We start from the raw sequence: 144,179 nt of genomic DNA, 5'->3' as shown, positions 1-144,179 counted from the left end.
TTATAATTTCTAATGAGAAGCATAGAAAATCCTAGTAGTTGTTACCATGTTCAAAGCCAACTGAGTATGTTGTGTGGGAATCTAGGTTTAAATAATATTTAGTTTAAAAAAACAAAATTGTAGGCTAGAAAGAAGAATCCACTTTTTAATTTAATTTCATTCCATTCATATCATTCTATTATCAATCATTTTCCAGAATTGTTGGGCTTTACAACATTGCTGCTAAATATGAAAAATAATATCCCACCTCATTTTTGCATTTCAAACAATTATGAATTGCCTAGTTTGGCAATCAGTACTGAAGTTATATACTATCAATAGAACATCTTTTCTTAGAGAAAGTTAATATATTTTCTGTAAGTGCAGTTTTGACAGTAAATGAGCTTTGTTTTTCCATTTTATGTTCCCTCTGTTGCATGTCAGTTGTTCTGTTTGGATTCTTCATCCATTTAATCATATAATCTTTGAGGTTTTAGTTTCCAAACTGTACTTCACTAGCAACTTATAAATAAGCCTCAATAGATTATCTGAATTTTGTACATAAGTTTTTCAAGTTCAGTTAAATCTCTTAAATGTTCCACTTTGCTTTTGTAGCTCCTTTAGAACTAGACTGTCTATATGTAGATATTTTGAAAAAAATAAAATAAAATAAAATGATTCTGGCCATTCTGGAGAAAGAATCAGAAAGAAAACCATCTTTGTCTTATTAATATTTAAATCTTGCAAACTGTACAAAGTATTATCACTCCAAATTTCTTTCCACATTCTCTTTATAAAAAGGAACATGTAATGTCCAAGCAAGAGACTATAAATCTTGACTAATTCTTTTCTTGCATTCATCCTATACTTTTAGAACGAATTCTTTTAGATTATATTTTTCCATTTGTATCAGACCAAAGAACTTTGTACAAACCATCTAGAAGTCTTGCTTCTTCCATAGAAGAAATCCAATCATAAGTCTGTTATCCAAGTTAAGCAGCTAGCTTGGTAGTATAATTTAAAATTTGGTACTGCTAGTCCACCTTGTCTGAGACTTGTATGCTGTCATGATCACCATTGCGATGCTTGTGACATTGCAACGGCTCGCATGACAATATAGGGAAATGGGTCCCTGGCGGATTAAGGCAAAGGCAACTATGAAACACAAAAGAAAGCAACAGCTGCAGGAAACTAAGTAACAACCGAGACCAGCGGCGTGGAATACAGCGATACAAAGTTGCGAACAAGCAATTGACTAAACAACAAGAGAGGCACGCCCGAGCTGTCAAAGGATTAAGAGCCTGATCGCCTGGCAACGAATCATTACCATTCAGGAAGGCGATCGAGGCGACGCCCGGGGCGCAGGGGGGCTGAACGACCTCTCACCTGACAGGGACGAAACCGGTGGGACTCATGGGACGCACCTGGAATAAGGTGGGGTGGAGCTCTGACTGGCGCGGGCTATTTAAATCCCATTCCGGCGCGCTCCCCTCACTCTCAGCTTTTTAAAGGCATGCACTCTGTTCCTCAATAAAGCCAGAACCTAAGCCTATGCTAGCGTCTGTGTCTTTACTGGATCACAGGCAGAGCCTGACATAAAGCTGAGAGTCTCAAAAATGAACCTCGCCAGTCTCCACCCGGAAAAAAAAAATTCTGCGGGAGAAAACACCAGCGATGACGGAACCGGGGACGGCCATGGAGTCGGCGCTTCACACCAGAGGCGCGAAGGATGCAAGATGACCCAACAGCTGCTAGAGTCGGTGCACCTGAGATGGGACACGGGCTCCCTCCCTGCCCACACCGCACCCCAGTTCCAGACCTGGAGCTCCAGCCTGGACTGGAGAGCCCCGATTGAAGACGAAGTTGGGGGCCAACAACTCTTCACATGGATGGTGGAGCAGGACCGACGGCTCTACAGCGAGGGGGGGGGACCGGCCACCCAGGGTACAAGGAAGGTCACCCTGAAAATGGGCACCCACAGGGAGTCCATAGACTTTGTGGTAACCCCGGTGGGGAAGCCCATAGTGATGCTGAGGATCCCCTGGCTAGCACGCCACAACCCCTGCATAAATTGGAGGACCCGCTCTATAACGTTCAAGGACGGGGTCTACCAAGCACCAACAAAGGAGAAATCCTCCGCTCTGAGGGCAGAGATCGTCAACCAACCCCCCCCCCCCCCCCCCAGAAGGACTGCCGGAGCAATACTTGGACTTCGCAGACATCTTCAGGGAAGAGGAGGCAGACCAATTAACCCCTCATCACAAGATGGACTGTGCAATCGAACTGCTCCTGGACGTCCCATTACCCAAGCCCAAAATCTACCCCATGACCCAGAGGGAATTGGCGGCGCTGCGAGAATTTTTGGACAAAAACCTCTCCAGGGGCTTCATCGAACCGGCAAACTCGCCGGTTGGAGCGCCCGTCCTATTCCGAGAAAAGAAGGACGGCACCCTGAGACTATGCACAGATTACCACGGATTAAATTCCGCCTCCCTATCCAACAAATACCCCCTTCCCCTCCTAAAAGACATGCTGGCACACTTGTCAAAGGGAAGGGTGTTTTCCAAACTCGACCTCCACGAAGCGTACTACCGAATTCGCATCAGGGAGGGGGACGAGTGGAAAATGGCATTCAACTGTCCCTTGGGCTCCTTCCAGTACAAGGTACTGCCTTTCGGTCTTGCAGGAGCCCCGGGGGTCTTCATGCAACTCATCAACGAGGTGCTGCATGAACATCTGTTCAAGGGCGTACTAGTTTACCTAGACGATGTCCTAATCTACACAAGGACTCAGAGGGAACACAAGAGATTAGTGAGACAAGTTCTCACTAAGCTTCGGAAAGCCAAACTCTACGCTAAGCTGTCCAAGTACGAATTCCACAAGTCGTGCTTGGACTACTTAGGGTACAGAATCTCTGACAAGGGCATAGAGATGGACCCCGCGAAGGTTCAGGCAGTTTTGAGCTGGGAACGCCCAGACACCTGGCGCCAGCTTCAAAGCTTCCTTGGGTTCGCGAACTTCTATAGGTCCTTCACGAGGGGGTTCGCGGAAATTTCCCTGCCCTTAACCGATTTACTAAAGACCAAAGGCATCAGGGAGACGCGCAAGGTCAAAAACCCAGGGGCCGTGCTTAATTGGACTCCCAACTGTCAAACCGCTTTTGACAGGCTAAAAACGCTGTTCACAGCAGAGCCAATCCTGTCCCACCCAGACCCCAAACGGCCTTTTGTGGTGCAGGCGGACGCCTCTGACTTCTCAATTGGGGCCATCCTACTGCAAAAGGATTCCGCTGGAATCCTGAAGCCATGCGCCTATCTCTCTAGGAAATTTTCAGAGACAGAGAGGCGCTGGCACGTGTGGGAAAAGGAAGCCTTTGCAGTTAAAACAGCACTGGAGGCTTGGCGTCACCTTTTGGAAGGGGCAACTTGCCCGTTTGAGGTCTGGACAGACCACCGCAATCTCGAGGCGCTCCATACGCCCCAGCGCCTCAGTCCCAAGCAGATACGCTGGGCTCAGTTTTTCAGCCGGTTCAAATTCCAGCTGAAGTTCATCCCAGGAAAAAAGAATTTCCTGGCAGACGCACTCTCCCAACTACCCCAGGATGCGGAGCCTATCGCCGACATCGTCGGGACTGTGCTCTCTGACTCCCAGCTGGGTCTGGCAGCTGTCACCCGGGGATGCGCTTGGGGACAGCCTGCCCCCCCCTTGCAAGCAACTCCGGCGCAACCCGCCCCAAGGCGCAGGCAACCACAGATGCCAGGTGGGCTATGGGCAGATTTTATAACAGCAATAAAATCTGACCCCTGGCTCCTTGCCAACCCTAACAAAGTAACTATGGAACAGGACCTTGCATGGGCGGAGGGAAGGTTATATGTCCCTGACTCACAAAGACCAACGATCCTTAGCAGATCACATGACAGCAAACAGGCTGGTCACTTTGGGTTCCTGAAAACCCTACACCTAACTCGGCGACAGTTTTGGTGGCCCTCGATGAGGAAGGATGTCAAAATGTATGTGGCGTCCTGCCCGGTGTGTGCGATGGCCAAGCGACCGGCTGGTAAACCCCAGGGGCTGCTGCAACCCGTGGCTGAACCCTCCTGCCCTTGGGATGAAATCTCAATGGATTTCATTGTGGACTTACTGCCTAGCCAAAAGAAAACGGTCATTTGGGTAGTCAAAGACTACTTCTCAAAACAAGCCCATTTCATCCCCTGCGCCTCGATCCTGTCAGCACAACAGCTGGTGAAACGTTTCCTGGTACACGTGTACCACCTCCACGGCTGCCCCTCCTGCTTGGTGACCAATAGGGGCACACAATTTACCTTGAGGTTTTGGCGGGCTTTTTTGAAAGTGATAGGTACCCAGCAAGCCCTGTCAACCTCCTGGCATCCCCAGACGGATGGATCTACAGAGATCCTTAATGCCACACTGGAGCAATTCCTCCGCTCCTATATAAACTACCACCAGGACGACTGGGTGAACCTCCTCCCGTTTGCAGAGGTCGCATACAACAACGCAATACATTAAAGCACGGGACAAACCCCCTTTGGGGTGGTGTCGGGTCAGGAGTTCGTCCCCATCCCTGAGCTACCCCAGCCCCCATCCCCAGCAGTGGCCACCTGTGATTGGGGTGCGAAACTCGCAGATTCCTGGCCAGTCATCAAGGACGTGCTTAAAGAGGCGCAAACCACATACAAACTGCAAGCGGACAAACACCGGCACCAACAACCAACATTTTGGGTAGGGGGCCTGGTCTACCTATCCACCAGATTCATCAAATCACCGCAACCATCTAAGAAACTGGCCCCCAAATTTATTGGGCCATTCCAGGTGACACAAATCGTGAACCCAGTCATGGTGCGCTTGGACCTGCCCCATAATTTAAAGCGGCTGCACCCGGTGTTCCACTGCAGCTTACTTAAGCCGGCAAGTGACCCCTCCTGGTGGCATCCACGCACGTCCCCCCCCCACCAGTGATGCTAGACGGACAGCAACACTTTGAGGTCAAGGAGGTACTAGACTCCCGCAAGCTGCGGGGCTCCCTCCAGTACCTAGTCGAATGGAAACACTTCCCACACCCTGAGTGGGTCACTGCCCGCGACATCCAGGCTCCCAACCTGATCCGCAACTTCCATACCGCCTATCCCTCCAAACCCTCGGCAATTTCCTAAAGGGGGGCAGTATGTCATGATCACCGTTGCGATGCTTGTGACATCGCAACGGCTCACATGACAATACAGAGAAATGGGTCCCTGGCGGATTAAGGCAAAGGCAACTATGAAACACAAAAGAAAGCAACAGCTGCAGGAAACTAAGTAACAACCGAGGCCGGCGGCGCGGAAGACAGCGATACGAAGTTGCCAACAAGCAATTGACTAACAACAAGAGAGGCACGCCCGAGCTGTCAAAGGATTAAGAGCCTGATCGCCTGGCAATGGATCATTACCATTCAGGAAGGCGATCGAGGCGATGCCCAGGGCGCAGGGGGGCTGAACGACCTCTCACCTGACAGGGATGAAACCGGTGGGACTCATGGGACGCACCTGGAATAAGGTGGGGTGGAGCGCTGACCGGCGCGGGCTATTTAAATCCCGTTCCGGCGCGCTCCCCTCACTCTCAGCTTTTTAAAGGCATGCACTCTGTTCCTCAATAAAGCCAGAACCTAAGCCTACGCTAGCGTCTGTGTCTTTACTGGATCGCAGGCAGAGCCTGACATATGCTTTACCATGGGACTTTTACTAGGCCTTATAAAATTAGTTGTTAGTTGCAAAATGCTCATTTTTATTACTCCAATTCTTTCTAACCAGGAGAGTTGCAACTTTTTCCACCTTGATATGTCTGCCATTATGCTTTTCTAAGTCTAGGAATAATTGTTCTTAAATTAATCTCTTTTTTGGGGGGGGGTGAAATACCTAATCTTTTTAGCAGTATTGTTGAAGCCCATTGTTTGCTGTAAATACTACTTCTTTTCTTCAGGTAAGTTTCATATCATCTGGTATCCTGACAATGAACTACAATGTTTGTTCTTTGTAAATATTCTGTATCCATGTAAGAACATTCATACTACAGTTCATCTTTTCCAGACTCATAAACATGAAGGGCCATTTCCAAATTATCAAAAGCTTTCTCTGCATCAAGAAAAATCATGGCCTCTTTCTAGCTTTTCTTTTTTATATTATCAATAGCATTCAAGATATATCTAAAATTATCCCTTATATATCTCTTTGAAACAATCCAGTCTGATCAGGGTGTAACAATTATGTTAGAAGGTAATTTGGTCTTTTTGCAAGTATTGCCATAACAGTCTTATAATTGTATTAAGTAATGAAATAGGTCTACATGATTCTGGACAACTTGGGTCATTCCTCTCTTTATAAATCAGAAAAATTGAAGCTTCTTTCTAGGAAGACAAAAATACTTGACATTGCTGATTCTCATTCATTACCTGAGTTAATGTATTAATCAGGATCTCCTGGAAGGTCTGATAGAATATTGCAGAAAATCTGTCAGGACCTACAGATGTATTCACTTTCAATTATTGCATTATTCTTTTGTTTCCCCTTCAGCAATTGGTTTGTTAAGAGCTTCCTTTTCTTATTCTATATTGTATCTAGATACTCCTCAAGCTGTTCTGAGTTTACTATCTGTCTGTTATGATATCTGGAACAATATTTAGTAAATTGATTTGCTGTCTCCTCCATTGTTGAAACATATCTGTTGCCAACCCAAGTAGGAATAACAATTATTTTCTCTTGTTCCTTTTGTACTGAAACCAACATCTTATCTGGTTTATTGTCTTTTTCAAAATATTTCCATCTGGCAAAGTTCATCTTCCTGAAGGTGTTATTTACTTCCATTACATCCAGTTGTTATGTATGGTTTTTATTTTTTATTTTTTTGTTTTAAATCTGGAAATGGATTCTGCTTATGTTGTAATTCTTCAATTTGATCATCGATATGTCAGTTTGTTTTTGTATGACTTTCTTTCTATAATGAGTGATTTTTCAAGTCATACATGGATATATACTGTATGCAGGAATGGCTTTTTGACTGTTTTCTCCTCTGGGTCTGTGTTGTAATAGATTATTCCTAGGAATCAGTATAGTAGCTTGTTATTTAATATTCTCAGATAAAAGTACTGAAATATATAAATGGCTGACTACAGTCTATGCCATCATTTGTCAGCAATGTCCCAGTGACTTTACATTGGACAAACTGACCAATACAAATGACATCAAAGGTGACATCAGAATGGACAATATTGAAAAAAATCCAGTCACTGACTTCAAGGTAGGCATCCTTAAGAAAAGGAATTACAAAGTCCAATTTCATCTTGAAATGGATATTTAACACTTCTTCTCACAAATTATACAAAGATCGAAGTTGTTTATCAAATCAAAGTTTCTATACTGGATTAATAACCTGATTGTTGCTGGACTACCTAAGTCACATCTAACTGCTGATCTCTTAATTATTGCTAATTATAGATAATTCTGTGTGTCATTTCTGTTTATGCTATTCCCTTTTATCTCCTTCTCCCAATAACAGCTGCAATTTCCTTTCTCAGGGCTACCCTTAATGTATCTGATGAAGAGGACTCTGGTCCACAAAAGTTGATGCAATAATACATTTTCTTTAAAGTGCCACAATATTGTTTTTATTACAAGAGAGTAGTATCTCTCTGAATACTAGAACATTTAGTTATTGTTCTGTAGTAGGGACGCGGTGTATTGTTCTGTATCAGGGACGCGATGGCACTGCGGGTTAAACCGCTGAGCTGCTGAGCTTGCCAACCGGAAGGTCGGTGGTTCAAATCCAAGTGACTGGGTGAGCTCCCGTTGCCAGTCCCAGATCCTGCCAACCTAGCAGTTCGAAAACATGCAAATGTGAGTCGATTAATAGGTACCGCTTCGGCGGGCAGGTAACGGCGTTCCGTTCAGTCATGCTGGCCACATGACCACGGAGGAAGTGTCTATGGACAAACACCGGCTCTTCGGCTTTGAAACGGAGATGAGCACTGCCCCCTAGAGTCGGACACGACTGGACTTGATGTCAAGGGAAACCTTTACCTTTACCTAGGGACTATGCTAATCACTAATATTTTTATACTGGAAAAATGTTCTAACAAACCGCCTAAATGCAGGCTCGCAACTAGGGTCTGTGTCACCCAGGGCAAAACATGGATTCTGTGCCCATTTTGGCACCCACCCCAGCGCTCATTTTGGTGCCCCCCAGCACAACACCTGGGGCACATGCCCCGCTTGCCCCCCCCCCCCCCGCACACCAGTTGCAGCCGTGCCTAAATGTGTCGGGAAGCCTTTTTGCAGAGGTGGAATTTCTTAAGTCTGAGGAGAAAAATCTGAGGGGGGGAAACTTCTTTTTTTTCCTGTTTAGTCTCTGCTGTCACCCAGTGGATTTTCCCTGTAACATCTTTATTTATTTCTCTATCGGCTGAGAAACTTGTGTTCATCCAGACATTGAGTAAACGCCTCCCCGAATTTCTAACATTTGCTGCCAATCTCAGTTTCAGTGGAAGAAGCAACCAAACTATCACAGAACTTTGAATGTTGGCCCTCTTTTTAAGTTGGCCATTGGTCTTTTAGTGGGAAAAAATTGGCTCTTGGATCCAGTTCTGTTCCCAGACTGCATCTAAACATTGCTTATATTAGATGTCCAATGTGCCATAGCAAAGTGTCTTAAGCCCTAGCCAGAAAAGCAAAAAAATAGATACTATTATATAGTAATTCATCAATTTTGAAACTGCCAAACGTACATAAGCCAGGTCCAGATTTGATCTGAGGCACAGGCTTTGGGATTATTCAGAAGTTTTCATTCATGCTGGCTGGGGAATTCTGAGAGTTGAAGTCCACGCATCTTAAAGTCGCTGAGGTTGAGAAACTCTGGCCTAGATAATGGAAACATGGCTTGGAAGGGAAGACTGGGGAAAGTAGAACAAATGAATATTTGGCCAAACACTGTGGCAACAACTTTTACATTTTAAACTCAGTCTCGAGCCATATTGTAAAATGAAAAAATTAGTCTCATATAGATGCATTGTATTACATGCAGAGTCACAAGACAAAGAATCTATGACTGGTTTTTAGGAAGCATTAAACAGAGTCATTATGAGAGCTATGCAAAACGATTGAATTCAAAATGTTTTGATTTTGTTTCCTATTCAAAATACGGAGTTTGAGCATGAGTTATTGTTTGAATACTGTTTCAGGCTCAGACCATTGGCAGAACAGAACAGCATTAGAATACTTGCGGTAAAATTGGTTCAGTCCAACAACTTGAAATGACGTTTTTCAAATCTGAAATATTTTGAACAACACTAGCCATCAGCTATCTCCAGCCTTAAGTAGAACACATGGATTCCTGGACAAGCAGAAAAGAGAAGTATGAATAATTGAGACACTAGAGATTAATTTCAAGTTTGCTCTGCAGAAATATTAAGATAAATTGTGTAGTAGATGGTGTGGGGAGATAAATTATATTTTTCTCTGACTATAAATTCTGCTTGCATGTCTATTCTAAGCACTGAAAATACCAAGATAGCCATGAAGATTCATGAGAAAAACTTACAGTAGGGCAGTAGTTTTATTAGGATCACCCAAAATAAATCTTAAAAGGCTCCCCTCCCCACCTACCTCCCACCCCTGGCAATGGAGCAGTTCAGCCATGTCTGTTTTTATTTTACTGTTTTTGGCCACTTTGAACTGCCTCTTTGATTCAATATAACTCTTAAGGTCATCACAGGGAGGGTTATGCTAGCCAGTTTCATGTACTTTGTGTCACTCTACACATGAGTATTATAGCCCTAGTGACTTTTAATTAAGATAGTGACACCTATTGCTTAAAGACAGCAAACCCTCAATATGGAGACAATACCACAGACCTATATATCTTCAGGTAATTGTTTAGAAATCTTTATTTCTCCCCTGAGGGTAATGAACAGCTATGAATCTGAGACAGACCATTTTTTTGGTAGTGTCAGGAGTGGATCTTGAGGGAAAAAGAGATGTGGGGGGAAAGGGATAGAAATGAAAGGAATTAGAATGAAAGAAGAAATATTGCAGTAAAAGAAACTACACGTCCCATATGAAAAAGTGTTAGAAGAGAACCTGAACGAACAAAAGCAATATATGAATCAGTGTGGAAGCAAGTATAGTTTCCAAAAACCAAAAAGGATGGATTGCATATGGTGCTGATATAAACTAATTATACTTCTTTTTTCTCTTATCTCCTGTTTTTAATTTCTTTTGTGTACTATGTTTTATTCTTTTTCTTTATAGTTATATACAGTATGTTAATTTTTGTTCTATGTTTAAATTTCCTATTACATTCAAATGAGTTTCTGAGTTAAGTCTAGTAAATTCAATGTTCTATTACAAATGAAGATAAATTCAGGCAATTAGTTCGCTGCACAAATGATTTGAGATGGCTTCTTTTATGAATACATTGTGTAAATGTATTGGCAATCATCAAGGATTTCATCAATTATTTGCAAATCAGTGGTACAGGCATAGTTTTTGGTTTCTAGACAATCTTAATTATCACAAAATTCATAATCAAATCATAGAGTTGGAAGAGACGATTTAAGTCAGTAGGTCCAACCCCCTGCTCTATCCAGGGATCTTACAAATAGTATTGCAGGCATATGGTTGTTTAACCTTTACTTGAACATGTTCAGTTTCCTCTACCTCTTCATCTAAGTCTTTAATCAAAATATTGAATGCTTATTGTTACTTCCTCAATAGAGAATTTTTGTTGTTGTTTTCCTTCGTGCAAGCACCGACCTCCAGAGCTCTTACTACAAACATTATTCTCCTAACTTTATTGTTTCTCACTGTATACAACTCACAAACTCCTGGTTTCTAGCCCAGAACCTTAACCTCTAGACCAAACTGGCTCTCACTGTATACATTTATTCTGCTGTGTTAAGTATTTCTCAGGCCTGAATATTTGAGGCTTGATGAAACAAATGAAATTACTCATGTCTAATAGCTGATGCTATTGGAGACACCCCAAAGCTCAGTCTTCTCCTTATCCCCAAACACATATTTTGCATCTCCAAAATTGTTTGCAATTGGTGAAAATTAATGATGCAGTTTCTGACCATACTGAAGCAGAAATACATGAAAATTGCAATATAAGCCAACATGGATCTCAGACCTTATTTTTTAAATGAGGAGCAATTTCAGGAATTGCTGAAAGATAAAAAAAAAAGGGGGAAAGGAGGATCTGGAAAACTAGCTACAAATCAGCCAGTTGGACATCAATACCTGAGAAAACTCTAGAGGAGATCATAAAAATATTCCAAGCTGAATATGACTCAGCAGTGTGATGTGGCTGCAAAAAGGAAAACACACAGTTCTGATAGCATCAACAGAAGTAGAGTTTCCAAATCCCATGAAGTAATCATTCCACTTTATTCTGCTTTGATCAGACCTCCTTCTCCTCAGAAACAGTTCCCATACTTTAAGAAAAAAAATCAGAAAAACTGGAAAACCAAAGAGGAGCCATAGGGATGATCAGGGGACTAGAAACTAAGACCTTTGAATAAAGCCAGGTAACTTCAGTCTTGAGATATGAAACCTGAGGGGAGATATGATTGTACTTTCCAAATACCTGAAAGAATATCACACAGAAAAAGGTCAAGATCTGTTCTTGATTGCAGAAAAGGATTTAAATTACAGGAAGGCAGATTCTAATTGAAAGTTTGGAAAATTGTCCAAACAATAAGAGCAGTTCAACATTGGAACCAATTATTCTGAGAACTGGGGGTTCCCCTTCATTGGATGGGTTCAAGCAAAGGCTAGACATCTGTTAGGATGTTTAATTTGGATTTCTGTTCCGAACAGTGGTTGGGCTCGCTCACTTAAATGGTCCCTTCTAACTCTGTGCTTCTACAGTACTATGGAGCCAGGTTTGAGAAAAAGGGCCACAAGTAGAGACATGAAATGAGATTAATGACCTTTGATCTTTATTCAGAGACCACATTAGTATTTCAATATTTTCCATATTATTGGATGTTGTTTATTTGTTCAGTCACTTCCGACTCTTTGTAACTTCATGGACCAGCCTATGCCAGAGCTTCCTGTCGGTCATCAACACCACCAGCTCCCCCAAGGACGAGTCCGTCACCTCTAGAATGTCATCCATCCATCTTGCCCTTGGTTGGCTCCTCTTCCTTTGCCTTCCACTTTCCCTAGCATCATCATCTTCTCCAGGGTGTCCTGTCTTCTCATTATGTGGCCAAAGTACTTCAGTTTTGCCTTTAATATCATTCCCTCAAGTGAGCAGTCTGGCTTTATTTCCTGGAGTATGGACTGGTTTGAACTTCTTGCAGTCCAAGGCACTCTCAGAATTTTCCTCCAACCTCATAGTTCAAAAGCATCTATCTTCCTTCTCTCAGTCTTCCTTATGGTCCAACTCTCGCAGCCATATGTTACTACAGGGAATACCATTGCTTTAACTATGCAGACCTTTGTTGTCAGTGTGATGTCTCTGCTCTTAACTATTTTATTGAGATTTGTCATTGCCCTCCTCCCAAGAATTAAATGTCTTCTGATTTCCTGGCTGCAGTCAGTGTCTGCAGTGATCTTTGTGCCTAGAAATACGAAGTCTGTCACTGCCTCTATGTTTTCTCCCTCTATTTGCCAGTTATCAATCAAGCTGGTTGCCATAATCTTGGTTTTTTTGAGATTTAGCTGCAACCCAGCTTTTGCACTTTCTTCTTTCACCTTCATCATAAGGCTCCTCAGTTCCTCTTCGCTTTCAGCCATCAAAGTGGTATCATCTGCATATCTGAGATGGTTAATGTTTCTTCCAGAGATTTTAACTCCAGCCTTGGATTTCTCAAGCCCAGCACGTTGCATGATGTGTTCTGCGTACAAGTTGAATAGGTAGGGTGAGAGTATACAACCCTGCCGTACTCCTTTCCCAATCTTAAACCAGTCCATTGTTCCGTGGTCTGTTCTTACCGTTGCTACTTGGTCGTTATACAGATTCCTCAGGAGGCTGACAAGATGACTTGGTATCCCCATACCACCAAGAACTTGCCACAATTTGTTATAGTCCACACAGTCAAAGGCTTTAGAATAGTCAATAAAACAGAAATAGATGTTTTTCTGAAACTCCCTGGCTTTTTCCATTATCCAGCGGATATTGGCAATTTGGTCCCTAGTTCCTCTGCCTTTTCTAAACCCAGCTCGTACATCTGGCAATTCTCGCTCCATGAATTGCTGAAGTCTGCCTTGCAGGATCTTGAGCATTACCTTACTGGCATGTGAAATAAGTGCCACTGTTCGATAGTTTGAACATTCTTTAGTGTTCCCCTTTTTTGGTATGGGAATATAAGTCGATTTTTTCCAATCTGATGGCCATTCTTGTGTTTTCCAAATTTGCTGGCATATGGCATGCCTTGACAGCATCATCTCGCAAGATTTTGAACAGTTCAGCTGGGATGCCGTCGTCTCCTGCTGCCTTGTTATTAGCAATGCTTCTTAAGGCCCATTCAACCTCACTCTTCAGGATGTCTGGCTCCTGCTCACTGACCACACCATCAAAGCTATCCCCGATATTGTTATCCTTCCTATACAGGTCTTCTGTATATTCTTGCCACCTTTTCTTGATCTCTTCTTCTTCTGTTAGGTCCTTGCCATCTTTGTTTTTGATCATACCCATTTTTGCCAGGAATTTGCCTCCGATGTTTCTAATTTTCTGGAAGAGGTCCAGAAAATCTCTTGTCCTTCCTATTCCATTGTCTTCTTCCACTTCCGTGCATTGCTTGTTTAAAAATAATTCCTTATCTCTTCTGGCTAACCTCTGGAATTTTGCATTTAATTGGGCATATCTCCCCCCATCACTGTTGCCTTTTGCTTTCCTTCTTTCTTGGGCTACTTCTAGTGTCTCAGCAGACAGCCATTTTGCCTTCTTGGTTTTCTTTTTCTTTGGGATGTATTTTGTTGCTGCCTCCTGAACAATGTTGCGAACTTCTGTCCATAGTTCTTCCAAATCCCTATCTACTAAATCCAGTCCCTTAAATCTATTCTTCACCTCCACTGCAAATTCATTAGGAATATTAGTGAGCTCATATCTAGCTGATCTGTAGGTCTTCCCTAATCTCTTTAGTCTGATCCTAAATCGGGCAATAAGAAGTTCGTGATCTGAACTACAGTCAGCTCCAGGTCTTGTTTTTACTGACTGCATAGATGTCCACTACCTATGGCTGCAAAGGGTGTAGTCAATCTGATTTCAGTGTTGTCCATCTGGTCCATGTATAAAGCTGTCTCTTAGGTTGTTGGAAGAAAGTGTTAGTTATGCAGAGTGAGTTGTCTTGGCAAAATTCTATCAGCCTATGTCCTGCTTCGTTTTGTTCTCCCAGGCCATGCTTACCTGTAATTCCAGGTGTCATTTGACTGCCCACCTTAGCATTCCAGTCTCCTGTAATGAAAATAACATCTCTTTTAGGCATATTGTCCAGTAGGTGCTGCAGATCCCCATAAAACTGATCTACTTCAGCTTCTTCAGCATCTGTAGTTGGGGCATATATTTGGATCACTGTGATGTTAAATGGCTTACCCTGAATTCAAACTGAGATCATTCTATCGTTTTTTGGATTGTATCCAAGCACTGCTTTAGCCACTTTACTATTAATTATGAAGGCTACTCCATTTCTTCTGTGGTCCTCTTGTCCACAGTAGTAGATCTGGTGGTCATTTGATGTGAAGTGGCCCATTCCAGTCCACTTCAGTTCACTGATGCCCGAAATGTCTATCTTTAATCTCGACATCTCACCAATAACCACATCCAATTTGCCCTGGCTCATAGATCTTACATTCCAGATTCCAGTGGTGTGTTGATCCTTAGAACATCGGATTCGCCGTTCACCACCAGCACCGTCAGCCGCTAGTCATCCTTTCAGCTTTGAGCTCGCTGTGTCATCACGTCTGGGGCTAGTTGAACTCATCCTCTGTTCCTCCCCAGTAGCATTCTGACCATCTTCTGACCTGGGAGTCTCATCTTCTGAAGGCATACTGACATATCTCTGGTTGTACTGATCCATTTAGTTTTCATGGCAAGAATACTGGGGTAGGTTGCTGTTACCTTCCCCAGGGATGGTTTTTAGTCTGACCTCTCTGTCATGACCTTCCCATCTTGGGTGTCCCTTCACGGTTTAGCACATGGCGACATTGAGGTGCTCAAGCTCCAGCACCACAACAAGGTAACGATCCTTTGCGGAAGATTATTGGATACAGTGACTAATTATTACATAGAGGGAAAGATCCACAGGGATCTGTTTTCTCCAGAGGTCAGTGTTAGTATTAATGCACAGTGTAATTCTGAGCTTAGAAGCTCCATACTAAAGAAGCAGTTGAAATGTTATTACAGGTGATAGAAGTTTATTTAATAGGATGCATTAACCAAATCCTATTAAAAGAAATGAAAATAAAAATTATACACAGGAGCAATATTTGTAAGACTGTGATCCAGGGATTCCATCTGACTGAGTTTAATCTGAACGTGCTCAGGATTGCACCACAAGCTAGTACAGTTTGGGAGGTAAAATTACTATATTTCATAAGTTTATTAGGATCTCTCTGGATTCCATTATGTGGAAAAACATCTTTCCAAGAGATTGTTTGCTTTGTTTGGGGGGAAAATTCCATTGCTTCATTTATCATGAATCTGTTGTTCGTCAAGGGTGCAGAGATTGATCAAAGCAAAGTATCTTGGGTTAAAGTGCTCTGGTTATGCTCTTTGAGCATTATTACTATTCAGGGAACAATTAAACTTCTTGGTTCTCTGATTCTAAACATTTTACATGGAAGTCCTTTGAATTACATTAACTCTTCTCCTGAAATACATCAGAAACCACATAACACACCCAGCTTGCCTGAAAAATCATGATGCAGGATGAAGAATTGGGGGGGAGGGGGCCAATATGTTCATTGAGTTCCTGAAAACCAATATTCTGAATTACGATGATAATGGGGTATGGTGAGTGTAAGGAGATATAATGTGTTTTATACACTTTTCATTGGTTATGATCAAAAGCAAATGCTGCTGATTGCTTAGAACTTACAGTACATGGACTGTACTGATATGATAGTTTTTCATAGCAGGTTCATCTGTGAGAGGAGCACAGCAACAAAGGTGAATGGAATAGAATTTCTTTGTAAGTGATTAACAGTAAGGGCATCACTCACTTGTTCATTTTGGTGAGGGGCTTTGCAGTCCAACCTGGTTAGAACAATTTTTTGTACTTCTGAGTGGAGGATGTTGATTCTCTCAGAGAGAGAGAGAGGAAGAGAGAGAGAGAGAGAAACACACAGTACAACCTTTTCTCACTTGGGCTGGATTGGATCCAAAAGAGTAATACAGAAGGCAAATTCCCACAAATTGCATTTGAACATAGCAAAGTAATCTTGTATAATCTTGTATAATCTTAGCCTTCCCCATCCTCTTGATGTGTTGCATTACTACAAAGGGTTTATAGGAGTTCTAATCTAACGCATATGGAAAATGCCAGCTTGGAGAACAGCAGAGCATAGCAAATTGTATACTTGATACACAAAGAAACAGCTCACCATTATTTTTGCATTACTAAACCTTCAGAAGACATGAAAACTCACTTAACTCTTTGATATTTCTAACACACAATGTAGATATAGAAGTTCCATCTATGTTCTATATATATGTTCCATGTTCTATGTTCTATGCTATATTCCATCTCCCAAATTTTCACTTGAAAAAATGTGGCTTACCCAACTCTCTTTTTTTCTGCAAAACAGTAGTAAGAGCAATGTTCTTTTCTTCTAGTGAATTGTAATTGTGATTACATTTCTATCCTCCTGCACACTCACTGTTTTTCATTTCCCCAGATGAAGCCCAGGCTGGATGCAACAACAGTCAATGATAATCAAAGCCTTGGACAAGTTGTGACAGAGTTCATTCTGTTAGGATTTCCTCAAGTCCAGGTGTTAGAAGTCTTCCTTTTTGCAGTCATCTCTGTTATTTTCACTCTCACCCTCTTGGGTAATCTGATTATCATCAGTGTTGTAGTAATTGATGCTCATCTTCACACACCCATGTACTTTTTTCTGGGGAATCTTTCCCTTCTGGAAATATTCTTCACCTCAGCCATTGTGCCCAAGATGTTGGCTAACTTGCTGGTAAGGAAGAAGACTATCTCATTTTCGGCTTGCATTGCTCAGTGTCATTTCTACTTTTTCCTGGGCTCCACTGAGTTGCTCCTCCTGAGTGTGATGTCCATTGATCGCTATGTCGCTATCTGCAACCCACTGCGCTATCCCGTCATAATGAACAGTCGTGTCTGCGTCTCTCTGGTGCTTGGCTGCTGGGTGGGTGGCTTTTTGCACATCCTGTGGCCAACAGTAGTGATATCTCAGCTCCCTTTCTGTGGCCCAAATGTAATCAATCACTTCTTTTGTGACAGCACCCCGCTCTTGAAGCTTTCTTGCTCTGATACACAACTCATTGAACTGGTTGATGTGCTTCTCGCTTCCTTTATGCTTGTGGGCACTCTGCTGCTCATCATAATATCTTACATCTACATTATCTCCACTGTACTTAAGATCCCATCAGCCACCGGGAGGCTCAAGGCCTTTTCCACCTGTGCCTCACACATCACCGTGGTGACAATCTATTATGGCAGCTCCATTTTTATGTATGCCCAGCCAGCCCAGAGCTCCTCTCTGGAGTTCAACAAAGTGGTGGCCATTCTGACAGCTGTGGTGACACCACTTCTAAATCCTCTTATTTACAGCCTGAGAAATGAAAAGGTGCAGGAAGCCCTGAAAGATATGGTAAAGAGAAAACATGCTTCCCAGATAAGCACAGACTCTTTGATATGATTCCATGTCCTTCTTTTAAAGGCTTCACAAATGCACCCTAATCAATAGAGAGTTCTGTCATGGATCCCACTGAATTAGCTGCCATGTGTACAAGAGGCATGGCTTCCATGATGAATCAGAGGCTGTGCTAATGCTTGGACATTGTTTTAATCTCCTTTTTTCTGATGTTATGCTGATGAAGCCAATGAACCTCAAAGCCAGATACTGTAATACTTGAAGCCTAAGACGATAGTCCAAGAGAACTGTTCCTGTTGAATCATAACAAGAAACCTGTATTAAAGAATAAAATGAGCACAGTTGCTGGAAAACAAGGTGATCTTTTGATTTAAAGAAAGGAATGCAGAATTTAAAAAAGAAAAAGAAAAAGAAAAAAAATTATTATAGGCTCTTTTGTGGAAGATATTCTTTGTTAGTAATTTTCTTTCTTATAGATTTGCTTTTCATTTGTTTGCATTGTTAATGACTTTTTAATAAAAGTCTAAATTGTTTTCAAAAAGGACTCACACATTTGAATAGCATATCAGTAATTCCTGTGGAGCAAAGCCCCTTTCTGAAAGAACACTTGTCATTCTGCATAGCATACAATAAAGCTTGCAAAGTTTCAAGCACTGACAGATCAATTAAATTGGGTTCAAAACAAATTCCCTTCAGTGTAATTCAGAACCACGACTCCTTTTTCATTGTCAACACTTGTGCAAGTATTGTCTCTCATCCTGTCATGGCTCTAGTGAAGTCAGAGAAGGACCCCAAGGAAGCTTTCTTAACCTCCTTAGAGAAAGGTAGAATCTGCATGGAATAGATATGGTCCTATATTTGTTCACTGCTTGGGTTCTGTCTGTCATATCACCTGGTGAGATATATGGATTGTAGATTGGACAAAAGGGCCATAATTTTCTCTGAAAGGCTTACTATTCCAAAAATTATCTCTCTCTGAGTTTTGACATTTCTATGTTTCTGATAATAAACTACATTAATTTAGCAGCAGCCCCACTATGAGTAATATGTGATTTGGACTCTCCTCAAGGCACATATGTCACATTCAAATGGTGGAAGAGCCATAAATCCCTGTATCAGGAGTACCCAGGCTGAGGGATATGCCTTTCTGGGTGGGCATAAAGAAATTCCAGGAGGCATAAAGATGTTGGATTCTTAGAAAAAATATCAAGGGGAAAAAAGCAGTAAATTACTGGCAAAGATTTAAGAGGTGAAAAACAGTAAAGGTGGCCAGGCTAATGGGAAGGAATAATCAATAGGGGGGGGAGGTGTGCTAGGAAGAGTGAAAGTGGAGAGAAGGCACTGTGAAGATTGGCAAGCATGCAGCAGGAAGATTACCGGGTGGATGGGCTGGCGGGAAAGAGGGAGAGAAGGCATTGTGAAGGTTTAAATGTACACAGTGAGGAGACTGGGGAATGGGAGGGCTGATGGAAGGGAAAGAAGGAAGATGTGATGCTCAAAAATGTCAGAAGTACTCTTCTGTATAAAACAGAACACTGTATATAACAGTGGTTCTTAAACCGTTCTTAAACTGCGATTATCCCCAAGGAGGTAATTTGGGCATATCCAAGGGAGTAATGGAGCAATTTGTAATTACTTGTTTGTAAGTCAAGGATCCAGGTTGGATCCTCTGCCAAGATGCTTGTGTAAAACAACAGAGTCTGAGATTTTTCAGGGGAGAGGGATGCAATGACATTATTCAAGACTTGGAAAAGGGGCAATTGGTCAAACCATTTAAGAACCACTGATATAGAATGTCCTCATGGGCCATATTTTTTCTCCACAAATACCAACAATGTTGATGGACCAGTCAGCAGTAGGAAAAAATTGTTAACTTCTAAAAGCCATCTTCCCTTTCACAGGATGCCCACCACAATTCTCTCTCCAGCTCTATCTTCACCAAAGCTCCATTGAGGCATTACAGAAAAGAGTTCCACTTCTCACTCCAACTGTGGTCATCATCCCCTTCCTTCCAGTTCACATCTGGTACAAAGGAGGATGTCTGCATGACTGCCTGCACAGCAGAGGCTTTGTATGTGCAACTGTGAAGACAGTCATGCTGAACATGCCAACATCCAATGCACTTATGGGATGTGCTTCTATTTGTGAAAGTATCATAGTGTCTTACAGCTCAGGAAAAACCTTTTTTGGAACACAGATGGGCAATTGGCAACTATGGGCATCTATGGGAATTTTTCTGGAAGGTGTGGGAAGAACTGCAATGGAGGATGTGGATACAATGGACACAGACAACACACACTGTAATATCGTACCTGCTTATTTTTCCAGTATGTGTACAGTCGGATATTTTTTCAAGAATACTTTTTCCTTAAATTTGACAATTTGACATGATTTGTCAGGAAAAGGCTCCATAATCCTAAACAGGAGCATGAGAAACTGTGTTATATTGAGCCAGACCACTGGTTTATCAAGCTCAGCCTTGTTAAACTGGAATCTTTCCCAGCCCTACCTGGGGAACCCAGGGATTATATATGGGATATTCTGCATGCTAAACAGAGGCTCCCTCCCTTCATCTTGGAAGCATTATACTGTTAAGAAGGGGAGAAAGTACGTTTGTTGCTTGCTTTACTTTAACATTACTCATCAGGCATTTCCTTCTATCAGCTAACCCCATGCAATGCATCACTTCTGCACCAATGCTCTTGGATCTCCAAGTTTCTTTTATGGAGCTGCAAATTTTGGGTCTGGGGGCATATTTCATCATCATCATCATCTTGGTTGGACTCATTCAGAGAACAGGACTACAATTTTGAATAATTCTGGTGATGTAGCTCAGCCCAGGCAGAAAAATCTAGCTAGGTAGACCTGACCTTGAGACACTGGTATTCCGAGTTTAATCCCTTTTTCAACGATAAACCAAAACATCTGCTGAAATCAAGCCAAGTTGTTCAAGTCCAAACACACTATTTGATAATAGTCATTAATTGAAGGGGGGGGGGGGAATTAGGCTTAATATAGATTAAACAAATCTGATCAAAGGACAGATTTTTAAACAATTAATGTAAGAATATACAAAGAATCAAACTGAATCAAATCAAATCTTTATTAGTCATACACTAGAATAAGAATCAAACTGAACTAAGCCAACAGCCCATCTGCTCCAGCATTTTATGAATTTAGAAAGTTCACAAACGTAGATAAGATCTTAGATGCAGAGAAGGCCTTTGACAATTTGAACTGGGCTTCCTTGAAAGTTCAAGGTTTTGGAAGATATAAACTTTGGAGAGAACTTTATAAAATGGGTAAGATCGATTTATACTTCAGAGAAAGCACAAATAATTGTTAATGGAGATCTAACAAAACCTTGCGAGATACAAAAAGGAACAAGACATGGATGTCCACTGTCTCCTCTCTTGTTGTTTTGGTTCTTGAAATACTGAATAGAGATATGGGACAAGATGAAATGATTGTGGGAATAAAGATTTTAAAAGAAGCAGATACGGGCTTTTGCAGATGACTTGGTGATGATTTTGAAAAACCCTTTAAAGGGAATTGAAACATTAATGGGAAAACTAAAAAGAAATGGTGCATTAGCAAGTTTTAAGATCAACAAACAGAAGACAACGATGTTAACAAAAAACATGGAAATAGAAGATCAAACAGAATTGATGAATAAAACAGGTTTTAAGATGAGAAGAAAGTAAAATACCTGGGTATCACTATGACAAATATGAATTGTATGTTATTTCAAAATAACTATGTTAAGACATGGAATGAAGTTTGAATGAAGTTTAAAAAGAAATGCTAAGATAGGAGAAACTACAATTGTCATTGCTGGGGAGAATTTCTGTGATAAAAATGAATGTCTTGCCTAGAATGATGTGTTTGTTTCAGACAATACCTATTTTGACAACTAATGCACCATTTAAATAGTGGCAAAAGAACATATCTAAATTTGTGTGGCAGGGGAAAAAAACCACAAGTTAAGTACAAGGTGTTATTAGATGCAAAGGAAAGAGGAGGATTGGGTCTGCCTGATTTGAAATTGCATTTTGCAGCTTGCTGTTTGGTTTGGATGAAAAAGTGGGTGTTGCTGAGAAATAGAAGGCTTCTGGAGTTAGAAGGACATGATCTGAGATTTGGGTGGCATGGGTATTTGCAGTATGATAAAGTCAAGGTCAATGTGGATCTTAAAAATCATTGTGTTAGACATGCCATATTGAGAATATGGACTAGATACAAACCAAGGTTGTGCCCAAAAACACCTTTGTGACTCTTAACACAAGAAGCATTTTATAGATGAGAAATAATAGGAAACACAAATGGCTAACTTATCGTCAGATACTAGAATTTTGTCAAGGGGAATACAAAATAAAATCAAGAGAAGAACCGGTGGCAGAACTAATTGCCAATGTTTTTTTTTAATCTACAAATCAAATCAAATCAAATCAATTTTTATTCACTCATAGACCAGCAGATCTTAGCTACAGTTATTAGAAAGACTTAAAGTAGACAAAAAAAAATATGGTTTTGAACATTGTAAGACTGAGTGTGAAATAGAATTGCATACAAATGATAAACATGTAATTGCTAAAATGTATAAACTTTTATTGAAATTTGAAACAGAAGTTCAAGTGCAAGAATGTATGATGAAGTAGGCTAAAAATTTTGGTTACAATATACAAATGGAACAATGGGAAAATATGTGGCTGAAAGGATTGAAATTTACATTATGTTATAACCTTAAAGAGTTATAAAATGATGTATGGTTAGTATATGTCACCAGAGAAATTGTCTAGAATGTATAAAGGCACTTCAAATTCATGTTGGAGTTGTGAGCAAAAAGAAGGGATATTTTATCATGCTTGGTGGACATGTAAAAAAGCTAGAAAATTTTGGATTCAAATCATACACTGATTCAGAGGATTTTAAAGATTAAAATACAGCTGAGGCCAGAGGTCTTTCTTTTGGGATTGATGGACAAACTGTTGGAAAAAAAACTTGGGTTTTGTATACGTTAACTGCAGCAAGATTGTTCTATGCACAAAGATGTAAAGATTCAGCAATACCTGCAGTGGAGGACTGGTTGGTGAAGGTGATGGAAATTGCTGAGATGGCCAAATTGACTTCTTTGACCAGAGAAAAGACAATATCTACATTTATTGCTGACTGGAAACCCCTTATGGACTTTTTGCATAAAACAGAAAAAAATGAACTAATGATTTATGGTTTTGGTGATTAGACAGGATAGATTATAGAAAGAAGTCATACTGTAACTTTAGAGTAAGAGTTAAATTTATAATTGTACTTATATCTGCTGTAAAGAAGATAGGAAGCCGTTTCTTTTTATCTTTTTTCTTTCTTTTCTATTTTTCTTTTTCTTTTTTTCCTTTCTTGCACTTTTAGCTTTCTCTTTGATTTCTTTTTTTTCCTTCTTACTTTACATTAGTTTGTATTAGTTTTTAATCTTCCTTTTTAAAACTTTTAATAAAATTATTTTTAAAAAAACCAATTGTAGATAAGATAGCACTCTTCTACTACAGCTCCATAGCAGCTGGTGTTCAAATTATGTTGCTTGTGATTTTGGAGATAATAAACAGCCATCATTATTAGTAGCCATTGATAGCCTTATCCTGACAAATTTGGGTCTTTGCTCCTATCTTTTGTTTTTGAGCTGCCATACTGCTACTCAATTACAGCTGCACCAAAAGTCTTGATTTTGGATGGATGGATGGATGGATGGATGGATGGAAGGAAGGAAGGAAGGAAGGAAGGAAGGAAGGAAGGAAGGAAGGAAGACATTCTGGAAGCAACTGGATTGTTTCTCAGGAAATAACAATTACCAGGCAAGATTTTTTTAAAAACCTTCTCAAAACCGTCCATACATAAGGTCTCTTCATTCATTAGCTAGAAACACTGAAAAACCTGGCTACTCATTTTGTTTTATGGCTACTCACTGCAAAACTGGCTACTCATTTGGTTTTATATCTTTGCTTCTGGAAAGACTAGAGAATAGTTTTCCCCACCCCTCTTCCCTTTCTTTCTCCTTCTTATTACTATTATGATGTTGATGATTCTTCATACTTGAATCCTGGGGATTTTGTCTCATCCTCCTTGACCTGCCTTGCAGACATCCATGCCTGCAACTCTTGGCCTACATTTGCCTAGTAACACCTGATGCTTTAGGATAGTCAAAAGTCACCCAATGAGCTTCAGTGGCTGAGGATGGATTTGAGACTGAATCTCCCCACTCTTAGTCCACCTTAACCACTACATATTGATTTAAAAAGTTAGCTCCATACTTTCTAGGCAGTTTTTCCTCAATGAGTTCTAGTCTAATTTCTAGGAATTTCTCTATTGTACAAATTAAGGGTTTTCAAACTTTTTCAGATTACAGAACCTGTTAATTTAAAACATATAATTCTCAGAACCTCTGATCAAGAGGCAAAACAATGAGTTGTTTTGAGCACAAATGCCCCCTGGGAGTGTGTAGATTCTTAATGTCAGGCGATAAGCCCTGCTCTTTGTACCTCTGGTTCCACACCCAGATATCTCTCTCTCTCCCTCCCTCCCTCCATCCATCCATCCTGTTTAATTTTCATGTAGCAGAATTATTACTCAGTTAACTGCAATTCCCAAAATGTTAACACAGATCTCATGGCTAAAATAGAAACAATTTTCTTTGCAGGTTGCCTGGTTCAATTTTACTTCTACTTTTCCCTGGGCAGCAGAATGTTTTTTCTATTAATTGGTATGTCAATTGTTAGTTACATGGCCATCTGTCACTCCCTGCACTGTTCTACATCCTGACACTATATTCAGCTTGGTTTTTTTCCCCTGTTTCCATCAAAACTTCTAAGGATTCTTCTTTTTTTCTGCAGCTCCAAGATTAACTTCTTCAAAAGGAGTTCCATAAGGAGCACACTGTGATATTACCAAGTAACATCCTGGTATAATGGACAGAGTTATGGTGGGAATGTGGGTGTGGGCCACTCATGGGGAAGGCGCAGTCAGTATCTGACATTGATTCCAGCTTCTACCTTCCAGTATTCAGGCCTGATGCCAGGGACACTGGACCCTTAGTGTACAGTTATTGTCCTGGCTTTCCTTAATCTCTCAGTGACTTCTGCTACCATTAACCATGGTATCCTTCTGAACCAACTACTGTATGGTAATTGGGAATGGGAGCCACAATGTTGCAATGGTTCTCTTCCTTTCTCTGGGGCTAGTTGCTGTTAACAGGGGAGGAGATTTATTCCAAAGTCCCTGATTTGTAGGGTAGCACAGGGCTCAAATGTCTTGCCGTCCTGTTAAACATCCATATGAAGCTGCTGGATGAGGTCATCTGTTGACACGGGGTCAGGTATTATCAGTATGTGGATGATACTCAGTTGTACTTCCCAACACCTGGTAGACCAAATGATACATCAAGGTCTATTCAGTGCCTGGAAGCTGTTGGGGTTTGGATGGAGAACAAACTTAAATGCAGTCCTGACAAAACTGAGTGACTAAAGGTTCATGATCCTTCCAGTGTTGAAGATTTTCAATCTTTAGTTCTAAATGGGGTTGCACTTTCCCAGGTAGAACTTGTCCACAATTTGGGGGTCTGGGGTCACAGCTCCTACTTAAGAGTAAGTGGCAGCTTACTTAAGAGTAAGTGGCAGCTGTGGCCAGGAAGGCCTTTGCACAGAATCATCTGGTGTGCCAATTCCACCCTTTTCTGGACTGAGATTCCCTTCTCATGGTTACCCATGCCTTAGTCACCTCACATGTGGTCTATTGCAGTGTGCTATACATGCAGTGTGCTATACATGGGGATGCCCTTGGAGACCATTTGAAAGCTACAGCTGGTCCAGAATGCAGTGCCACAAGCAGTTATGAGTTGATACACCCATGTAGCACCCCTGCTACATGAGCTGCAATTGAATTGCCAATGAGCAATTCAAGTTGCTGGTTGTCACCTTTAACACCCTTCATGGTATATAGTTTGGTATATCTGAGGGACCACTTTTCTCCCATTGTTTCCACCTTCCCATAAGATGTAACATAGTGGGCACCCTTCATATGCTATATATTAAACAATGGCATCTGACCGGGCCAAGGAAGTGTGCCTTTTCTATTGCAGCATCTGCCTTTTACAGCAGCATCTTCCTGGAAGTTTGAACAACCGAACTTTGCCATATTTTAAATGAGCCTTGAAAAGCTAGCTTTTTCCCCAAGTCCTGGAATAGGGCTATTCACCTGGACTGTTATGCTGGGTTTGTTTATGGTTTATGTCTCTTCCCCCTGTTATGAACCTCAGTCCTGAGCCTAATTTCTACTGACCATTATCACCATCCTGATTGGATTTAATTTCAGTTTGGTTGCTATCATCCAGGCTATTACTGAACTTGGATGACAGTCATCTGCTTCCTTAGGGACAGGAAGGCCATGGCTGATGGTAGTAAAAAGAGTCAAATTGTTCAACAGAACTGACAGATCATATGGAAAAGCTAGTCATCTGTTTCTGAGTTATATGAATTTGCTGTTTTTTAGCAACTGGAATGATTCCAAATGAAGTGAACATACATCCTGTATTCCCATTTTGCAGTTGGTATTTTGATGATGAATATTCAATATCCAAATGTGGGCAAAAATTCTGCAGTGCTTAATCTTTACCATGTCACCTTCCAAGGAGAGTTTCAGTGAACCCAACTGAACTAAGGGATCTGTGTGCATGTGTGCAAGTGTGAATCAAATACAGACAAATGAGAGGATTGTAATCCATTCTATGTGGGCCATATGAATTATATTGGGAGCAGGAGAGTGGAAAATCAGCCAGAGGGACAAGATTAATCAGTCTTCTCTATTGTCCCTTTCCATTCTTCCATTCAGTCTAACAGCCTCCCTTGTTTTGTTTCACTCAAATATACCCACATTATACCAAGGTAATATTAAATGTATCTTTCCCATAATATTTCATTTGGCTTTGAATCTGGACTTCTCCAGGAGTTGGATTCTGGACATGGGCTCTTGAACTTGTTATTATTTACTAGTAAATAGCAGTAGAATAGAACTGCCTTAGCCTATAGAGTAATTGTATCTGTACCTTCTTACATACTGCCTACACTGAGATGGAGTTTTCAAACAGTATTCAGAATCACTTCCTAGGAGCAAGGTTTAGCCTGAAAGCTTCATTGCTCTAATTCATTGGAGAGCACAGATGGAAATATTGGTTAAATACAACTCTTGTATAGTTCAACAACAATTACTTAAACAAGACCCTAGAGTTTTCTGGGCCGCATTCTGGAAGACGTTTAGTTCAGTTGCTGGAAATTCAGGGAGGACTACAAGGCTCACCACTTGGCCAGATCAAGCATTTAATTTGCAATTACAGTTTCACTTTAATAGAAAAACTTTTTAATTAGGCCCAAAAGGATTTTATGGTATTTTCTTAATTGATCTCTGATGGCCCTTTTTAAAATAACTTTTAAAAGACACAACTGAGAGGATTAACTTTTGAAATATTGGCTGGCATAGAGTGTTGTCATCATTCTGATGCATAATTTAGATGGCACCAATCTAGCCTTTAATTAGGTTGGTCCTACTATTAGACAGAGTGATATTTTACATGATTTGGCTCAGGGTGTGTACAGACTTGACACTGTGGTCAAACCAAGAGGTCAAACATACTATTTACGGGGAACAGTTCCCTTTTTCAGCCAAAACTGATACCCTTATGCATTAGAAGGAGTCTGCCAGGGATGTCTTGTTGCAAAAAGGACCCCAGTTTGAAGAAAAGTGGGGTGCCTTCAAGACTTCCTTCAATTAATCCCTGTGCACAACAATGCTAGTAGCTACAAGGAATAAAAATTATAATTAAAATAACCCAAGGATGATCTTTCCAAGCTAAGATTACCCAGACATCCCCCTCAATTCTTTCCATTTGCACAGCTGATGGGTAAAACAATGGCAGATGTAGCAAGATGATATCTGCCTATGGTAATGTCAGAGCCATGTACTCTGTTAATCAGAGGAATGGGCATTAGCAGGTCAGTGACTCATCTGCTGTTCCTTGAAACTTTTTTCTTAACTAAAAGGTATCTGGAAGTAGTTTTGATCACCTTCTCGCTTGATCGTTTTCCCCCCCGTTTTTTCTAAGATGAGATTATCTGGACAAGTAATACTTTTGCTTCAGGGCAGAAACCTCGTAGAGAATGAGAAGGAAAACTCCACCCTTTGGGGCTAGTGTGGGGTCATTTCAGCTTGAGCTTGAGCTTGTTCTTGTTCTGCTCTTGTTTTCATCTCTGCTCATGGCTGAAGTCACTCAGAAGAAACACAGATAGGGACAGCCTGCCCTGAGCTTTCCCCCTCACTTGCCAGCCTTTTAGTTCTTGCCAGCCTGAAACTTTTTTGAACCTTCTGAAGCTGACACCCTCACCACCCCAGACTGGACTTGAACCCAGCTAGTGTGACCCTCAAGAGATTAGAGTCCTCCACTGAGTTGGACTTGTAGTGCAGCTCCAAGAAGGATGCTGGGCCTTACAGGAGCTGAACCAAACCACTCCAATGCATTGCTTTCCTAGACTTTAGAAGTACTATCTTCTGGGGTCCCTGAAACAGCTAAGCTAGCTTGGTTTCAGAGCCTGGAAGAGTGAGACAGCTCTGATCCAGAATCAGACAAAGGAGGAGTATTTTGATTGTAAACCGCCCAGAGTCCCCTTCTTGCGGGAGATGGGCGGTGATGGAAATTTGAAATATAAATAAATAAATAAAATATCAAAACCCACCCTTCTAACTGACTGGAGTCCACAGCTCCATGATTTCAAAAATACACTGTACTAGGCAATTAAAGAGCATTGGCAAAGCAGTTATTGAAAGGGACTCTTTATCTTCCTTCCCTTCCAACTATTGGAGGATCGAACAGTGAACTTCAGAGACCAGAACTCTGTCTGCAAGTTGCAAAGGAGAGGAGATTCTTTCCATCCCCTCCTTTGCCCCACTTCAATCCTGAAACGTTTTCTCTATTTCTCTATTCCCAAGTGAAGTGGTACCTGTGCAAAAGGTGCCTCCCCTTAGCACATATGTGGGAATGTCACATCTTGTAAACGTTTCCCTCTTTACTATAATAATAAGCCTCCAAAATTTTGACCTTTGCTGCAGCAAGTCTCAATGTTTCTTTTTTTACCTACCCTTATAGCTGAACACTGTATAAAGTTAAGCATTTCTTTAAACTTCTTTCATTTCCCCTGATATTCTAGGAACTCCGTGCCTCTATCTCTTTCTGAATTCAGTGTTGAATTGAATTCTCTGAACAACTTGCCTTTCTCTCGTTGAACTGAATGATGTGCTAAATTCTCATGGGTTATTACTGCTTCTTATTTGATTTATTTGTATGTTAGCTTTAAGTATTATTTGTGTTTGTTAAGTATTATATTCCCTCCCAATAATCAACTATTTATTACTTGATTGCCTTTATATCATTAGTTTCAAGCATTAATTAATAAATTGGTAGGCTATTGATTATAGCTTCATTTTTTTGATGTCTGGAATGCAAAGATCACAACAAAGTTGATGGTGTGACAGATCCCAGTTCATAACAGGTATGCTTTGGGATGTCATGAAAGGATGGCAGATTGTTACCAAGTTAAATAATACATTGCTGTACTGTTGCCACTAGGGAAAAAGTCTGTAGGATTTATGCTTTCGATGTCAAAATATCTAGTTTTCTTTTGGACACTTTGCCTCCTAACTTGGAAACTGCCATGAGTTGCTTTCCCTTAGGCAGTAAAACATTATGGGTTGCTACCATGTTGTCTATTTCCAATTCAATGTCATAAAATAGCTACATTACAGTTGAGTATGAATTAATCTGGATTAAATTGGATGTGAAGGCAATCTGGCTGCAACATCTGTCACCCCAGTGAACACCAGGATTGAATCAGCTCATCTAGCTGGCTAGTCAGATGCCCCATTCCTTCCCTCATTACTCCATGTGTATCCATCCTGAATTTGCATGCTTGGTAGAAGAAGACAACCATCCCTTGTAGAAGGTATGCACAGTTCTCCAGCTACAATTATACAATAGCTCTGTCCCTCTGCTAGAACCTCCATATAAGCTCAAACATAAGTTGGCATGGACAGGAAACAGGCTATTTAATTGTCAAAATATAAAACATGGATTAGAATGCCTATGATTATCAACCAGCCAGTAATTCACTAGTATGACTAGCACGAGTGTATTGTGTTAAAGAACCAATTAAACGTATGTGTATTGCAGTCAACATTACAAAATATTTTTCTGTTGATTCTATCACTGAACATTGAAACTGTCGTTTATATTTTTTTCTTTACCTATAAATTTATATAATGACTATTAGTTACAATAATATGTAACTATTCTCAGTGTAATGTAAAATAAAAAATGCTGATAGAAGACAAGTTGGTAGATGACAGATGGCATAAGCATGCAGTTACAAGAACTCATAGATGCAGTTACTGACAGAATATCCTAGTGAAATGATGTTCATTGCATCATAATGAATTGGAACTGACTGATGAACTCAACACAATCAATTGTTGTTGTTTATTCGTTTAGTCGCTTCCGACTCTTCGTGACTTCATGGACCAGCCCACGCCAAAGCTTCCTGTCGGTCGTCAACACCCCCAGCTCCCCCAGGGACGAGTCCGTCACCTCTAGAATATCATCCATCCATCTTGCCCTTGGTCGGCCCCTCTTCCTTTTGCCTTCCACTCTCCCTAGCATCAGCATCTTCTCCAGGGTGTCCTGTCTTCTCATTATGTGGCCAAAGGATTTCAGTTTTGCCTTTAATATCATTCCCTCAAGTGAGCAGTCTGGCTTTATTTCCTGGAGGATGGACTGGTTTGATCTTCTTGCAGTCCAAGGCACTCAGAATTTTCCTCCAACACCAAAGTTCAAAAGCATCGATCTTCCTTCGCTCAGCCTTCCTTATGGTCCAGCTCTCGCAGCCATATGTTACTACTGGGAACACCATTGCTTTAACTATGTGGGCCTTTGTTGTCAGTGTGATGTCTCTGCTCTTAACTATTTTATCGAGATTGGTCATTGCTCTTCTCCCAAGGATTAAGCGTCTTCTGATTTCCTGACTGCAGTCAGCATCTGCAGTAATCTTTGCACCTAGGAATACAAAGTCTTTCACTGCTTCTACATTTTCTCCCTCTATTTGCCAGTTATCAATCAAGCTGGTTGCCATAATCTTGGTTTTTTTGAGGTTTAGCTGCAAGCCAGCTTTTGCACTTTCTTCTTTCACCTTCATCATAAGGCTCCTCAGTTCCTCTTCACTTTCAGCCATCAAAGTGGTATCATCTGCATATCTGAGATTGTTAATGTTTCTTCCAGAGATTTTAACTCCAGCCTTGGATTCCTCAAGGCCAGCTTGTCGCATGATGTGTTCTGCATACAAGTTGAATAGGTAGGGTGAGAGGATACAGCCCTGCTGTACTCCTTTCCCAATCTTAAACCAGTCCGTTGTTCCGTGGTCTGTTCTTACTGTTGCTACTTGGTCGTTATACAGATTCTTCAGGAGGCATACAAGATGACTTGGTATCCCCATACCGCTAAGAACTTGCCACAATTTGTTATGGTCCACACAGTCAAAGGCTTTAGAATAGTCAATAAAACAGAAATAGATGTTTTTCTGAAACTCCCTGGCTTTTTCCATTATCCAGCGGATATTGGCAATTTGGTCCCGAGTTCCTCTGCCTTTTCTAAACCCAGCTTGTACATCTGGCAATTCTCGCTCCATGAATTGCTGAAGTCTATCTTGCAGGATCTTGAGCATTACCTTACTGGTATGTGAAATGAGTGCCACTGTTCGATAGTTTGAACATTCTTTAGTGTTTCCCTTTTTTGGTATGGGGATATAAGTTGATTTTTTCCAATCTGATGGCCATTCTTGTGTTTTCCAAATTTGCTGGCATATAGCATGCATTACCTTGACAGCATCATCTCGCAAGATTTTGAACAGTTCAGCTGGGATGCCGTCGTCTCCTGCTGCCTTGTTATTAGCAATGCTTCTTAAGGCCCACTCAACCTCACTCTTTAGGATGTCTGGCTCTAGCTCACTGACCACACCGTCAAAGCTAGCCCCGATATTGTTATCCTTCCTATACAGGTCTTCCGTATATTCTTGCCACCTTTTCTTGATCTCTTCTTCTTCTGTTAGGTCCTTGCCATCTTTGTTTTTGATCATACCCATTTTGGCCTGGAATTTACCTCCGATGTTTCTAATTTTCTGGAAGAGGTCTCTTGTCCTTCCTATTCTATTGTCTTCTTCCACTTCCGCGCATTGCTTGTTTAAAAATAATTCCTTATCTCTTCTGGCTAACCTCTGGAATTTTGCATTTAATTGGGCATATCTCCCCCTATCACTGTTGCCTTTTGCTTTCCTTCTTTCTTGGGCTACTTCTAGTGTCTCAGCAGACAGCCATTTTGCCTTCTTGGTTTTCTCTTTCTTTGGGATGTATTTTGTTGCCGCCTCCTGAACAATGCTGCCAACTTCTGTCCATAATTCTTCTGGGACCCTATCTACTAAGTCCAGTCCCTTAAATCGATTCCTCACCTCCACTGCATATTCCTTAGGAATATTAGTGAGCTCATATCTAGCTGATCTGTGGGTCTTCCGTAATCTCTTTAGTCTGATCCTAAATTGTGCAAGAAGAAGTTCGTGATCTGAACTACAGTCAGCTCCAGGCCTTGTTTTTACCGACTGTACAGATGTCCGCCACCTTTGGCTGCAAAGGATGTAATCAATCTGATTTCGGTGTTGTCCATCTGGTGAAGTCCATGTATAAAGCCGTCTCTTAGGTTGTTGGAAGAGAGTGTTTATTATGCAGAGTGAGTTGTCTTGGCAAAATTCTATCAGCCTATGTCCTGCTTCATTTTGTTCTCCCAGGCCATACTTACCTGTAATTCGAGGTGTCATTTGACTGCCCACCTTAGCATTCCAGTCTCCTGTAATGAAAATAACATCTCTTTTAGGCGTGTTGTCCAGTAGGTGCTGCAGATCCTCATAGAACTGCTCTACTTCAGCTTCTTCAGCATTTGTGGTTGGGGCGTATATTTGGATCACTGTGATGTTAGATGGCTTGCCCTGAATTCGAATTGAGATCATTCTGTCGTTTTTTGGGTTGTATCCAAGCACTGCTTTAGCCACTTTACTATTAATTATGAAGGCTACTCCATTTCTTCTGTGGTCCTCTTGTCCACAGTAGTAGATCTGGTGGTCATTTGATGTGAAGTGGCCCATTCCAGTCCATTTCAGTTCACTGACGCCCAGGATGTCTATCTTTAATCTTGACATCTCACCAATAACCACATCCAATTTGCCCTGGCTCATAGATCTTACATTCCAGGTTCCAATGCTGTGTTGATCCTTAGAACATCGGATTCGCCGTTCACCACCAGCACCGTCGGCCGCTAGCCGTCCTTTCGGCTTTGAGCTAGCTGCGTCATCACGTCTGGGGCTAGTTGAGCTCATCCTCTGTTCCTCCCCAGTAGCATTTTGACCATCTTCCGACCTGGGGGTCTCATCTTCCGATGGTATACCGACATATCTCTGGTTGTACTGATCCATTTAGTTTTCACGGCAAGAATACTGGGGTGGGTTGCCATTACCTTCCCCAGGGATCGCATTTGGTCTGACCTCTCTGTCATGACCTTCCCGTCTTGGGTGGCCCTTCACGGTTTAGCTCATGGCATCATTGAGGTGCTCAAGCTCCAGCACCACAACAAGGTAACGATCCTTTGCTGAAGAACACAATCAATAGCAAAATATAAATCATTAGTAATGAAAAATATTTCAGTGGGTGGTCCCCCTATTAAGAGTTGTATCTAACCATGCCTTCATCCAACACTGCCATTTCCATTTGCCCCTGTATTTATACCCCACAAACATTCAGCTAGAATTCAGCAGCTACTATACCCTATCCTCATGGAGTATTTGAGTACCTATCCTTGGGTACTTTTAGGATTTTTCCTACAGGTTGGAGGGATGTTTCTACAAATTTCAAACCCCACCCATCAAGCATTTATGTGAGTATGGTGTGACACATACTATTTTGACTAAGTAAATATCAACTCACAATTACAGTAGTTTGGTTCACTATTGATGAGCTAATGTTTGTGTTAAAATAATTATATATTATCCAACAGTTTCAGATATTTAAGATATTGTTCCTTTTGTTCTAGTGCTAATTGATCCAACTCCACAGAGATCATAAGAGTAAACTACAGATGAAAGAAAGATTGCTGGTAGCCCAACAACCCTGACTTCAGAGTTAAGAGAATTCAATTCTATTGAAACCATTCAGAATAAGTTTATTAGAGCTATATTGATAGTACCAAAAAGTATCAAAAATGCCATCCTACAGGTAGAAATAGGTATAGTTTCATTGGATGCCAGAGCATGGTTCCTTCTTCTTACCTTCTGGCTAAAGTTAATTATGTTGCCTATAGGTTTAGCCCCACTAATAGTTAGAGGTCATTTTAAGTCATCTTGGCTTTAAAAAGCCTTAGACAAAATTAAATTGTTTGGCTTCTCTGTGGAAAGTCTGTGCTCATTAGGATTTGATAATGCTAGAACCGCCCTGAAACAACAAATCTGGGATATAGATCTCCAAACAAATTTAAGTAAGGTGCTACACCCCAATATCTGTCATTTTCTTCCAGAAGGGTACATTCCAGTTTCTTATCTATCATCTATCACAATTTTGAAATTTCGTAAAGCTTTCACTTTAGCCAGGCTGGACACTCTGCCCTCAGCAGTCCTTTTTGGACGTTTTAAGGGTACTCCTATGCATCTTCGGCTACGTCCATGTGGTGACAGCTCAATAGAAACCCTAAGTCATATGTTACTATACTGTTCCCTATATATGGACTCTAGACGGACCCTTATATATCCATTACTGAAGAAATTTCCAGGCAGGGAGAGTGACTTCTATCTAATGCTACTTCTTTCAAACAAGGACCCAAAAATATCCTCCCAGGTTGCCCAGTTTTGTGCTACCATTTGCACAATACGCCACACCATCACTTAGATTTTGAATTTCTTAACGTAGTATTTTATTACAATTCATTTTAGTATTTTCATTCTTAATTAATTTTGGATCGTAGTATATTAATTGCTTCTGTTTTTACATATATGTAATAATGTAAGATCGTTGCTATTGTATAGTTTTATTGTGTCTGGCCTTAGGGCTGTAGTAAATGTGGTGATGATGAGTTAAGAGAAAAGGAAAGTTAAAAATAACTATACTGTATCTCTTTTCTAGGCAGATTGCTATCATTTTACCAAAAGGAGGAGTGGTGTGACTTTACAAGAGGCAAATGATCCAGTGGCTTCCCTGAAGTTTTATAAGATGCCTAACCAACTTGGAATGCTAAAGAGATTCTAGAGAAAAGGGTAAACACAAAGGGAGATTAGAATTTATCAGTAAAATTATAAATAACGTTTTCAAACACTGCACAGTATCTGCGACACAGAAGATATTAAAAAAATTTTTTTTGAGAATTTCCTTGTTAAAGGTAAATTATGATATCACATGCACTGAATGTGACTGATTCACTAATTACCAGATTTGGTTTGCAAAAATCCAGATAGCACTAGATGGCAGCAGCACACATGGATTGGTAACCCTAGAACTCACTGGACCCTAACCACCATAAAAAATGGCTCAATAGCTATTTTTTTCTAGCATGTTCTCATGACACTTCCTTCATCTCATCCCCAGCCAATAGCTCCTTGAAGTCATCCTTACCTGTTCCATTTTGGAAGAAAGTATTTTCCCTGTTCTCCCAACACCTTTTCTCCCATGGATATGATCTAGCATGCTTCATGGATCATTTGGTTGCTAATACAATCAGGAATTGGGATCTGCCCAGCTCCTACTGGTCATTTTCAGCTGCAGCGAGCACATCATTTTCCTTCAGGCACTGGACACAGTCCCCCAGAATCACTTTAGCCTAGACTGGTCTCTCCTGGTTTCTTCTGTGGCATCTGCTTGCATAATGCCCGATCAATATTTTTAATAGCATTTGTCAGATCTCATGCAGGCTCCTCAGATGGATCTAGTGTTCTTTTGAAAGACTAGCAGACCTATTATTTTAATACAAGTTTAACACTCTCTTGAAACGATGCTAGTCCTGTGCTGTACAGAAGGTGCATTACAGATTTTCCACAGCTTCTGCAAAAAGAGGTTTTTTTCTGGCTATATTTTACACAGTTTTGACTTATGTTAAATGTTACTTATGAGGACTTGCAGGTTCATTACTGTTGGACTTCACCTGGTAGGTAGAGCTGTAACCAGTTAGGTGAGTTCACAAATCCCAGAAATCCTGAAAACTAATTCCTTATGAAGGAAAGGTTAGGATGCCAAAATCAAAAAGTTCTAATGACGGATATGTTTCAGGAACAAGTCTATATAGAGAAACAACTTTCAAACCTTTTGATACCTCCTTTTTGTTCCCGACAAAAAAGACTACCCAACTCAATCTATAGAATTGCTATCGCTTTTTTTTTTTTCACTGTGTGAAAACTAACTTTCACAATTTCTTTGGTCCTAGTTGATGCTCCTGGAATGAGTATCATAGAGCTGCAGTTCCTGTGGCTGTTTCTGCAAATGTTATCACAGTTACTTATGTTGCCCTTAGTAATGGTCAGTTTCATTTTGCCTACTCCTTTCTAGCTCTGGTAGCACTAGGTGCCATAGTGGTGACTGCTAAAGTTAGATGCAGGCCAATCACAACTGTGTGTTCTCAGTGACCACCTACCAGCTATATCTGGGAGTTGGCAGCCATAAGGTGAAAACTAGTTTCCTTGGTCACTTGCTGTCAGCCCTTGCTATCAGCACTGCCATTCCCTTCCAGCACTAGTCAAGCAGTTATCAATCGCTCCCTTCTGCTTTACCCAAGATACCTTGGTGCTTAAACATGGGTTTAGAGCATGCATGTGTATGTATGTATGTATGTATGTATGTATACACACATACAGGTAAAAACTAATACAAACTAATATAAAGCAAGGAAGAAAAAGGGGAAAGAAATCAAAGAGAGAGCTAAAAGTGTAAGAAATAAAGAAAAAGTAAAATAGAAATAGAAAAGAAAGAAAAAAAGGTACAAAGAAGTGGCTTCCTATCTTCTTTGTTATTGTTATTGTTGGAAGTTTTGGCAAATCCAGCATTCCTCATTAACATGTAAATTAAGTTGCCCTACAATGCAACTCTGAGGAAGCTGTTTGTTGCCACTCCCACTTCCTCTTTTCTCTTTCCCCCTTTCTCCACCCAGGGAGAGGCAGCATGGATGCTGCTCTCTTCATCAGGGCCATGTGCTTGGGCCTTGATGAGGGATTCTGCCCCTTTCTTTCACATACTTTTTGGCAGCTGTAGGGCTGAATACGTAAGAGCAATAACCTGTGTTTCTCTGGCATGCTCACTGAAGCTATCTAAGATAATTTTCTTTTTCTGTGCCAGCTTCTAAGCTGTGTTATAAGCTCTGCTCCATTTCAGTGGTTCTAGCAGGCCGCTGAATTGGCTTTATCGGGTTATGGGCCCAGGCTTTTTTAGAAAGAGAAATTTTCCTTTTTGGGCTTGTTTTGTTTTTTTGCATGAGCATTGTTGTTTTTGAGAGAATACTCAGTCTAGCTACTGAGGGGTTATCTTACACAAAAGAAAAAGCCTTAAGCATAAAGTGAAGAATTTTTTCTTTTGAAGTGATTTTTAAATCCTTTTGCTTAGACAAGATGGTCAGTGTACTGCCTTACAATCAAGTGATTTTTAAACTCAGACCAGGAGAGTTTTATCCCTGGAGAATTTGGGTGGAGAGGCAGGCAAAGATTCTGAATCTGTATAATGTTTTGAAGGAAGATCCTCCTAGTCCAGATTCAGAGGGTTATGAAAACTGGGTGGCCAGTGACCTGAAACTGCAAGGACTAATTATGAGTTCCTTGGATGGATCAGTGTTGGTGCAGATCCAGCACAGAGAGACTGCAAAGGGAATGGTGGAGGAATTGTTTAAACTCTTTGGGGAAGGAGGAGATTCCCAAGTTGTTAATTTGGTGAGAGAGTTATCCAACATAAAGCTGCAACTAGATGGAGATATTGATGAGCATATTTCCAAAGTTCAATCATTATTGCACAAGCTTGCTTGTAATGATGTGATTTTGGATAATAGAATTCAAGTTGGATTTTTATTAGGATCTCTCCATGAGAGCTATTCAAGCTTTGCTGCAAGTTACAGAGGTTCTAGACAACCTTTGTTGGATTTAATACAGCAATTAAAGTCTGAGCACTCTAGGCAGGTTTTCTATTCATATGCAAAACAGACACATCAAGAGACAAGCTATTTTTCAAAGCCTAAGGGCAAAGATGGAGGTCAGAAGCAGAAAAGTGCTTCAAAGACAAAGAAAGCCATCAAGTGCCATTTTTGTGGAAAGAGTGGGCACTTAAAGAGAAATTGTTGGACCAGGAAGGCAGATCAGAAAACCAACAGAGAAAAGGCGTCAGAAACAACTCTTGTTGCATTTTCAGCAATTAATAAAAATTGCTCTTCTTTTATTATAGACAGTGGATGCAGTATGCACATGATAAATGATCCTTCTTTCTTTATTGAATTGAACCCAAGTTCAAAGGAAGGGATTGGTTTGGCTGATGGAAGAACAATCCCAGTGAAAGGAGAGGGGTGCGCCCTCCTAAGGTGTGGAAATGGAACCACACAGAGAAATATAATTGCAAATAACGTTTTGTAGGTTCCAGGACTGAAAATGAACCTGATTAACACATCTGCCCTCATGAAGAAGGGGCATACCCTTCGATTTAAGGGTGACAGATGCAAAATAATGGATCAAAAAGGTGTCTTTTTAACAGAATTCCTAGACCAAGGTTTGATCTTTCTCAGTTGTGAGAGGCCAGACATGGCATGCATGGCTAGTCACTGAGGAAGGGAGGACAACAGCACCACTTTCTGGGACAGACAATTTGAATGCAGGGATTCAAATGCAGTTCTTCAAGTAAGAAAAATGGATTGGCAAGCAAGGACTGTGGTAAGACTGATGCAAGGCGCAAAGCCTGCATGCAGGGAAAGGCCACAAGGCCTGGAATTTCAAAACAAAGCACTAGGCTCTCTAAGCAGCCCCTGGAGCAGATTCACACCAAGCTGCGTGGGCCAATTCAGGCATCTGTTGGGGGTAACAGACGGGGGCAAGTAGCAATGACAGTTACTCACCTACAAAATAGATTACCAAGAAAAGCAACAGATGAAACAGAGCCAAATAAGAATCCTCTAACCAGAAGCACTGCAGAAGGGGTAGGTGATGCTGACTTGTTCAAAGTACCTTACCCAGTGTTTCCAGGTGCAGCAAGCAGGCAAGCCCAGAGAGAGGACATCGAGATGGAGACTCCGCCTGAGTCAGATGATGAGGAACCAGGAGGAACAGAAGGGGCAGAGATGCAGTGTCATCCAGACCTGAGTCCTGTTCCAGACTGAGGCGTTCATTGTGACCCAACAAGGGAGTTCCAGCCAAGCAGCTGTCCTACCTCGCAGGAGTGGTGTTGCTGAAAGAGCCTGCATTGTGGAAGGAAGTGCAACAGCTCCCACCAGCTGAAGCAAGTAAGTGGAGGAAAGCAGCTCAAGAAGAGTTTGAGGCTCTGCAACACAACAGCACTGGACATTCACAAAGTTACCTGTTGGCAAAAAGGCAGTTGGTTGCAAATGGGTCTTTAAGGCCAAACAGAATGAGAAGGGAGAAGTCCAAAGGTCTTATTGTGTAAGCTTCAGAAGGGGATCTATGGGCTGAAACAAGCAGCAAGGGCCTGAAATGTGAAATTAAACCAGATGCTAATAAAGCAAGGTTTCACTCCGGGCAAGGCTGATCCCTGCCTTTACACACGACACAAGAATGGCAGAGATGTGTTCATTCTGACATTTGTGGATGATTTGATTCTCTGTTATGAGGATCAAAAGGACATTGATGAAATTGTATCCAATTTGATCAAAGAAGTAGAGGTGAAACGCCTTGGGAAGGCAAGCTACTACTTGGGGATACAAATATACACAGATGAGGATGGAAGTTTTCTCCTTAGTCAGAGGCAAAAGATTTTAGAGTTATTGGAGAGTCTGGGGCTGGAAGATGCAAACACAGTACCAACTCCAATGGAACCATACTTTCACAAAGTCATGGCCACTAGTGAACTGTTGCCTCAGAACAATGGCTACAGAGATGCCATTGGGAAGCTGTTGTATCTGTCAACCACAACAAGGCTAGATATTTCAACTGCAGTGGGGATCATCTGCAGAAAAACCAGCGCACCCACCCAAAGGGACTGGACAGGTGTTAAGTGGGTGGCAAGATACCTGAAGCTTAAGCTGCCAGCAACTGATTCTCCTGAACTAGTGGGGTTCACCGATGCAGATTGGGCAGGGGATGCAAATGATCGCAAATCCACTAGTGGGAATGTGTTTCTGTTTGGGGGAGAGGCTGTGAGCTGGGCTAGTCACAAACAGACTATATTGGCACGCTCAACTACTGAAGCGGAGTATGTCTCAGCGGCTGAGACACACGCAGAAGTACAATATCTCAGGTATATACTTGAGGATCTGAGGGTTAGTGTTCCTGCTCCAATAAGAGTCTTTGAGGACAACCAAAGTTGTGTAAGACTCTCTCTATCAAAGAAGGTGGGAGGGTGGACCAAGCACATGGATGTTCATTACCATATTATTAGAGAGGCACAGGAGACAGGACTAATACATTTGGAGTATTGTCCCTCAGAGAACATGATTGCTGACATCCTGACAAAGCCACTTGCAAGGGGTGTCTATCAGGGCCTATGAAGTGAGTTAAATCTTGTGTAGGCATAATTCATGCAGGATTTGAGAAGTGGTGTTGGAAGTTTTGGCAAATCCAGCATGCCTCATTAACATGTAAATTAAGTTACCCCACAGTGCAACTCTGAGGAAGCTGTTTGTTGCCACTCCCACTTCCTCTTTTCTCTTTCCCCTTTTCTCCACCCAGGGAGAGGCAGCATGGATGCTGCTCTCTTCATCATGTGCTTGGGCCTTGATGAGGGATTCTGCGCCTTTCTTTCACATACCTTTTGGCAGCTGTAGGGCTGAATATGTAAGAGCAATAACCTGTGTTTCTCTGGCATGCTCACTGAAGCTATCTAAGATAATTTTCTTTTTCTGTGCCAGCTTCTAAGCTGTGTTATAAGCTCTGCTCCATTTCAGTGGTTCTAGCAGGCCACTGAATTGGCTTCAGTTATAAGTACAATTATGAATTTACCTCTTTCTCTAAGTTACATCATGATTCTCTTCTTTCAGTAATCTATCCTGTCTAATCATCAAAACCATAATATATATTTTTTTTTCTGTTTTACACAAAAATTCCATACAGGGTTTCCAGTCACAATTAACGTAGATATGTCTTTTCTCTAATCTTTTGGAAAAGCACTAGACTCATATTTGAAAATAGTATGGCTGACAGAAAACAGATGCAGAGGAGGGGTGTGGGACAAAGTGGGAGCCAGCTTGCTCATTATTATTCACTCCCACCAGCTTTTGTGACCGTTCTCCATCAGTAGGACTGTTTCTGAATACGGGGCTTATTCTCTTCCAGAAGAATGCTAGACCCACATTCAGAAATAGAGGCCAAGGAGCTCCCTCCTGGTTTACCCCACTTGCCCTCCTTAGCACCTGATGCCTGTTAATCAGGCAAGTTGATTTTAAACACCTGGCTATACTTGTCCAGCCCCACCCCATCCACATTAGAAGTAACTGATGAAATAATTGATGGTTACCGGCAGGTAGGAGAAGAAACAGGGCAGGGGGACTCCACCGATTCCTTTCCTTAACTAGGCTCAAATAAATAAGGAGAAGACCATTTGTCAGCCTTGTTGCTGTGGCAGAGTAGCAGTTGGCAATGGGGGCTGTATAAGTTAGGCTGGTATAGCCTTCTGCCAGCTCAGAGACTGGTGGATAGCACTTGACCGTGGCTGCCTCCAAGATCCCTTAGTCTAGCCTTCCAGATCCTGGAGAACACGTTGTTAAAGCAACTGAGCTGCCTGTGACAGACAGAGGAGAAGCAATCCCTCTTTCATCCACCCAAAATCTCTTGGCAAGATAGGCCAGTGAGCCCACGGCTTGAATACTAAAGTAGATCTGACGTGATCATCTTTTCAGTAATCTTGGAGTGGGCAATTCTCCAAGAGTACAAGAGGTGAAGCTGCCTGGGAACAAGAGGGTATTCCAGTCTGCTTCTGGTCCTTCTCCTTCAGTTCAGTTAGCAAGGCTTAGTAAACTTAGTAAATTTTGATTAATCAAGACATGTTAGCAGGAATAAAAGGTGCAAATAAATGCACATTGGCCCATTAGTCTAATTATAAATTAAAATTCATAGAAAGAAAGAGAAAAACAAAATAGAGGAGAATGGTAATGGGGCATGCATTTACTTAAAAAGAAAAAAAATTAAATCCTATCATTGAAAGCTGATCTGGCTAAATCTATATATGGCAAGATGAACTACCCAAAGGCAATAGATATTGAATAAGATAGAGGTCTCCAAATGAAGCAAACACAGGAAGGAATGGATTAAGAACAAAACAAACAAGCAAACAAGAACAAACAAAACCCCCATTTGGGTTGGTTTTATCTTTTGCAAGTAATATATTTTAATTGGCAGCTATAATTATGCTGGCCAATGGGCATCGGTACAGAAGGCAGCAGGACAATGGTCAGAATTTACCTAGGTAAGGATGAGCAAGGAAATGGCAGCCTTCCTAGAATCTTCTATATTAGCAAAGAGATGCCAGCTGAAGCAACTGAGCAGCAACACCAGCAAATTAGAGGAGATTTTAACGTGGCAGAGAGCCAGAAGCAGCACTTAGCCTTTTTTCAGGATAGAAGGTGGCACAAGGTTGCATCCCATTATCAAGAAAATGAACTCACATCTCTAGCTGTGATTGGATCATATTTCATCCTATCTGATTTCCTGAACTGCCTTCCATTTCCTTGCCCCAGTGGCATGAAGAGGATCCTAAACACTATACGGCAAAGCAGTTGATATACAGTATCCTTGCACAATAAAAAATAAGTTATTTTATTATTATGGTCTCAAAAACAACAGCTACTTTTCAAGTTTTCACAAAGGCATAAAGAAGACTTCAAAATCTTAATATCTTTCATTCCCAAATTTACGACAGTTGTAACTGTTAATATAATTACTGTGAAAAAGAATCAAAATAGGAATGTCTATGAAGGAATTTACACAATGATTTATTAGGTACAGATTAGGTTTAGCCAAGAAGCAGATTAATTGGTCTGCATAATAATCATCCATTGAGATAGGAAACAGAACTGAAATCGTGTAAGTTAGTTGTAGAAGATTGTTTACATGGTTTTATGAATAGGATTTCAAAAAAAGGATTTTTGTCAATCCTTATATTTAACCAAACAAACCTGATTGATACTATGTGGACATCTGTTCATTGTCTTCAAATGTTGGGAAACATTCTTTTATATTGCGGTTAATAAATATGCTTGTTTTATGGTGAAATTCCCTCAAAATTGTAGCACTGTATACCAAAAAATAGGAATATTTTGTTTAGATTAAAATTTGTACTTCTGGTTTCTTTTTAATATGCACATTTAATGCAGAAGCTGAACAGAATGGACTTACAAACATGCAAAACTATACTGAAACAAAGTAGAAATAGTCTGTCCTATCGATCACAATTCACCATTTCCAGGCTTGTATGATTTCCTTTTCAGCCAATGGATGTTTATTAAGTAGATGCTTCATAAATGTAATTGTTGTACTTAATTGCTGAGGATTTTTTTTTTTTAGTTTAAACACAGTTTGCAAGCAAACAAGAGTGCTCACAAGCAAGATTCATGTACAACAAGATTCTGCTTGCCTCAGTCCTATCTATACTGTTCCCACCCTCCTTTTCCCAAGGCCTTATCTTGGGACTTGGGAGGAAGACAGCTGGGAGTGGCAAACTACTTTTCCCAGGGCTCCAGTAGATCATATTTCCAGATCAAAATTGGGATTTCCAGGTCCAGAATTTCCAGAAGAAAAATTATACTCATGAGATCATTACAGAGGGTGAGAAGCCCTTCCAAGACAGAAATAATCCAACCAACATTATTTTCTCATCATCGATTCTGGGAGTGGTTGGCTTATTCTCATCTCCAGGGAGAAAGCCATTACTCAGGCCTTGTGACCAACTTTTGTTTCCCTCTTTCCTTGTCCCCAAAGATAAACTCTGCAACCTGAGAATTGTGAGGGGTGATAAAGGGGGCAGAAGCTTTTCCAGGACCTTCAGATGTTCAAAGACGGACTGAGACCCGAGTTACTGAGATGGGCGTTAGGAAGAGCAGATCCAATCACCCTATATGACTGGATTCAACTAGCGGGGAATGTTGAGCAAGCCCAGACTAAGTTCGCACAAACCAGGAAGGGCCCCAAGCAAATGGCCATGACGAGGACGGGCAAGCCACCGGGCACCACTGGCAGAGCGGGACGTACGGCCTGGCAGGAGGAGAAGGAGAGCCGTTTTGCGAAAGGCCAATGCCTCCGATGTGGGAAGGAGGGGCACCGGGCAGCGGCGTGCCCGCAGAGGAAGATCGAGGAGCATCAGGCAAAGCCATCAGGGAAATCCCCCTCCATGCCCAGGAAGATGAAGGCAGCGATGGCTAAAACCGAGGCTGAGAACGCCCCTTTCTATGGGGACGAAGGGGAGCCCGAGCTGTCTCAGCTGGTGGAAAACGCCAGCCACCTGCTCTAAGAGGCGCCACTGGGCAGGTGGTAGAGGAAGGGCGCGACCACGCTTTGGTGAGTGGAAACTTCCCTACCCTGACAGTGAAGGTGAAATTGGGGTCCCGTACACGAACTGTTGAAGTATGGGCAATGGTCAATTTGGGGTGCTCGCAGTGTCTAATGCACCCTGACGTGGTGGCTGCGTTAGAGCTACCCACGTTCCCGTTGAAACGGCCCATGATCTTCACCCAATTGGATGGATCTACAGCGGGGGGGAAACCGGTGACTCATTCCACAGGGTTGGTGGCATTGCAAATGGGCAGCCACTGGGAGAAACTGCCTTTCGTGGTGGCACCTGTGGGGGGTCCGTTTGTCATTTTGGGGATGCCTTGGTTCGTCCAACAGAACCCACAGATAAATTGGGTGCACAGGACTGTGACTTTTGCGGATGGGTTCTACAAAGCCCCTGAGCGGGATGACCTTTTGGGTTGGCGGGAGCGCCTGGGGTCTTTATGCAATTGATCAATGAGGTCTTGCATGACCATTTATTCAAAGGAGTCTTGGTGTATTTGGATGATGTGTTGATTTATACTGAAACAATGGAGGAATATGAAAAACTGGTGAGGCAAGTGCTCAGCAAACTGAGAAAGGCTGAACTGTATGCTAAACTGTCTAAATGTGCATTTCATAAATCTCAAATTGACTATCTGGGCTACAGAATTTCGGACAAGGGTATTGAGATGGATCCAGCTAAGATTCAAGCCATCCTGGAATGGGAGTGGCCACGTACGCGTAGGCAGCTCCAGAGTTTCCTGGGCTTCGCTAACTATTATTGGCAGTTCATCCAGGGGTTCGCTGAGATAGCATTGCCCCTCACTGAGTTACTCAAAACAAAAGGGTTGGGGGATACCCGAAGGGTAAAGAACCCTGGGGCATTACTTAAATGGACGCCTGCATGCCAGGTGGCTTTTGACAAACTTAAACAGCTATTTACTGCTGAACCCATTCTGCAACAACCCGATCCAACCAAACCTTTTGTGGTTCAAGTGGATGCCTCTGACTTTTCCATTGGAGCACTCCTGCTGCAGGCAGATGAGTCAGGGTGTCTGAAGCCCTGCGCTTACCTATCCCGTAAATTTTCTGAGACAGAAAGGTGGTGGCACATTTGGGAAAAAGAGGCTTTTGCAGTTAAAGCTGCTTTAGACACTTGGCGGCACTTACTGGAGGGGGCTACCTACCCTTTCGAGGTTTGGACTGATCACAAGAACCTTGAAGCACTCGGTGTGCCTCGGAAGCTCAGCCCAAAGCAAATCAGTTGGGCTCAATTCTTCAGCCGTTTTGATTTCAAGTTAAAGTTTATTCCGGGAAAGAAAAACTTTCTAGCAGATGCCCTTTCCCGCTTGCCCCAGGATTCAAGCTCTGTTCCTGACCTGGTGGGTACATTGTGGACTGAACCCCAATTGGGCATGGCAGCTGTGACTCGCAGCCAGACTCGTGCACAGCAGCCCGACGTTTCACTTTCACCCCGTGCAGGAAGGTTGCCAATTCCCTCTGACTTGCAACAACAGTTTCTCTCCAAATTGAAATCTGACACTTGGTTGCAAGCGAATATGAACAATGTTACTTGGGACTGGGGCTTTGCTTGGAAGCACGACCGTCTCTATGTCCCTGACGATTTGCGCAAAGACATTTTGCTCCGTTCCCATGATGATAAAGTGGCTGGTCACTTTGGCTTTGTAAAAACTCTCCACTTGGTTCGGCGCCAGTTCTGGTGGCCCACGCTGAGGCGTGATGTCAAAAGCTATGTTGCCTCCTGCCCAGTGTGCGCAGGGTCCAAAAGGAAGGTTGGCAAGCCCCAAGGGTTGTTGCAACCAGTGGCCAGTCCCTCTCAACCCTGGGAGGAAATTTCCATGGATTTTATCGTGGATTTACCTCTGAGCCAGAGGAAAACTGTGATTTGGGTTGTAAAAGGCTATTTCTCGAAACAAGCCCATTTCATTCTGTGCACTTCTATTCCCTCTGCTCAACAGCTCGCCCGCCTCTTCCTTGTACACGTGTACAGGCTCCACGGGAGCCCCGCCTGTTTGGTGACTGACCGAGGCACACAATTTACTTCCCAGTTTTGGCGGGCTTTTATGAAATTGGTGGGCACTAAACAGGCACTATCCACTGCGTTGCATCCTGAGACTGACGGATCTACAGAGGCACTTAATTCCACACTGGAGCAGTATCTGCGTGCTTTTGTGAATTATCAGCAGGACAATTGGGTCGATCTCCTTCCCTTTGCTGAGGTCGCCTACAACAACGCAGTGCATCAAAGCACCGGGCAAGTCCCTTTCCGTACCGTCTTTGGCCGGGATTTTGTTCCCATTCCTGAGCTGCCTCAACCGACCTCTCCCCCCTCGTCCCCTACGGATTGGGCAACACATCTGGGGGACTCCTGGCCCAAAATCCAACAGGCTCTTGCAGATGCCCAGGCTGCTTACAAACGCCACGCTGACACCAAGCGGGCACCACAGCCAGCTTTCAAAGTCGGGGATAAAGTCTATCTCTCCACCAAGTTTATCAAATCCCCTCAACCCTCTAAGAAGTTGGCACCCAAGTTCGTGGGCCCTTTTCCTATTGTGGGCCAAATTAATCCTGTTACATTTAAGTTGGATTTACCTCATAATCTTAAACGTTTGCACCCCATTTTTCATTGCAGCCTGCTCAAGCCTTTCCACCAATCGGATCGCTGGCACCCACAGCCTTCACCCCCTGCACCCATTATGATTGATGGTCAGCAGCACTTTGAAGTGAAGAAGATTCTTGATTCTCGACGACTTCGTTCTACCCTGCAGTACCTTGTCCGTTGGAAACATTTCCCTCATCCTGAGTGGGTTGCTGCCCGCGATGTTCACTCCCCTCTTTTAATTACCCGTTTTCATACTGCCTATCCTGCTAAGCCTGCTCCTTAGTTTAGTTTGTTTAAGGGGGGTGGTATGTCATGTTCATCGTTCCAATGGTCTGGGTCCATCGTAACGTTTCGCATGTCAATTTTCCTGATCCGTGTCTGTCATTTGCGGGGAGGAGAATTTCAGCCCTGCCGGGCTGTAATCTCCTTACTGTTACTGAGGAATGTATGTTTGGGTTATTGCATGTGTTCAAGGTTACTTTCCCAGGCCGATGTGTAACGGTTACCAACACCTGGGAGGGGGTGGTTGCTATGCTGGGGCGAGGGGCGGGATCGGGAGTGAAGCGAAGGTTTTTAGTTTGTATTTGGCGTGCTTTTGGTCATTCTCAGCTTTCTTTGTATTTGCACACTATTCTTTCAATAAATCAGTTTTCATTAAGAACCTGCTTGTGAGGCTGAGTATGTCAGAATAGGCAATCATTACACCTACCAGGATCTCAGGCTGGGGGAACCAGGCAACAACTGTTCCCCAGCACCTCACTTTATGGATGCACCAAACCCACAGTGGGTTTTGGACCACTGTGTGGGTAACCTGGACAGCAAAGAAGTGAAGATGGTTTGTGCTGGAAATTATTTGTATGAATGAAGTTGCATTTCTGGTTTTTGCATGGTAGATGTAACATTTAGGACAGAAATTTGAGCAGAAGAAATATCTACACCTAAAATATGGAAGGACCATCTCCATCTGGGGACCTTTTCTTTTTTAATGTTGCTCATACAGACAGAGGAAGTTCAACTCATTTGAGCTTTTTCTACTCTGCAGCTAACACTGCTCTGATTTCAAACATCTGCAAGGACAGGATTTTTTTAGGTCCTTTTGATCAGCCTTGCTCCTCTCCTCTCCAACTTTTTACTTTATTCTACTGCAGTGTTTCTCAACTTTGGGAACTTTAAGATGGGTGGACTTCAACTACCAGAATCCCCAAGCCAGCACAGGGACTTCTGTGAGTTGGGAGCAAGCTGGGGAATTCTGGGAGTTGAAGTCCACCCATCTTAAAGTTCCCAAAGTTGAGAAACACTGCAGTACTGAGTGAATACTTGCTCCTTATAACTCTTGCCTCTGCAAAAGGGGTGGGGGGGAGAGAGAGAGAGAGAGAGACAGGGAATGGGTAAGCTTGTATGCCATGCTTTGAGTTACTTGAACAACTTTGTTGGATTCTCATTATAATGTGAATTTATCTAATTTTGTATGTTGTATGTTGAGTAGGTAAAGAAAAACTCAGCTATACTTCACATCTCTAAATTTTGCAATTCCTTTCTATTGTACAAATGCATACAAGCATTGTGTGTAAGGAGAAAGACACACAAAATTAGTGAAAAACAGACCAAATTGCATGTGTGAATTGCTTGAAAAAATGTATAAATGGCCAAAAAAAAGCATATAAACACCTGTATATTTACAAATGAAATGAAAAGGCCTTTTAAACACTTTTTTAAAAAAAATTCTCAACCTAATATAGGGCAGGGCAAACTGAATGTAAGATTCCCAAAATAAGAGACCAAAATGGTGAATGTTTTTTGCTTTCTGACTTTTTTTTAATTAATGCTATGCCAAAATCAGTCTTGAAATTTCTCAAAAGTTTAATTCCACTACAAAAGAGTCTTCCATTTTCCTAACTTGGTTTCAGGGAGTTTGGGAATTACTTCTGGATTTCTCTTGGTGGCATTTAAGCTCATTCTACTGCTGGAGGTAGTGAAAAAAGGTGCCACTGGGGGTGAGATTGTTTTATGTTTCACAGATGAATGAGAGGAATTTCCTCAGGATGTCTTCCCCTGGGATATAATGATTGAAACATAGAGGGCCAGGGAGGTCGCAGCTGGCTGGAGAGGTGATTATGCAGTGGCAGTACATCCACATTCACATGCACACACATCCATGATCCCTCAAAACTAGTAAGTGCAAGAACATACTCCATCAATGGGAAAGCAAATTCTCTTTCCTCAAGAAGACACAGGTAGGTAGTAAATGATGCAATAGAATTTTTATGCTTGGCACTATTCTGAGGTATTGGTGGCTACTAAGTATTTCCTATCTGGTAGAGTTGGTAAGCATATTCATACCTTCAGATTTAAAAAGTAAAATGGAATGGAGTTTTCTGGTCTTTTAGTTCCCTGACGAAGAGAAAATCTGGGGGAAAGCCCTCCATTGTTACATTGTGATTGTGGGCATTAGATGCTGCTTTACATGCTACCAGTGCCAACCTGCCTACCTTTTCTTCACAACTTGTAGCAAACTGAGGGCTTCTTTTAATCTGGAGTTATACAAATTAATAGCCTTAATCCAAATGGCAATTCATTTCTTATTCCTCAACCTGACCCAATGTATCTCTTCTGGTGCAGTTGTATTCATTTATTATTCTTCATCAGAACTCCTATCTGTTTTTAGTGCTGCTCTACAAAATAACATTTTTTAAAGAATTATTTATTTAAAAAATATTTCCAAGAAGCACTGTAAAACTGTAAAATAATAACCAGCCATCTTTATTCTCCAGTCTAATATAGTATAACAAGACAAAGTTCAGAGTGTTTAGATAAAAATGGAACCGCCTGTCTCTTGTCTGAGAAGTTAGGGCTGTCAATCACTTTTTATTCTTGTCCTCTGTTAGCAGAGAAAATGCTATAAGGTGTTTTTCCTTGAACGGGCCAAAGCTGCTTAACTTTTCTGCACTGGGGGCTCTCAAGGGAGAGCAGGAGTAACGGTGGGAAGGAAAGACGAATCCCGTGGAAACTCACAGGATATACAAAAAATAAGAGAAATGAGGAAGGAAGGATGCAGTTGGGCAACGTGAAGAGAGAAATCATTTTGGCAACAAAAAAAAAGCAAGAAGAGGATGGATCCATGGTTTCTGCCCAGTGCTCTTACTACAGTGGGACAAAAAACTGATTAAGGAGAGATCCTTCTTCCTTCCATTCTGAAACAAGACCAAGGTGATCCATGCTACTGTAGCGCAGATGTGTTTAAATCAGCTTTGGGGAAAAGTAATGAAAAATGGAAAGGGGGTTATTTCACCCTTTCTGGACCAGCCCATTTTCTGATCTAGGTAACATCTCCTTCCCCCATAAATTCCAAATACAAATGTGCAAACCTGCATCTTGCAATAGGAGAGACAATAGTGGCAGAGGGCTGGTTGGGGGATGCAATAACAGTGGTGGGCACAAAGGAAAAGCTCACTCTTGTGTGTTTTAGATAGCTTTGTTCCCGCCTAGACACACACACGTGGAATTGGTTTGTTCTGTATTTTTCTTCTTTTTACTTAGTATAAAGTATAAATCTTGATACATTATGTTATTCCAGTACAATTATATTTATATAATATACTTAAATTCTTAACATTCTATTCTTTAGATACCTTAGAGTATTGGATATAAAAAATGGGGAGGGAAAAAGGTGGATATTCGATCATTATTAGTTACAGTTAAGGATATCAGTGTTATGAGCATTATGAGTGTTTGGCTTTCTCATTTGAAGTTAAATAGAACGTTGGAAAGGAAGAGATGAAGAAAGAGCATACATCAAGTTATTTATCATATAATAAAGGTTTCGGTCTTGGACTAACTTACTTGATATTTATTTTTATTTTATTTATTTATATTTCAAATTTCTATCACCGCCCATCTCTCCTGAAATTGAACTATTGAACTATTCAATATTGAAATCTCCATTGTAATGTTACTTGGTATATATGTCTGCATGTGTGTGTGTGTGTGTTTATACATGTTAATAGAAGGAAAAAATAGATGAACAAACAAGTTTAACAAAATTAAAATACTAAAAAGTAAAAAAAAGCAAAGAAAAAGATTTTTTTAAAAAACTATTACGTTTCTGACTTCCCCCTTTTTATACATCTGCTAATTTATAATATTTATAAGCATCTGAGCCCATTAAAAGCCAAACTGTAGGTGATTATATCTGCTGTGCTGTGTGATGTATTGTATGTGTGGCAACTATTCTCACTTAAATTTAATTAAACTTCTATTGGGTATATAATGCTAATTTTGCCATTGTTGCGTACTCTCTAAGTTCCCAGTCAGGTCTTACTGGAATTGTGTGTTCCTTCCAATATAGAGCAAAATTTATTCTCACTGGTATCTCAATTTATCTCATTAAATTATGGCACTTTGTGATGATTTTTTCTGAGATTATTCCTAGTAAGGAAAGTTGTGGTTTCATTTTGAATTTAAATTACAAAATTTTCTGCACTGTACTGCATATGTCTTTCCAGTATTCTTGTGTTTTTTGCATGTCTACCACACGTGGCACGTTCCTTCTGTTTCATGGCATTTCCAGCATCTATGATTTATCTATCTTAGATATTATTGATGGGGTTGTATGCCATCTGTAAAACATTGTGTACCAATTTTCCTTTAGATTATAACTTGGTGTAAATCTTATTGATTTAGTCCATAATTCTTCTCACTGTTGTAACTGTTTCTTTTGTATTTTGTGACAATGAATAATATAACATAATGTGTGAAGAAGCCATGACAGCTGAATCAAAACTCCACACTGAAAAGTAACCTATCTCAGAATGCCAGAATCTGAGCAAGGAAAAAGCAATTGCTTTCCTTTGTTATATTTCCTTGGGCAGAAATTCTTTTAGCTCTCTTCAAACTGAGATTTCTTCTGCCTTAATCTTCCTATTTAACAACCCACTGTTGTAGATGAAGAATCCAGGCCAGGTCTACAAATCAAAACTGCACCACCTTGACCAATATACTTCTCTGCTGTCCTGATGCTTTAATACCAACAAAATCCTGTATTTCCTGTTGGTTACTGTGAGCTGCCATGCACATAAATGTGAAGCAGCAGAAGATATAATCCTCTGCCTGACCTCACTGTTATTTGCCACTCTGTGCCTGCCTCCCATTCAACCTGGGTACTTTGAGAAAATTACTTCAAACAACCTTTCCAGCCTTAGATGTATTGAGACTAGATTCCTGAATTTCCAATTGCAAGAGGCAATGGCTTTTCTGTAATTAGCTACAGGTGGAATTAGACAGTGGTTTCACAGAAAACTTCTTAGAATGTTGTATTATTGGTAATGCTGTTATTCATGCCAAGATCTTTCAGCAACAATTACTTATGAATAAATTCAGTAAAGTTCCTTTCCAGGGTTACTCCAAAGATTCCATTTGCTGGTCCCATCCATTTTATGTCTTCCTGCCGTTGCTGCTGAAAGATTACTGATAAAAAGCCTCCTAGCTGCCATTCCACTAGGCACTCTTATGCACCCTAGTGTTAGTTACTGTGGGATGGGGAAGGTTTAATGACTATATTCCTTGGTTTGGGAGGTTATGTGTAAAATGCAGGTGTCAGAGAATGGGTCACACGGGAAGCCTTTTCATAGGAAAAGCGTTGGGTCTGGGATGCTGGGATGTCAAGCTGTTTTGTTAGAAAGTTCTTAAGCAGTTTTCTTGTTAGGATATAATATTGTATGCTGCTACTATTTTTTTTTAATGCCAATTGAACAATACTTTCAACAGTGCAAAGTAGCATCACAGAATGCAAAAGATCACCACCCCCGCAAAATCTATTATGGTGATATTGCAGTTCACCATTAAGTTTAAAATTGATAATGTGGCTTTGTCAGCAGTAGAGTCAAAGTCTGTATTTTTGGACACTGCACTGTTCTCCAGATTCTGGAAACATAGCAGTAAAGGTCTCCAAGAACACAGCTCATGCATTTTGAAGGTATGATCTAGCCAGTTGGCAGCAGGCAGAGGAACATGTTTCCTTTCCTTCCTGCAAGATTTCTGAAGATGCAGAAGAAAGAAGATGCAAGAAGATCTTGTTTTTTCTAGAATATGCTGCAGGAATAATAATAAGATTTACCCAAAATACATGGAAGCTATGCATGTCTCCCAACACACTATCATTCCTCATAACTAATGCTGGGGACCATTGATGGGTTTTAGTTGGCCCTTGGTCCTTGGGCCACAACAAGTAGACTGCTGTGAATGGGTAGATGGTTACTCTCATCTTTCCATCGAGATGTATATTCTCTCATCTCATTTTCTTTCTCTTGCAGCCCTAATGTGACAGTTGCATGGAGAGGAATAACCAGACAGCATCAGGGACAAGCATGGAATTCCTGCTGCTTGGATTCTCTGATCTGTTCCACTTGCGAGCCCTCTTTTTCTTCATCCTCCTTGGGCTGCACCTGGCTACCCTTGCAGGAAACCTGCTGATCCTCCTGGCTGTGTCAGCTGAGCCCTCCCGGCCACCAATGCTCTTTTTCCTCTGCCAGCTGTCTGCCATTGAGCTCTGTTATACCCTCATCATTGCTCCCAAAGCGCTAGCTGACCTATTAAGCAATGGGAAAAGTACCATTTCTTTTGTGGGCTGTGCTACCCAGATGCATTTCTTTGTAGCTCTGGGGGGAGCTGAATGTTTCCTCCTGGCAGCCATGTCTTATGACCGCTACGTAGCCATCTGTCAGCCCCTTCGCTACATGGCAGTGATGAACCAAGCCTTCTGTCTTCAGCTTGTGCTCATCTGTTGCCTTGGGGGCTTTGTGGTCTCTCTGGGGCTGACGGTGGCTGTCTTCCATCTGCCCTTCTGCAGTTCTCACCATGTTGATCACTTCTTTTGCGATGTCCCTGCTCTCCTCCACTTGGCCTGCACCAAGAGCTACACCAGTGAGCTTCCCCTCCTTGCAGCTTGCACAGTCCTCCTTCTCTTCCCTTTCCTCCTCATTCTTACCTCTTATACTTGCATCTCCCTTGCTGTGATGCAGATCCATGATTCTGCTGGACGAAGTAAGGCTTTCTCCACTTGTGCCTCGCACCTGGTGGTCACACTCTTGCACTACGGTTGTGCCACTTTCATGTATGTCCGACCCAAGTCTAGCTACTCACCAGGCCGAGATAAGATGGTAGCCCTTGTCTATACCAACATCACCCCTTTGCTTTACCCTCTGATTTACAGTCTCAGGAACAAAGAAATCAAAGGAGCTGTGAGGAAATTATTGCAAAAAAGTCTGGCTCATGAAAACTGGAGCATCTTTCAAACAAGACCTGCACATTTCTGAGCAAGTAAATTGAGTCCAGCCCAGAATCCATGGAAGCAATATTTCTTATATATTTAAATGGGAAGTAAGCAAGTAAAAAAAAGGAGGCACCGACTATGGTTCATCAATGAATCTTCTCTCTTTGCCACTGCCGTGGATGGTCAAACATGAATTGTTAAATCCTTGGTGGGCTGCATTCAACTTGGCGGGTCACAAATTGTGCAAGGCACAATTGATATGCAATATATGGATGTGGATGATAGTGTACGCACTTAACCATGCACACCCACATATAATATTAACGATTAACACTGTAAGTGCCAGGCAGCTATTTTTGGAGAGAGAAGTCTAAAAACATGCCCTACTCACCTCACAACTCAGTTACTGCAACACTCTGTACACAGGGCTGTCCTTAAAGCTTCATCTGGTCCAGAATGCAGTGGCATAGACAATGATGGGCATGCCTCAGTATGCCCACATGATACCTCTGTTTCGCAAGCTGCACTGTTTGCCAGCTTGCTTCTAGGTGCAATTCATGATGGTGGTTAACACCTATAAAGCCCTATGTGGTACAGATCCTGATTACTTGAGGAACTGCCTATTTCCTGTGGTATCTGCCTAGAAGGTTTGATCTGACAGGGTTGGTACACTCTGGGTTGCAATGCCATTTATCGGGACCCTGGGACCCTGGACGCATGCCTTCTTTGTCACTGCACCTGCCCTCTGGAATGGGCTTCCCCCTGAGATGGTGTTTCCAGAGGGCCTTAAAGACCTGACTTTTCTCTGAGGTCTTGGGCTATATGGTCAGACCCCCTTGTTGAGTGTTGTTGTTGGCTGGATTTGCTATCTTCTCTTAATTTTTTTTTTAATGTGATGGTATATGTGTTATCTTATTTTTATGTTGTGAGCTGCCCAGAGTCAGTATGGAGTCAGGTGGCAGCTAAAGTATTCAGTTTAAATAAAATAGATTTAACATGTCATATGTCCTCCAGTTTTTTCATACTGGAACTTGGGAAAAGAAGAGCATGTATTTTTCCAACTTGCTTGGATGATTGATGAAATGAGAAACCAATCTACTTCGTTACCCAGTTAAACAGGGAAGCACTGATGTTGCTGTGCTTGACATTTCAAATAGGCCTTTTCATTGGGATCAATTCTGTCGAAAGTGACAATACAAACCCTTTGCCTGATGAGGAACCCCATTGTATTTGCATCCTATATCACAATATAAATCCTAGCATTTATTTAAAAACTTGCTTATATTTAAAGTAGACCTATTGTAATCAGTAAGCCTCTTTAATCTTTACTACTGAATCTTTTTATCTTTTGAGGAAGGTAAAATACACACAAAAACGGTCAGTGAGTGAAAATGCTTTAATGAGGTCCAATATAATTAGGAGAGCAAGTTATAAATATGAAGACATTGGGGCTTATGAGCAGCAGCTAAGAAGATGGTTTTACCCCAGCAAAAAGACTCCAGTGTGCCCAACTTAAAACCCTGGATGGAAAACATTAATACTCTTTGCTGACACTGTGGGAAATCTGACCAATGTGATCCTGTGGGGTCAAAGTTTCATTTGTTTTTTAAGACTTGAGTAATGCTGTACATTATTTTAGTATGTATTTCCTCTGTTTTGTTTTTCCTCTGCACTTTAGTTATCTTCTGGTTTATTTCATCTTCCTTTCTGTATTACCATTTACTGTTGTACTCAGTTATGGTTTTCTGCTAACAATTAAAAAGCAATTAAAGGATAAGTATATAATGAGAAGTGCAATGTATTGGTATGTGCTCCCCACTTCCTTGAATAGTGCTGCACTCCAGGGAAAATTCTTACCTAGCTCCCCCTTCCTTGGGAAGAACCCACACGAATAATAAAGCATTTGTTTGTGTAATTGATTAATTTGCAAATATACAAGTTGAACATAGCATGAGATTGGCAATATAACATTCTTAGAGTCGTGCATATCACTGCCCCACATCAGAGAGATCCCCAGAGAGACAGCAAGAAGCTCTTCTTCACACACGTCAACTCAACTCAAAAGCCACATGTCACCTTGGAAAACCTTGCCCGTGATACCCAAACATTACCCTGAATTGTAATGTTTAACTGGACAAAAAAGCAAGCTGATTACACACATGGGAAATAATCCTATTAATTGACTTTAATTAGCCACCTTTTATTTTAATTAAAATAGCTCAAAATCAAATTTATTTGAATGACCCAAAATCAAATTTAGCTTTTATTTTGACCTTACCCATGTCTGGTCCCACTACTTTTTGGAATGCAGCCCTCCACCTGAAAATGCTGTACATCCCTGACACAGATACTCATCCTCTCCCCTCTTCTCCCCTTAGTTGGGACGTAAGAATGGTGGAGAAGACAGAGTGAATTTGCCAGAATGGTTCTCTCCATCTATTGGCATCTTCCTTACCCACAGTCAACAGGACTGGAATTGTAGCTAAATACATCTGGAAGTAGCTCCACGTTGGTCTCCTGAAGGTTCTAGGACATTGTCCCATAATTTCCCTGGCCACACATGTGGTGAGCCATTACCAATTAGGTTCACTGCTCTTTATGCCTCTGAACTGGATTCTGTTCTGTGAAAAATGTCATGAACCTTAAGCTTCTACGCACAGGCTTTTCCTGCAACAGATTGTGGTTGTCTGTCTGGAAAGTGGTGCAATATAATGGACAATTCAATTGCAATGGTTTTTTTTTAATAAAAAAAATTAAAATACAGGAAATCGCTAATTCCATTTGCACTTCCTACCAGGGGAAAACCTGTATTCTGAGAATGCCTTAAAACATAGATGGAAATATGTTAGATCCGGGATGGTGAAAAAACTACCCTATACAAGCTAAATGGGAAAGAGCAACCCTTCCCTGAATAAATACTCCTTGTGACTGGCACCCCAGAACTGGTACCATTCACACGAAAAGATCCTTATCATATGGGTTCCTTCTCACTACAATCTCATTGATTTTTAAATGGCCCATTCATGTGATACAGAAAATTGTGCATGTGTTACCAACTGGGCCTCAAGGAACAGTTAATGTTGAAGGGAAAAAGAGTTGCCAAGATAGCTGTCCTGGACCATGGATTTATCTGAACCCTATAAAAACAAGACTCTGCCTTCTCTTTCTCCCCGTGCTCTAGCTGACTACAGAGAATATGGTTGTGCGTACTTGCCATGTCCCTGGCTTATGAATAATCATTGAAAGGACAGAGGGAAAGTGGGCTGAGGCACCAGGCAGACTTGAATCTGAGGACCTGGCCTATAATCAGAGGAGTGGCAAAAGCACACCCTGTTGCTCTCAACTCTGGCCTGAAGGCTCTGACCTGGAGTCGTGATTGCCCAGGCCATCACTTCAAAAGTCAGAGAGCAGAGAGTGGGGAAGTGGGAGGTTGCATAGGACAGTACTTTGGCAGGATCTCAACAGGAAACTCTTGCTCCTGAATGACCAGCTGCTAATATTCAGAGCTGAGAGCATCAGCAGTTGTACTCAAGTGATGACTGGGTGCTTGTAGCACAGAAGGCTTCAAGTCAGGGCCATTGGGAGCAGCATTGATGGCAGCCCAATCTGAAGTGTTGTCATGCCTTGTCTCTAAGTTGTATCCACCTCCCTGGGAACCTTGCCACCTGGTCTGGATCTGACAAGGCTTTGAGCCTTGCCTGCTGAAACTTGAGTGCTGGTAAAGAACTTGGCTCAGCTCAAATTCAGGCTGGACTAGGACTAAGACTTCGGTTAGCAGTAGTATCCGTGAGGACCTCTGTTGATATGGATTGTGGACTATTAACAACTTTACCTCAGCCTTGCAGGACAGGCAGCAAAGTAGGAACTATGGAGAATTTAGACAGGACTCTGTGTCCTTCAATCATCCTTCAAAGAAAGGGAAACAACCATTAAGAAAAACCATTGCAGAGGGTCCACGTTCTGAAAGGGTTTAGAAATGGAGGATCCAGCGGAAGTTCGTTAGTTTCCTTTGCCACACTAGGGAAGTAAAATGACACATGAGGTGGCATTGGTCTTAATAGTGGCCTCACCTTGCTGCCCTATCAGAATGTGGACTTCCTTCACACACAGGACATGAGAAGGTAACTGTTGCCCAGAGAGAAGGCAGAGAGAAGGCACCGCTTTTGAATAACCATTCTAGAACTGCTAGTTCGTTTCATTAATAAAATCCACACATTTCTATTCAGGAAGCCTGGGGTTTTATGAAAGCTCGTGATGCTTGTGGGGTGCTATGGAAGTTATATTGCAACATACTGAGATGGGATGGCTTTCATAGTCCATGCACACACAGCTAACCTTGCTGCCACCAATTACACAACAGCCCACTAGGAACAGGAGAGAAAAAATTCAGCAGATGGGCACAAGGGGGCTCCCTGGAGTCATTTTGCTTCACCAAGAGCTTTCATATCTCTACTGTATCAGATTTTTGCAAGCTGATGCCTATGAGAAGAAACTTTGGATTGAGGTTACAGTCTGCAGCACTTGGGATATAATTCTACTTATAAATTTAATTTAATGTAAAGATTTTACAGGGTTTTGTGTATGAGAGAGAGTGACCATGTGAATCTTTTGTAGCAAAAGCAACAGAGAATTTGGCAATGCCTTAAATATAAAAAAAAATATTAGGACATTCACGTTTGTAGCCTATAGTCCATTCATCAAATTCAAGGACCATTATCCTGAGATAATAGTGAGCCATGGAATCTTGCAGTGAGCCATGGTTCTGGACAATGGAGGTGGGGTTTACAGGGTTGGAAGAGGGTATGAAATGCAAAAATAAATTAAAAGAAAAAACAACAATAATTTCATGACTATTAGTTTGTCATTCACGTGTTGGGGTATCCTGCATATTTTTCCACAGGTGACTTGATTAATGTGTGTAGTGTAAAAAAACTCTTACCTGTTTCTGGAATGACTTTGTTCAGGAATAGCTACTTTAAGCCCAATGCCAAGTGCTGGGGAGACTGAAGTGTTCTTCATCTGTTTTTTTAAATATTGCCATTTTTGTATAAGAGCTGTATAAGAGTTTTGTATTTACTTATTCTTTCCCACTGAGACTGAACTGCTTGTCCAATGGAGGCTGTTTCATTTTTTTCCTCAGTTTCATTTTTCCATTTCCTCTCTAAAAACACAGAGTTCCCCTGCCTTACTCTGTACATCGTTCAGTTTTCTTCAGGTTCATTTAGCATTGTATCCCACCAGATAAGATTGATAAATAAAATAGTTTCTATTGGGCTAATCTTCAGAAAAACAACTAAGATAATAAGAAGAAAATCTGAAAAATCAAATGTGCTGCTTTACCTCCTTGGAAAGTTTAATTCTATTTAATTACCAACCCACACCCCACCCAAAGTGTTGCAATGGAAAAAAATAATGCTATGATCCTAAGTGAACCAATATGTAAAATAAAAATAGAAAAAGAGATCTATCTTGCTAGTTTGTAGGACTGTCAGTATAATATATCCTATATTAGTTTTTTAAAAGGAAATTCAAAGTGAGGGTTCAGTAAAGGTGAAAAACAACAATTTGTGTTTTGAATCCTAACATTTACAAAGGTTCCTTTACTATGTTGCTAGAGGCTGAACTGAATATGAACTGAACTGAATATGAACTGAAGAATGATTAACTTTATCAATCTAAGTTGGATAAAATAAGGATCTTTTATTGCATCTCTTCTATTTTCTCCCCATCCACCCACCCAAGATTCAGCATGTGTTAGATGTTGTTGGGCAAGACAGGAAATTGGAAAGAGACAGATAATAAAATTGCCTAGAGTGATCTTCAGCAAAGCATTCAGTATGACACAGACACAGATATTTCTTATCTTCCACCTCTCTTGCCATTTCCCCCACCTCTAACAGCTGTAATATCACTCTCACAAATTAAACTGCTGCATCTGATGAAATGGACCATGGTCCACAAATTGGGGCAAACTCTTTGATCGATCGATCGATCTATCTATTTTCTATCCTGTCTTTTTATAAATAACTCAAGGTGGTGAACATACCTAATACTCCTTCCTCCTCCTGCTTTCCCCACAACAACAACAACCCTGTGAGGTGAATTGGGCTGAGAGAGGGACTGGCCCAAGGTCACCCAGCCAGCTTCGTGCCTAAGGCGGGACTAGAACTCTCCTACTACACCTGATTGGCTCTTGGGCTGAGAGAGAGGGACTGGCCTGAGGTCAGCCAGCCAGCTTTGTGCCTAAGGCGGGACTAGAACTCTCCTTCTACACCTGATTGGCTCTTGGGCTGAGAGAGAGGGACTGGCCCGAGGTCAGCCAGCCGGCTTTCAGGCCTAAGGTGGGACTAGAACTCTCAGTCTCCTGGTTTCGAGCCCATTGCCCTAACCACTAGGCCAAACTGGCAAGACAACTACCTCTCCTGTTTTGAAAATCCGGTTGAAAGATATGAAAGTAGCATGGTATCATTCCAGTCAGGTTTCAGTCAAGTTTCCCAAATCTTTTAACCCTGCTTCTGTATCTAAAGCGTTAAAACAGTTCACACTGATCCCAGATCGATGTGTTTTAGTGGAATCAGCAGTGGTTTATGCAAAATCTTCTGGGCCCACTTCCTGTTAAAGACTAACGAACCCAATGCAACATCTGCCAAAGTCTGAGAGCAGGGAAACAGGTTGAGTAAGAATTCCTACCAATACATTGTAGGTTGCCCAGAGTCACTTTTATAGTGAGATGGGCGGTGTATAAATTTAATAATAAAAATTAAATTCAATCAATTAAAATAAATGGAAAAACAGATCATCCCAAACTCTGTAGCGCATCATTGTTTCAAAAACTAGTATTGTCTTTTTTTCCCTTTCCAGTCGGGATAATGCTGCAACTGGACCAGTAATAAATCAGATAACATTGTGAGAGCATAGAAGTACATGAGTTGTATGCCGAGTGATGCGAACAGACCACACTGAAATGCTCTACTCTGGCCTGTGGAGAGATGTGGTTTACAGGCTGAAAAGGAGGCCCTACAAACCATGTTAATAAATGAATTTATCAATTCAAGAGTCTGTTGGATTGATTGTGCCATTTTGTACTTTGTTCCACTTTGGTATCTTCTCGTTGTGAGTGATCACACTACAAACAGACATAATCTGCCCACCATAAACAGGCATGCACCCACAATGTTGTCTGACATCCACGTTGCTATGAGGATCTGCCCTTACTCCTGCTCGTTTGCATCTGCGTTGAAAGGTCAAAAGAAACATATCCTAAAGGGAGACAGAATAAAGGCAATGAAAAATTATTTGGGACTTGAGTGGCTCCAGTATGGCTTACTGCCAGACTGTGTTACAATGAGACATTTTTATATTTCTGAAAAAGGTTATGCTTTATTTTCTTGCAGATCTTCTTCAGCAGCTTGGTAGTACCCAAGTAGAATTACATGTAGAATATAGAACAGTACATTTCTAAGCTCCAGTGGAGATTACTTCTAAATAACTGTTTTAAGTTATGACTAACCTTTCCTTCCTTCCTTCCTTCCTTCCTTCCTTCCTTCCTTCCTTCCTTCCTTCCTTCCTAAAAACTGTTTACCCTTATGGGTTTCAGAGTTCTGGGACAGACTATAAGACAGCCTCCCCCAATTTGGCACATTCTAGATATATAGACCAAGAACTTCATTATCCCTAGTTGGCATGTCCTTTGGTTAGCCCTGGAGAGAAGTGTAGCCCAGCCTCTGGAGGCATTAGTTTAGGGAAACTGGGTCTAATGGGGAAAAATAACAGTGTCAAATATGTAGGATACAAGTATCTTTAACTCCTTAAGCAATTCTAATGCTGTTTATAAGGATATTGGCACCAGGCTAGAAACTGGGAGATGGTGAGTTCTAGTCCCACCTTAGGCACGAAGCCAGCTGGGTGACCCTGGGCCAGTCCCTCTCACTCAGCCCTGGGAAGGAGGCAATGGCAAACTGCTTCCAAAATCTTGCCAAGAAAACTTCAAGGACTTGTCCAGGCAGTGGCCAGGAGTCATCCGTGACTCAAAGGCACACATACACAAAGGGCAAAGCGCTTTTTTTCTGGTTCCAATGGCTTTGGTCCAACATTTATTCAACAACTTTTATTTATTTCGTATGGCAAAGATAGATAGATAGATAGATAGATAGATAGATAGATAGATAGATAGATAGATCGATCGATCATATGGCATAGCAGTTTGGTGTTCATGCTGCTTTTTCTTGCTGGGAAATCCTTGTGAGGTCCAGCAGCCAGATGTGTAGACTATTTAGCCGTAACCAATCACTTTGCCCAGGGTGCACCACGAGGAGGCTAGTCTACATTGCACCGAGTTGGGCTGAGAGAGAGTGACTGGCCCAAGGTCGCCCAGCTGGCTTTCATGCCTAAGGCAGGACTAGAACTCACAGACTCCTGGTTTCTAGCCCGTTGCCTTAACCACTAGACCAGACTGGCTCTCGATCCAACAACTGTTCTTCCAGGACAGGAAAAGCAAGTAAGTAGATTGGCTGATTAGAAAGCCATCACCAACAAATTGGGAAGCTACTGATGGAGACTTCATAACCTCTCTGTGCTGATATGGATGCATCACTAGTTGTACATCTCCACTGCATTATAGTTGTATTATTGAAGAGAGGGAATACATCAAGCCAAAAATACCAAAAACCATGGCAAATTTCAGCCACTGTATACTTCTCAACAGTAGAAATAGCAGTTTGTCAATTCCTTGTCTTACCAAATATGGAAGACACACATAAATTAGCCCAATTAAAAATATCAGGCCACCGCTTTGGATCTTTTATTCTCAAGGTCAAAAACACCAAAATCTTTTTTGAGAGCTGCTATCAAATCCCTTTTCTCCTCTCACTGCATTTTTGTGTCCCTCAAAAAGCCATTTTTCTTTTTGGAATTACTGTAATGCTGGCTTTTGTATGCCTTTTACTTTTTGTGCCTTGTAAGGGTGCTTGTTATTGGAATTTCTTACTGCTTTTATATTATGCTAATCTACGGTACAACTGGCATAAATGTTTGTTTTGGTTCAAAAAAGCACGCAAAATGTTAGAAAGCTAAGTGCAATATTCTCACGGAAAAGGGATTTTTTTGGCTGTACACATACATGATTATTTGTCTTGGTTTTGTGCATGCACATGAACACGTGTGAGTTTTAAATGAAACTGGTGTTCAGAATTTTAAAAGCGATAGATCCAGGGACCATAACATTATGGTAATAGAAAACAGTTTAAAGCCTTTCTATGTTCTGCTTAGATGGCACCAAAATCCATGGGAAAGAACAGTAGCAGATGGTGAAGGTACGGTAAACAGTGACAGAGACAGAAAGACTTGAATAACTAGTGTTGTCCCAGATCAGTGCTACAGAATATGCTACAGACTTCACCAAATATTTTATGTTACTTACCCTGCTCTTCAGAAAAACCTAATCAAGAATTCTTAACCTGTCTCAGATTACTGTGAGAATGTCTTCACTTGGATGGGTTAGCTTTTCTGATGAACTTGGGGAGTTTTGCTGGAGGCAGGTATCCCTGACTTGCTGGCAAATTTCAGCAACCCATGTGGGGCACCCACAGGAAGGGTCAAAAAAGTGAAGATGATGCATATGACCATGCAACTGAAGTCCCACAACTTTAATGTACACATGAAGCATGTAGTGCATGTTAAAAAGGGAAAGGACTTCAATTAAATGGTCATGTTCATTATCTTGGCTTGTTTGATTCCTCCATGGGCCTCCCTGTCTCCTTCCATGTCATCCTTCAAAAAGAGGCTGGAGGATTTGAGGAGCAGCTTAAACTATGTTCCACTTTTAATATTATTTAATATTGTTATTTCTGTTAGGGAACTTAGTAAGTGGCAGTCTCTAACCAACTTACACTGTTCTTGAAAAAAAACATGCTAAGGAGGATCAAGCCAGTTTAATACTTGGGTGAGAGAGACCCAGGAAATCCAAGGACTGTAGGCTGCACTGAGAAACCCAAAAACATCACAGGAAGACAAAGGCAAACCTCTTGAAGATTGTTGATAAAAATCTGGCATGATGTATCAATCCAGATTTGAGCTTTTAAATCAGTCTTGACTCCTGGAGACTGCCTGGACTAGTCCCTGCAGTTTTCTTGGCAACATTTTCAGAAGTGGTTTGCCATTGCCTTCTTCCTAGGGCTGAGAAGGAGTGACTGGCCCAAGGTAAACCAGATGGCTTCATGCTTCAAGTGGAAATAGAACTCACAGTCTCATGGTTTCTAGCCTGGTGCCTTAACCACTACCCCAAACCAGCCTTCTTTATTACACTGTTTGGAATATTTGAACTTCTTAAAAAGTGAGCAGGCCTTTTGAATAATCTACCTAGATATATGAATGCAGGTAAGTTGGTTTCCATGCATGAAGGCCAAGATTTCATGCATTCCACCCTCCTATGCTTCACACTGCCCCACTTGTGAGATTGAAAGGCCACTGGGCCCAGGTCTGAAAAATATCAGCACAAATCCACTAGGTGGCACCATGGAGCCATCCATGGGGCCTGACAGAGCTGGAACTTCACAGAAAAAGCACAACTACCTTTAAGGTGGGCCTATCTGTCTGCAGATGGGAAATCTTGGCCCAGCCCATTTAAAGCTAGCAATGCAGGGAGTTGATTGGGAGAGAACTGGTTTCACCACTTCTCTGCCTTACTCTTTCATCATAAGTCAGGGCCAGGCAGGTAGCTTTTGCAATGCAGGGATCTCCGTCAGTCCTTTGGTTCTGGTGAAAGCCACACACCAAGGACACCACGCGAGCGCCTCGATGTCTCAGGCCTGTGGCCACCAAGCCGAGAGACTTGTTGAGCGACGGAGCTGAGCCTCAGAGCCAGGGTCGGGGAGCAGGATTGCCTCCAGGGGAAATGGAGCTGGGATTTCTGGGCAGAAAGGCGGCTCAGTCTTTTGAGCTGCTGCTTCTGTGCTGGGTTTCCTTTCTGCAAGAGATACCTGCTAAAGAAGGTAAGGGCAGCTGGGGATAAGGGAAAGATGGGGAGGCACCCAGGTTTTGAAATTTGGGGGAGCTGCACCTACTCCCTGGAATGTTGCAGGAGGGAAGTTTTAGACTCCAAAACTGAAAACACCAAACAAAAGAATATCCTTCACAAGGACATGTTACCTTGAAAAACCATGCAAAGTTACGGTATGGAAAAGTACTGAAGTTTGGGAAGGATGGCTGGTGAATGAGGAAAAGTTGTCCTCAGATATTTTCCGCAAAGACAAAGTCTGAATCTGCCAAACTTGTCTTGCAGACAGGTTTACTTGTCAGCAGCTTGGGATCAGTTGCAGCATCCAGTGCTAAACCTGGATTTGCTGCTGTTTAAATGTAGAAACAGCCTTAGCTTTGGAAGACACTGAGGAACCTGACAAGAAAGTGGAATCAATCACTCTCCATCTTTGCCCATTGTTACTTAACTACCCTGCTGAAAAGCCCGGTGAAGTGGGCCCTGGCATTTCCAGTCTCTGGAAATCCTTTCAAATGACACATGGCAGCCCTCGAGCTCTGGATTTTAGGAAAGCTTTTGTTGGCTTCCGGATTGTAGGGTTGTTTTCCAAAGAATCTTTTTTTAATGAGATTATTGGGTAACTGAAATCTCCTGGTAAGCAAGCAATGATGTTATGAGTCAAATGAACTTTATAGAGTTCATTACATTTGAATCTTACTGAAAACTTGAATCATTCATCTTCCGCTTGCCTGTAGCAGGCAGGGTTGGGCTGTAACTAGTAATTGCTGTGTTGGGGGTTGGGTCCCAGTTATAAACCCCACACTTCTGATACAATACGTACATAATTTTTTGGATAGTATAAAAAATCACTGGGCACATTATGTATAATTAATAGAAGAAATAATAGGCTTCTCTGAATTAGCTCCTGTAAAAAATTGCTAATACATTCTGTTAGTAGAACTTAAAGAATACTTTCGTTTCAGTAGAGAATTCTTCTTCTGTAACTTAAACTGCTCCTCCTTTGAAATGGATTTATTCCCCCCACCAAACTTTAAAGATCTCTGGTGACCAAAGCCCAGCCTCGATTAGTGTTATTTAATGGCTGAGAGTGCTTCTAAATTATTGCAGAATCACTGAAAAGATTCTTTTCTGCCTAGCTTCCAACCATTACTTATCTTCTAAGCAAGCTAGCATCTGACTTTTCATTTGCTATGTTGATAACATGGCTAATGGCTCCAAATGGATGGAAAACATTCATGTCTTGCAAATGGTCCACAAACAAATGTTAGGATTGGGATGCTTTCTGCATTTCTGTAATGATAGGACACCGATGCCTTTAATGTGCGTTCTGCAAGAGAGCCCTTCCCATTCATTTACTTCCTTGATTCTTCTAGCATAACCAGCTCAAACATATTGTACTGATCCCCATAATAAAGTTAAATATTGTATTAGTCCAGAGATTTCACACATGATAACTGTGGAAGACCCTGCAAAATCTAAATAATAACCAATTCCATTAATCATCATGGCTGATTAGAATAATTTTACTCAGAATACTTTGACTTATCTAGTTTGTGTGTTTGGCTGAACAACTTGTCACAGTAGCATTAGTAAACAGGAGGATGTATAGGAATGTCCTTTTGACCCCCAGTTATTGAAACACTGTCAGTGACCTAGGATAGAGTCCTAGCCAGTTATGAATGTCTGAAGCGAATGAATACATGCCACCGGCAGATTAAGGGTTCATAAGTTACATTTCTTTAAAGTTTAAAGTCCTAATACTTTCAATAATGTCTTGTATTTTAGGAGAACGTTTCCGCCATAATGCCTTTCTGTGTAGCCTCGATTTCCAGTTGGGTGGCACTTTCTCCTTGCAAAATCTAGCAATGCTGATGAAGCTGGCAAATCATGGGCTCACAATATGACCTTTTATTGCTCCCAACCTTATGACAAAGCACACTTGTCCTGAAACTCTGGCCATAATTAAGAAGATACAATTTGAGCTGATGCTTTCCCTTGGCACCTGCGTGCTAGCTTGCCTGCAGCCATGTTGGCAAGGCTGTTACCTGCTCAGAATTTAAGGAATTGACTTCCCTTCCTTACACGTGAAGGGGCACCATGCAAGTAAAGGGACATAGGGCCAGCTCCACAATTCCTCCTGTGAAATTGCATACCTTCCCCTCCCCAGTATCCATACTTTGGTTTTAAACTGCATAGCACAAAATGGAAGAAACTAGATAACCTACTTTAAGAAAATAACTTGCATCTATTAATCATTCAGAGCAGCTTTGCTATGGTCCTCTTCCCCCACCTCCATCTGTCCAGAGCAGTCTATATCCACTCACTGTGTATTCAGTCATTCATCTTTTCTGCCAAAGTTTTACCTCATTCCACAATTAGAAAAAAGGAAAAAAGCTCTCAAAAAGTATTCTTGTATGTAACTTTCTCTAATGGATCACATTTATAGGCATTTCTGAATGTAACTTTTTGATATGCATTTTTATCTATAATTTTTAAGCCAAGAAATATTTTGCGATGTGCATTAGCAGACTCTGAATTATGTGCCTATTTATGCCATGATATATTCTGTTTCATTTCTCTTGGAAGGAATCCATGATGAATTTCTTTAACATTCTTAGAATATGTATTGCATAATTTAAGTTTTTGATTCATTCCTAGCATTCATATCCAGTTAAAAGAATTTTTATAGCAGGGCTGTGATCCAAACTTGTACCCATAAGAATTGCTATAGTTATGAGGTTGAGTTTAAGTATTGTACTCTAACAGCTTCTAATTTCTTAAGATTTTTCCAATTTTGGAGTTTCTGACTCTAATACATTAGACATTTTTGCTCTTTGGGAATGCTCTTTGAAAATGTTGTTAACATTATTTCAGTTCAGTTGGTAACTCCATATGTACAGTATATTTATTTATTAAGTTTATATGCTGCCCAACATATGAATCCGCATGCAATGAAAATATTGCCTTTTCACACTCACCTGTTGATGATGTTCAGTCTGAACTGCTTAGGAAAATAATGATAATTAAGTTTTTCTAGTATATTTTTAACTAGAAGGATCTATACTGTCATCTTAATAATCAGCATAGGGTAGACTATTGTGTAATCGCAAAGAGGGAGCTGTAGTAACATGTAACACTGAGAGATCTCAGTTGGAGATCCTTGGTGAGATAACAGTAGCTGGTGCTAAGGATGTCCCTCTGTTATCTATGACATGTCATTGATGTATAGATGTTCCAACCTTTAAAAAAAAATTATGATTACCTTTGGTTTTCACAATAGGAAGATAAGTCTTCACAGAGACATGACAGCAGCTGAGAGACTGGAGGGAATTAATACTTCTGTCATGCCTTCACAGCATGTTCTCATTTTACAGCCTTCACTCATTTGTGGAAATATTTCATGACTGAAATTCCTCATGGGAAATGGGTCTTGGATAGGAATGAGGAAGCAAGGAAGTAATAGCAGAGACGGCAGCATGTGCAAATAATATAATAACACCTTTATCCTGTTAATATAATTTTTGATATTGATTTTAAACGGATTGGGACGATACAGGGCATAAAGGTAGCACCATTAAAGCAGTTGCATTTCTTCCTGGGATGGTGCAGTGAGACAACTGCTTTAAAGAGATTGCTGCTGTCTCACAATCCCAGGAAAAGATGTGGCTGCTTTAAAGAGTTTCAGACAGCACTACATATGTAGCCTCATGTGCTCCAAAGCACTTTTTAGAAACTGGGTGCAAATATTACACAGTCCTAATGCTTATGCTAAATTAGTATGAGATTGATTTTACAACTTTCTAGAATGTATAAAGGTACTTCAAATTTATGTTGGAAATGTGGAAAACAAGAAGGGTTATTTTATCATGCTTGGTGAACTTGTAAAAAATCTAGAAAATGTTGGGTTCAGATAAACAGTGATGCAAAGAATTTTAAAGATTAATTGAAACTGAAACCAGACTTTTCTTGCTGGGACTAATGGACAGACAACTAGAAAAGACTAATGGAATATTGTTTTTGTATATGGTAACTGCAGCAAGATTATTATATGCACAAAGACTAAGACTGTAACCTAATAGTCCAAGGAAAGAGTTCTCTGCAACCAAGGGAAGATGAGTTGCCTAAGATTCATGGTGGTTGTTCTTTAGCTGTCTGAATTTTAACCAAGTGGCAAAGAAGAGGCTAGGGCGGGGGATGAGAGGAGATGAACCTCCATCATCCAGACTTCTGCTATTCCTTGGAGTGGAGAAAAACCAAACCAGCCCTAGACCTGGCATCCTTCAGCAGAACAAGGGGATGAAAAGTCCCCCCAAAAAAGTGAGACAACAGTCCAAGCAAGAAAAGTAGCAATGCACTTCCCCATCTTTTTCCTTCCTTCCTTCCTTCCTTCCTTCCTTCCTTCCTTCCTTCCTTCCTTCCTTCCTTCCTTCCTTCCTTCTCAAGTGGCTCTAAAGCCAGTGATATTTACTCCTCCTCTATCACTCCGTGGAATGTTCTGCAAATACTTATTTCATCAGCTGTCAAATGCCATCAAATATTAGTTATTACAACGTAGGAGATGCAGAGTCATCAGATGTCAAATAATGTGAAGAATGGCGCCCTTCTTAACAGTTTTATTTTCTCAAATTAACAAAGAGGACTGATGGTCACAAGCAACCATTAGACCAATTTATTACAAAGATATTAGATTGGATCCTTCCAGTTATAGATCTATCTGTGGTTGGTTATTTATATGCTAGTTTTCTTAATGGAAGGTTGGTTTCTTGACTGGAAGTCAAAAATGTGCTGGGCCCAAAGCAAGTTGGTTTAGGAGGAACAGGTCAATAGTTGACCACTATTAGATCTCTGGCAGAAAAATATAATCTCTTGGCCAAGATTCTTTTATTCTGTCTCAAGGGAATTTGGGCTTAAATTTAGTATTACTTCCATTGATTAAAGACTTCTCTGTTTAATTATCTCTCTTTATCTAGAATCTATTATTACAGCGAGTTGTAGAAAAGAAGATTTAATTCACCCTATTTTTGTCACAAAAGGGCTTCATTTGGCCAGCATTTTTGCCCCAGATTTCCTTTTTCCAAAACTGGGGAACCCAAAACTCCAACACTTAGAATTCCATTGTCCCTCTGTGCAAACGATGTTTCCCTTCTTTCTCTAACAAATATACACCTGGAGGGATATACTAAGTGCATTTATGGATTATTGTTCTAGCATTTATTTTACTGCTGATGTCAGTAAATCTAAAATAATGTTCTTTCCTTGATCATTCATTAGAGGACAGCCCATAGAATAAAGCCAGCCATTCAAAGATTTGGGAATTATGTGAGAATGATTTCAATTCAAAATATTTGATAATGTTCTCTTTCTTGGGCTGTCCATAGTATTTATGCAGTTCAATTTGCCCCTAATAGTCTCAAGGTTCATTTTTTTTCTTATCAAGGTTGGACAGTTTCTTTCAGTTTCTGGACAGGTATTTAAAGCTAAAGGCTTACTCCAATTGTTACATGGCCTCCCCAGTATGGAGTGGGGCATTAATTTAACTGTGGAACAAATAGCTCTAGTTGTTTTTTTTTCCATTCCATTCTTGGTATGTCTAAATTTATCCTTCTGCTGCCCTCCTGTTAGAGGCTGGTCTTCTTTCTCCCAAATGTAAATCCATAGGGCTGGATATGCATATTTCTCATGTGGGCTACTGTATTATCTTAGAGAAGAGAGCTACCATTGTACCCTCCTTAAGCTCAAAACTGCCATGGTTAGGCCTTTGGCTTTTTTTCTTCTGAGGGAGTATTGCCAAGCAGGAAGCTTGACCTGTCTATCAGGAGTACCGATTTCCGGTATTCTTACTCAGTGGCTCATAGACCTGTCCTAGTTTCCACTGTAGTCCTTAATTATTGGAACAAAGGACATGATAATTACTTAACAACCTAGCCATATCCCAAATCTGCTATGCTTTTTGAAGAGCCAGATTTAGTTTTTTTCCCCTTTGCCTTACTAATTAGTCACTTTCAGGGTATATCATAAGATAGTGATAGTGTCTTTGCCACTACAGCTATTTTGGTTTATTTGCAGGTCTGTGGCTGTCTAATAACATTTTTATTAATATAATAATTAGGTCAGCACTATCTACAATTGAGAATGTTGCAGGAACTAATAGGTCTTAAGAGAGATGGTCACCTCTTAAAAGATCCTGAGGATCATCCTGACCAAACTCCCACAACTACATTTTGTTTCCAGCATTGCCTCTGAAAAACAGTTGACAGGGAACTCAACCGGCAGGGTTACATTGCCCCCGTGTAATACTTATGGACTTCCCTTAAAGCATCTATTTGATCTCTAGAGAGAACAGAACCCTGGACCATACAGGCCTTTGGTGTGACGCCGCCATTACTTGTTTTAGGTTAGGTTAGTATGAATTTCAATTCTTTGATGCCTATCCCAATTTTTTTCTTCTTATTCTTTAAGTTAATCTTCTGGACACAAGCACTGCTCAGAATGAGCTAGGCTGGTTGCCGGACCCTTCAGATTCGGGGGTAAGTACACGAAGCTGTAAAGCAAGCCATCTGTATTGCCATATAGAGCTGAATTTTGTAGTGGCAGCTATGAAATCTCTGATAGCGATTAGCTGATTTGCTTCGTGTCGAAGAGAGATACCTAGCGGCCTGTGTTGCTCTGTGTTTGCTCTGTGTTGTGGTGTTGCTCCGACCCTAGAAAGGGCAGTGTAGTTAGAAGAGTCTGACCAATGAGGGTCAGTAGAAGCAGAGGCATTGGAAAAGTTGAAATGGGGGTTGAAAAGACAGTCAAAGGGAGTGATGTATGACTTTAAATTAGTTTAAAAGGGGATACTCCAGCAGAAAAGCAAAGGCCAAGAAGTTTAGGTCAAGAGGGGAAGGAAAATGGATGGAGAATGGGCAGAAAGATCACTTCTATCTGTCACCAAGAGTCTCCCATTCTTTAAAACTTCCTTTCTAGAAATAAACATTCTTTGCTGAACTTTGCCTTATGGATTTCAGTGTAGTTCTGTTAACACATACTAGTTTCTGTGTGGTGTTCTGATCTGTGATATAGTCCATAGGTGGTTTCTTGGATAGATTTTGCTGATTTTCTCATATCTAGTCATTCCTTTTTCTTTTCCTCCTTTTATTGTTTTTTTCCCTCTTGTTCCCTGCCTCTCTAGCTTTGCTTGCTGGTTTATTTCTTCATCCTGTTCCAACAAGAGCTGGGTGCAAAGGCAGAAGCCCATTTATGAGCTATGTATTAATCGATCAAGCTTTATTGTTCAGTGCAAATCTCTAACATCATAATACGGAAGTTTCTCATTCTGCGGTGGGTCATCAGTATTTTGTTATGACATTTTCCCAAATGAAACTCTTGATCAGATCATAATCAACCTCTCTCTCTCTCTCTCTCTATGGCTTTGTGGAAGACTACCATGCTGCACTTTGAACATTCTTTGGAATGCACTGTACATTTCAGTTGCCTCTGGGGAACTGTCACACATGTCAGCCTTTTGATCTTCCTGTAATGCTTTGAATATTTTGAATTTCTGCCACATGCTACCTCCAGTTTGTGTGAGATGTTCTCCCTGCCCCTGCCCCCGCCCCCACCCATACAAAAGAATCTTTTTTTCATTTTATGAAAATGAATGATGCTCTGCTGCTGATTATGTTTTTATGTTTTTAATAGTTTTATAGTTTTTTAATGATTCTTGTGGTTATTTTTTGGGTGATTTTGTATTGTTTTCTGGATTTTTAACTTTGTAAGCAGCCTGGAATCATGGTAGTGAGATGGGTGACTATATTGAATGAATGAATGAATGAATGAATGAATGAATGAATGAATGAATGAATGAATGAAAAAAGGTCTATGAAGGCTATTTCCTGAAATCATAATTCCAGAATTTCTCATTGATTGATTGATTGAACATGTTTTACATTGTCCATTTCCATGTTGTGGTTCTGTATGGTTAACCGTATCTTAAATATGGCAGAATGAAAAATCATTAAAAACACTAAACAAGAAGGCTAAAAAGGTGTATTTCAATCCTCCTTCTAACTGTAGTCAGAAGAGGGCTGGTCTTTTCAACAAGAAATTGTTCTGTAGTAGGAGGCCTACCATGGAAACAGTGGGACTAACTATTGATGCTAAAGATATCCATGGCATATTATCCCCTCCCCCACAAAATGTGTCCGGCTGAATTCTAAGAAGGGACAGAATCAGCACTGGCGTTTCTGCAAGCAATTTCGGCCTAAACTGTATAGAGGCTATAGGCCATGATCAGCACTTTGCACTAATGTGCAACAGGAAGCCTTTAAGCCTGGTTCTTCCCATGGTTCTTATCCTATTTGCTCCATCCTCTCTGTTCTTTCTATAAGGAACAATGAAAGCTTTTGCTTCATAGCAAACAGCAAGTGCAGCCTCCTCCCATTTGTATTACGATTGTGCCATGGTCCAAATCTTTGTTGCCCACTACTTCAGCTCCCATTTTCCAAAAAAAACAGCCAGTTACATTAGTGCTAAAGATGTAAAGTTAACTTCTAGGTTACCCCCATTCCCCATCCAAAATAGGCAACCTGTATGGTATAGTGGTTAAGATGTTGGACTCAGAGCAGGAAGACCCCAAGTTCTAGTCCACCCTTAGCTATGGAAGCTCCCTGGAATGACTTTGGGCAGTTGTTCTGTCTCAGCCCAACCTACCTCACAGGGTTTGCCATTATGGGAAAAAGAAACAGGATTTCCCCCTGTGCTTAGATATAAGGACATATCAAATCAAAATTATTAACTAATTCCTAACTACAATACTTGTAATTGAGGCTTTTGCAATACTAACTGACTAGGAGTGTCTGTTGAATATTCAATGTTTATTCTACATAGGGAGGCTGTGTGATCTTCTTTGCTTTTAGTGGCAGAATAAGACTGTGGTAGTCATCTTTTTTCTGAAGCTGTACTACCACAAGGCAAGGACACAGGATGAGCTCATGCCGAGACAAGGAGGACAATGGATATGAACTTTGAGTAGGGGGACCAGGAGTTCTTGAGCTTATGGCAATTAGGGCATTCATCCCACAAGAAACTATGTTTTGCATTGCTTAGATATCATTTAATGTATTTCTCACTCACTTTGGGGTCCCTTTTGGGTAACTAACACAATGCAATTGCCAGTTAAGGCCAGTGAGCAGCAGGAAATAATCATAATAGACAAAAATTATTTACCTATTTATTGACAAAGGCTTATAAGCTGTTCCAAGTGAAGCTGACTCTGAACAGCAGACAATTTCCACCTTCATAAATTCAGATTAAAAACAAGCAATTAAACTTAGCAATAAAAACAAATCCATAGAACAAATCCATAGTAAAAAGAAATGTTAAAAAAAAAGGGAACACACAGTCAGCGGAGCACTCATTAAGACTCCAGCCCTCATATAATCATAGCATTCTGGCCCCGTGGTTTGAGAAGATGGCCATGTTTTTATGGACTTTCTAAAAGCCAACAAGGTTGGGGCCATTCTGATGCCTGGGAGCAAACTTCCAGACAAGGAGGGTGCAATTGAAAAAGCATATTTCCAAGAATCCTGCAGATAACAGTCCTTGAAAGACTGGGAAAAACCCCTGATAAAGGGGGAAAAAATCATCCTATTTCTGGAGGTCACAAAGGAGCTAAACAAACCAAGGAGAAATTTTTTGAATGAGTTGCTATCTCAGAAAAGGCTGTGTTTCTTGTAGGTGCCCATCTTTCTTCTGGCATTTGCTGAGGTGATCTTGTCCCAGGACAAATGAGAGTTGAAAGATAATAACAGCATTTTAAATTTTTAAAAAATAGGCTGTCAAGCTACGCCTATACTTTCAGGTTGGGGCTTTTAATGCTGGTCAGTTAAAGCCTTTTTCAAGTGAAGCTTAATTCCCAGCAACTTCATAGGCATATCTACATAAATTTTTTGGCAGCAGCACGGAACTGATTGGCCAATGCCCTCTTCTGGCATGACTTTTCAACCTTCCAATCTAACATTACAACATTCCCTGGAGTCTCCCATCCAAGTACTAACCAGGCCTGGTCTTGCTCAGCTTCTGAGTCCAGAGAAGGTTGACCACCTACTGTCACCTGATTATTAATATTAATGCACCACTTGAATCCACTGAGGTTCCAAAATATTGTTAAAATGAGCTGCATACAGAGCATAATATAGTAGCCTGTTGGATTTATGGGAGCTTCTGTAATAATGGCAAGACAAATCTTTTGTGAATAGATGAGCATTGTGGTTAATCAGCACTGAACATTCCTTTGTGTCCGGGTATGACTGACAGCTGAACAGGGTCAGAATCTTGAAATTCTTGTAATTGCTGGATAGTGCTGCTAAGCAACAGCCCCAACAAATATTGTGCAATGTTCCTCTTTGCCTGTTACTCTAGATGAGCCCTAGGCATGTCTCAATCACAAATGTTGTCAATTATTTCCTTGAAGCCAAAGATCTACCGTCTCTGTCCTGACACCAGCCTTTGATACTCCTGGGCCTGCATGCTTATTTATATTTCTTCTGGCCTTGGCAAGCGTAAAGAATAAAAACCTAGCTGTTGGGTAATTCAATGCTGCCCTTTCAGAGCAGAGCCAAGAAATAATTGCAACATACTGTCTGCCCTGGAGGAAGCAGGTATGGTGGTCTCTGCAGTCTTCCTCCCAGCTCGTTAAGCGGACCAGAACAGAAGACTGGAAAACAGGCAGCCTCAGAGCTTCCCCCTGAATCCCATTTCTTCCTCTTTTTCTTGACTTGATTCATAATCCCCTCTCACCCTCTTTGTAAAATGGAGGCATTTAAAGGAACTGTATGGTTTTTGCCCTTATTTCTCATGAATGTTAAGTGTTTCATAGGGTTGAAAAGAGAGTAATCTCTGGAAAGTGGGCTACCTTTAGCCATTTCAACAGGTGCTTTGAAAAATGGCATTTGTCCTTATGAACCTGTCCTAGCATATGAGTTTAGGATTAGTTCTTCTGATAGTGTTCCCCCATTGGAGGTATGTTTTGGTAGGAACCCAAGGAAACTTTCCATGTAGTTGCTCCCAGATTTTGGAATTCCCTCTGAAGGGAGATCAAGTTCATCTCTTCTTTGCTACCTTTTGGTTGCAAGCAAAACCTGTTTTTATTCAGTATTTAGGCATAACAGTTGGGATTGCTCCTGGGTCTGTTGGTTACAATTTACCAGTGTGTTTATAATGGTATTCTTAACTTCCTTCATTGTTCTATCTTGAAAACTGCTCATCTCCATTTTTGAATGGGAAAGAGAGGTACATAATGTACATTCATAAAGTGATCCGTTCCTCTTTTTCAGAATATTTTTTCAACAGCAAAAAACATTTAAAAGACTAAGAGGGGAGGAAGCACCAAATACATTTGCAATGGTGTAAGCTTACAAAAAGTTTGCTGCAGGTGCAAAGCTGATAGGAGGTGGAGCTCAGCCACCATATTCCAATTTCCTAAATTTATGTTCCTGACATTTGTGGGCAAGTTGTGCAGATTAAGAGATGCACTGATTGTTTTTTTCACTCTAATTCCATCTCTTTTTTCCATAGGGAACTCATGAATACTTTCTTCATAATCTGCCCATCATTTTTTTATGCACGGCAGTTCTGGGCTGTATTCCTCACAATGTGCAGATCTCTGCTTTTCCACATAGGTGGACTCACCTGAGCAAGAGAAAGCATATACAGTATATGTACAGAGTACAGGTTCTTTAAACTTTCCACTGGAATCCTTGCAGTATCAAAGCCTTTTCTCCACGTCACAATAAAAGACACTGTGTTCATCATGTAAGTAGATTGGGCATTGAGCCTGTGTAGTGTTTCCTTAATTCATCATCAGACAACTACCTATTGCTGATTGGGCCTTCACATATTCTGGCTGCCTCACAGTTAATTGCATTTTCCTCCATTTCTACTTAGTATATCTCTCCTTCCAGTGAGTAGCTTTCCTAATGCCATCATTCTGGCTATTGACTTGCATGCACACAGATCTACTATGCGAACAGCTACATCATTTCGGGTTCAACCCAACTCTTCAAGAGTAGCATAAGCTTTTGTTGGTCAGAGTTCTCTTTATCGTTATAAATAGTGAACTCCGGATGGGAGGGTACCTACAGTTCTATATCTATCCATAAACATATACTGCAGTGATCATTTCATCCATGTACTTCCTTTTCTGAGTGCAGAAAGAGAAAAAAAAATGTTCCCTAAAAGATGAAACCAAGAGAACAAATAGCCCAAGCAGTAGATACCTACCTGACAACCTTATGCAGAACATAAATTAAAGTAGAATGTAATAAAAGGACAAGGTCTAATTGGTATGGTTGTGACTCATTTCCAGTCCTTGGCTACTGTTGATAAAGAGGCATAATGAGGTGAGTACACTCATAAAAGTTGTGAGGAACTTTCGGCTGAGTTAAAAAAACAAAATGCCAGTTACTGTTGTTGAAACCAAAGGCCGCTGTTTCAAATTTGCCAGTGAATTCTGATTTCTGTAATGGTTTGATATTAAAGTATTTGGGTCTCCCTGTCTGGTTCAACTAAGTGGTGGCCATAATGCCTGCCACATAATGTCCTGGGGTTCTGTGGGGAAGTTCTTCTTAGAGCAGGTGACTGGTCAATACATGCATAGATATGTACAGAGTAAGTTTAAGACTGATATTAGCTGCGCATCACTTTAGAACTGCCTGCCCCCACAGACCAAGCGTAATTACATCCTCAAAGCATTCAAGTCTGTCTGTTCAGCTGTATATGCCAATATGCAGGTCATCTGGGTTATCTTCCATTGGAGCATGTGTGTCTCAACACTTCGTTGGCAATAGCTCTGCCCCAGAATCTAACTGTAGATTCTGGGGCAGAGAATATAGAAACTCTAGAAAATCCAGAGTCCCAGTCTCATTATTTAGCAATCCCCAAAGGTGGTGGTGGGAAACAGCCCAGGGCAGAAGCTAAAGAGTACCTCTCTTGGCAGAGATTTTGAGGAATGACATGGAGCTTAATGTTTCTATGAGCTTTTGATAGTTCTTCATGTGAAACAGAAAGCGGAAGACAAGCAATGGCTATTCAAATCAGCTTTTTGGCCAGGAAAAAACGTTTATGCTGTATCTTTCCGGGTGTGCATTTCTAAGCTCTAGCTCTTTTAGTCAACAATTGCTTTGTATTGCCCAGAGCCTTTAACTTTGACTAAGACACTAAGGAAGAATGCTATATCATCAACCAGAAATCTTGTCTTTAAGTTCTTTTTAACCCTCTTGTTGCTGCCCATTGTTTCACAAAGTTATTCCTGTCCTCCTACAACTGCTGTGGCTTAAACAGGAGTCCTCACTGCTATATTAGGTAAAGAAGATACTACACGAAGGAGCGCCAGAGGAATAGTGTAAGGTTCTGCGGACTCCATTCTCTTTGACCTGTAGACATGTCCAGCTGGCTCTTTAGATTCCAGCCCACTGAATAGATCAAGCAGAGTGATACCTGCTTATAGACCAAAGACTGAGCCAGGTCATCTGCTGTATAAGTAGAATGTGCATTCTGTGACTGAGCAGTGACTGCTGTTAATGTAAATTGGGAAAACAGGGTTGGGCTTTAATGTGTCACTGTTTGTCCTGCAGTTAGCAATCCACAGAAAAAAGCTTGGCTTCTGTCCTTCCAACAATAACTCTACTGTCCTTTAAACATTAGTACCTAATATTCCTGTTTTGCAAACCAGCTACTTTAATATCTGTTCTAGGTAAATTCTGAAAAGCATTGTTAAAGATAAGATGCTAATCTTCTCTCTATCATTCCAAGTTGAATATATGTGCTGTCAAAGCAAGCACCAGGTTATTATGATTAAAGATAAGATGTCAAGCGTGTAGAAGGGTAAGTCTTGCTGAAAAAGGATTAGCATGGCTTCTGCCAAGGAAGGTCCTAGTCCACCCATCTTCCACAGTTTTTGAGAGTATCAGGAAGTTTCTGGCACCGTGAAGAGAGCAAGAATTGGTTGGATGGGTATTAAAACAGTAAATGTGCTCCAGTGCAAGAAAATACACGATTATGCATATTGGGGCAAACATTCTGGGCGGGGGTGAGTGTATGACAGCCACAACTGCGTGATCGAAGCCCTGCTTTTGACTCAGCCCACCCCACCCCACAGGGTGGTTGTTGTGGGAAAATAGGAGGCAGGAGTATTAGGCGCTGCATGTTCGCCACCTTTAGTTGACCAAATATTTTTTTAAAAAGGCAGGATAAATATCTAGTAATAATAACAACTGCAAACTTCATCACAGGCTTTGAAAAACTGCAGGTAGCTGCACATATCTGCAAGTTGGTTCTTATGCTGTACATGAAGTGCAAATTAGCTCAATCTGCATTAAGCTAAACAAATTATTCTCACATCCCCAAATCTGTCTGAACAGATTTCAACTTCTTGAGATAGGAAAAAACACAGAGCCTTTGTTATACCGTATTTACTGCAAAACAAAACAAGACAAAAAAACAAACAAACCCTAACATGGTTATTCCTCTGGATTGAGTTTTCCAACACTGCTTGTATCTCCATGCAGGTTAAACATGTATTCCCAATTACCATTTTGCAAAGACTGTGAAGGAGAACTAGGTTGGGGGAATCACACATGCACTTTTACAGTGGATTTGCCAACCAGATGAATATGGGGTACATTCCTGCATTCCTACAAGTCTTAATTCTATATTAAGTGTAATGTGATTAGAGATCTAAAGAGTGAAAACAAGATTCACAGAGGAAAAGCATAATGCACAGCCTTATTCCAAGCAATTGCAGGTGAAGGAAGAAAGTTTGCATATATTTTTGCTGAAATCCTCCTGTGGATATAGTTGAAACATACGCTGTGACAGAAGCCACAATACAGTAAAAAAACAGATAGAGATCTCTCGTGTAAAAAATATGTAGGAGTGTCTAAGAATTTAATCTCTCCTTAGCAGTGAGTAAGTAGCTACATCATGGCAGACTCCTGATTGTGAAACTTGGCTGTGCCACAAAGGCTGACAACATGGAGCAAAAGGAATGGCATCTGGGGGACATTTACCATCATGAGGCAACACTTCTTCTTCTTCCTAGCGTTATTCCAGCACGATGGCAAGGCCCGCTTGTCGGCATATCCGTCTCCATTTGACTCGATCCAAGGCATCTTCAGGGGTGGCGTTCACGCATTGCATGTCCTCCTTAATGCGATCCATCCACCATTTCTTGGTTGCCTCATCATGAGGCAACACTACAGTGGATAATTTAAGGTGATCCAGTGTAGCCACCTTCACATAGCAAAGATTGTAGACTAAGATCCAATCTCCTTAAGTAACTCACCTAATAACATGCCTGCTTTGCATGCAAGTTTAATCACTACTTCCTCCTTTGTCTCCTTCCTTCATCTTATTCAGCCATTAACTATTAATGGCTTTAAGAGCAATTGCATTGCACAGGCCACCAAACATCTCAGCAAGCCTTTAATTTAGGACCCTCCTGGTGCGAACAGATCATGCAGAGGTAATTGGCTGACGCTGCAGTTTCGCGGAGGGGGGGAGGGGTCACATGCATGCCTCCATGAGAAAACATGTTCTCAGCTTGTCACACTTAGATGCAAATGTTTGGTCCCCCCCAGTTCATTTTTGCAAGGAACAGTTGTCTTGGCAAGCTTTGGGAGGTGTTGATGAGGAACACATAGCTTTCTACAGCTGGCAGTTAGCACAGAACGACCTAATAGTTATTCCAACCATTCCATGCAGCTGTAGACATTACTGAAGTGTAAGGAACTATCCAAGAAAAAAAAAAAGTAAGGTGGGGAGGGAGAGAAAGAGATATGTACCTATCTCCAAGGAGCTTACAATCAAAAAAGAAGGCAAGGAGACAGGACTGCCTCTTTGGATTGAGTGTCTTGATGCAGTAGTGAAAAACTGCACATATGGCTTCCATCCTGAATTAAGGAGGAGGGATCCTAGAAGACAGAACGGCTTCCTTCTTCGCACATACAGTACACACACTTATACATGCACACACATTTACAGAAAGAGAGAGATGCAATTCCTAGTATTACACATTCACCAATGACTCCCTTTCAGATGCCCTTCACAAAAACATATTTTCCACAACATTTCCGTCTTCTCTGGCCATCCATAAAGCTCCCTACACTAGTAACCCATTCCTTGCCTTTCCCTTGAATAGTCTGTTCAAAGTCCTTTGAAGTGTATGAATTACTTCAGCAAACAAGGATTTCCAAATTCATGTTTGCTAAGAGAAAATTATTGCTGGGGTGGGGGGGAGTTCCCTAGGAAAGTCATTGTAGATGGGAATATGTCTGTAGCCCTTCTGCCTATAGAGCTTCCCTTTCTTTTCACCTTCCGCAGAACATACAGCCTCTGAGCCCAGATGGGGGGGAAAACAGCTTTAAAAAGCACAAGGGGCAATTGTAAGGGAGAATCAGTAGGCAGTGAATGAGATGATTAAAAGCTTCCTGCCCGCTGATTTTCAGTTTCCTCAGCCCATTAGCATAACAAGGAAAGCAAAGAGTTGGGAAGTCTTGTTTCTTGCAGGACATTGCCAGTAAAGTTTCTGCAAAGGTTTTTTTGTCTGGGAAACAGAACAAAGTAGTGTCCCACCTCAGACAGCTATTTGTCTCATCAAATGCAGGAGTACTTTGTTTTCTGAGGCCTCTGACTCCAGGCAGAAGATACATGTGTGAAGTTGGAAGAGGGAACCTTCAAGGTTCTGCATATATGGCCAACGTTGATATGGGGAGAGTTGGAACATGTCAACATTTAATTTAGTTTCCTCAAACCTTCAGTAGAAGAATCTCACAATTTCAGTTTGGTCTACTTTCTGCCAAATGAAACATCATCCAGATTTTCACAACTAGTACCTGGAAGTGGACATCAGTGCTTTTTCCTATAAGAATTTCCTCCAGATCTTAAAAGGCAAAACTGTACTTGGTTTGTATATTGCACTGATTATGGAGAAACATACTTTGGTTTCTCTGATTCCTGTTAAAAAATTGTTTCATTGATGTTTTGCTGTTTTTAGATGGGGAGGGGGAATTTCTGCTTTTACATGTTGAAAAGCAGCTTTCTATCCTGTCACCCTAAAACCCACTTGGATGGTCCCAGGAGTAGAACAGCATGGGTTACAGTATTCAATAATCAGTAGTAATTTGGTTCTTCCCACTCCCCAAACATTTTGGAGAAAATATATAAAGCGGATTGAAAAATAAATAAATTTTTAAAAAATAAGGGATAAGTGAATAAACAAGAGACCCAAAATGTCTAGGAGATTATAAGTTTCCAATAAATCATTAATTAATTATGAATAACTGAATATGATGTATTGCATTAAGAAACTAAAAATGGAAGTTCTAAGCAAGAATAAATATCAAGAACCCTGGTCAACACAGTATGAATCACCAAATAAAGCTATAAGCTACAATGAATGTGAAAGGTGAAAGGTCCCCTGTGCAAGCACCGAGTCACGTCTGACCCTCTGGGGGGACGCCGCTTTCGCTATGTTTTCTTGGCAGACTATAGAGCGGGGTGGTTTGCCATTGCCTTCCCCAGTCGTCACCCTCCCCAGCAAGCTGGGTCCTCATTTTACCAACCTCGGAAGGATGGGAGGCCGAGTCGACCTGAGCCGGCTACCCGAGAGAGAATCCAGCTTCCGCTGGGATCGAACTTGGGTTGTGGGGAGAGTTTTGGTTGCAATACTGCCGCCTGCCCCTCTGCGCCACACGAGGCTTTTTATAAGCTACAATAGACTGAGTCAAAACTAAAAATCTGTCCTAATTTAAATATCCCATGCAATTGAAATACAGACTCTAAACATTGAAAAACCCAGACTTTGGATGAGGCACAAATCATGGCATTAGTCCAGGAATGGTTTCCAGATTGAACTAAATTCCTTGTCATATTTATTTTTAAGGTACAAAGTTATTGTGGACATTGAAACATACTTCCACAACTTGGTTAACCATTCTTCCAAAGAGCCAAACAGACAACCTTTCCAATAAGAAGCATATACATAATATCCTTGCAGCAGTTAACATATACAAAACGAATTCAATATACTTAGAGATAATATCTGATTTAGTAAAATTGAACAAGGATATTGCAGGTTGAAATGATAACTCAACTTTTAAAATTTATTTCATTCTAATATGAATCATTTTCCAGAATTGTTGAGCATTGCCACCAAATGTGAAAAATGATCAGACCTGCTCATTGCATTTCTAACTATTTTTAGAAAATGAGTTATCTATTTTAGCAATCAAAATTGAAGTGCTACATCTATGATAAAACATTTGTATCAATTTTCTCTAATATTCAGAGTGAATTGAATATTCTTCTTCAATTGAAGTTCCCATTGTTGTGTTTCTATTACTGTATTCAAACTCTGCATCCATTTAATCATGCAAACTTTGACTTGTTTGGATTCTGAGTCAAACCTCACCATTAAGTTATAAATCAAGCCTAACAAATGTTCTGAATTGTCTGTTACAAGATTTTTAAGTTTAGTTGAGTCTCACGGTATTCTTCCATGTTTCTGTAATTCTTGTAGTATTACTAATATGTACTACTAATTTGAAGATACTGAAACCAGTCAGGTAAACTAGACCATTGTGAAATAAAAGTTTCAAAAAAGATTTTATCTTCATCTTCAAAATTATTAATGCTGTCCAGAGTCATTATTGTGAGATGGGTGGCTATATAAATCAATATAATAAATAAACTGTATTGATAATTAAATATTGCAATCTAAACCAGTTATTAACTTTCCACTGAACTAATTTTGTAATACTGTCTTCTTCATAAAGTAGACATTTAATAATGAAGCAGTGGAGGAGGGGAATCTGGACTTATTCTTTTGCTATATTTGATCTGGACATCCAATAGATTACTTCTTATTACATGAACTTTTATATATTATTTATTTCTTTTGTATCAACCCAAAGATATTTGTGCAGACCATCTGAAAGTTCTGCCCCTTCCATAGAAGCAGATGGGCCAAAGGAAATACAATTCGTTCTGAGATACATGTTAAGCACCTAAGCATGGTAATACAATTTAAAGTTTCGAGTTAATCCATCTCCCTCTTTTGAATCTTGTAAATTCTTGAATTTAAGTCTTGGTCTTTATTGAACAATATGTAGTTATTTTCTTGTTTATGCCAATCACTTAATATTTTATTTTCAATATATACTAGACTCACTTGGAAAAAAATTAAGTCTTGGTGAAATCTTCATTTTAACTGCTGCAATTCTTCCTGGCCATATAGGATATCTGCTATTGTGCTTTTGCAGCTCAATAAATAATCATTGTTAAATAAATCGTTATTTTTGTCAAGTACTTTCTTAAATATTTAACCTCTTTTCCACTGATGTTACCCCATTGCTAAATGCAGGTACTGCTTTTCTTCCGCTACCAAATTCTGTGTTAACATTTGAGTCTTTTCTTTATTAATCCAATAGCGTGACACAAGGCTATATTGCTGTATACAGTAATTTGGTTCCTTAAGTTAGTTTCTAATACTTTTACATAATGCGCTGTTGTAAGCATCAGTGGGAGTGTTTCATTTGCATCCTATGAAACAACCTTGAATGAGTCAGATCATTGGCATATCTGACTCAGTCCCGCCTACTATAACTGATGATGGCTGTCTAAGTGCTTTGGCAGATATCTTTCGGTATGCTTTCGGCTAAGATCTGTTTTTGGCTGGAGACTGATCTTGGGACCAATGTTTATTTATAACATGTGTGTTCATCCTATACAGTTCTCCCAGTCTACTACTCTCAGCAACTCTCTGTGTGCCTTTCTTCACTACCATGCTATTCACCCAGCTTAAATCAGCAAAATACTGTACAGGCATGACACTTGAAGCCCCCAGTGCTGATCCCTGTCCATCCTCTGTTTCAAGTCACTGCAGTCACCTGGCATCCTTCTGAGATAATGGGTGACAGATTTTACACACCTTATGGCTGTCCCTGGATGGTATCAAAAGAAGGGGGAAGCCACTGCTCAAACATCCTTAGTACAGCTAAGGATCACTTAAGGCCGTCTCATTCATGAGCTGGTGATGACATGAAGGCAACATCATGGGATAGGAAAGAGAAGTTGCAGGGCATGTTTGTTCCCTGGTTAAGTGCAAGTCTAGAAGATGCAAGTATGGACACAGTTTATGTAAGGGTAAGAGAAAAGGATTGATCCAAAATCATTTAGCAGACTTTGTATTTGCTTCACTAATTCTTATGAATAATAATTTTTCAAAAGGGTTGTGGGTCTGGCATTCATTCATTCATTCATTCATTCATTCATTCATTCATTCATTCATATACACCATCTCCAGAAAGCACAGCTGTTCCTTTCTATCTGGCAAGGAAGTCCCACCGAAGGAGACTTGAACCATCAGAAGCAGAGAACCTGGCTCCACCAGATGAGCAGAAACCACATCAGCACTACAGACAGGATGGTGTCCAGGGAATAGGCTAGCAGCTATGGTCTGAACTGGGTAGTGAGGCTGATTAGTTTGTCATCACATTAACTTACAAGTTTAATAACCTAGCATGTTTTCAGAACATATAGTTGTTATTCAATGTAGATGCTCTAAGCTTTGACAGCACAGCAGGATTGGCTGCTATGGCTCTTTGTACTCTTGGAAAGCTGGAAAGGCTGGTCGTTTAAATAAACAAAACAAACCTCACCCACAGTATTCAAGTCAGGACACCAAATCAGCACGTTCTGCAATGCAATTCAGCAGGCTTCTTGCTCTAGCATCTGACCAGAGCTGCATAGCAAACTCAGAGATCTAATTAACATTGGGTGAAGTGGCTAGTTCAACATTCCTCCTCTAAGGTGGTTTCATGCCACCTCATCCACTTCCCCAGCCAAGTTAGCAGTTGCCATCTCATGAATTCACTATAATTTTCGTGATCCAGCAGTAGTTTTGGTTGGACTTGTGCCATTCATCAAGATGGAGCTCTTAAAGTCTTAATAATGAGGAGGTGTACCAGCTGCAGCCAATTTGTTTGAGTCTTGCAGTGAACAGGCCATAAGCAAGTCTTAGATCATTCCAGTCATCCATCCTCATCTTTCTTTTGTTAGATTTATACCCCACCTTTCTTTCACCAGCTCAAGATGGCAAATATAGAACTTGTCCAATTTTTCCCCCAACAATAACCCTGTACCATACTGGTATCTTAGGTTGCTGAAACTGATTGAAAGAAACTGATGATCTTTTGAAGTGCTTAATTTATTGTTTCTCAACCTTGGCAACTTTAAGATGTGTGGACTTCAACTCCCAGAATTCCCCAGCCAGCATGGCTGGCTGGGGAATTCTGGGAGTTGAAGTCTACACATCTTAAAGTTGCCAAGGTTGAGAAACATTGGCTTAGTTTCTTCAAGGTAATTACACATTTTAAAATGGCAAAAATAACAGACCATTTGTACATTTTAAGTAGCAACTAATTGCTTCAAAACAGAAATAAAGAAAGCAAAGGAAGACTACATCTGTCATTAACTATTGACTGTGTCAATTAATAGAGCATTGGGTTTGCCACCTTGAGTTGTACAACATAAAGATGGGAGATAAACAGAATAAACGAATGAAGAAATTGCCACTTCGGTGTATGAATGCACTATAGCTTTGGATACGAGTTAATGGAGCAAGTGATATTTCCACTTTATATTTCCATTCATATCTCTCCTTTTCTCCTGGAGCTCAAGGTATTTTATAAAACACTTCCTCCTCCAGTTTTTCTCCGCCGGAACAAAGTAGGATGAGCCACAAGATCTTGACTGGCACAAAGTCACTCAGTGAGCTTCTGTGGCTGAGCGTAAGCTTGAATCTGGGCCTTCTGTCCTAATCCAAAACCCTAATTGCTACCCCAACCTGGCTCTCACATTGTGGGACAATACTTCCTGTGTGGTTGTGTTTTTGACTTCCTAGCACCATTGACGGAGATGGGTATTATGCTGACGTCAGGTATAAGTATATATTTTCACACACACACACACACAAATATGCCATTAAATTACTCCTGTGTGCACTGTGGAAAAATGAAGACACTTTGAGTCAAGTTCCACTTCTGGTGACCACATGACCACCATCCAATTTTCTTGGCCATGGTATAGAAATGATTTGTTCTTGCCTTCTTTCAGATTTTTTTTACTTTCAGTCCTGCCTACAGCCCCAGTATTCCCTGGTGGTTCCCATCCAGTTACGCATCAGGCCCAACCCAGTTTAACTTCCGATCCTGAGAAGGTTCACAGGAACTACTACCTACTGATGACCTCCACTGTGAATAGACAGAGTGCTTTAAAATGTGTATTTTACCAACATCTCAATATCGTTTGAGATCCTGAAATAAACATAAGTGAGATAAGACAACTGAATGATCAAGGGTTCGTTATGAAAAGAAAAGGGTAGCTTAATATTTCAATTCTGAAATGCTAACATACCAGACTCTAGATCAGGATGAGTCTCCAGAACTTGCCAAACTGAGTCCCAGAGATCTCGCTCAGTAAGTAACAAGAGGGCCATGTTAATACTTTCAAAAATAAATGCCTCAGATGTGAAGAGCCACTAATTAAAGTGTCCTTCACTGAGATAAATGAGTTCTCACTCACTAACCAAGTATTCAGCTGATTAATCTGCCAATTAAACTGATTAAATCTTGTAACCCAATTATCACTGCACCTAAAATAGCAGCTCTGTTTTTAATTATGTAAAAGTATTATTATGTTTATACAGCATTTAGCATGTTCCAAGTCTTTCACATCCTGATCTTCATCTCAGAAATGCTTGCCAGAATTCTATAGGCGACCGGTTTCATTATTCCTTTATTGCAGATAAACAGCTGAGGGAGATTTAGACCAGAAATCAGAAGAAAACCACCCACAGCTAACACTCTGAACCACTCCTTCACACCAGAACTGTAATGTATCTGATAGATGAAGTTAAAAGTATATTTCGTGTAGTTAGTCTAGGTTCAGAGGTTTTTCAGACATCTGAGACTCAGCGAGGAGACTGTTTGAATCCAAGTTCCTCAAAATTCTTCAATTCATGAATGGCCAATTCCATAATAAATTGTCCCCCTTGACTTGCTTAAATCATTAGCTGATCACTCCCACCCCCCAGTATAAGTGGGTAGGTCACAGCTGAATGCCCATCACCATTTGGGGAGATACTGTAGAAAGAAAAATGGATCAAAATTGGCCTGAGGCCACCTTCAACCGTGAAAAGAGAAAAAGGCAAAGACAAATCTAGATAGATGTGGCATGTGTTTATCTGTGGATGTGTGTACATCTTTGTCCAGCATTATGTATTTACATCACCAGAGACCCTTTGGATTACTTGCTACTTAATTTTACTTGCGCTGGAGATTTGCATCTTCTGGAACTTTCTGCATCTGGAGAATACAGAGCTGGGTCTTCTCATCATTTACTTGTATGTTCTGGCAAGAAACTTAAATGAATTGGAGAGGATTTGGATCACATGATACTGAGGTCCCCTCCCACCACCCTTACTCACTAAGCCCCTTTTTTAACCTCATAAAAGTAGATGACTGCTCTAGGAGTTTCCAATGCGCTTTCTGCCTTACAGAGGAAGAGTGATAATGGAGAACTATCTTTTAGGGGCATTTCTCATAGGAACACTTCTCTTTGCTGAAAACCCAAGTTTCTACAGTCTGCAAAATGGCTGAATGGAAACTAAAGCCTGTTCCATCTCTGTCAATTGTGTCTGGCAGCAATCATTCCATCAGGCTGCAGTAAGGGGAGAATGAAAAGCAACAACATTCAGTCTGTTCTGTTAAGATGCTAACTTCCTTTTGTTCCTTCATTCCCAGAACTATTTCTATTTCAGCTGGTCAGCATATGAGTTGCTATGTAGCTCTCAGAATTGGTTGCTTGAGTTTCTTGTTTTCCTCTTCCCTCCTCATCTCCTTTCCTTGTATGTAATGTCATCATGTGTACACAGTTCTGTTTCAAACTCAGTCTTACAATGTTCAAAACCATAAACTCTTTTGTCTACTTAAATCTTTCAAATAATTGTAAATAAGAGAACCATTGACAAGTATCTCCCTCTGCCACCTTCTCTTGATTTTATTTTATATTCGCCTTGACAAAATTCTAGTATCTCACAATAAGTTAACCAATTGTGTTTCCCTATTATTTCTCATCCACAAAATGTTCTTGTGCTGAGAGCCAGAAAGGGGTTTTCGGGCGCAACCTGGGTTTGTATCTAGTCCATATTCTCAATATGGCACTTCTGACATAATGATTTTTAAGATCCACATTGACCTTGACTTTATCATACTGCAAATACCCATGCCACCCAAATCTCAGATCATGTTCTTCTAACTCCAGAAGCCTTCTATTTCTCAGCAACACCCACGCTTTCATCCAAACCAAACAGCAAGCTGCAAAATGCAATTTTGTAATTTTGTAAACTCAGTCCTCCCCTTTCCTTTGCATCTTGTAACACCTTGTATTTAACTCGTGGTTTTTTCCCCTGCCACACAAATTTAGATACGTTCTTTTGCCACTGTTTAAATGGTGCATCAGTTGGCAAAACAGGTATTATCTGAAACAAAAACATCATTCTAGGCAAGACATTCATTTTCATCACAGAAATTCTCCCCAGCAATGACAGTTGCAGTTTCTCCCATCTTAACATATCTTTTTAAACTTCATTCCATATCTTAACATAGTTATTTTGAAATAAGATACAATTCATATTTATCATAGTGATACCCAGACATTTTACCTTCTTCTAAATCTTAAAACCTGTTTTATTTATCAATTCTGTTTGATCTTTTATTTTCATATTTTTGTTAACATCTTCATCTTCTGTTTATTAATCTAGAATCCTGCTAATGCATCAAATTCTTTTAATTTTCCCATTAATATTTCAATTCCCTTTAAAGAGTCTTCCAGAACCAACACCAAACAAAAGCCATTAACGTATAAGTTTCTTTTTAAATCTTTACTCCCACAATCCTCTCATCTTGTCTTCTATCTCTATTCAGTATTTCAAGAACCAGAATAAAAAAGAGAGGGGACAGTGGGCATCCCTGTCTTGTTCCTTTTGTATCTCGCAAGGTTTTGTTAGATCTCCATTAACAAGTATTTGTGCTTTCTGTGACGTGTAAATTGATCTTGCCCATTTGATAAAGTTCACTCCAAAACTTGCATCTTCCAAAACCTTGAACAAGAAAGCCCAGTTCAGATTGTCAAAGGCCTTCTCTGCATCTAAGAAAATCAATGCGGCTTGTTTTTCATTTAGTTGCTCCAAATATTCCAAAATGTCCAAGACATTTCTAACATTGTCCTTTAACTGTCTTTTAGGTAAAAATCCACATTGATCCTCATGAATAAATTCTTGCAGAATTATTTTCAGCCTTTCAGCTAAAATGGTTGTGAACAACTTGTAGTCATTATTCAATAATAATATTGGCCTAGAGTTTCTTGTTAAAGTCAAATCTTGTCCCTCTTTAGGTATTAGTGCTATACTGGCCTCTTTCCAACTCTCTGGCACTTTTCCTCCCTGTAACATAGAAGTCATCCTGTTTTGTAAAGGTTGTAAAAGTTCATCCTCAAAACATTTGTAATAAGAACCCGCTAATCCATCTGGTCCAGGCACCTTTCCTAGTTTAATCTTTCTTTATAGCTCCAGAAACTTCCCTTACTGTTATAGGTCCATTCATAATCTGTCTCTGTCCCTCTGTAATCCTCGGTACATTTTGTTTCTTTAGATATCTACTTTCTCCAGCGAGATGGCTCTTCCTTTTGTCGTTGTAAAAGCTTAATTTGTGGAGAGATACTTATCTTCTCTGGAAATTTCTTTAGTTGTTCTTCTTTTCTCTTTCTTTCACCCAAAAGAGTTTGTGTCTCCTCTTGACTCTTCTTTTTGAGTCAACTATTCTGTTGTACAAAATAACCTCTAATAAAAGCTTTTCTTGCATCCCAAACCATTCTTAAATCAGTGCCTTTATCCAGGGCACATTATTATTTTCAAAACATGCTTTGTATTACTTTGAACAATCCTCCACTATTGCTTCTTTCTGTAGCAACAGTTCGTTCAGTCTCCATCTGAAAGAATTAGATTTTCTTTTATAAACCAAACTCACAGGATTATGATCCAAAAAAGTCTCTGGTAATATCTCTACTTTAGAAACCTTAGGAGCCAAGTTCTTTGAAATCCAAATCATGTCTATTCTTGAAAAGGATCTATGTCTTTCAGAAAAGCAGGTATACTCTCTTGAATTACCATTTTTCTATCTCCATATATCAACCGGCCCTAAACTGTCCATCAGATCAAACTTTTGGTAATTTACCTTAAGTGATTTCATTATTTTCCTCAGAAGCTCGGTCCAGTTCTGGAGAGATCACTCCTTTCCAATCCCCCATCAAACACCAATTTTCATAGAGAGTTATTAATCTCTCCATATGACATTTGTAAAACAATACTTTGTCCTCATTTGGGGCATAAATTCCCAGTCTCAAAGTCTTAGTCCCATGCAAAGTAACTTCCATCCCAACAAATCTACTGTGCTCATCAATCAATACAAGTTCTGGTTTTACTTAGGGATTTATACACAAAGCAACTCCTTTTTTTTTTTTGTTCCTGCTGAAATAAATTCTTCACCCAAATTTTTATAAATCAAATATTTTATGTCTTTTTTTCTAATATGTGTCTCTTGTAGGCAAATTGTATCTTGTTTTAATTTTTTCAAATGATTTTTTTTTCTCTTTTGAGCAGTGTTTGCTCCATTTATTTTCCACATTAAACATTTGTACTCCATAATCAAGCCAGGAATTTAGAAAAAATCGATACCTGCAGCACCTGGTTCAGTATCATCCCTTTCCATTTCCTGTTGCGCCTGTTTGAATTTTTGTGTCATCTCCTCTGACACCTCCATTTGAACCTCCTTCAATTCCTCTTTGAATTTTTCTAGAAATTCCCTTGCCTTCCAGATAGAATCCAATTGAAACCTCTGCTGTTTAAAAGTAACCTTCACACCTTCCAATATGTCCCATCGAAATGGGATCTTTTTCTGCTTTAACCTCTCAGTCAAAAAAAAATACTCTTTTCGCTTACACAAAATTCTGATAGGAATTTCTTTAAGAGCAATCACGTCTGTATTATCAGTCTTCAGTCTTGTATTAAAATGCTGCTGCAAAACTTGATCCCTTGTCTTCTTCCTGTCCTGACTTTTGTCAGTTTCTTATATATGCATGCTCAGAGTTGAGGTAGCTCTGAAAGCATTGAAAGCCTGCTGGCTGACCTTGGGCCAGTCACACTCAGCCCAACTCACCTCACAGGGTGGTTGTTGTGGGGAAAGGAGGAGGAGGAGGAAGGAGTATTAGGTATGTTTGCCGCCTTGAGTTATTTATAAAAATAATAAAGGCGGGATAAAAATTAAATAAATAAATAGCCCTTTTGCACAGCCCTTTGTTGCATGCTTGCCATGTCAAAATTATTAATCCTTAGCTATAATGCTTATAATATGTGGCTGTTTCATATCCTGGGGATAGCTATCATTTTCTTTGGGCTCAATGCCTGGTTCTAAAAGGTATCAGAGACCCTTCAGTGCCAAGCACATCTGGTTCTCTTTGGTCCAACACACATCCAGTAGCAACTATGACTTAATTTGCACTGATATTAGAAACCCTACATGAGTAGGGTAGCTTATATAGCTGAATATTACCCAGACAGCAGACAGGTAACAAACATAAGAGGAGGATTCTGACTTGGACCCTGGTCACTTGTATCCTAGTCTGGATCAGGACTCCCAATGGGATCCTGGTTCAGACTGGGAGCAGCAGATGTGGACTGAAAAGATTTAAACCTTCCTCCCCAGCTATTGTGATTTGGGAATTCCACTCTTCCACAAGTGTTATGAAAGCAGTTGGAAAGGAAAGGAGAATCTATTCTCAGCTTTCCACATGAGGACTCCATTCAAAGCCACCATCAGACCCTTCATGATCCTACAATGTCAGCAGTGTCCCTTCACAGAGTGGATATCTTTCTTGCTCTGCTGTAGTAGAGTTCAAACCTACTTTATTTGAACTCTTGCAGTTCTATGAAGCTTGTGGGAGGTCCAGCACTTCTCCACTTAAAGGAACATTTGCCTCACCCAACTCTTGGCTTTCGAGTTTCAGCTGCCCTAGCAGGTCTTTCAAGGGGGAAGGTAGCTTGGTAGCTTTAAACCCAGGAACTGCTTGAAGGTTTTGCCTAGAACCAGGCCAGTGCACACAACTTAAAATAAGGACATGAAGAAAGAGATCTTTCCCTTTTGTGAGGAAGAATGGCTGGATGAAGGGATTTTGGTTTCTCCAGGACCTGGGATACCTCAGTATGGGACAGTGTTCCTCGCTCCTTGTGTATTTATTTCTCTGTTCCATTTGTACAGGCATCCTCTCAAGAACGACCCAGGGCAGCACGCAATTAAAGCAACAACACACTAAAATGTAAACAGTCCTAAAATATAATGGAACATAAAATCAATTCCACTTCAATAATCAGAACAATCATACGGGATGGGTTACAAATCCTTCTGACCCAATGCCTGAGGGGAAAGCCAGGTCTTCAAAGCTTTATGAAAGGCAGGCAGGTTCAGGGCCATCCAGATCTCAGCAGGAATGCTATTCCACAAGGCAGGTGAACAACAAAGAAGGCATGTCTCCAGGGTCCCAGAAGATGACCTTGTTTAAGAGACAGGACCCAGAGCATGACAATCTTGTCAGATCTTATTGGAGGGGCAGAGATAATCAGAGACAGGTGGTCCTACAAATAGCCAGGTCCTGTACCATGGAGGGCTTTAACCAGCACCTGGAAGCCCATTGGCAGCTAGTGTGGCTTGCAAAGTAGCAGTGTTACATGGCTGTAGTCAAGGTACACCCCTAAATACCTGTGCTGCTGCATTCTAGATCAGCTGTAGCTACCAGGTATTGTGCCAATTTGTGAGGAGGGTGGATGAGAAGATGACTGCAGACTGTCTTCAAAGAGCTTTGAGGAGGATTGTTGTAGTAGAAACAGCAGTGTGGAAGTGTTCACAGTGCTCCTTGCTAAAGTAATAATAAAAAGAATATGATCAACTTCCAGCTACAATATTTTAACTACTGTATATGTGGTACAAAAATGAGAACTGTGCTAAAAATGATTTCTATAATGAGTTAGGCTGATGGGGGCCATCAAAAATAACAGCATACCTAGGTTGTTTGGCTACAGTGAGCCATTTGTGGGAATGCATTGGACAATGCTAGTGCTAAATCTGATCACAAATATCTGAGGCATTTAATAAATACAGTACTAATGTCAGCACTGAGATTTCAACTGATAATATCATCCATTTCATGAAATTCAGATTCAAATTGGTTAAATTCAACTCAGTGAAATGTTTCATTGAATAGATGCAATTTTTTGTCTTGAACATTTGGTTGTTTTAGATATATATTGCTGCCCAAGGAGGTTGTGTTCATCTTGTACTAGACCAGATGACCCTCCCTGTGAAGGACCAGGATTAGGGTTGCTCTTGATTCATATTTATCATAGATCTCCAGATAGATTTCGTGGCACAGTTTTGTTTTTTTTAGCAATACCAGCTGAAATAACCTAACCTCAGTTACCCATTCACTCTTAATCTTCAGATTAGCCTGCATATAGGGCTGCTTTTGTCCAGAATCAGTATACAATGTGACCTTATAATATGATCATATATTAAATAGATCATAGAGTGGGGTAGCAATAAAGTGCTGGATTGGCACCAGCAAGACACAGGTTCAAGACCACCCTGAACCATAGACAGGGTGACTTTGGGCCACTCTGTCAGCCTTTAAGGTAGACCAAACTTGGAAACCAAAGACACGCAAGCTATTATTATAAGGTTACAGTAACAGAATCTTGCAAGTCTGAATGTGCTCCCCCCCCCCTCCCTTTATCTTTATGAGAACTAGGGAGGGTCATACCTGAGATGCTTTCTCAAATTACATTTCAGCTCCAGACTCAGATTTCTTTTATCTGTCCATTGTCTTGGTTGCAGCTCTTACTTCTGTTCCTCAAGATTATTCCTTCTGCCCATTATACATTCACACTCTGCTCAGCATAACCTACACTGCACAGTTGTTGGGGGGTGGGGTGGAATAGGAGGAAGGACTTCTGTCTAAGGTACCTTGAGTTCCTGAACAAAAGACAGGATACAAATCTAACAAATAATAAATAAAAGTGGCTCTAAGGCTGCAGTGGCTTTAAGGCTGTTTCCAATCCCAACTTAGAATATTGCATTTGATTTTTATAGCCACTCACGTGGGTGCCCCTTCTCCATCATTTAAGAACAGTCACTGCCAGACAAAGGGCCTGGGGTGGGGGTGGGGGTCGAAAAAGTCAAGTTGATAGATGCAGCCGCACAATCACATCCCCACCCCCTTTTTTATGTGTGTCACTTTCTTTGTGGAGTTATACTGTTTAGCGTCTATCCAACGTCTGTTTGTATTTTATTTTCCCAGTATTTTTGGCCTAATTTTAATTTTCTTTACTGTTTTATGTTCTGTGACCTTTGAATAAATTCCGCTAATTGGTATTAAATCATAAAGAGAACTTTAAATAAAATACATTGGACTTCACATCTTTTTCCGGCAAACATTGCTTACTTAACCTTGCACTTTGTAAATGCAGGACGTCTGGCAAAAATATTTACCTGCCTCCTTGCTAAAATATTCTACCTGGAAGTGCCAGGAATTTAATCTGGCGCCATCTACATGCAAAAGGGTGTGCTCTGCTGCCAGATTATCAGTCCTCCCTTGTTGGGCATCCTGGCATTTAATGAATCTGATGTTATTTCCCTAAGCTATGGAAGGGAGAAAGGTCTTTCTCTAGGATAGAGTTCAGCAAAAAGTTTTGGATTCAGAGGAATAAGAAACCTTCCAGTTGCCCTGCTTGTTATGCTGCCAATCAATGCCTCTCCAACTTCCCTTGGCCTGCTGTCTGTAACTTTCCAGCCATATTGGTTATCACTTTATTTACTTATTTATTTGTTCCATTTGTATAGCCGCTCATCTCACATCTGTGACACTGGGTGGCTCACACAGTTACAAAAAAACAAAACACAAAAAGGCATACAAGTCAATAGCCAAAACAATAACAAAAAACATTAGAAACAAATTAAAACAGTTAAAAGCAGTGAACCAAAAAACATAAATCTTGTCTTTGTGTCCTCCAGAGGAAACAGCATCTTCTCTCTTGAAGACACAGTTGAGGGGCAGTGAGGAAGAAGAACCACAGGCTCTAATGTCTGAAACTGGCTGTGGTCAGTCCACACAATTTATTCCTTATTTTTCATAGCAGGCAGCACCACAGCATACATATCCCTTCCCCCAGGATAATGTGATTTCTGTCTCTGCATGTAGGTGACCTCGTAAAACTACATGACTTTTTAAAAACAACATTTTATTTTTCTAAATCTTCATTTTAAACCCTTTGAAGGCCAAGTCAAAATTACAAATTTTCTGATAGGCAATATACATGGGGGGGGGGCATTTTGAGGGAGACAAAAGTCTAAATCACAAGCTGTTTTTAAAACGTTCTAGCTGAGTAATTTTCCAGGGAATGCCATTGCCTTATTGGAAGGCAGGCAGGCAGGCAGGCAGGCAGGAAGGCAGGAAGGAAGATTTGAGGATCTTCCAAAGAATACAAGGTTTTAATATGGCAGCCTCATGTGGCGCAGAGTGGTAGGCGGCAATATTGCAACTGAAAACTCTCCCCGTAACCCGAGTTCGATCCCAGCAGAAGCTGGATTCTCTCTCGGGTAGCCGGCTCAGGTCGACTCAGCCTTCCATCCTTCTGAGGTTGGTAAAATGAGGACCCAGCTTGCTGGGGAGGGTGACGACTGGGGAAGGCAATGGCAAACCACCCCGCTCTATAGTCTGCCAAGAAAACATAGCGAAAGCGGCGTCCCCCCACAGGGTCAGACGTGACTCGGTGCTTGCACAGGGGACCTTTCACCTTTTTTTTTTCTCCAATATGGCAGGTTGCCTTGTACTGAAGCACTATTGGAAAGAATATATAGAAGGGTGTATCTTTCTCTTTATGTATTTGAGAGTATCCAGTGGTGCTTAACAGAAGTCTCTTTACTTCTGCTAAACGACAATTTCCAAAATGCCTTGAAGATACCATGATTCTTTTATAACATCCAGTATAATTTTAGGATGTCAATAAGCCCCAGAATCCTGTTTCCTCATTCTGTCAAGGACAATGGCCTGGTAATTCTAATATGGATTAAAAAAAAAAAAAAACCTTGGCTCTCTCTAGTGGAAGCCAATTTTCATAAGTCAGTACACAGGAAATAAATCTGTTGTGATATTATTACAGTGCCTTTTCCGCCTACAGTGGCATTTAAAGAACATTTTTCTCCCACATGGGTGGCTGCCATTAGCAATAACAGCCAGACTATGCCACCCCCCCCAAAAGAAAGAATTAGTAAGTTGACCTTTCCTACTAAATCCATTGATTTAATAATGTTTTAAATACTAATCAGTATGTGCGTTTGATACCCAGATAGACTGACAAGTAAGATGCCAAAGACAGTTGTTTGTGTGCTTATTTGTTTATTTATTTAACAATGCCATTGGTCTCAGCAGGGCAAAAGCCGCTATGAAACTGCTTTGTATATTTAAGAGTTAATCCTCTGTAAACCAAACAGTACGTACATTTTTGCTGTGTCTCACCCACATACGTGTATCCACACATGTGCAGACACACACACATATAGCACATACTCTTTTGCACATCCTGATATGAACTTAGTTTTTCTGAACTTCCTTCAATAACGTGATTGAGTAGATAAGGGAAAACCGGCTACTTAGGAGCTTACTGATTCCTGCAGGGCAGACTGGATGACGAGCAATCCTGTGTATCAGAAGTGGAAGATGTATTACTATATATTGGATGCTGTTGACAAGAGCTCGGCTCAAATTGCCACAGATGATATGGAGTCTGGCTACTCCCCCTTTGAAACTGATTTGGAAGAAAGGCTTTTGGCTTCACATGAAAGCAACAGCACGTCTTTTTCAGGCTCAGAGTGATGCCTGTAAAAAGATGGGCTGCTTTAATGAACAGCAGCGAGGTACCACATTCATAGCAGGTCCAAAGCACTGTTTCCAAAACATTTTTGAAGCATGCCCAGACTGGTGTGTGAGGTGTTGCTCCTGTAGATGGTCCCAGGGTCATATTTCCAGGTTGTACAGAGGCCATTCAGGTGAAATAATTTTGTTTTATGCCATCCCCCATAGAATAATTAGAATTCCAGCACTGGCAGGTGATCCACATATTTTTCCTCTTATTATCGTAACGTCCAACCATGTTTTAGAGTCCACTAAGACCTAATTCAGACCTGTATCTGCAAGGGGACTCATAGATACAAAATACTAATAATAAAAACTAGGTAAGTCAGAAAGAAAGATTTAAGCCTATTTTTCCCGACATACAAGTTTTTAAATCTTTACATTTGTTCCATTTATATAAAGACTATACAGGATTTGTCCCAAGTATCATCTGAAGTGGTCTAGCCTCAGTGCAGGGCTAAACTGACTTGTTTGATTAGGGAAGGAACAATAACTCCTTTATAAAAGACTGGAAACCCTTTCTGGACTTTTGGCTGAAAATGGATAAAAATGAACTGGTGATTTCTGGATTTACTGATTAAAAAGGGCTGTATATGGGGAGAAGGGAACTATGTTATGCAATTTTGAAGGGGGAAAATGGCATCAAGTATAACTGCTGAATTTCTTTAATAAAAATTATCTAGATGATGGATGGATGGATGGATGGATGGATGGATGGATGGAAAAGGTATAGCTTCAATGCAGGCTTGCTGAGTGAGAACACAGCCTAAATTTTGAACACAGCCTAAATTTTGAAGAAGAGGTTGGTTCCCCAGGAACAGAGATGTGTATGGGATTTCCTTCCCAAAGTCATGTTGTGAAAGGTGAAAGGTCCCCTGTGCAAGCATCAAGTCATGTCTGACCGTTTGGGGGGACGCCGCTTTCACGACATTTTCTTGGCAGACTATAGCGGGGTGGTTTGCCATATGTGGGTTTATAGAAGAGTTGCTAAATATAGATATGTGTGCATACGCATATGTGTTTATGTGCATGCAATATCCACATATCCCAATTTAGAAGCATACATTGAGGGAACACTTTTGTCTGCAGTTGTAGATATAAACTGAGATGAAAAACTTCCAGAGACATACAGCTGTCACCATGGAAGTGGAACCTGAGCAACATACAGTACTCAGCATCTTCCACCACATGCAGGAGTTGACCTCACTTCATTTTATGTAACTCAGACTTGCCATCATGGCTGAAGGGCCAGCAAAAGTCAGTTTGAGCAGGACCCTGCAAGTCAGAAGCCTAGAATTCCTGCATTGCAGGCAGGCATCAGAGATGTCAGGAAGAAGAGATCTGAAGAAGGAGAGGTGAAAGGAAAGAATTCATAACCCGTTAGGAGATCCAGTAAAAGTTAAATAATTATAACAATATTTTATTTTGAAACACTGCTTCAGCCCCAGGTCAGTCTCCTTATTAGGACACATTTCTTGATTTGTCCTAATGAGCAAATGAGCAAACCTAATGAGCCAACCTGGTCCCCAGAGGCAAACACTGCTTCTGCCCTACTTCCCACTTTCTTGATCTGTTGGATCTATTCAAGAGAGAACGTGCATTGGGGAGGGGAGCAGCTTCAATAAATAAATTAAAACTTTGCAGTGTTTCTCCAGTGAGCCCTCTGTCTAGAAAGTTCAAATATGACAACTTATTTTTATTTATTTATTACTAAATTTATACACCTCCCATCTCACTATAAAAGTGTTTTTGCAACTTAGTTTGCAGGTGTGAGATATACCTATAAACCTGAGCTAACATTTAACATACTTTATTTATTTTATTTTTATCCTGCCTTTATTATTTTTTTATAAATAACTCAAGGTGGCGAACATACCTAATACTCCTTCATTTTTTTTTACTGAAGATCTAACCCTAGTGTGCAAGCCTGTCATGTATTTCAAAGTGCAAGGTCTGCTGCAAAACATTGCCCAAAACATCCTTGGAGCCCCACGGCAGAAACAATAAACACTGACTTTGCATAGTTTCTTGTTCATCCCAGACTTTTTTTTTTTTTTGTCCCTGCATGATTCTAATTTGGGGGCAAGCGCAAGTGATGCCCATTTTATAAATATATCTTTCTTCTGGTATTGGAGAAATTTCTTGGCAGCACATTAAGGGTGAAGACAATCTGATGATGGTAAATAAACCATCATAGGCAATTGCATCTCTTCTGAAGCTTGGCTGTTCCTTACAGATCCAAGACTGCAGAAGTTGGCTTAAGCTGCGCCTAGGAGCGAAGTAGAGAGATTTGTCAGTGAATTTAGCTTTCCTTGGGAAAAAATTCTGGTCCCTGCAACATGCGATAAAAATTACAAGCATGCTTTTCCTGAGTATATTCTTCCATATATTATAAGCCAGTGCTCAGAAGGTGGGGAGGGGGAAGTGAAGGAATTTTGCTCAGAAACTGCTGCAAACTCGCAGAAACAATCTGTGCTGTCAAGTTCCGTTTATGTACTTTTTAAGTGTACTGCAGAAGGCTGCAATGTGATTATTCTGTGGGATACCTGGGAATAAGCCTCACTAAAAACTCATTTGGACTGTCCGCTGAGCAGGCCTGTATATAATTGCGCTGTGCAGATAACAATTTGTTCACACTTCTGCAGGGCGAAAAACCTGCTGCTATTTATGTGGCGAGTTGATTCTTTAATTCTCTATGGTGACTGCAGTCTTACACCTGGGAAGAAATTGTTCTGAAACTAGTGAGCCTCCCTCTGGAGTAGGCACACAGAGAAGCTGCTTTTTCAACTCCAGCCTTACTAACTTTTGAGTAGGCAAGCAGTGGAGAGGTGTGTGCAACGGATGGATGCTCTTCTGTGTTCTGCAACTGACTTTTGGGAAGCAATTCAGATTAACTTTACCCCTATTAAATTGTCAGGTGGTCCTTTGAGAGACAGAGTGATGTAGTGGTTAAGGCAGGGTTTCTCAACCAGGTTTCCGCAAGAGGTCACTAGGGGTTCCCTGGGAGATCACGATTTATTTAAAAAATTATTTCAAATTCGGACAACTTCACATTAAAAAGGTAACTTTCGTTCTTTAGTTTAAGAACGCTCTTGATGCATACTGTATATACAGGCCTAGACATGAAACAAATATAATCATTTTGTAACTTCCGGCCTATCTTTGAGCCTGAATGTGCAGGGGTTCCCCGAGGCCTGAAAAATAGTTCAAGGGTTCCCCCAGGGTCAAAAAGGAGATAGGCTGGATTAAGGGCTTGGATGACAAGCTGGGGACCTGGGATCTAGTCCACCCTCAGCAGTGGAAACTCAGTAGGTGACTTCAACCAGTCACTTTCTCTCAGCCCAACCTACTTCACAGGGTTCTTGTGGGGGACAGAGGGAGGACAGGGCACTCTGTATGCCGCCTGGGGCTCCCAAATGAAAATGGGATGTAAATAAAATAAATAATGGTATTAAGAGCTGGATATTTTGTTTGGTGGTACCTCTGCAAAGATTAGAGACAGGACTGGTGCTATGTGAGATAGGGGAAGGAGCAAAAGCACGGCATGTGCTGTATTAAGCAAGGCATGTCCAAGTCACCATGTCCCTATTACAGTTGCTTCAGCAGGGCGTTTTAGGTCAAGAAAATGGCACAACAAGGTTAAACCGGCCCACCCCAAAGTTATTTGCTCATCCAACTGATAGGCTCCCTTCACTGCAAGTGCTTTAAAGTAAAAACAAACAAAAGAGAAATCTGATCTACTGCATAATGTGTCGTTTAAATTAAAAAAAAAAAGATGAACATGAGCAAAAACGCATGTGCAACCAGATTGACAACCTAAGTTTTGACAAGACAGAGAAAGAGAGACAGAGACAGCGAGAGAAGGTAGGTGGGCCAAGGTAATATGGAGGTGAGGGCAAACACTGGGAGAGTTTTTTCATGAATGGCAACTTACGCATATCTGTCTTTTTGTTAAAAGCATCTACATCTGTCCAACCATCCATCTGTCCTGTGGGCAAAGGATGGATACCAATATTATTATTATTATTATTATTATTCCCATTGTCATGCCAACAACATTGCAACGCTTCTTCGATAACCTGTCAAGAACTTCAGCTGACAGTTCCTCAATCTTCTCTCCTTCTCATGCGCAGTGGAGTGAAGTGCAACAGATGATCAATGGGACTCCTGTATATATGTACCAGGACTGCAGTGTGCTCTCTGAAGGAGACACTGACCACTGGCTCCGCACAAACTGGATCTTCCGAGGGGAGGCCTCTTCTCGCATCTTTGTGGAACTGAAATTCACCATTCGAGACTGCAAGAGTTTCAAAGGAGAAATGGTGAGCTGCAAGGAGACCTTCAACCTCTACTACATGGAATCAGAGCAAGATGTTGGCATCCAGTTCCGCCGTCCTCTCTTCACTAAAGTGAGCTGGGTTTATTATTTATTTGTTTGTTTGTATGTTTATTTATTATATGTGTATACCACCTGAGTCCCACAAACTGTGGGCAGTTGACAAAGTGAAAAATAACACAGAAAAAAATAACAATAACAGTATTTTATTTATTTGTTTGTTTGTTTTTCAAATTTCTATCACCGCCCATCTCTCCCAAAAAGGGAGTATAGACAAAGGAGCAAAAAGATGGCCAAAACAGGCAACAACGAAAAACATACATACGCTACTCAGAAGGGGTTTCAAGCACCCTAGCCAAAGGCCTGGGTGAAGAGCCAGGTCTTCAAGGCCCTGCAAAACACCAGTAGGGTGGGAGCCACCCAGATCTCAGGGGGAACCTCGTTCCAGAGGGCAGGTACTGCAACAGAGAAGGCCTGCTTCAGAGGTACCAGTAGATAGCACTGCCAATCTTGTTCGATCAAATCAGCCAGACAGATACTATGAGAAATAGGTGGCCCCTCAAGTAATTAGGCCTTATGCCAGGTAGGGCTTTATAGTAACAACCAGCACCTTGAATTGCATCCAGAAGAAAATTGGCAACCAGTGTAGCTTGTGAAACAGGGGTGTTATATGGGCATACTGAGCATGCCCATCACTGCCTGTTCTGCTGCATTCTGGAACAATTGTAATTTCCAAATTGTCTTCAAGGACAGACCCAAGTACAGCATATTATAGTAGTCAAGCCACAAAGTGAGCAGGATGTGAGTGACTGTCTGAACAGCCTCCCAATCTACAGTAGGAAAGGGCACAACTGGCTGTGCAAAAGACTTCCTGGTCACAGCTTCCACCTGCTTATCAAGCAGGACCTGTGAGCCCAGGAAGACCCCCAGGGTTGAAGGTCAAGAATTGCAGAAAGATTTACAAAATGGTAGTTGTTCCTCTATATAGTATCTTCTGTGTACAGAGTTTCATAAGCAGGAGAATTAAGGTCCAGAATGTTGACAATGGGGAAAGAAGAAACAAGGACAGCAAGAGCAAGGTGAACGCAGTAAATGTCTACATTTTCGGCTTGGTGGTAGCCAAGCATGAGAATGAAAGGGTTGGAAGGATAGGTTGAACTTCTGATGGACAGGCTAAACAATCACTGAAGAGAGCAAGAGACTGCAATCTCTGGACTGGTTAGAAGACCAGGCCAAGAGGAACAAGGTGTTCCTCATCAGAGACAAACGTATGGTATAATGTTTAAGGAGGAAAAATATAAGACACATATACAAAACAGGGGATTCACAGCTTGGAAGCACTACAGCTGAGAAGGACTTGGGTGTGGTCATTGACAACAAGCTGAACATGAGGCCGCTGGTAGAAGGGATAATGTAGTTTTGGGCTGCATTATTTCCCTCTATTCTGCATTGGTGAGACTACACCTAGATACTGTGTACAGTTCTAAGCACCATATTTCCAAAAGGATATTGACAGGATAGACAAGGGTCAGAGGAGGATGACAAAGATTATACAGGGACTTGTCCTATGGGGACAGGCTGAAGGAACTTGGGATATTCAGTCTAGAGAAAAGAAGATGAAGGGGAAGCATGACATCAGTGCTCAGGTACATAAAAAAGTATTATAGGGAAGATGGTCAGGAACTGTTTTACATTGCCACAGAAACTAGGACCAGAAATAATGAGTATAAATTGCAGCTACCTACATTTTGTAACTGCCAGTAGATCTGTTCAGTAGTGAACCAGCCTAGGAGATTGTGGTTTCTCCATCTCTGAAGGTTCTTAAGAAGAGTCTGGACAGATTATCCTTGTGGTCCTTTTCAACTTCAAAATCCTATGGTTCTTTGAATGGTTCTTTGAATGGCTGAGTGTTATAGCAGTGTTTTGGAATTTTATTTATTTGTCATATTTTTATTACCGGCCATCTCCCCCACTCTGGGGATTTTAAGAATATAGATTGTTGACAGGGATGTCCCAGAAAATAAGCACAAAAATACAGGGATGTACTAGAAAATAGGTAAAGTAAGGCACTTGTTCTATATGTGGAAGGAGATGACACATCCCAGATCTTGCTGGATTGATTTATTCAGTGAAATCTAATAAGGCTGAGGTATCTTTGGCATCAGTAGTAAACTCTGACAGAAATGGTAAGCTTTCTGTTGTGATTCATCAAGGCCTTTATGATGAAAATAAATGCATTTTTGTTTGTGTGAGCTCAGCACTGCTTGGATCTTTATTCACCCACTACATATACAGTAGATCAACTTGCATTTGATCCAGAGCATACCCTCAGCAAGGAAATACACACACACACCCCATATGCACCACTGCAATTTTTCTTTTAAAAAAGTACCACGTATATGATCCTTAGCCAAGTTCTTCAATTCCTCATCACTGATGAAACCCCTCAGTTTCAGACTGACTTGGAGATTAGCCAGATTCCTTATATTCATTTGGAATACAGAAGTATTCAGAAGTAAAAAATGGCAGAATGATCAGAAACTTGTAATAACCTGTTTGTAATCACATAGCTATATGCATTAGTTTGTTCTTCAGACATAGTGAGTTAGATGCAGACAATTTTTAGTCAGGAAGAATATATTTGACATGAAACAATTACTTGGTTTGGAAGCTAAGATGCTGTATATTTGGATAATGGCCTGTAATTTTGCCATGGTCAAAGATTTTCAGGGATGCCACAAAGCCAAGAGTGGCTTTTATAGGATAGCATTATGGGATAATTCCAATCAATCTATCTTTGTACTTAAGGGAGTTTTACCCTACATAAAAACTGAAGTTATTCTGCTCTAGAAGGTGCACTCAAGGCAGGCAGAAAGTGATCCTCGCTTACTGACTGCCTTGTTTGCAACCAGTCTTTACATTTATGACCACTGCAGCGTCCAGTGGTCATGTGATCACCATTTGGGCGCTTTGCAACCAGCTTCCAACAAGCAGAATTAATGGAGAATGTGGAAAATTGCAAGTCACCGTCATGTGATGTCTTGCTTAATGACCATGGTGATTTGCTTAACAGCAGAAGCAGAAGTGACATTGTAAGTCTGGCACAGTCATGTGATATTTCACTTAGCAAACGCAACATTTAGTAACAGAGTTGCTAGTCCCAATTATGGTTGGTAGGCAAGGACTACCTGTCCGCTGAAGTAACCTACATCCTCTTCTCCCAGGGACTGAATTGGGAGGGTAGAAATTCTGTCAGTTTGAAGCAGAAGGAACCTATGCATGGTATTGATTGGATGGGTGCCTGTGATTTAATGGAAAAATTATCAGCTGCCACTCCTGATTGCAGAGCAGTTTTTTCAAATTAAATTGTTGGAGTTCTAAAAAGAAGAGAAAAGCAATCTGGCACTGTACATATGTAGTCAGTATAATAATTGAGATAGAACTTCAAATAATGAAACAAAAGCAGGAACATCTGTGGGACATCCAAAAGTGGGAGATCCAAAAAATCAAGATGGCAGTGCGAGATATATGTAAAAAAGTGAAGGAGCTTTGATTGAATGGTCATGGCTGCCATCTTGATGTTTTTTCAGCTTTCCCCAGTGACCCTCCTGATCTATCACTCACAGGGACATGAATGATGAGGAATTGAGGATTGCCATATGTGGGCTTCAGAAATCCAGACAACCACAAGATGCTAGCACAGAAATTAGAAAACCCAACCCATTGCGGCCATTTAGTAGTTGACTGGGGGTTTTTTCAGCCCAGTTATAGTAACCCTAGAGAAATCAGAATTCATTGCTAATATGTGTAACATCTGAGAATCATTTCACTTGAAGAGCTAAGGCAGAGGAGGAGAGACTCATGGCTAACTTCACTTCTATGTATAACTCTGCTCCCCGTAGAGAACAAGATTATGGGCTAGCTGCTAAATTATTGCAGAGGGAAAGGCAATGCAGGGATGTGCAATTTTCCCAGTTCCCAGGAGCTCCTTTTGAATGATGTGCTGAGTGCTGCACTCCAAATAAAAGTATGTCAAAATAAAAATGTATTTTGTTTAGTGAAAATGGAATATAGGTAATTTAGGCTTAACCCTACCCTACAAAATCTTATTAGTATTAGCATTTAATTTCTCTTCTTGGGTTTTCTTGGGAATCACACAAACAACATTGACACTGAGTTCATGGAAGATACACAAAATGAATGCAAAATCAGTGCTACAATACTGTGGCGAATAGATGGCTGCGATTGGAGGACTTCCTTTCAATCGACTGCTCAATCTCAAAATCATATTGCGACAGGTAGTCTGTGTGTGCCTGTTGGCTACCACTGACTGCCTCATGGATGATGTTTATTGTAGTCTGAAATGGCAACTTCTTTGTTTTTTAACATCTTATACGATTGAAAGTGGTTTTAGTTCAGTAAATAATATACTAACAAAGGAAAGAAACAGAACTGATATATATTCAAGAGGAAAATTAGAATTAAGCTTACTAACACTGAACTTTTAGTGAAAAAAACATCAGGCTCAGGAATCCCATTGAATCATTCTAGGGTATGTAACTTTCCTTTGTAAATTAGTTAAATTAAAAGTTAAAATCACTAAAAATAATTTTTAAGAATTTATTTTTTTCAATTGTTTTATTTTTCCTGGAAAAATAACCATTTTGAATGATTTTTTTAAAAAAAATGATTACATTGCTATGCTATTATTATGTATTTTTATATGTTGATAAGTTGCATCTGTAACTTGATACATTACAATTTATATAAGTAAATAAATTACATTTAAAGAATGTAGAAACAAATGCAACCAATGCAGTAAAAAGTTAAATGTTAATAGCTTTTTAATTTTTAATTTAACTTTTAACTTTATTTAGTCATTCATAACCCTGCATTGAAGAAAAAAGAGTAAATTTTATATACAAACAGTACAGATATGCAATATATGTGTGATATTAAAATTTCATGGGGGTGATTAGGAAAAAAATGGCTAAAAGGGCTCCTTAGGGGGGGACATAATGAAAAAATGGTTGAGAAACACTAGGTTACATGGAGGAAGAAAGGAAGCATAACGCAATTCCCTGCTCTCTAGGGGATAGACTCTTGTTGCTTCATGTCCAATGAATCAAAGCTTGGGTTGGTGGATCATCTACAAAAGTGATATTCATTTGAGTATGTACTGAGAGGAGAATGGGATTATATGTGTGCAATTTCCACCCATTCATCAAGAGCAAGATCTTTCAGACATAAAGATTTGGAATTGTGATCACTGATTCTTCAGTATTTCTTGCATTGAGGGAGCTCTATGGAGGCAACTTTAGTTTGTTCTTTTCTTTCTTTCTTTCTTTCTTTCTTTCTTTCTTTCTTTCTTTCTTTCTTTCTTTCTTTCTTTCTTTCTTTCTCTTTTCTATCCTGCCTTTATTATCTTTATAAATAACTCATGGCGGCGAACATACATAGTACTCCTTCCTCCTCCTATTTTCCCCACAACAGCAACCCTGTGAGGTGAGTTGGTCTGAGAGAGAGGGACTGGCCCAAAGTCACCCAGCCGGCTTTCATGCCTCAGGCAAGACTAGAACTCACAGTCTCCTGGTTTCTAGCCCAGCACCTTAAGCACTAGACCAGACTGCCTCTCTTTGTGAGACTTTGTGAGACTTTTTCAGACTTTGAATGGGGTAGTCGAGAGCCAGGAATCACATTCAAACACCATCCAAAGAGAGATTAAAGCAGTCATTTGCTGTTATTTAAAAATATTCACATGAGCATTTCTCTCTGCATTACAAGCATGCAGATGCCCTGGCTTACCCTTCTGTCTTAGCTCTGCCATACCCCATTTTAAAACAGTTTTAATGTTTTGGTTTCTGTGTGTTTGCGTTTAATTTTATTTTGAGCAACACTTGCCATTATGTTCCGTCTTTTAAAACATAGTTCATGCATGTTTGTATTTTTGTATAATATGATTAGCTCTAAAAAAACAGGGTGTCATCCATGACTGGGAGAGGGTCAGCATGTGTAGTATATTGAATTCAACAGAGCATGCAGGAGCCCAAATTTGGCAGCAGCCTTTCATGGAATTGTTTAGCATTTTAACTTAACTTTTCAGAATAATGAACTAACTCAGAGTACAAACCTACTCAGAAGTCTCCCCTACAAGCCCCATTGAAGATGTTGCGCAACCTTCTACGTCACTGGAGCTGGTACAGGAGAATTTCAGCTTCATTATATTGATGTTTTAATTAATATAATGAATTAAAGACACAACCTGAGGCACCACCCCACCCCATGGCCTCTAAAACCCAGCTCTTAAATTGTATGTTTTAATGGGGCAGGCATTCTACATGAATGGAGAATAAAGTTAACAGCATTTAATTTTGTTTCAAGTAAGTGAAATCAATATTTCATATTTTTCATATTTTTCTCTTGACCCATCACTTTTGAAAGTGTGGCTCAGTAATATCAGTAGAAGCTACTTTCAAGTGGCTATTGCTATTACTATTGTTATTACAGGTAGTCCTCACTTAACACCATTTGTTTGGACTTGCGATGGTGCTGAAAAAACTGACTTTTGACCGGTTCTTGCACTTACAACCGTTGCAGCATCCCCGCAGTCACGTGATCACAATTTGGGCGTTTGGCAGCTGGTTCACATTTATGACCATCGCAGCATCCTGTGGTCATGTGATTGCTATTTTCAACCTTCCCAGCCAGCTTCTGGCAAGCAAAATGAACGGGGAACCATGTGATTCACTTAACAACCACATGGGTAGCTTAACACCCGCAGTGATTCGCTTAACAACTGCTGCAAAAAGGTCATAAAATCTGGTCAGATTCACTTAATGACTGCTTCGCTTAGCAACCAAAATTCCGGTCCCAATTGTAGTCATTATGTGAGGACTACCTGTACTTAACTCCCACACATAAAAGAACAATCACATGTCAACAGCATCACCAGATATGGAGTTCAATACTGAATCACTTTCAGATGAGGTTGCCTTTTTCCATATCTGCTAGAAGCTCCCTGTGCTGTTGCTTATTGGACTGTTCCACGGGGTTTTTCCAAACCAACCACCTAAAAGGGGAAAACAAGCTCTGGGCACAAGAGTTCTCACAGCAGTCTTTCACTTTTCTATTCTTTGGCACCTTTTCGTAGGTGAGTTTACTCATACCCTCTGACTGGCTTATAGGTATTAGTATATTGTCAGTGCATTATGCTCCTGCCCAGACGAGCCCCCTGTCAAAACAGTAGCCGTGTATTTAACTTTGCTTGTTTTCATGGAATTAAATGTTACACCTTCTCAAGGGCTGTTAGTCAGCTTCTTTACAGGGAGCCTCTATGTTTATAACCAGTGTTTTCCTGAATGCTGGTTCTTGAGATACTGCACATCTGGATTCTGGGCCTTGATGACAGGTAAATGCCAGACGACATGGTCTCTGGAGTTTGACCAATAAAGCCCAAGGAATAACAGGTATGGGCAAGTCACTTCTCTGGAGGTATCCCACTGATGTTCTCTTCTAAATCTTCCCACCATTTAAGTAACAGTACTGTACTTGTCAGAACCTGCTGGCCACAGGCGGACAAGCGATTTTCTTTTATGTCCTTTCTTGATTTCTTCACATGATACAGGATCATATAGCCTGTATCTGTTTTCTACTTGTTAGTGATGGTCTCTTTGTTCACTTCAAACCATTTTATTCTCTGACGTACAGTATTTTTCAAATCAATTTTCTTTGGTATATATTTCTGATTATTATAGAACTCTGTAATATGATCAAAACAGGAAGAGAATGACTGGATGAATTGTTCTATATTCCTAGTATCTTTTGGTATTGCAAGAAAGAGTTCCTGTAACTACTGTAATGCAAACTGCTTGGATTAGATGTAACCTGAATTGGGTTTGAGCTTTCTCTTACTATGTCTCCTTTCTGTGTCAAAAGCCTAATTCTGTTTCAATACTGTTGTGCAACCTTTTAACATTCTGTAATCTTAAGGGATTAATTTTACATTTTTCTATTAGTCGGAGCCTTATTACTGAACACAATATACTTGGTGTGAGTACCCTAGCTGAGCCTAGAATGTCATGATGGAATATAAGTTATGCCAAATCCTTTGTTTTCCAGATAGCTAGGGAAATGTTGATACAGCTGTTTTTGAATGTCTCTTTCACTGCTGAGTATTTTGTTCCAACAGCCAATTTATATCTGATTTCTGCTAAATTAATTGGCAAATTCAGATTATATCTGAACTGATCTATAATGAGGTTGGTAGGGATAGGTTGCATACATGAATTAGGATGTGTGTGTGTGTGTGTGTGTGTTAAAAAAACAATCTGCATTTTAGGGACAAAGTAGATAACACTCCTCTCCTCAAATGGTTATTTTCTACATGCAAGGAGGTCTGAATATTGGTGAGGATTCAAATATACTTCACGTGCTTACAACTGCACTGCTACTTTCAGGAAGGGACCATGTTTGGTTCTACCAATTGGCTCAAATGACTTGTGTCCTTTTTTCTTCCAGGTCAACACTGTGGCAGGTGACCGCATTTTCACAGCTCGGGACATTGAGATGGGGGCCTTGCAGTTAAACATGGAGGTATGCCCCATCGAGAAGCTACAGCAGCGTGGTTTCTACCTGGCTTTCCAGAACTCAGGAGCTTGTGTGGCCTTGGTTTCCGTGAGAGTTTATTACAAGACCTGTTCAGACACCATTCGTGGACTGGCCCATTTTCCAGAGACGCTTGCCAGTGCTGAAGGTCTAACAGAAGTGCCTGGTGTCTGTCTGAAGAATGCAACTGAGGAGATGGGTGTTGCACCCAAGATGCACTGCAGTCCCAATGGGGAGTGGTTGGTGCCAGTGGGCAAATGCATATGCGTCGTTGGTTTTGAAGAGGTCAAAGGAAGATGCATGGGTAAGTACCCAAAGGGGCAAACCCTGAGGTGGGCTTGGAGGATTTTCTAATTTCTGGATTGGAAAATATGGCAATTTGCAGATGGAAGATGTGAGGAGTTACTCATGACATGACCAGGGAATATTATCTGGCTCCCCGGCTGTTCATGCATCAGATTCCCTTATCCTTTTTGATTCATTCTGCTTCTGTCAGTAAAGTAAACTAATTTGACATTCTTGCCCTTCCACTCCCTCTTAGTTTCCTGCAAGGTTTGGAACCAGTTTCTGGGGCATCAGAGTTCACAACTACTTGTCCAACAAGTACACTCCACAAGAATTATGCCCTTAATAAAATGTTAATCAATTAGAAGACATTTTAAGAATAAGATACAGTGAACTTCAATACACAGGAGCAGACATCTTAGCTAGAAGAGCCATCCTGTGTGGTCTCACCTGTTCCTAATGGACTTGGGACTGTAAATCTAAGGACTGTTCAGACACTCTAATTCCCAGAGAGTGTCTCTGCATCGGGATCAGGTCAGTTGAATTTCATCCATCCAAAAATGCATGGCAATATAAACAAACATATAAATAAATAAATGACCCACCCCACCCCAAAAAGCCTCTTTCTTAAAACAATGCTTCTGAGTGACAGTACATTTTTACATACATATATACATACATACATACATACATACATACTAATTTCTTTAAAAACTTCATACAAACCTGACTTCAAAGTTTTAAGGAAGGGCATTTTTCTGTCTATACTGTTTTGCTAGTAAATATTAAAATTCAGGGCAACAGTTCTGAAAAATAATTTAAAATAGTGTCTGCCTCTCCCTCCTTTGATCTCTTCTTACGAAGCAAGTGGCATTGAAAGACTCGCCAAGTCTGGACTGCCACTGGACATGAGAGCCAAGTTGCCTGATTTGGTCTCAGGCAGTTCCTCTCTTGTGATGGAAAAATATTCCTGTTCAAACTCTCCAAAAATGTCATTTCTGATCTATAAGTGGGAAAGGTAGAGAAAAGAGCAACCTGTGAAAAAAAGGTTACTGAGGGGCTTTGGGATATACGTTTAAAAAGGCAAGTAAGGAGGACATGACAGAAGTGTAGGAAATTATGGCTGGCCTGATGAAAAGGGACATGTCTTTCTTACAACACTAGAACCAAGATCATCATGTCAAGGTCTTGTGTGGCAATCAAGACAGATGAAAGGAAGTACATCTAGGGCACAAGAACATATGGAATTTCACATGTTGTAGCAATGACCATAAAAGAAGATTAAACAAATTTCTGGAGACTAAGGTTGCCAATCACTACTAGCCAGGATGGCCATCTTTTCTCTCTAAAATGAGAGGAAGTATGCCTCTGAACCCTGGGAAATGTGAATGGAAAGAGGCTCTTCCCTTCCTGTTCTCTTTGTAGGCTTCTCATAGGCATCTGCTGGGCCACACTACGTGGTCAAATGCCAGACTAGAAAAGCCTTGGGCCTGATCTGTGTACAGTAGTTGCTGTTATGATTATATTCTCATGCACTAAAGAGATGTTTGTATCCAAACATAATGGCAGCTTCCCAAGGTGCTTCCTTTTGGATTTTTTACAGCATTGCCTCCTTTTAGAGGGTAATTTACAACTCTTGGAAGTTCCTGGGCAACTACTAAGGCACCACGTTCCTTGATCTAGTTTGCCTCCCTGCCCTTGGGACCAGAAGAAGAGCTGAGAATTTTTTCCAGCCTAGGATTTTCCCCTCCCCGTTCCTCTTCCACAGCTCAGCCAGTTTTTCCACTTAGCTGCTACTATGTCTGCTTTCTCCCCGCCCTCCTGGGTTGTGAACAGTCCCCTGGAATGGGATTGAGAATCCATCCTGCCCAGGCAGGTCCCCTCTGACTGCTCTCACCCAAGTTGTATCTGGCGTGCTGTTGCTCCTTACCCAGGCTAAGTATAAGTAATGAAAGCGGTGTCTTCCAACCACAGAGGCAAAGGAATTAATGCTGTTTCTCAGAGTGACGAGGAGGAGAGTCTAGGGTGGGAAAGTGAAAAAGTTTTAAGAGAAAAAGGCATGGCTGGAAAAATAGCCATTGCTAGCTCAAGATAGAGTCAATGCAATGATGAGAAACACTTGCTTAACATCTACTGTACAAACATAACATAAAACTGGAATTTATCAAGTGAATTGGTTGCCTATGTTTTATCAGAGAAGAGGTAACGCTGTTGTAGTGTTTGTGTCCCAGGTAGCAGGATGCGGGGGACAGATTTAAGCTCCGCACAAACATTTATATGTTCCCCTTTATTTTTTTCTAATCAAAGGATATAGCCACTCTTCATTCAAGGCAGTGCTGCCATGGGTGCAAAGCAGAGTTATGTCTTCTGAGTATTTTGGTTTTAGTGGCAGGGTGCAAAATGTATCAGTCTACATTGCCATATTTTTGTGATCTACTGACAGCTGGATACCTACACACACACCTACACACACAGCTTTCCATCAGAATCATAGCCATGTTGCTTGAGTGCTGCTTTGGAATATTCAAGAAGCTGTCCACGTTCTAATGTTTACCCTTTTCACCACAACATGACAGGAAATGCCTTTCTCTTCTTCAGAAAGCATTCTTGGTTTTAACCTTGAAGCTTTTCCACTTCTAAGGACTAGACAGAGAGGTAGATAATATCTATATATCTTTGGAAGTATTCATAGTCCCATAGTTTTAAATGTTATCTGTTGCTGACCGTGGATGAAAATAAAATAAATTTGAACTGAATTCCTCTCAAGATCAGGGCTTATTCCAAACGTTAATGGACCCACCCAGGGTTGGGAGCATGCCAGGGATATATCTTTTGGCCTTTGTTCACGGATCAGGGTGGGGTCATTTTCTAGGAGGATAAAGAAAAGGCTGAAGGGGAAAGCTGTACAGCTCTGATCTTTGTTCAATGTGCATGAAAGATGGACATGGGAAGGGAAGATGTATGCTTGAACTTCAGTGTGCATTGCATTGAGGGAGGACTGCTTATTCTTCACCTTGCTAGGAGAGGGAAGTGGTAAAGGTTAGTCAGACGGGCAAGCTGTGATTGTAGATGTGTGTATTGTGAGTTAAATAAATAATCATTTTTTAATATCTGCAGCCAAATTTTGAGCAGACCTTTGCAGCCTGCATTATCCAGATTCTGCCCCACATTACCATAGTTAATTTATGTCTGTGGTCAAAGGACAAGGCAGAGACTGAAACAATGCAGAACATCTGTGGAATAGTCTGACTATTAGAAAGATGGCTGATGATGCTGAGAATGACTATAGCCACAAAGAATCAGAAGGAGTCTGGTGGCATCTTTTCTGACTAACAAATTTTATTAAAATTGATAAACTTCCATGAGCTGCAGCCCTCATAGTCATGACTCTTCTCCTGCAGTGTAGCCACAAAGGTGATCTATAATATATCTATTACCTTTTAAGGAATATTTGGGGCCTCTTCAGTCTTTAAAAAATGCTGGCAAAATTCCTGAGTTATAGGGTGGAGCAATGAATTGGACAAGATGCCCATCCATCCTTTCAATTTGACTTTGTGACATAATGAATATTCAGCTTTTATTTTTAAAAATGATTTTACTTCCAGAAGTAGTATAAGGGGAGGATAGACATTATTTAACAAGTACACTTGTTTCCAGCTTCTGGAAACCCCCTGCAGAATACCATAAATGTTTAGCAAATATACTTGTCAATTATTTTTAAACTATTTATTTGTTGGAATTATTTTTGTTTCAGGATGATTTTTGGTGTCCTCCATTTCCCTAGTTTGTATCCTTCATCTCTTTCACTGTCAAAGCTATGGAAATACACTTCTTAAAGCTACTGAAATTTCCTCTGCCTTTGGAGATTTCATATCATGATCATACCTGCCAATACTCTCCTGGTTCTTTTCACAAACTGTTCTGATACATAGAAATGAAAGCTGCAATTCTCAGAGAGCTTTATTCAGCCCATCTATTAGGGATGGAGAGATCAGCTTGTTTCTGGAAATTGCCAGATGGCTCATGCATCCATCTGCTCCATCCACTTTCTGCATTTGTTGGCTTTCTAGCCACAGAAAAATTCACTACTTTAAAATTTTCTTTTTTTACAGAACACCTTTTTGTACTCATTTTCCTTCAGATAGGCATTTTTGTAAACATGGGATACTGAAATTCACATTTTTGTACTTTTCTTTTTGAGCCAAGGCCTGTATCATACTATCCAAAGACTTGTTTATACTAAAGGATCTTGACCTATGAGCCTAGGAAGGGCAAACCAATCCCTTTTGCTTAAAGACAAACAAATTTCTTGAGCTGACCTATCTACTAGCACACTGTGGAACTTTGGCACAGAATATTTACAACCTCACTGTGACCTTTCCTGTGGTGTAGATAGCAAGGGCTTGAGTCAGAGTTATCTGTGATATTTCAACTGAAAGAAAGAAGGTTGGCTCAAGTTTTGTGCCTTCCCTGGCATGACATTGAATGAATGAGAAGTTCTTCTAGGAGTTCTAGAAGATCAAGGGATCAGGTCACTTGCTGTGAATGTGTGAATAGTCCTTGAACTGAAGAAAGGGAGGAATGTTGTTCATGTCTGACCATTTCCTTTTGACCCTTTGTAGGGAAGCTCAGGAAGCTTCAATTAGAGAGTCTTCCATTTGGGATGTAGACCAGGTTGAGACAGCTTTGATGTAGGGATATAACAGCTTTCAAGTCACTGCATAGGTGAGGGACTGGTTTCTGCCATCCTGCACGTGTTTTCTTTTCTTCCCCAAACACCCCTGAGTTGAAGTGGGCATAGCCTGCTGTGAGGAGACAGAGACCACATGATGATTTCACAGGGACGGTTCTGGCTGGCTGGTTGGCCTTCTCATACTAACAGGGAATCTTTTTCTGCTCCAGCTGAACTTGGGTGGCAGCGCCTTTCTCTCCCTTCAGTCTAATGAGCCCATACAAGCTTGCTAAAGATAATTGCTGGGTGGTGGTAGTAGTTGAGCTGGTGCCACTGTCTGCCTCCCCCACACAGGGGAGGGGTGTCTCATGGCCTGTTATTTTCCCTCCCCAAATTGCAACCAGATTCCCCTCTGTCTGCCTACCTTCCTGCTGCCCGTCACAGAACTGGGCAAATGGGTCTTCCTGCATCTCACAGGATAAGGCCCAAGCATTTATTCACAACTCCAAAGTCAGAAGGAATTGTAGTGACTGTACAGAAAAGTACTGAGATAACTCATGCTATATCATGAGGAAGTTCTGGCAGTTGGAAGTCCAATCTTCCACTGAAGAAGCCTCCTTTCAAACATTCGTTTATGAGTTTATTTGTCGTACTTTTGAAAATACGAAAGTGTGACTGAAAAACACATTTGCAAAACATGCATCAGGCAGGATTCTTCACTGCCTGTCAGCTCACTGGATGTGTACTGTGGGAAACCCATGGTTGCTACTATATTATGTGCAACCAAACCAGTGAGGAGTATTTACAAAGAGGTATTACTCATCTTAGGGCAAAGTGGTACAACACCAGCACAACACCCATCAATTTATGCCTTCCTCCAAGGAAATCAGCCTGTCTGCTCTGAATTAGTCCTTGTCTATTTATATTAGAAATAATTAGTCCTAGTTGACAAGAGCTCAGATCCGAGAAGATGCAGGACAATTGGAGGAGGGGCTGCAAGACAAGTGATTTCTTGCATCTGATTCATTTCAGCTTCTGCAACAGGCCCAAAGTGTGTTGTAATCACCTGAACCCATTGCATATTAGAAATGAGTAACTTCTCACTGAACAGTTTTCATGCTTGATAATCTGGGGGTGGGTGGGGAGGCTTTCTGTGCAGAAAGATGACAAAACAAGAATGGTCCTTGCTGCCATCTGTGTTAGCAGAGGGCTGGAAACTGAGAAAACATCTTGGCAAAAGACAGCAGCAAACTCTTTCAGTGTTATTGTCAAGATTACTATCTGGACATTGTGAACATGTCTATGTGATCATCAGACAGGGCCATCTGGCTTCAAAATGGCAAGTGTGATCAACCAAAGAAAGCCCTTTTCAATCCGTTTGCAGTGCATCCAACACCCATTAAAGGAGATGATGCTTTGATTGTCAGCTCATACCTGCCATTTTTAAGCCAGTGACCTTTACTGTGGACATTTGTCACCAGGAGCTTGAGAGAGACTTTAAATCTAAGAAAGAAAAATTAATTTCATTTAAAATTAATCTTTCTTGAAGAAAACATAATTTAACTCTTTGGGACCATATTTGCATTTTAAAGGCACAGTTTCCCTCTTCAGTGACTGTAGGAAGAGAACCAAGTTAGTCTATGGTAGGCAAAAATTAGAAGGAAACTGGTACCACTCCCTGTATCTGATGAAGTGAGCTGTAGCTCACAAAGGCTTGTGCTTTTTAATAAAATTTCTTAGGCTGAAAGTACGCTATCAGATTGCTTCTGACTTTTGGCCCTTTCAGTGAGAAGACTTTGCCTCATAACACCCAGTTTTATTTGGACCCCACTGTGTGGCAATTCTAGATGCCATTCAGTATAATGGTGGAAAATAGTTTTAATTCCCTCTGTAAAAACCTTTAAACAAATTAATGGGCTTAGCTTGAAAAAAATCCAATATATTTATATTGGACTGTATATATAAAGGAACATCCACCTTCCTATAGCAGGTGCTGCCATCTGCTGTTTTTAATTTATTTATTGTGCACATGCATCTGTGGTGTAACCTTCCCTAGCTTCATTCCTTTCCCTGCCTCTGGTGACATAATCGAGCTGAAACCTGTTGCTGGTGTTCCTTATTCACTTTTGCTGCCTCCTTCTGCCAGGTCTCCAGCACTCCCTTTATTGCCACCCACGTAACAATTTTCTACTATTTTGTGTCTGCAGAAATAATATAGCCAAATCTGTCACGGCAACTCTTGCATAATAGGTGAGAAGCACATCAGGGCATTTAGGAAGGGCTGAGGGGAACGGCTCAGACAACCCATTTCTCAGAAGAAGATGCCATGGGGAGCAGCCCTTTCAACACGGGTGGTTCGGGAAAACCACTGGAAAAATTTTGGGTGGGGACAAAAGAATTGTCAGCAACCTCCATTCTTCTGCTTCCTTCTTTCTCCATGGAGCCATTATTACCAGCTGATTTTTTTAAAGAAATAAGGTGGTGGAATGATATACAGTATGAAACTCAGTTCAAGGGAGGAAGAAGGAGAAGAATACTAAAACAAGATTCAAGGATGAGTGGCACTTTTGCATAAGGTGATCCCAAACTGTTGGGACTCTTTGGTAGCTGAGCTGATTTCTAATTTAACCACACTGAAGCTGGTTTTCAGTGGGAATCACTGAAGCTGTTCAGACCATGGGAAGCTGGTTGATTCCACATTGGAGGGAATTCTTGTCTTACCTTTCCTCTCAGCTCCTGAGCATCAGCTGCCTCAAAAGGTCAGATAAGGGGAATTCTGGTTTGATAGCTTGGGAGCTCCCCTCTATAGCTCAGGCAAAGGTAGCAAGTGTGGAAATTGACAAATGTCTGTCAGTTTCCCATTATCTTGGGCAGGGGCCAATCTGTTACAAGAGACCAGGCTGCTTAGGGTTTTTTTATTTCATTTCCCTCCTCCCTCATTTTTTGGATCGAGTGGAGATAGAGGTATTTTTGTTGCTGTGGGATCAAGAGCATTGATTTTCACACCTTGTTCTCACAGTCTCTGAGCTGGCAAAAGTTCAGGTCATTGCAGGTCATTTGCAATTTGCTTTTCAGTCAGTGAGGAGTGGAAGGGATGGTAGCGTAGAAGTGACCCAGATTAATGTAATATCTGGTTTGATCATCACCTTGATCAGTCCCAGTCTTGACTGCTCTGCGTGGGGCTTCAAACTGAATTCCTCCACAGCACTACAAATAACTCTCAAGTTTTCTGAGGCTTTAGCGGGGTTGTTGCCTGCAGAGTTTGAAGATTTTCTTTTCTTTTCTTTTTTGCATTCATAAGAATTAGACACTTTTTCTTGGGAAGAGATGAAGGGAGGGGGTGGGGAGAGAGAGAGAGAGAATGCTTATGCATTGCTTCCATTCTGAATAGCTGTTACATGGGGAAGTTTCTGACCTAGATTGCAGCAGGAGCAAATGATTAAACCTCCTTCCCCTCATGCACCAGTTCCAGTCCAGACAGCATGCCAGGACTAACCTTGTGACAAACTTCATATCTAATTTAGTCCTCAACTGAACCCAGTGGCCTAAGCTACTACATTCCAACAGAGCCTTGGCAGAAACATGAATTTGTTTTTCATCTAAATTGATCCCCATGATTCTCATCCAGTGTATGTATACTATTGGGATGAATAGATAAAACTTTATTATGGTCACATACCAAAATACAGAGGAGCAATCCAATGTCACCCATAATTTATAACAATTTACAGTAGCATTGGGAAGAAGAAACTTTAATATTTATTTTATTATTTTCTTTTCTTTTCTTTTATATCCCGCCTTTATTATTTTTTATAAATAACTCAAGGTGGTGAACATACCCAATAATCCTCCCTCCTCTTATTTTCCCCACAACAACAACCCTGTGAGGTGTGTTGGTCTGAGAGAGAGTGACTGGCCCGAGGTCACCCAGCCAGCTTCGTGCCTAAGGCGGGACTAGAACTCTCCTACTATGCCTGATTGGCTCTTGGGCTGAGAGAGAGTGACTGGCCCGAGGTCACCCAGCCAGCCACTTAGCTTTAAGTCGGAGCCTAGACTTCCAGATGGAAACAGTAAGGCTTAGCAGCTTGAAGTATGGTGTTGGTGTCCTGGTCAACCAGAAGATAGATACCATCATAACATAAAATCCATTAGGTATATGCCTGATCAGAGGCACTTTTATGTTGTGACCTTTATTTATTTGTTTGTTTGTTTGTTTATATTTCAAATCTCCATCACCGCCCATCTCCCCCGAAAAGGGGACTCTGGGCGGTTTACAATCAGAAGAATTTATCCTTAAAAATGCTGCAATAAAACTGGAAGTGTAGCAATATCAGAATGATAATCTGAGGATCCAAGGAATGGGGATGGCAGGGAAATTAATTTATGATGGTACAAATAGTAATTTGAATTATTTTAAAATTAATTTAGTGCTCAGTGTCATAATACCCTTTGATGACGAAGAAAAAATCTGTAGCTTTTTTTCTTTTTTTGTTGGAATTTTGCTATCACAAAAAACACAAAACAAACAATACAGCTAAAATAAATTAAAATTAACAAAATACAACAAATGAAAATAAATATTAAAATGTGGTCTCACCATCCACTTTGGGTCCTGGGCCCACTGATTTTTCAAGCATAGTGCTTGACATGCTGTTCAGTCCTAGCGTGGTCCTTGAGCCAACAGAAATTGTACACCCTTTCTATGGATCTTGTAGAAGTTAAATCGAAACATCTGCAAGAAAACAACAAGGCTCAGAGATCACCAAGGACTCCACAGAAGTTAAATTATTGTGCATCATACTTAATCTGTTCAATAAGAAAAATTCTCTGAGTGGAACTCACGGTGATTTAAAATATAGAAACAGCTAATTAATAACCCAATTTATCAGTTCTAAGATAAGATTCTGCAAGTTTGGACAAGGGTTATTTCTATCGTGTATATGACTACTAAATTTGAAAGTTAGTTTTGGTATAGCTATTACCTTGGAAGTGTTCATGAAATGCTTGTCTTCTCCACAGCCTGCCAGTCTGGGTTCTATCGCCATTCACTGGAAATGGAGCAGTGCCTCAGGTGTCCTTCCAATAGCTTCTCCAGTTCTCCTGCAGCCACAAGCTGCCCCTGCATCCAAGGCTTCTTTCGGACATCCACTGAGGATCAAACTGTGGCCTGCACAAGTAAGTCCTCCAAAGTGGGAGAACGTGCCTCCAGGCAGGGAAGGATGGTCCTTGGGAGAGTGAAGCCTTCACATCTCTTGTAAAATGCAGATAAAAATGTGGTGGAACTGCACTATTGATATCTGTCTGTTCTGCTTACTCCCATTTTTCAACCTGTGGAGGTCTCAGTGCTTTGGGGATACATTATAAGATGAAGAGGTGTGTCCAAGGTACAGAGATACAATAAGATCCCTTCCCCTTGGTATTTCAGGCTAAGGATGACATGTTAAAATCCATTGAACATATTCTGTCCCGTGCTTGCCGATAAACTGTGCCAAATGCATGGGCACCACTGCAGAATCTCATTATGTATCGAATATATAAACTAAGAAAAGTTTATAAACTAAGGAACAGGATTTTGCAGGATAAGATGATTAACACACTGTCTTCTCTTTGCCCTTCCAGGCCCTCCTTCTGCTCCCCGCAGTCTCAACTTCTCCCTTGCAGGGACACAGATTTCCCTTTGGTGGCAGCCCCCCCTTGATCGGGGTGGGCGCCAGGATCTCACTTACAATGTTTCCTGCCAACGTTGCCATTTTTTGGTGTGCGAACCCTGTGAAAGTAGTGTGGCCTTTTCCCCCAGTGCTTCAGGCCTCCCCAGGCCAAGTGTGATCGTGGATGGTTTGGAAGCTTACACCAATTATAGCTTCACTGTACGGGCTCATAATGGAGTATCAGGGCTCAGCCCTGCCTCACATAACAGCACCAGTTCCCCCATCTGGGTATCTGTGGGCCATGCAGGTGAGTTACTACAGTGAGTAAGGAGAAAAGGTGATCCGTCCTCAGGAAGTGAGCAACCAACGCTGTAGTAGAGTTGAACTATAGCTCTCCTTACGTTCCTTTCACTAGCTAAATGCAGCCAGCTGTGTGTGTGTGTGTGTGTGTGTGTGTGTAGTTAGGGGAGGGCATACTGTAATGGTTAAAAGTGATTCTCTGACTCAGTACAAGTGTCAGCCATAAATTATATTCAGTTAGGAGTGGAGAGCCTGGTTTTGGATGCCAACTCCCATCAGTCCCAGACAGCATAGCAAATTGTCACAGACAGTTAGAACTCTGGACCAGGGATATGGAAAAGGCCCCTAGCTGCCCCCCAGATCTGCCTAGGGGAAGCCGTTCATTGTCAGACTTAGCTCTTCAGCTCTACTGGACTGTGGAGGTCATTATCCCAAGCTACCACACAGGGTTGGTGGAAATATTAGGGAGAACTTTATAAAAGTATTGAGAACACTGAAGAAGTTATGTAAATGATAAGCCAAATGACATCTTTCTTGAAGGGAGTGTTTCCTTTGTAGGAATGTAATCTTTCCTTGGAGCATAAGCCTCAACTGTTCATGTGTAAAGGGGAAAAAAGCAATTTTCCATTGAAAATTTGGCCAACGTAGCAGAATTTATGCTAACAGAGACCACTATGAACGTGATCAGGTTAATCTGGTAAATTAAAGGTGATAGTAATGCAGATGCCCTTTAATTTCACTCCTACCTGATCATCTTGGGTAGCAGCTCTGCCCTTCTGTTTGGTTCTTGAAACTCAGACTTCTGGAGAGCAAGACCTAAAGTATTTTAGTTCATATTAGCCCTCCAGAAATCAACTTGTAAATTGCTGCTATGTGTTCAAAACTCCACCAGAGGCCACTAACACAAATCCATTTGATTTCCAAAGTCCTCATTTCTGATGCAGTGGTGTTGGAAGAAAATTCTACTTCTTTAATCTAGGAGTTGCTGCTGGTGATAAAACTACTTTGAGCATCATACTTCCATGATAAACGCTTGAACAATTCCCTGTCTAACTTTGAGAATTTGTTTTATTATGCTACAAAAATGACTTCTTAAGAGGTTTGATCATTCACCGAGAACCAGACAAGTCAGGGCATACCTAACTAGGCAGTGACACAAGGACTTAAGCAAGTCATTTCCTTAGCAGAAACATCCATTGTGGTCACATGAGAAACACACATGAATTAGGAACTTTGGAGTCTTTTAAAGGCCCAAAGACTCTAATTTGATGTCCCGCTTGTTCATTTTCTGCCTCCTTGGTCCAAGTTCCAGGCCATGTCAATAACAGCCAGTTCCAAGCACAGCTGGGTCTCTCAACATCTTTTTAATTATTTGGATTCCAGTTCCACCTCTCTGCCTTCCTCATTATGATAATGAGTTACCTTTCCTGCCAGTTGCTTCTGGAAACAAGATTTTCCAGTCTTTATCACATCCTTTTTTTCCTAGATTTTAGGCCGATGTATAAGAGCATCCTACATTGTAACAGTTCTGAGTGGTAGGTGATGTTGACATATTTATGGGATTAGGTTAATAACTACAATTCACAATAAAGGAAAATTATTTTAAATTAAACTGCTTTCATAAAAAGCAGTCAGTTGAAAAATAGACTATGACCAAATAATAATCTAAAGAAGGGTAAAACACTGCTTTGGTTCATAATACTCCAATATTTAATAGTCAGCAACTTTTTCTTCCTTTTTAATTTAATTTGGATGTAATCATGTTATTTTTGTTTATTTGATTGGTATCCTGCTTTTATTGAAAATATCTGAGGATGGATAACAGTAATATTAAAATAAGCATCAATAAAACATTGATAAAGAACAGCTTTTGAAAAGTCAATAAAACCAGTAGCAGGGCAAACTAAACTAGAGATTCTATCACATTCAAGTATAGTGAGTTTATCCTAAGCGTATTTAATTGTAGGAGCATCCACCAAGTTCAACAGGATTCCTAAATAACTGTGGATAGCAATTGCAGTCTTCAATATAATTAAATAATTACTCAAATAATTTTTTTCTGTTCCTGAATCCTTGTATAGGCTATTCAATACTTTGCATATAAAATAAAAAGTAACAGTGTAAATAAGGCATTCCACATTGTGCCTGAACTTCTGTACCGCTAAGGAGAAAGAAAGGACTCTCCAAATTTAGATTTACAGGAGGTTTTTTATTATTATTATTATTATTATTATTATTATTATTATTATTATTATTAATAACTGAGATCTGAAGTCAGGTCTCTTTGGTCCAGCTCCTTCATACTAATATTCTAGCAACTCCCTCAGTGCCCCCTTTCCCTGTCTTCCCTTCCCATTTGAACTTCTAAACCCACAATCCCTTCCTCTTAATTTAGTCCAATTTTAGCCAGATTTTGCTCTCATTCTAAAAACAACAGCTGAGCAGACAGAATTGCTTCCTTCCCCCCAGTAATTCAAGTAGACATACTCATTTTTGGTAGGGATGGAATCTTCCACCTAAACAAAACTTGTTGGCTCAGAATGGGGCTATGGTTTTGGAATATTTGCCACATCGCCTACCTCTAAGTAGCCTTGGAGGCTGAAATAAAGGTGGTCTTCCTACCAAACTGGTATCAGTATGGTTCTTTATGGTTAACTTAGAAAGTGAAGATTAAGAGAAACATACAAGTCCTCTTCATATACCTGAATGGCTTTTGCATAGGAAAGAGAAACACTTGTTCACTAATGCTCCAGAAGACAGAAATACTTCTAATGGATGGGATGGGAGGCTCTGCAGGTCTTCATACAGAGGTCGTGTGTTAGTGTTAGGAAATTTTTAACAATGAACATTTCCAGCATTGAGCAGAGAACTTTGAGTGGGAGAGAAGTCAAAAGGCCTATAAAATAGTCTCCAAGGAAATAAATTTTAGAACCAAGATTAGCCCAGGTAGTGAAGCTTTGGCAGAAAATCCAAAAACCATGCACAAGCACAAACAAAATTAACACTGTTTAATGGGAAATTCTTCTGTGACTCTTGCACTACTGTACTCCTGTTTCTTTTAAGGAGGCTGAAATTGGCAATGGTACCTATAGTAAAAGTTTGTGTCCTGCTGTTAATATGTGGATGTGTGTGGGAACAGGGGAATCCTTGGCATCTTCTGACTCCAGCACAGAAATGTCTTGGACCATCATACATGTAGGGTACGTTTTGGGAGCTAGAATCACTAGCCAAAATGCACTGTGGAGCCAAATGCAGATCTGACTACTTGTAGAGTAACTACCTCCAAAAATCAGAGATTGAAAAGGTTATGCAAAGGATGCTGTAATGGTATGTGGGAAAGACCTTGGGAGATGGGCCGAAGAGATGCTGCCTAGGGAACAGTCAGTTAAGAGACAGCATAGCCTGCAGCTGGATAGTGGATAGGGCAAGAGGCTCGGAAGGGACCCTCCTTAGTTTTTCAGGCTGTAAAGGGGATGGCGGGAGATTTGTACTTTCAGACTTGCAAGATTCTGTTAATGTAGCTTTACAATAAAGTAGCATTAGCTTATCTGGTCATGTTTCCTGTCTGGTCTACCTGGTAAGGTTGACAGATGCTGGCAAATTGGATTTCATAGGTGAGATTGGCTTCTCTTGCTTGGTGACATTCATAGCAGGCCCCTTACCTGCAGAATTTAGCCCAGCTGTTGTTACTTCCATAGAGCAAGGTAAACCTGAGAAATGTAAATTTTGAATGGGTTGGCATTGCCTTCAGCTGTAAAGGATGAGTTAGGCTTGACCATCTTGTTTCTCCTTCCATGCAGCCCCAGTTGTAGTAACCAATGTTATTTTGGATAAGCGGAATGACAGCAGCCTTTCTGTGACTTGGTTCTCTTCCCGTCATCGCAGCCAGAGCTCTGTGAACTATGAGGTTTTGTACTTTGAGAAGGTAAAATGTGCTCTTCTACTGTCCTCCTACAAAATCTATAAGACAATCCCTTTGATATCTCTCTCTCTTCTTATTTGGACTCTTAGAAAGCAACTCTGATCTTTTGATTCCCACAGGGAGAAGAAAAACACTACACTGTTCATCATCTTCAGAAACCTCAAGTGACCCTGGCCAATCTGCAGCCTGACACAGCTTACCTGCTGCGTGTGCGCTCCATCACACCATTAGGACCTGGACCGTATTCCCAGGAGCAGGAATTTCGCACTCTGCCACAAGGTTGTCTTTTCATGTCCCACTTCTGTGTTGAGGGATGTTAGTAGCTAAGTGACTTAGAAGCCAATTTTGATGCAAGAGGCAATCCAGATAAGAACTGCATTTGGGGGGTTGGGGGCATTCTCTCTTCATGCTGTTTTTTAATTATAATCTATTCATTTCCCAAAATTAATATTTGTAACAAAAGTAGTAACATACATATTTTATAGCTGGATGAAAAAGCAATTGTTGATGGGAGCAGTTGTCATGGGGGGAGGGGACAATTTTCCTTCCTTCCCATGTACTTCCTAAGTCCTTATGCCTGTTTCCACCACAGTGAAAACTGTTTCAGTATTAATAGCATTCCTGGAGAAAATCTGTCTATGTGGTTGCTAAAAGCTAATACCAACTAGATGGTTAATCTAGTTATTAATCAATTAATAACCATTTTAAAAGCTTCAGTATTAACAGCACACTTGTGGACTTACTGAAGTTGATCAACATCTTTGTGGTCTTGTGCGATCAAATATGTATCCCTAAAATTTCCCATTCATTGCACTGAAGAAACCAACATGTACCTACAATGTGTGAGGCTGCCCTTGCCACTGGAGTGAATGCTGTGTATGTATCTTCAAGTCAATCTTGATTCCTGGCAACTTCCTGGACTAATGGTTTGCCATGGCCTTGTTCCCAGGACTGAGAGAGAGTGACTGGCCCAAGGTCACCCAGCTGGCTTTGAGCCTAAGAACTCACAGTCTCCAGGTTTCTAGCCTGGCTCCTTAACAGCTGCACCAAACTGGCTCTCCACAAAGTGAATTGGGGAAAACAATTCATAAATGAGCTCAATGTACACATTGAGTACTCTGGATTCAATGCAGATGCATCCCGATGTGCATGCTAGCTCCTTGTCATAGCTTACCAACAGCCATTATTGGCTTCTTCCAAGTTTATTTTATCGTTTTCATGGCGTTGGACAGCAATTTCTGCTTGCCTTTAAAAAGAAAAACAATCTCAAAACAAGCCATGGATATTTTTAGGTTTGTTTCTCTCTCAGCACAAGCAGATGTCACTGCCAAATGACAGAAAAACTTTGAAACAAACTAAATAAGCCATGTAGTGACTACTTGTGGGCCATGCAGTGCTGCAGAGAGCTGTGGAGAGAAACAGTACAGATGCTCAGACACATTCTGTATTTTTTTCTTAGCAGTCTATTAGTTCAATTCTGTATTACCTTTCCACAACAAGATAAAATGATGTAAACTCATTTCTATTTGATGATAATCAATAATTAGAACAATATTTATTCTAATTATCTCTTTGGTACATAAGTCGTTGTGGGGAAAATAGGATGAGGGAGTATTAGGTATGTTCGCCGCCTTGAGTTATTTATAAAAATAATAAAGGTGGGATAGAAAATATATAAATAAATAACTTTGGGAGTGATGTGCCAACTTAGTAGAAAAGAGAGAGATTAAAGCTGAAACTCTTTAATGCCAGGTCAAGATTAAGTGGTTAGCTGCCTTGTCATCTCCCCCCAATTTCTGATTTGCATCCAGTCTCTGTATTTGCATTCTGAACAGATCCTACTTGCAAGTATATAGTTAGGCTGCTGTTGAATCAATGGATGGATGGACGGATGGATGGATGGATGGATATAACCACAGATCAAAATATGTTAGGACATGAATAAGTTAAAATATAGTAACTAATAGAAACATTTTTTAAAAAAATCTAAAACTTGCTAAAATTATGGCTTTAAAAACAAAGAACAAATTAAACAGAGCTACAACTTGATTCAGCATCTGGTAAAATTCACAATTTCCTTTCTAGATTTAACAGACTACAAGGTAAAAATAGCTACTTGATTATTAGTATAAGAAATATTCTCTCTTACAGAGACTACTAATCACCCAATACTATGGCCCAGCCTTTTTTTTTTTTGTTCTCATGGCTCCATAAAGTGTCAATATAGAACATGGAGTTTAATATTCTCCACTTGGCCCTGACTGAAGGGGCAAAGGCCTTGTTTCACTGGAGATTTAGAGAATTTTTCCCTCAAGGAGTGCTGAAGGTAGGGTTTGGAAGCATGGACTGGTAAACGCCCTCCTCAGTGGAACTCTCGTAAGAACAGATAAATATTAAGAAAAGGCCCTATTTTTCTTTTAACAAGGATATCATAAGGCAAACTTGGAAGATTGAATTACACCATCACCACCACCATCATCATCATCATCTTACAAGGCATCCTATTGAAAGAGTCAGTTACCGATCTTTTCCCTGCTCCAAAGCTTAAGATTTTTCCAATAAAGGCAGATGTCAGGGTCAGCCTCGCTCCGAATAAGACACGGACTCACTTAATAGGGATTAAGGATTTCCGGTTTATTAAAACGGTACTGACAGAGAGAAAAACGGGAATGGGGGTGCGGTGTTGAGGTGCCCTGTATATACCCTCTTGCGAGGTCCCGTGCTCCTCCACCCTTCATTGTCCCCATTCCCCTTGATGGGTTTCTTGATGGCTGTGGGGGCGTTTTCCCGGTTGCTGTCCTTGTCCTCTTGGTTCAGGTGTGCCCTCCGGGGCACCAGGTGCGGCTTATTGCTGCTTATCTGAAGTCCTTCTATTCAGCTGCATATGATTCCATGGGTGTGGGTGCTTTGGGTGCTTGGTTTAAGCGCTGATTTAATTATCTCCTTCCTCTTTTTCTTAATGTTCATGATCCACGTTGTGAGGCTCTTTGTGCCTTGCAATGGGGTCATGACAGCAGAGAATACAGCTGCAAAATGCGGAAAAGTGTATTTTGCTATTGGCATTACCCTTGGGCTCTCTCATGGTTACGCCAAATACAAGACTTAACCAAATGCTCATTCAGGAGGCAATCAAATTTCTTGAAATATTTTAGCACTTTTAAGTGAACTCTGGGGCAACCCCGTTTCCACTTTGTAGGGTCAGCAGGAATGTCCCAAGGAAGACTCAGAATTTCCCTCAGAAAGTTATCCTGGATTGTCTCTAGTTTAGCGTTCTGCATTCCATGCCCACATCTCTGCCCTATATAACAACTGAGGAACTCCCTGGTCCTGGAATCCTCTAAGAGTGGGGGCTATTAATTGTCCTCCTTTAGAAAGGAGGTCCGAAGGGCAAGATAGCAGCTAACAATCCTGGCAATGTTTCCAGGATCCGGTCCACAACCTTTCCATATTATGTTTCCATCTTACAAAGAAGATGTGCATGTTGCCATAATTTCCACCCTTTCTTCTATAAGAGGTTCCAAGAAGAAGAAATAGTGGGTCTGCATAAGGTATATTTGTGCTTAGAGTCCCAGGATTTATTTTTAATAAGGAAATGAATGAATTAAACTGTGCCTCATACTGTGCATTTAATGCCGTTTTTGAAAAGCAAAGAACCAGACAAAGGCTGATGAGTATGTCTTACATGTGCAATAAAAGGAAGGGGCAAATGTGGTTGCATCTCACTTTCCAGTGTCTCTCTATTGCACCTTCCTATATCCAGATGGAACAGCATGCTATTATTACTGAAGTGTTATTTGAAGAAGCTGCCTGTAATGTTGTCACCATGAGCAAAGATACATTAACCTCATGACAGCTGCCTTTTTAAAGACGTGATCAAAATATGGTGTTTCCAAATATAATTTGACTTTGTCCTGGAGGATGTTCTTGAAAATGCCATTAAATAAATAAGTAGCACATAGCAAAAAGCAGTTATGAGTTCATAAATACAGTGCAAGAACAAGACTGAAAGGATTCCCATGCTAGATGCTTTCAGATCAGCTCCACACCTTTGGGACCCCCACGCTATCATCTCTTTTTGGGCAGCTGAGCCAATTTGTAACTCAACTGCTCTGCAAAAGAAATGCTCTGAAGCTGGTTGCAACTGGAAACTTGGCGCTCTTAGGGGCAAGCCATTTCACCACTGGAGGGAATTCTTGCTTCTCCCCTCCTCTTGGCCCCTGAGCTACACAGGCCCTAAGATGCTCTCTAAGTGGAATGCTGGCTTTGCAGCTCCCCTCAGAAGCCCAGGCCCAGTGAGCAGGGGTAAGAGATTCTGGCTGTTTTGCTCTTGTACCAGCTGCCAAACAGCAGGCAAAGTGCCAGATTGCTTGGCAATGAGGGGACTTTTGTTCCAGCAGGCTCTATGGCACTCAGGTTAGGAGAGTGATTTTACCAGTTTCTGAGTCAGCAGAAATTAGGGCAATCACAGATGGTTTTCAGAGTGCTTTTGAGAGGTTAGAGAGAGGAAATAGAGCCTCTTAATGAAAATACTTTTCTTCTGGCAACTTGGATCTGCCTCATAATTTACACAGCAGCTATGTTTGTCATCTACAGGGAATCATGCCAGTTTCTGCATAAAATATGAAAAGCAAATAAAAACCTATGAGCCCTGCTTGTATGGCTTTCTGATGCCTGTTTACTGCATACTTAGGATTGTTCCTTTGTTTTTCACACTGTATGTATCTCCCTGGGATCCATCTGTATGTTGATCACAGTTGCAGTATGAAATTTCTCTGACACCCATATGGTTCCCTTTGTGGCAATTTAAGTGAGGTCAACAGAAACACTGGGGAACAGGCATGGAGGAAACCGCCAACTATTGTTCCTGTAAATGGAATTCAGAGGACAACATACTGGAAGAATTACTCATAAGAGCATTATTTGAGATCTGGTCAAACTACCCACTTTCAAAAGCTTCTATATCCATCTTGAATATAGAAGATTGGGATAAATTTAGCAGTTCTACATTAAGCACAGACTTCATCACTATTTCCATCAGTCCTTCTAATGACCTTATGCATCAAGAATTTATAAATAAACCAGAATTGATTACTAAATAGTGCAACCAGCTTGTTGTATTGTGTTTTAAAACTATCTCTGTAAGTATATTAAAGCACAACGCATATTATGCAAAAATATAAGTAGTGTCAAGCAAAAAGGAAATGTGGGATATACACTGTAAAAAATAAACATGCACATAGCCCCAATAATTCAGGGTCCATATTCTATAAAACGAGGTAAGAGCATTGTTGAACCATATGGAGCATTTGGCAGTTTTGATGATCCATTATGACCATTTCCTTGTTGACATTCAGTACATGGTCCTAATCATTTGAATAGAAGTGCTTCAATGTGTGTGTATGAATAGGCTTTCTTGCTTTAGTGAAGTGATGTCCATAACTTGTCCTTTGACCTTGCAGACACTGGTATGCTTTCTGGAGGTGTGATTGTTTCAATCATCTTTGGAATCCTGTTGTTCATTGGGCTGATCACAGGGATCATAATCTTCCATCGAAGGTAAAGGCAGTAATTCCCAAAGGGGGGATGCAATGGGGGTGGTGGTAATCTGAGACAGGAGATTGCCCTGCTTTGTTCTCTGCTTGGTTACAGCCTCCATATTTATGTTTGTTCTTCTCCTTCTTTAGGCGAGCTCATCGTCACCGAGCACGACCATGTGGCTACAACCGAGGTGAAGCTTCAGATCAAAAAAGGCAGATAACAAAGATCTGCATTCTAGAATTCACACACAGTGGTCTTCTCCAGCCTGAGCTTTCAGAAGTGTTAATGACATAGGCAGAGGGGTGACTGACCCTGTAGGAAACGTATTTGTGGAATGCCAATTAGCAAATGACTATTATATGCAAAGTAGTCAGGGGGCATTTGAATAACCAGATAGAGATGTATTGGCCAACATTTTCTGACCATTTTTTACGCCAATGCACCCTCCCCAAGCATATTTTTTGAGGAAAGGGGAAAAAAACACTAGGGAAGATTTAATATGGAGAAATGGTTTATGGGAACTGTAAAAGTCACCTTCTCCTGCCATTTCTTCATTCATACTCAGCTCCTGGGGAATCATTTACTCTTCTCAAAAAAGTGCCATGATGGATCTTATTGTTGGGAGATTTTTCTGTATGAGGAAACTTTCAGCAACCTGGTGTTCATGCATGGAAGTAGGTTTCATGTAGCCCAATGTGATTTATTTCCTATCCAGAATGTTTAGGACTGCGATGTGGGAGGAGCCCATCGCTCATCAAGTCGATGAAGTTGATTTTTCCCCAGTCTGAATCTTTTTGGAGAAACTAGTTTATATTGTCAGCTTTTGTTACAGATGAGATTTGGTTGAAACCTTATGTAGATCTCCAACCATATGAGGATCCCGGGAGGGGTGTCTTAGAATTCACAAAGGAACTGGACCCATCTATTGTCTCCATTGAGACAGTTATTGGTGAAGGTAAGTTTCATTAGGCCTGGCTGTCTGTGCCTCAGCTGATGCCATTTCTCCATTTCCTTTATCTTAATTTTTCCATTTTCTTTATCCTTTGCCTTCCCTTTGGATGTTCCACAGGAGAATTTGGGGAGGTCTATTGCGGTGCCCTGCACTTCCCAGGGAAGGAACGTATTGTTGTGGCCATCAAGACCTTGAAGTCAACTTACTCAGACTCAACCTGGTGGAATTTCCTCCGCGAAGCAACAATCATGAGCCAATTCAATCATCCCAACATTGTCCGGTTAGAGGGAGTTGTCACGAAACGTAAGAATTCAGGGTAGTAGTGGCAGTGGGACACATACACACACAGTGGTGGTTGTGAGATAAGGTAGACTTGTATAACTGGGATTCCCCAGGAGGGGTGAGCTGACTGGATGTGAAGTTGCTGTGTTCCCTGGAAGAGCACAGGTTTTGTGCAGAAAAGATCTTTGGTGGGTGAAATGCTCTTGAATAGCTGTGTTGTGATCTGGGACAGCTGTTGCTAGTTTGAATAGGCAATAGTGGGCAAGACAGAGAAAGGGACTGACTCTGTGGATAGCAGCTTTATCTCTTCCAAAAGTATACCTGTCAGACCATTTAGATTGGAATAAAAACTGTGTTCTTGGCCAAAGAAATGGGAAGGAAGCTGAAGACATAGAGATAGCAAGAAAATAATGTTAGTATTTTTTCTTCTTCCCCAAAGGAAATCCAATGATGATTATCACAGAATACGTGGAAAATGGTGCCCTAGACACCCTTTTACGGGTAAGAAACTGGAGAATGGTTTAATCAAAGAGTTTGGCAACTATTTGGATTTGAACTGGTGAATCTGTGTCTGGGCTGTAACATTTTACACCAGCGCTTCCCAAACCTGGGTAAATTACCCAAAATTGGGTAAAAGTGGTTTTTCTTTGGGTAACGACACACAGACCCATTACTCAATCACAACAGGGACATTTAAATTGACTTAAAGTGTTTTACTTACATTGGGTAAAAAGGACTTTCTGGTGAGTGGTTTTGGGTAATGAAGGAAAAAAGTTTGGGAAGCACTGGTTTACACTGATAGTAAGGTTGAATTGATAAAATGATATCCTGCCATCAATCAATCACTACAGAACATCTTTCCACATAGATAACGAAGATGGGAGAGAGAACAGTAGATTAAGATGTGTTCCAGGCAATTTGTGTGTGTGTGTGTGTGTTTGTAATCAGTCATATCAGTCCCACTTAGAAGTGGTTCAGCTCTTATGGGTTTACCAGCTCAGGGAGTACTCGTTTAGAAAATAGAGGGATATAGGTCCCTCAGACTAGGCTTAGTTTACCCAGCACACTATGACAACTTGGGAGCAGGAACCAGAAAGTCAGACAGCTCTTACGTCAGTATGCTCATTCCTGGACTCTTTGGTCTTTCAGTGTGATAGTACCACAGTTGTTGAACATACTATCCAGTGGTCATTTAGCTCAGTGTTTCTCAACCTTAGCAACTGTAAGTTGTGTGGACTTCAATTCCCAGAATTCCCCAGCCAGCATACAGTTGCTGAGGTTGAGAAATACTGATTTAGCTGATGCCAACGTTGTTAAATCTTTCCCATCCATTTAAAGCTTTGGAACTCTGTCTACCCAAGTTATGATCACTCTCCCAGCCTGAATGATGTGGAAGGAACATATGAAACAAAGGTAATGTAGAACAGATGCATAGAGTGGTACTCAACCATTGTGGAAACCTCCAACTTCTGCTTGGTTTTTAGGAGTCTAAGTAAATATTACCTGGCAAAAATCCATAGCTTGTTTTGTTTGGGTGAATCCCATGTTGTAGAAGCATCCTGAGATGGTCTGGTGGACCATCTGAATATATCCCTAAAGTGAAGGTTTTCAGCTGTGAATGGAGACTTAGTTCCTCTCACCTAAGGCAAATCCAACCGCCTTTCCTTGCTATGAAGCAAACAGATGAACAGAATGCAAGGATTCATCTGTGTTCCTTGTGTGCATTGCAGGAGAACATAGACAAGTTCAGCTCAGTGCAACTAGTGACAATGCTGCAGGGGATTGCCTCAGGGATGACCTATCTGTCAGATCGCAACTATGTACATCGTGATCTAGCTGCCCGGAACATCTTGGTATCTCATACCCTTCAGTGCAAAGTGTCAGATTTTGGTCTTTCTCGGATCCTGGAAAATGACGTGGAAGGAACATATGAAACAAAGGTAATGTAGAACAGAAGCTCTTCTCACTGAGAGGGGAACATATTGGCATGAACTGATGCCCCACTATATGAAAAAGCTCTGAATTTTTAAATATTTTTAAATATTTCTGCAAGGAATATATTCCCATTCAAGCTTTACTACACCAAAGAACTGTCAAAGCCATATAAAGAATACAAATGCATCTCTGCCCAAAGCAGCAATTGCCCTTTACTATTTTACTAGTAAGCATAAGATAACCAAATGTGAAACTTCACAGAGAGTATCAGGCCTTGCAAAAACCAAGTATCAGTTTCCCTTACAATCTCTTGAACAGGGTGGAAAGATCCCTATTCGATGGACGGCTCCGGAGGCTATTGCCAATCGAATCTTTACCTCTACCAGTGATATCTGGAGTTTTGGCATCGTCATGTGGGAGGTGTTTTCATATGGAGACAAGCCGTATGGGGACATGTCCAATCAGGAGGTGAGAGGGAAAGGAGAAGCAAGGATTGTCTAGCCAGGCCATCCTCTGAACAAGCAAACATTGGAGCAAAGACACTTGGAAAAAAATGGTTTGGTTAGGTCTCCATTTTTTTGTTCAGTCATAAATAGAATAAATAGAGAGCCAGTTTGGGCTAGTGGTTTAGGCAACAGACTAGAAACCAAGAGATGGTGAGTTCTAGTCCCGCCTTAGGCACGAAAGCCGGCTGGGTGATCTTGGGCAAGTCACTCTCTCTCAGGCCAACTCACCTCACAGGGTTGTTGTTGCAGGGAAAAGAGGAGGAGGAGGAAGGAGTATTAGGTATGTTCCCTGCCTTGAGTTATTTATAAAAATAATAAAGGCGGGATTAAGAAAAACATAGGCTTTTAGAAAAAATCATTGTTAATTAATCATGAAATTTATGGCAACATGTATACTTCAGGGTCACTAATGTTTATCCTGCCAACGGGAGAACCCCTAACCTGAATTCCACATAGAACATTCCCATTGGCAGAAAGCAGAAGGAGAGAATGTACTTTTGTGCCTTCACCATCAATTGCCTCAGAGGTTCCTCACCCCGTACAGATTTGGGGCTTGGGGGGATTTTATTGAGTAGACAAGAAATCAGCCAAGAATTTTCTTTCCTGTATTGCAAGTGGAAAAAAATCACTGGAAGACATTCTGTGGCTTTTGCTGAATTCAGCCCAATACTTTGAAAAACAAAAAATTACGCTGCTTTTGGTTTGAAATGACTCATAACAATCACATAATCTTCAGAGGGTCCTCGCCCTGGTAGTGCTTATCAATTGCACTTTTTAAAAAATATTTTAATACTTTTAAAATCTACCATGGGATTATTTAATCTGGCATCCATGGTTAAAAAAATAATCTAAGTAAATCTCTGCAGTTCTAATTCCAAACAATTCCAGTGCTTAGATCTGACACTCTGAAGGAAATGCCCATAACTCTTTATGCTTCTGCTACATTTTCCAAGGAATTTTGCACAGGCAAACTGACTGGCTATATCTTTTCCCGGGTAGGTCATGAAAAGCATAGAGGATGGGTACCGACTCCCCCCACCAGTAGACTGCCCCTCCATCCTTTATGATCTGATGAAAGTGTGTTGGTCGTATGATCGGACACGGAGGCCACGTTTCCGGGAGATCCATGCTCAGCTAGAGCACTTGCTTTCCAGCCCACATTTGCTTCGAACTGTGGCTGACTTTGACCCTCGGTAAGAGATAAGCAGCAAATTCAGAACATATTGGGGGATTCTGGCTAAAAATAATTCTCTACCAAGAGAACCTGAATTTTACCACCAGTGTCAATTAGACTTTGTTTAAGATAAATTATATACATAAAGCTCTGTTTGGTGCACCTGCAGACTTATATGCTACATGTATTTGTTTAGGGCGCCCTTTCTATATGATGTGTGAAATCATCTTCCTTGTCCCTATTATGGAAAGGCTAGTTTCATTCAATGCAAAGAATGAAAAGTGAAATTCTCCATGCAAGACTAGGAGCTTCTCAGCCGTTAGAATGGTTTGCAGCTTCATCGGAATAGGGCCCTGTTCTTCTCCAGTGATTAAACCTCATTATTTGGTCTGAAAATACCTATCAATTTATAGGGTGACACTTCGACTTCCAAGCTGCAGTGGGTCTGATGGGATTCCTTATCGGTCTATCCCCGAGTGGTTGGAATCCATCCGCATGAAACGCTACATCCTCAACTTCCATACTGCTGGCCTGAACACCATGGAATCTGTCCTCGATCTGTCTGCTGAGTAAGCCTGGGGTATCTGGACTGGGGCTTTGATCTAGGGTAGGAGAAGGCTGGTAGGCATGAATTGCAGCTAAATGCCAGTGTATCTATTGAATTTTCCACAAGAGTACAAAAAATTTCATAGCTTTTGCAGTTCACTCGTAGTTGACTAAGTTCATAATAAATTATAACATCCTCATGTTCCCACACCCTTGCATCCTCTTCCATCTGTTTGAAAAACATGGTAAAATATACATCAGCTAAAGTTCAGCTCCTTAAATATTGGATCCCATTTATGGCAGAGATCCTAAGGAGGTACCCTTGTAGGTGTTGTTAGGATTGCCATCTTATTGCTAGGATTGCTATCTTCCTCTATTCAACCGTTGAGCATGCACAGTACTTTTCCTGATACAAATGAAGAGAAAAATTCCACTTGTTAACTTCCGAGGTACCTATCAAAATGAGAACCAGTAAAGCAGCTAAAATCCAAGTAGTTGCTTGGATCCATATAGCAACGAACACATGGCCACAGTAATGCTGTTCCTTTGAAGAACTGGAAGTGGTTAAGAAGCTGCAGCCATCTCTATTCTGGCCCCGCTTTGCAAATGGGCAGTTAGTGAGCATTTCTTTTTGGTTTTCAAAGAGTGAGAAGCGGCACAGCAGGGACATAAGAATCCATGAGCCATTTGCCAATTTCCAGCGGCACCATGATGTTTCTGGTCAAAATAGCTTTCTAGGCTTTCATGGTGCTTCCAAAATTTGCAAGAACTCTTTACCCAATGATAGAAATAGGGTACAGAATATGGAATGATGGCTTTTATAACTCTAAAAGAAAGCTCCCACCCCCAAAAAGAGGATACTATGAGTATGAATATGAAGAAGTGACAGGAGTTGACAAAAGTCTACAAAAACAATAAACAAGTCCCTTTATTATAACATAGTATGCATCTGCAGTGGTTCCTCAATACATATGCAAATAATCAGCATTATCAGCATTCACATGAGCCCAAAAGAAAATTTTTGGCAGATACCACTCTGAAGGAGTTCTTGCACAAGGATTATTTTTGCATATATCTAATATGTATGATACAGACCTTACAGATATGTAACATTTATGTACAGGCCTTATAAAGTATTGCCCATATAGCTTATAAATTATAACCATGCTGTAATAGAATGACACAAACTGGTCTATTCTTTATAAGGCAAGAAACAAAGCTAGCTGTTTAAAGCTTTGCACCCCCATCCCCCTTTTCAGGAAAATTAAGAAGCATTTTGGGGTTCCTCATAACACCTTCAGCCGCTGCAAAAAATGTTGTGTCTTCACCCACTTAGCGTTTGCCAGGTCCTCTCGCTAGACACAGCAATTGGGATTAAACCAGTTCCACTTTTTCACTTAAGTTTCTGAAGAATGGATCTTGAGAAATATAGAACTGGAGAAGGGGAACTGTTTTCATAGGATGCCAGCACTCTAGGAAATGGTCCCCTCTTCTCTGGCAAATGCGGGGGCTAATCTTTTTCCTTGTCTGTGTGTTTTAAGGGACTTGAAGCAAATGGGCGTGGTTCTTCCTGGCCACCAGAAGCGCATTCTGTGCAGCATCCAGGGATTCAAAGAGTGACGGGTCTCGCCCTACAGTGCCGAGCAGGAGTTGCTGCTGTTTCCCATTGCAGAAGACAGAAAAGGTGATCCTGTGGCTGCCCTCCTGCACATCAGAAGCCAGGGATGACGGTTGCACCTTGTGCAAAATTGAAATATAATGCACAGGCTGGGCTGGGTAGCCTGGAACAGGAAACAACGTCCTGCACAGGAAGCCAGAAAGTGGCACATGCTTCAGAAGCAGATGTTGCTCTTTTATTTTCTCACTTTTTCCATTCTTTCAGTCAAGGCTTCTTGCTTGACATACTTTATAGCTACTGAGGACGTACCGTGCCATTATAAGGAGACTCTGAAGTCCCTCTGCCAGTAAAACCATACCTGACTGGAAAGGACCTTTTCTGAGGCAAACTCTGGGCCTCAAGATGCCTGTGGCCGGGGTGGGGTGGGAGACGATTACTGTTTGCACAGAGCACAAGGGCCAAATCCTCTGTCTTCTGACCTATCCTGGTCATCTAGCAGGTTAGTTCTCATCACTCCATTCCAAGTTCATGTTCCTTTGTTACGTATGGTTTTTCCTCTCTGCAATCTACTCCTTAGAGCAGAAAAAGCTTGTTGACAACAGACCAGCACCTGCTCTTGGGAGGTTTTTTTCCTCAAGTTGAGGACCTGCTAATATATTTAAAATAACAGGAAGGGGTGGTGTAAGGGAGAAAACCCAGGCCTGGAATGATCATATGTTGTATATATGATTTTGTAAATAAACACCTAATGCAGGTCGGATATTGAGTTTTTGGCCCCTTGAACCATTTCCATTTTTAAAAGTTGACTATTAAAAACATCACAGAAGGGAAAAGCAGGTTTTGTACTGCACATTTTAGAAAGAAGGAAATGCTGGAAAGCTTAAGGGTTTGGGTTTTTTTTAGTTTTTTTGTAACTATTCTGTGCAGTGTATAGCAGCATTACAGACAGATCTGGAAGAATAGGAATACCTACTGAATATTAAGAGTCACAGAAAGGGCAGAAAGGGATTGTTTGGAACCATAAAAACATGACAGGGAGGGATATTAATCAAAGGTTGTAACTACTTAGTTTAGGGGCATGTAAACACCCTAAAAAACAGCACAGCGGGCAGGTGAAACAAAGCACATTTGAAGGAGGATACATATCTTTTGGCAGGAAATGAAAATCAACTAAGATATGAAGCACAAGAACTATGATTAGATCTTGCTTGTTGCATTAAGAGAGCAATCTTCTTTAATGGCCTTGATATTCAGGGGAGTGGTGTCATATCACTTTCTCCAGTTTTCGTAGTAATCACAGTTACTCTCTAGTGTAAAATCAAATTCACCATACCTCTGGTTTGACCTCTTAGCTCAAGGGTCCCCAACCTTTTGGGGTCAAATGGCACATTTTTTGTCTATACGGTGAATGTTCAGGGAAAAAGGCTGATACAGGGGAGATTTGTTCGTTCATGAAACAACAACTCTAGTGCAAGTAGCCAGTCTCAAAACTTTGCCTTTATAAGGGAAACTAGTGAGATGGTGCTCATGTCACCCTTTACAGCTCCCCAAGGTAGTCATAATCCACCCCAGTTTACCATCTTTTTTCTGGTCAGATGTAAATTTTACCAAGCAAGCTCCGTAGTTTTGGTACTTGACATTTTAATTTTTCAAAAAAGCTTCTGCGGAATCCAAAATGATCTTGAAGGCTGGTGATTTGCTTTGCACTATACCAAGCTTTTTATTGCATAAATTTTAAAATCGCGTTTTTAAAAAAATTAAAAACTAGAGTGCAACAGGGGGCCTAGCATAAACCAAAGGAGTTATCCACAGGCACACTTGCACTTAGGAGTGCCACGGAAAGGATTCTGGTATTCACTTCTATACTAAAGGCACAGCAAGTCCATCTTACCTATTCTGTCAAATAAAGTCCAAGTGTGCAGCACTGGAACAATAAATGGCTCTCGGCGAAGTTCTACACAAAAGCGCCAGTGAAGGAAGAGCTGTTGGAGGAAACACCCTCAGAGGTACAGATTCCATTTATACATAGTAAAGGTAAAGGTTTCCCTTGACATTAAGTCCAGTCGTGTCCGACTCTAGGGGGCGGTGCTCATCTCCGTTTCAAAGCCGAAGAGCCGGCGTTTGTCCGTAGACACTTCCTCCATGGTCATGTGGCCGGCATGACTACACAGAACGCCGTTACCTGCCCGCCGAAGCGGTACCTATTAATCTACTCACATTGGCATGTTTTCGAACTGCTAGGTTGGCAGGAGCCATTTATACATAGGGCACCAATAACTCTACATGGTGTTTTAATAACAGCAAGTACTTCACAGCTGCCATCTCCTTCTTTGAGAAGGACTTTCTCTCAAGTTTTTTTTTTAAAGATTGTAACTCTAAGTGGGTTGTACCAGTTAAAATCTATGCCAGATCAAAATGCAAGAAATAAGTTTTAAGAACAGCAGAGATTGGGGGGGGGGGGGAGAAAATATACAGAAGCAGATGGATTTGAAAATACTTCAGTGGGTTCATTGATGGAATTTCCATCTCAGAAGATCTTACTGTGTAAGATCTTTTTCTTTTACTTCATAAGAAAAAGAAGACCTCAACTCTTTTGACAGAAGGCTAAGGAAGATTATGTGAGGATTAAATGTAGGCAAGAACTTTTGCCAACACCATAATTAAATTTGTACAAAGCCCAGCTTTAACTTAAAATGCAGCAATTATGCTTATTGATACATTTGTGGCTTCCCATTTGGTTGCAAGCAAGATACTACACAACTGCCTATGTCCCCCTTTGCTGAAAAACTATTATTTATTTATTGTTCAAATTTCTATCACTGCCCATCTCCCCCCGAACAGGGGAACTCTCTTGGGGTACACTCACCAATAATTTTAACTTTCCAACAAAAGTTGGTTGTGTGAATAATGCTACAGAGCAATATTCAATAGGCCAAGCCAGTGGCTCCTAATTATTTCCTTCATGCAGGCTACTGTACAACTACAAAAAGTTTTTGAGGATTACTACCCAAGGCACAAATCAGAAGCATGATACCTGTCAGTCCTATGGTGCACATAAACCTCTTCCTTAAATGGCACCTGCAGGAATCTAAAATAACATTTTACATTTTGGAAATCTGCTAAGATTTGGGCCATTTAAAAAAAACAAGCAAACTTCAAGGTAACTGTAACATTAGGGTCAGCCTTTTAACAGCCATGCTTATATACAAACCGGCTTGCAAAGAAATGGAGCCAGCCTGGCCCATGCTGTCTTTCAGCCTGATATGGATTCATCTCTTCACTATTTCACAACAAAGGCTGTGCTAGGGATACCCCAGTACAAGAGTATGTCTTGTGGCAACCTTTTCTAACCCAATGCTCTTCAGATGTTGGACTGTAACTCCCATTCATCTCCACCAGCATGGCCTCTAGTTAACGAAGCTGAGAGCTATAATCAAGAAACATCTAGATGGCCACATTAGCATATGGCCACATTGATATAAAGGCCTCAGGTGAAAGGAAAAGCACAGAGGCTTCTGCTATAAGAAATGACATTTACAGGGTATTTTTTTAATTGGCTCCATTCACACTGCTGGCACATTTTCACACGCTTCCTTTCTGCATAGCTATCCCAAGCCGAAGGCTCCAGAGAAAAGTCTGCAGGCAGGTGCAATCCTAGGAGGCTTCCTTCCCAATCTCATTCATAAATACGGAAGCCCAACTGTTCTTGTCTATTTGAATCCCGCCCATATTTCCCCACCACAAACTATGGAGGATGTCTTGTGATTAGAATTGCGATCTGAAGAGTGTTTCCAGAATTGTGCACAAAGCTAAATGCCACAACAGCAGCAACTCTACTTTCTGGATGGCCTCCATCAGCTTTGCTATCTTCCCACACTGTAGTACATGAAGTCGTAAGAGGAGTAAGGCCAGATTTGTTGGTGATAGCTTTTTGACTTCTTATTTATTTATATTTCAAATTTCTATCACCGCCCATCTCTCCCGAAAAGGGGACTCTTGTACAACCTTTGTGGATATCCAGGCTGCAGATTAAGCAGAACACGCTGTCCAAAGAGAAATGCCAAGAGCATTAGAAAAGGTTCCTTCTCACAGAGAAGTTGGAAAGATCCAAGAACTACTGCCCTTGCAGACTTGTCTCCATATGCTCTACCATTCCCAAAAGCACACAGTAGAGAAATAGAAAAAGTAATATTGAACAAAACTAGATATCGTTTGAGATTAAAGATTAACCGTTTGCCAGCCTTAACTTTGGACTTGGCTATTGATACAATGTAAAAAAATGTAGCTTTGGAATTGAGTTCCAACTCTTTCAGTTTCTTGTACCTATGGCAATTACAGTACCAAAGATAGTAGAAGTGCTTTTACAAGGCAACATGTATGGTATGTACGCCTTACGGCTTGTTCACCAAGGTAGGCCCAAATTCGTTTTACTGCAAAGTAAAATTCCATAATTTGCAGGTGTAGAATAAACTTTCTTGCCAACAAATTACAGGATCTGGCTTTCAGCTACAATTTGGTTTCTGGGATTTCCTTAAGCATTATCCATCCATCCGTCTAACCAATATCGAAGGCAACCACTTGTTCTTTGTTTTTTAAAAAAATTAACCAGATTTTCAGGAAACTTTATTTTGGATCCAATGGTACATTCAATGGAAATCCCCAACTCTGTGGAATTTTTCAAATACAATGAAGATTTAGTCTCCCAACTCTGAATTCAGTAGTATCAGAAACATTGCTTATTATGTATGCATCTTCTGTTAAACTCTTTGGATTGTGTGACCCAGAACTTATCATCTGTCAAACCAAGCAGCCACAGGGTATGGCCTGCCTAGTCCTTGAGAGCTCCATGTTTCTGAAATCTTTGGGTAGGCAACCAAAATAGAATGCTGTAGAAATACAGCTGCTGCTGAAGGGTAGCTTAAGTTATCACAACTTGGGGAACCCCAATCCAGAGTATATCCTATCCATGATACTTTTCTATTACACAAACAACTATTCATTAAAATGGGAAGATACTTCTAAAAAGAGCAGGTAGAAATAGACAACCAACTATTTGCACTCCTGATAGACAATTATTTTTAAAAATTATGGAATGTTTAAGACAATAGTAAATTCTTTTTTGCTGATATTTTTCTTTGATGAAATTCATGTTTGCTCAATCAATATTGACTTAACTGGTCTTTCACTACTTTCGAGAGGCTAGAATTCCTTCCTCTAAGCACAAGATGC

General features: G+C 40.8%; 3 protein-coding genes across 5 annotated transcripts; all 3 read left to right on the top strand.

Annotated features, from left to right (window-relative positions):
- Positions 1-16,826: 16,826 nt before the first annotated feature.
- On the top strand, positions 16,827-18,470 carry LOC134492500 (olfactory receptor 6M1-like). Its single transcript, XM_063296672.1, has one exon. It carries the CDS (start codon positions 16,869-16,871, stop codon positions 17,859-17,861), a length of 993 nt encoding a protein of 330 aa, XP_063152742.1. The 5' UTR covers positions 16,827-16,868; the 3' UTR covers positions 17,862-18,470.
- A 35,071-nt stretch (positions 18,471-53,541) lies between these two features.
- On the top strand, positions 53,542-54,588 carry LOC134492499 (olfactory receptor 10AC1-like). The gene has a single exon (XM_063296671.1). The coding sequence runs from the start codon at positions 53,585-53,587 to the stop codon at positions 54,566-54,568; it is 984 nt and encodes a 327-aa protein (XP_063152741.1). The 5' UTR covers positions 53,542-53,584; the 3' UTR covers positions 54,569-54,588.
- A 10,579-nt stretch (positions 54,589-65,167) lies between these two features.
- Positions 65,168-139,716, top strand: EPHA1 (EPH receptor A1). Of its 3 annotated transcripts, none has more exons than XM_063294724.1 (18): positions 65,168-65,513; positions 71,978-72,045; positions 102,766-103,041; positions 111,486-111,876; positions 121,549-121,704; positions 122,149-122,484; positions 126,278-126,402; positions 126,519-126,678; positions 131,859-131,955; positions 132,084-132,127; positions 132,797-132,892; positions 133,007-133,192; positions 133,611-133,672; positions 134,902-135,111; positions 135,425-135,574; positions 136,612-136,805; positions 137,200-137,355; positions 138,874-139,716. In XM_063294724.1, the coding sequence occupies exons 1-18, from the start codon at positions 65,417-65,419 to the stop codon at positions 138,950-138,952; spliced, it is 2,883 nt and encodes a 960-aa protein (XP_063150794.1). In that variant the 5' UTR covers positions 65,168-65,416; the 3' UTR covers positions 138,953-139,716. The 3 variants fall into 3 exon arrangements, with proteins under 3 accessions (XP_063150794.1, XP_063150792.1, XP_063150793.1); XM_063294722.1 differs by having other exon boundaries at positions 132,758-132,892; XM_063294723.1 differs by having other exon boundaries at positions 65,169-65,513; positions 132,770-132,892.
- The last annotated feature ends 4,463 nt before the right edge of the window (positions 139,717-144,179 follow it).

The sequence above is a fragment of the Candoia aspera genome, chromosome 2, assembly GCF_035149785.1.
Source record: "Candoia aspera isolate rCanAsp1 chromosome 2, rCanAsp1.hap2, whole genome shotgun sequence".
Taxonomy (NCBI): domain Eukaryota; kingdom Metazoa; phylum Chordata; class Lepidosauria; order Squamata; family Boidae; genus Candoia; species Candoia aspera.
Note: the sequence above shows the minus strand (reverse complement) of the source record. Positions and strands in the feature narration are given on the sequence as shown.

What these genes read in the sequence shown, in the direction of transcription:
- LOC134492500 (XM_063296672.1), top strand. Translation starts at nt 16,869, where the DNA reads ATGAAGCCCAGGCTGGATGCAACAACAGTCAATGATAATCAAAGCCTT.
- LOC134492499 (XM_063296671.1), top strand. Translation starts at nt 53,585, where the DNA reads ATGGAGAGGAATAACCAGACAGCATCAGGGACAAGCATGGAATTCCTG.
- EPHA1 (XM_063294722.1), top strand. Translation starts at nt 65,417, where the DNA reads ATGGAGCTGGGATTTCTGGGCAGAAAGGCGGCTCAGTCTTTTGAGCTG. An exon ending in AGGTTTTGTACTTTGAGAAG is followed by an intron (nt 126,403 to 126,518) that starts GTAAAATGTGCT and finishes TGATTCCCACAG; the next exon opens with GGAGAAGAAAAACACTACAC. An exon ending in GTCCTCGATCTGTCTGCTGA is followed by an intron (nt 137,356 to 138,873) that starts GTAAGCCTGGGG and finishes GTGTGTTTTAAG; the next exon opens with GGACTTGAAGCAAATGGGCG.